This window comes from Perca flavescens, chromosome 9 (genome assembly GCF_004354835.1).
Source record: "Perca flavescens isolate YP-PL-M2 chromosome 9, PFLA_1.0, whole genome shotgun sequence".
Taxonomy (NCBI): Eukaryota; Metazoa; Chordata; class Actinopteri; order Perciformes; family Percidae; genus Perca; species Perca flavescens.
Window position 1 is genome coordinate 36198678 of NC_041339.1, and position 134237 is coordinate 36332914.

Sequence of the window (134237 nt, forward strand, 5' to 3'; positions counted from 1 at the left end):
ATTAAGATTTTATTTACAATAGACTACTTACACTTACACACAGTAACAATTATCATATTTATGAACACACCGTAAGAGCTGAGTGAGAAACAAACAAAAAAGCTCTCATAATGCTGCACATTCTCAAAGATAAATAGCCATAAACATTTATTATATACTGAAAGCTAATTAGACAATAAGGCTTGTAGTGTTGTAGTATAGGCTCTTTAACATGTTCACTGTCAATTAGATAAACTTATGGCATTGCCTCTATGAGGTTTTCCAGTGGATGCCAGCGGATTGTCAGAGCATGCACTGCTTTTCTGCAATAAACATGAATTGGCGGAACCGGAAGTACCAAACCAGAAGTGACATCATCACATAACAACAATGTGAAAAATATTAGACATTACACATTAATCCACTTACATCCACTGGAAAGCATCATAGAGGCAATGCAGTAAGTTCATCTATTGGACAGTGAACATGTTAAATATCCTATATCAGTAACAATTTTGTTAAAAAAGAATGTTTAAGGTATTAAAAAACTTGTTTGTTTACGACTGTATACACGCTAACAGCAATGTTAGTAGTCATGGTAAAAGCTAAGTACTGTGCAAGAAAGCAATGCATGTACTATTTTTGCAGCACGTATTTATGTTTATTACACAGAAACTACCAGAAGAGTAATGTAAAGGGCTACCGAGTAATCTATTACAAGTTTAATGGTAACATCCTAGTAATTACCTGGGAACAAACAAGACTTCCTTTTACAGTCCAGTTTTCGCTTATGTACTGAGTAAACACAATGTTGGGGGATCATTTTAACCTGTGAGAACACTTAAGGTCCTTTTAAACTCAAATGCATAGTGCAAGTGCTTTTTGTTCATTTTCTACTGAAAGGCCAAGGATTTGATACTTTATAACTGCCTTTCGTTATCTTAATGTTTTTCTCGACTGTTTGATTTTTAGTTGATCCAAAATGACAACAACAAAGACTTTTAAAAAATGGACCGAGGAAGATGTCCATCTGTGGCTGATGACAGAGGTCAAAGTTCATGAGACTTGTGCAGACAGATTCTGTGAAGAAGAAGTGTCTGGAGAGAGTTTAGTAGAATTTGAAAAGACAGATATATTGGATATGGGTATAAAACATGGTCCTGCTGTAAAAATCACAGCTTATCTAGAAAGTCTGAAAAAAGGATCACAACATGAGTCACAGTTCCCAGCATATGTGAAAAACTGGACAAAGGAGCAGGTGACCCAGTGGTTACTGCAGCATGTGAAGGTATACAGCAAATATGCAGAACGGCTCGAAGAAGAAGATGTGTCTGGAGATTGCCTTGTTTGCTTCAAGAAGCAGGATTTTCTGGACATGGAAGTGAAAAGTGGTCCTGCTGTAAGGATTTTGGCAGAACTCCGTCATTTGAACGAGAAGCCAGAACCGACACTGCAACCCATCGTTCACACCAGCACGGATCAAACAGAAGCTCCAGGACCCACTCAACCTGAACTGAGTCTGGCTCAGGCCATAGAAACCAAACAAGCAGAATCACGAAACAAAATTGAATCAAAAACAGACAAACTGGTGGAAAAAGAATTGGAAAAGTCTCAGCTGCCATTTAAAGAAGCTTCAGAGAAGAAGGAAATTCAGCAGCAGAAGCCAAAGGACTTGGGGGCCAGGAGAAAAGAAACTGTGGTGGTAAAGTTTTTGTTGTTTTATACTTTGTGGTATATGAAATATTGCATACAGCCTGTTAATAGAACAATTCGAAAATAATAGTAAAATGAAAAGATGAAAAAATAAGTTTTTTTTACAATCCCTTTGTAAAGTTCACACTACTTTCTTTCTTCCTGCAGACCACAGCCCCAGAAGCCAAATACAACATCACTGTGGAGATCAAGGAAACCCTAGACAACCTTTCAAAAGAGGATGTAAAAAGTTTTCATTTCTATTTACAAGAATACACTAACTCCAACTGTAAACCTATTTCTCGGAGTAGACTCGAGGACAAGGACACCAACGACACCGCTAAGTTAATCATTAACAACTATGGAGAGAAGGAGGCTTTACGAGTCACAAAAGACATTCTAAAAGATATCAATCAGCGTGAACTTGCTCGTCAGCTGGAAAACAAGACGGGTAAGACATCAAAATAAATATTTGTTCAAAAGTGAAGATGCATTAACTTGAAAAGTTTTTTTTTAGTAAATATTTAGTTGAGGATCTGCATTATTTTGTTAAGTTTTCTGTCTTATTTTGCTGACACTTACTAACTCACAAATTTTATTAAATCTTTAAGATTACTACTTTTAACAAATTCCAAAACCCTGAAACTGAAAATGTTCCTACAATCAAGGATTTCTTGTGTATTCAAAGCCTGATGAACCTTCTTCGTCTGTGTTCCTTCATCACAATGAACACACTGTTGTTTATTCTGACTTAATCTCGCACACACCTGCTGTTTTAGGAAATTACCAAGGCTTTTTATTATTTAATTATATTGTGAGGTGTTTTCTTTTTTATTAGTAGGAACCAATAGGGTTAAAATAGAGAGCAACAGACAGTAGTAGGGAAGTCAGAAGGTAGACAGACACATTATTGGTTTTACTTAATACAACAAATAGAATAGTAAATTCCTCAGAAGTAAATTTCTTTTTCCCAATAATGCATTTATTTTACTGTTCATACAGGTCAACTGAAGCAGCAGTGTCTCTCAAAGGACGTTTTGAAGAAAGAACCAAACCAGGGAGTCAAATTAAAGAATTTGTTAACTTGTGGTGGGAACTCACTGGACAACTATGGCAGATTTGTTGTTGTTGTGAACAAAAGCAGTCCAGAACAATTGCAGTATCTCCAGTTTTTGAGTAAGTTGAAACTGTTCTGTGTGTTAGACTTTGACCCCAGCTCTGTTGCTCCAGGTGGACTGTGTCATTCCTACAGTGAATCAAGGGTGGCCAATAAGCACACCCCATCACAATATCAAGGGCAGACTGACTCAGTGATTAAGAGCCTTAATCTCTACAAACAGACCAGCTGGGTCTTCTGCAATGGCAGAAATGACCTTGACAGTGACTCAGACAAGGAGTTAGACTATAACACCTGGCTGAAGAAATCTTGCAAAGGTGTAGAAAACTTGGTTTCATTTGTTTGCAACCCTGAGGTTTTTCTCGCTGGAAGATGCCTCATCATATTCCTCCTACTTTCACCTGTAGACACTGAGAAAGACCCAATCTTTGAGATCTACAAGGCCTTTATAAAACAGACTGAAGAGGAAAGCATCATTACTATTAGTGCATCTCGGAGCAAGTATGAAAAATGGAGGGAGATGATACAAGAAAAGTGTGGCTCCGACATCGACCCACGATCTATATGTGAGCTGACCCTCAGCGAGGTCAATGGAACAGTAATGGCACTGGGACCATTCAATCAGCCATCTGGAAGGCTGCTCCCCTCTTCTGACTCCAGTTGTGTTGTTCTAAAGCAGAAGGACGAAGACTTATTGACAGCTCTAGATGTATTATGTCTGAATCAGTGTGAAAACATTTATGATGAAAAAAGTTCAGAGTTTAATGACTTCAGAATCAAAGTTGAGGAAGAATTCTACAGAGGAGGCAAAGTGAAATGGTGGAACTTCTACTTCTGTGACAAAGACCAAGACAAGCCATTTGTCAAGCGGGACAAGTATGAAAATGTGAAGAAGATGATTACGTCTCAGTTGAGAGCTTCAAAAGACATGTGCATTCTGTTCAATCTGTTTCACCACCCAGGCTGTGGTGGTAGCACCTTAGCAATGCATTTGATGTGGGATCTTCGTCAAGAGTGCAGATGTGCCGTGTTGAAAGACAATACACATCCAAAAGCAGACGTTGCCATCCAAGTTGTTAAACTCATGAATCTTGAAAGCAAGAGACTTTCTCCAGTTTTGCTGTTAGTTGATGACTCGAAGGAAACAGAGAATCATTATGAACTTGTAAGCAGCATCCGTCAAGCTGTAGAGGATTACTGTAACATAAATGTGGAAAAAAATTGCAAAGTCATCATCCTCAACTGTGTTCGTTCCCATAACCCAAAGGAGCAATACATACAACACAATCCAAGTCAATTCATTACTGCTTCACTGACTGAAGAAGAACAAAATCATTTTGAGAAAAAACTCAAAGAGCTCGAAATAACACATGAAAAACCTGAACACTTTTACAGCTTCATGATCATGAAGAGCAATTTTGACAAAAAATACATTGATAAACTTGCCCGTGACACACTAGAGAACTTTGATTTCAACTCAAAGGAAGCCCAACTGTTTGGCTTCCTAGCGTTACTGAACACCTATGTGGCAGCATCTGAAATCTCTCTCTCACTCTGTGAAGATTTTTTGGGGATAAAAATGATTCACTGGAAAGAGGATAGTGATTACAGAATAATGGACAGAATGAAGCGATATTCAAACGTTCTCATCATAGACAAAGTTGAAGAATGGGGAGGATACAAAGGGATCCGAATCCTTCATCACCGCATAGCATCGGCATGCCTGGAAGAGTTGGAGAGAAGCTGCTTTTTAAAAGTAAATGATATCACTATGGATATTCTTCATTGTGATCTGTTCTTCAATGTTGGAGTTGCCAAACACAGAGACTCAATTCAACAAATGTTGATTGAAAGGCAGCAGAAAGATGGAGTAGGGAGAGAACTATTTTCTCCTCTCATAGACAAAATCCACAACCAGGAAGGGAGAAAACTGTCCAACAAATCTTTGTGAAAGCATCATCCAGGTTTTTGACAAGTGCATCTATTCCTCAGGCACTGGCGAGATATTTGTATATCAAAGAGAGTGACTTCCAAGAGGCTACAAAATGGGCTGAAACTGCCAAGAACATTAAAGAAAACCCATTCACTTTGGACACAATTGGGCAGATTCACAAAAGCAATTTAATATCTAACAACAAAAGAGAAAAGCAGGAAACATCACACAATCCAGAAGACTTAAACACAAACATTAAAACAGCCGATAATGCTATCAGAGCATTTAAAAGGGCTCAAGAGCTGGCAAATACAGAGGACCAACCAGAGGAGGATGTTGCTGATGATGCATCAGATGACTACCAAAGAAAATCATATAGTGTCTATGGTTATGTGGGTGTGCTGGAAATTGCCTTTCTGGTATTTGACATATTGAGCAGATTGCCATTCTTTGAGGGAAATGATCCGATGAGGAAGAAGTACTTCCAGAGTTTCCTTCAACAAAAAATGCCAATCACCAGCGTGCATAAAGAAGAGAATGAGATTAACAACAGATACGTGGAGATCATAAAAGAGCATGAACCGTTTCTCCTCAGTTTGAAAACTGAAGTAAAAGAAACATTTGACCTTGTTAACCGTTACTTCACGTATACAAAAGTGAACAATTCAGAATTTGATTCAAAGAATCATCGTACCGTCTGTGGTCTTTTTAAAAAGTATGGAACTCTTTTTTGCACGGCACCAGAAGAAATGAAAAAAGAACGGCAAAACAATCCTAATCTCATTTTGGAAATCGATATTGAAGACCGAAGATTGTTTCTTGAAAAGAAACAAGCAGATACATTTCCAGGGATTCTTCAACATTTGGACAAACCTGCAGAAGAGATTGAGAGGATCACAGAATGCTATGCATTCTTACAAAAATTCAACAAAAAACAAAAGTCGAAGGAAACAATCAATTACATTTTGTCAAACATAGTTCTTTACCTTTTGAAACCAAAATCTAAACATATCAAGAGTTACAGCCAACTCTCTGATTTACTTTTGAAAACACTGCAAGATGTAGGACTTCGGTATCCTTTCCCAGACCCGTACTACCTGGCTCTGTTGTTATTCTGGCCAAGTCCAACTGAGAAAAACACCGATATTGACATATTGACTTATGTGAAAGCAATTCGAAACTCATCCCGCAAACATCTGTCAAAAATCTTTCGAAAGAGGAGCACTATTGCCCACTTCTACTTAGGAAAAGGAGATGGACTTGATAGGTTTGTTTCTAAACCTAAATTGGATGAGACCTTTCTGCCTAAAATTCCTCGTGATATCTTGGCACAACTGTGGTGGAATGGCGACATATTTAAGGAACAGCAAATCACTAGTCGCCTTCATCGAGTCACTGGAATCACTGAGGAAGGACAGGTGTTCGCCAATTATGGCACACTGAAAATCCCTGTTCGTCCTGCTCTTATTGGTGGAATACGACATGGTTTCAGTAGAGAAAAGGTTTCTTTCTACCTTGGTTTTGCGATTAATGGACTCCTGGCATATGACATCCAGTATGAAAACTAAGGTAGTTGATTGGACACAAAAGTGCAACACAAGCACTGAGACATGAACTGTACAGCGTGAAAATAAGTGTGGTATCCAGTAACTGACTGTGATGGAATTTCAAACACACCTCATAAAAACATGATCAAACGATAAGTAAGACAGACTGCAGGGTCCAATGCTGTAGGTCTAGCTGTATGTGTTTGTTTTTTATATTCTTTTTATGCCATTTAATCTTTTATAAACATTTTTCATCCACTTTAAGGAGTTTTTGTTTTTTGATTTTGTTGTTGGATGTGGAAAACTTGCCAAACTTTCTCCTATTCATTTATCTGCAGTGTAAATATAATATATTAGTTAAGTGTATACACAAGCACTGACGCATGAACTGTACAAAGTGAAAAAAAGGTGTGGAGGGCAGTTTGATGGAAAAACACACCTCATAAAAACTAATGACATGTAAGACAAATTATAGGGTTGAATGTCAATCCTGTAGCCCTAGCTGTAAATATGTTTTTATACTCTTTTTATGCAATATAATCTTTTTTTAACATTTGTTATCCACTTTTATTGATTTTTTTTTGTTATCTGTTGCAGATTTACCTGACTGTTATAAATGTATCTACAAGTACAACTCACAGTGAAACCATTGCTTATTAAAATTAAGAAAAGGAAATCAAGGAGGCCTGTATACCCCAAATCCCAGTTAAGAACCATTAATCTAGCATTCAACTATTATTTTTTGTTATTACATCTCATTAACATTATTGAGCACACATTGTTTAACATTATTGAACAGATAAGGGTAATGGTGAAAAATGGAATTAATATCTTCTGTTCTTGTGTGTGAATGTGATTAATTGTGGACACTATCTCCATAAGGACATTGATTTGCTGTAGTAAATTGTTTGCCAGCTTAAAACGTATCAGGAAGTGGTCATCTGTATTAGATTTTAAGTATTGTACCATTTTATCATTATGGTATTTTGTTTTCACAGGCTGATTTATTTTTATTTTGTTCTTTATATTGTGACTGTATTTTTGAATGTGCATTGTTTTATTCTGCATCCAGCCTACCTTTGGAGCAAAATTTTTTTAAAGACTTCACCTGTTGATAACCAATTATCTAGCATTCAATAATTTCGATTTAATAATTTTTTTTTGACTTTACATTAACATTGTTAAACATGTTGTATTGTGATTGGTATGGCTATTTATCTACCCTGTCACATGTGGGAAGTAGTTCATATATTTTTTTTTATTGTGGATTTTAATTTTGGCACAATGTTTTTCCACACAATTTTGTTCAGACAGACTTATTTTAATTGTGTTAATACTTAAAACTGTGATTTTGTTTAGGAATGTGCATTGTTTCTTTTTTTATGTGGCTGACTTTTGGAACTACACTTACCATTAATCTAGCACTTTTTATATTTTTTGTTTAACTTGACAATAACATACTTTAACATTTGTTGATTAGTAGGTCTATTAACCCATCTGCCTGGTCAGAGCGAAAACCTTACTTTATATTGTGTTGTATGTAGATTTTAAGTTTGGCATAATATTTTGTCCACACAGGTTTTGTTATTTTTATTTTGTTGGTAATTCATACTGTGATTGTTTTTTTAATGTGCATCGTTTTATTATGTACAGTATGTGGCCTACTATTGGAGCTACACTTTCTTTAAGACTTTAGGAATAAAGTTTGGAAGCTTTATATTACATTTGTGTGTTGCCACAGTGTTGTTATTTGTAGGTCTATCATCTGTTAAGTGTTTGTGTGTGCCCACTCACACTTCATGCCATTAATTGGTGCCCAACTTGGGCCACCCCAGTAATAAAAGTCTGGACATGCAACTGAAATGTATGTATTCATAAAGAACATAACTAGGCAATAAACAAAAATCCCAAAAAAATGTGTTCTGTCTTAATTGTTGGTATTGTATTTTATCATTCTAACTTTGACATAATTTGTAGTATAAAATATGTCCTAAAATCAATTTTACAAATTGCAGGCCTTAAAATTATCTTGAATCAAGTTGTTAAGGGCTTTTAACAAACATTGTATCTACTGTCTGTAGCACCAATAGCCAACAGAATGCTTAACCTTAATTGTTTTATCTAGATATGTATCATGATGCTTGCCTGTGCTGGCTGCTTGCCTGTGCTGGACTACCTCCACCCCAACACTCCCCTCCCCCATTGCGTGTCTTATGTGCTCTTGTATTGGTTATGTGCTTATGTTGCTGAGGTGTTTTTTCCCTGTTCCCACACTGTACCCCTATCAGGGGCATAGTCTGGGAGTTGCCTTGTTCTCCTCCCCTCTCCTCATGTCATGCTGTATTTTCTTAATACCCAGTCTTCCTGCCCTGTCTACCCCATTGTCACATTGTATGTTTGTATATGTATGGTCAGGTTGATGTGTTTGTATCTTGTAAAGCGCTTTGTGATTTTTATCTGTGAAATGCGCTCTACAAATAAACTTTACTTACTTACTTACTTACTTAATGCTACTGGTTTAGTGTGATATGACATATGACATTTTGACTTGTCATAGTAGGAAAAGCATGTTACATATATAAAGGTCTAAATTGCTGTGGTGGCATGTTTAAACCAGGGTGCTGCTTTATTTGGGTGTTTTCCTGCAAATAACTAGAAGGGAATACTGGAAATTATTTATTTAGGGATGTAAACATGTTGTCTTGCCCGAACCTCATTGATTTTAATTTCTTGTATACTGGGTTTATGGGGATAGCCACGGCTAAATAATATCCACAATCTTATAAAGCTAAACATAACAGATATTACTACTTAAAGCAAGGGAGTTTTTGTGGAGTGTTACTCATTTTGTTTATATGAATTGTATCAGAACATTTGAGCTCAACATGTACTGCTGCTACACTTGTCTACATTAACTGCTTATTTGACTTATTTTAAAGACAAATTACATGGATTGATTTCAACTTCAAAAGGTGTTGCATGTACACGTCTGTATTAGACTTAAGTGTGCCGATTTGCTGCAATAGTTTATTTTTTAGGTGAACATTATATGCATCATGTCAAATTATTCAGTAGTAGGCACAATGTCAAAATTTCTTGCGGAATTTTCTAGTTTATTATTTTCTTTTAGGCTTATATATATATATATATATAGATTTAGGAACCCACTTCATTCTGTCTTTGCCAAGTTATGGATAATAATGTATCAGCATAATGTAGCTGCATTTAAAAAATAAATAAATTCTTCAATTAGCCTAGTATTAATTGCAAAGACAATTTAAATATTGACAGGGTAAGATCTGGAACAGATTCAAACTTAGACATCCCACCAATGTGATTACATTTTACGTTTTTGGTATAAAAACCTAAAATAATTTAAAAACATCAAACATTAAACACATGTGACTTCCTGGTGTCTTTTTACTTGTTACAAGAAATAAATATACAAGATTCTTTATCTTCAATACAATGACATATTTGGTCATATTGATGGTTAAAAGTGCGATATGTCAAGAATAGGACAACTATCCTAGTAATTGTAAAGTGATAACTAAAATAATACTACTAATAACATGCAACCACCACAACCATAGAAATGAAACTGAGAAATGTCCTTTTTGTTATGGTTTGCTCTCTCTCCACCCTGAGTTGGGTGGTTGTTTCCCTGTTTGTCTGTGTGTTCTGTGTTTTTCCACCTGGAGTGCTGAAGGCGTGTCTGGAGGAAAGTAGGTCAAGGGGCGTGGCCCATTCAACACTGCACAGCTGGTCTTCACAGCTGCAGCTCATCTACATGATTCACTCCTGCAATACTTAAACCCAGGCTGATCACCTCTTTGGTGCCAGTTTGTTATCTATAACCTATGTGGTAACTTGGCTCTCAGTTCTAGTTAAACGCCAGTATTGTCTGTGTGTTTCCTGAGCTCATACTTACCTTGTGTCTGTCTCTAGTTCCTGCTCTGACCTGCTGCTTCCTCTGCTGTGTCTGCATTCTCCCAGCCTCACCGTCCAGTCTCCGTCTCCAACTTGGGATTGTAATGGGAAAATTATATTTAAGCGCAATTCCTTAAATTTTTATGTTTAATTCATACTTCTCTCACAAATACTGAAAGAGTTTATCTCATTTTCCACATGTAGATTTTGATTCTAACTTTGTGAGACATCAAGTCTGGAACATTTTGTGAGCTGTTAGTCTGAACCGATAGGTCACCCTAAAACTATCTCATGTTTTCCCATGCCAGTTAAGATATAACTGGGGGGGTGACAGTCGTACAGGGAGGAGGTGAGATGACTCCAAGATGTCTCTTGTATTCATCTGATTGTCTTCATGTGTATCAGATTGCCTGTCAAAATTGTAGCGTCATAAAAATCCAAGTGCGTGTGTGTTGTCACTCTGAAGATGCATATAAGCCTGGTGTTCTTGTTCACTCATTGGAGAAACTGACTCCACACTGGGCTGCGGCCTTTTGTGAAATCATGTTGATCCTATTTGCAAATATATCTTTTTTTAATAAAATACAAAAACCCAACTTGGTTTTAGTCTCAGTCTGTCTTATTTGTTTCAATTTACTAAACTACTGAAAATTTCCCCCCCTGCTGCAAAGGAAACTTCCATAACAAATGGCGACGAGATGGGAGATCATGTGCAGGGGTCAGATAAAAGAGACTCCATGGTTGACTGAGGACTCGCGATCCGAGATCCAACGATCTTCGCCTCTACCTTGCCCAAAAAGCATTCAGAGAGAGAGGATCAGAAACCACGGAGGGCTCTACTGACCCAACACTGATCTATTAAGACGGAAGCAATTCCACGCAGCAGGGTAAGATCACACTCTAATTTAAATTAAATTAAGAGTAATTTGAATTGGCTGTAGTAAACTTCCAGAAACAAATGCTGACGTTGGATACTAAAATAGGATAACCACTTTGGGGTTGTTTGTATTAATTTTGGGTAGGCCTAGTCTTTTATGTTTGTGTAAATACATAGGCCTAATTGTGATCATTCTAGCAGTATTTTTGCACCATAAAACTGATCCACACACGGGTGTGACTTTGCTTTGTAGATTTTCGGGGGACAAATCTAATTAGGTTTTGAAGTAAATCTAATAAACGGTTTTTCAGAAACTGTTAGGTTTTTCCGAAATAAGATATAAACCGGGCCTTACAGTGACGATTGTAAGTAGGATAGAAGTACTTCTTCCCAGTAAAATGGGTAATGGATCGGGTAGATCCGGCTCACACGTCCCTACGGGATCCGTGGTGGATGACATGGTGCGAAAATACGGCTCAAAAGTTTGGATTGTCCGTATTGGTCGAAGATTTTTGGGTTTTCCTTTAAATTCGGGCAAATTGAAAATATTCAAACAGGAATTAGGAGAACAAGAGAAAAAACTAATGAAAAAGACAAAATTAAGAGGATTTAAAGCTACTGAGTACAGAAAAAACTAAAGGTATGATTCAGGGAAAGATTGCAAAAACACATACACCAATAACCTCCTCATCAGTTCAGAAAGACAAGTTGGAGAAACGGAGGGACGAAGAGGACACGGACTCAACTCTCTGCATCGGGTGGAAAGACCGAATACGTGAGAAAACCATGTTTGAAGCGTTTGTCTGCATGTTACAACAGGCTGGTGGGCAACATATGGAGCGCGGACCCGAAAAAGGCCGCTCCCACGACGGACGTGGTCGAGCCAGAAGGTGCCGAGGCGGGTACCGTGGGCTAAATAATGAGCCCTACAACCGAGACCAGTGTTTGTACTGCAAGGACTTTGGACATTGGGTATGTAATTGCCCGAAGACAAAGCAAAAAACACCTCAGACAAAGAACAACACTAGTCCCTCTGTTTGACTGAGTCCAAAAGCTGATAAGGAAGGTAGTGCTAAAAACACACACACACTTGCTTCATGCAATGAAGAAATGCTTGGCACTGATACACTGTTTTTTTGTTTTTGCTATTTAGGGACAATTGATAGGTTAGAAAGTTCTGAAAAAAAAATCTAATCAGTTAAACCATTATAGTATGTTATATTCTGAAACCTAGAAGAAAATGCCTACTACTGAGGGTAAAGTTAAAAGGGTTCCACTCACATAACTTGATTATTAGAGCTAAAGATTTGACACTGAAGTGCAGTGGTCATTCTATTTGGTCAATTGGGAATACAGGTTAAACAGTAAAAGAACAATTTTCTGTTCCTTTCTCATATACATGGGGAAACTTTTTTGGTGTCTGATTTATGTCCACTTATTTTGCTCAGGTAGTGATTTAATGTGCAGTGTTAACATTGGCTTAACCTCAACACCTGATGGATTGAGAATTTCTCGTAATGATGCATCTAACAAAACCACATTTGTTAATCACAGTGTGGCTAAAATGACCTCACTGAGGCAGCGTCTGTAATCAGCCCTGCCTCTGACTGCATGAAACCTGACAACCTGCATTACACAGCTCATGTTACTACAGGGCCTGATGAAGAATGTCTTTAGAGACATAATGACAGTTTGACAACCTCACATCTGATTTGGACTGATATGGACTGTGTTGTAGCTTGACTCACAACCAATATAGTTTTTTAAAGAGCCCAGCTTGTGTTTTTTCTACATCTCTCAAGGCTGCATCTGCTTTTTCCTTCCTTGAGAGAGTTTTTTGGTACAGTGCTGATTTCATGTAAAATGAACATAATAGCAGCTTTTTCAGTTTAGTGTTAATGATTAGGATTTTTTTTACTTGAGCCTGTCAGGTTAAAATGCCTGTACACGTTCCTGAGGTCCCTGTAAGACTTTTTGCTGCCGAAGCTAATGAAGCGTTTGTGAATATGAAACTGGCTCTGCAGTCTTCCCTGACGCTGGGACTGCCAGATCCCTAAAAACAGTTTATGCAGACCGATGATAAGCACAAGAGCTGCGTGGCTCTGTGTTGCTGCAACACCATGGCGATAAAACTCCGTCCGGTTGCAAATTTCTCTGCTAAACTTGATTCTGCCGCTCGAAGCATTAAATACGCCCTGTTCCACATTCTGTGTCACACATTTTGTGGAAAAAGAATAAAACTCTCTGTGGCCAGGTACCTTAGATATTACTACTCTGTTAGATTGCAAAATGTCACTCTAACAGATGCACTGTTCTTAACCCTGATTTTCTTCTCCACACACCAGCTGACCGAGAGAAACAATGGTGTTGCAGAGCTACAGGTGGTACCATGACCTGACCTCTCTGACACACCTCTCACTAACCCCGATTTCATTTTTTTTTAGGTTAACAGTTCTTCTTCCAGAGACTCTAGCAGTGTGGGCTTCTCTGTTGTAGGTGTTTCTGATGCTATCCGATTTGGACCTCTGCCATCTCATCTCTCAGTACAAGCAGTAGAGCTCATTCTTCCTAACAGAAAGCTATCCAGCTTTTTCTTTCCTAAATTTTGCAAAGTTGACACATGGGTTAAAACCAGGTGTAAAAAGTATGATTAGGATCATGGAAACACAATTGAGGGAAAAACGGTTGTTTCACAATGGTGAAGCAACATTGGTTCACAAATGATTTCTTTTTGGATCAAGAATACTATCAGCTAGTGTAGGAGCCAAAGCCCTACTTACTGAAATAATTCCAAAATGGAGAATTCCTACCAAAATCTCAAGTATAGTGGTTTGCATTCAAAATGCAACATGCCTACATTTGACAAAAGCTCTGCTTATTGTACTGAGGTATAGAATGTGCACGCGCAAGCGACTTAACCTGTCACCCTTTTTGAGATTTTGTTTACAGCACCTCCACACATTGGACTTGGGTAAAGAGGACACCCACCAGACACACCACTGTGTGAGGACCAACTGGTAACGTATTATGTCTCAGTGCAAAAGGCACAAATTCCTGATGACATGCTAACGACAATGAGAGCAGCAGAGCCACTCAGTAAGGTGATTGGTTAACCCCTCACTGTAGACTAAGCTTACAGAGCAGCAAGGCCATAGCAACACACACACTCAGAGATAAGAGAAAAACAGGAGTTGTGCATGTAGAGTTCAGCAATTATTTTGATATAGTTTGTCATGAATTATAAGAATGTGATATGTTTCCCATATCAGGTAACAAATTGGATAAATAGAGGTCAAATTGGAAGTACTTAGGGTTGTTCTATAGGCCTAAAAACTTTAATTTGTAATGATTTTTAGAACTACCAGACAACGGTTAGTATAACTTTGGGTTGCAAACTAAAGATAAAAAGAAAATAAACAACATAATTTTTGTTTAACACTTAGTTTATTGGTTATATTGAAACCAATACAGGTTCATATGAGATTTCAGCCTAAAAACAGTTAATTTAATATTGTACTCTAGTGAGTTTTTTTTTTTTTTTAGTAAAACTGCACTAAAGACTTTGTTTGTATTTTGATTTGCTTCTCCGTGAACCATCACCTTATCGTGGTGGAGAGGTTTGTGTGTCTCTGTGAACCTGAGGGCTGTGTTGTCTGGAGCTTTGTGCTCCTGGTAGGGTCTCCCAAGGCAAAGTGGTCTCAGGTGAGGGGCCAGACAAAGAATGGTTCAAAAACCCCAATGAAAAAGCTAAGCAGAGATGGAGTGACCCTGCCCGGAGGAAGCCCGGGGCCCCGTCTGGAGCCAGGCCCAGACGGCGGGCTCGTCGGCGAGCGCCTGGTGGCCGGGTTTGCCACGGAGCCCGGCCGGGCACAGCCCGAACAAGCTACGTGGCAACTCCCTCTCCATCCCATGGGCCCACCACCTGTGGGAGGAACCGTTGGGGTCGGGTGCGATGCCACATGGGTGGCAGTGAAGGTCCAGGGGCCTCGGACGGACCAGACCCGGGCGGCAGACGCTGGCTCTGGGGACGTGGAACGTCACCTCTCTGTGGGGGAAGGAGCCGGAACTGGTGCGGGAGGTGGAGCGCCACGGTTAGATCTGGTGGGGCTTACCTCACGCACAGTCTCGGTTCTGGAACCGTACTCCTGGATAGGGGTTGGACTTTTTTCTTCCGGAGTTGCCCAGGGTGTGAGGCGCCGGGCGGGTGTGGGGATACTCACAAGCCCCGGCTGAGCGCGCCGCTGTGTTGGAGTTTACCCCGGTGGACGAGAGGATCGCCTCCCTACACCTGCGGGTTGTGGGGGAAAACTCTGACTGTTGTTTGTGCATATGCACCAAACAGGAGTTCGGAGTATTCGGCCTTCTTGGAGACCTTGACTGGAGTCCTGCATGGGGCTCCAGTGGGGGGACTCCATTGTTCTGCTGGGGACTTCAACGCACACGTGGGCAATGATGGAGACACCTGAGAGGCGTGATTGGGAGGAACGGCCTCCCTGATCTAAACCAGAGTGGTTGTTTGTTGTTGGACTTCTGTGCTAGTCATGGATTGTCTATAACGAACACCATGTTCGAACATAGGGATGCTCATAAGTGTACCTGGTACCAGAGCACCCTAGGCCGAAGGTCAATGATCGATTTCATAATCGTTTCATCTGATCTGAGGCCGTGTGTTTTGGACACTCGGGTGAAGAGAGGGGCAGAGCTGTCAACCGATCACCATCTGGTGGTGAGTTGGGTCAGAGGGTGGGGGAAGACTGTGGACAGACCTGGTAAGCCCAAACGTGTAGTGCGGGTAAATTGGGAACGTCTGGAGGAGGCCCCTGTCCAACAGACTTTCAACTCACACCTCCGGCGGAGCTTTTCGTGCATCCCTGTGGAGGCTGGGGGCATTGAACCCGAGTGGACAATGTTCAAAGTTTCCATTGCTGAAGCTGCGGCAAGGAGCTGTGGTCTTAGGGTCTTAGGTGCCTCAAGGGGCGGTAACCCACGAACACCGTGGTGGACACGGTGGTCAGGGAAGCCGTCCGACTGAAGAAGGAGTCTTTCCGGGATATGTTATCCCGGAGGACTCGGAGGCAGTTGCAGGGTACCGAAGGGCCCGAAGGGCTGCAGCCTCTGCCGTGAAAGAGGCAAAGCAGCGGGTGTGGGAGAAGTTTGGAGAAGACATGGAGAAGGACTTTCGGTCGGCACCAAAGTGCTTCTGGAAAACTGTTCGCCACCTCAGGAGGGGGGGCGGGGAACCATCCAAGCTGTGTACAGTGAGGATGGGACACTGTTGACCTCAACTGAGGAGGTAATAGGGCGGTGGAAGGAGCACTTTGAGGAACTCCTGAATCCGACTAATACGCCCTCTATGTTAGAGGCAGAGCTGGAGGATAATGGGGGATTGTCGCCGATTTCCCAGGCGGAAGTCACTGATGTAGTCAAACAACTACACAGTGGCAAAGCCCCGGGATTGATGAGATCCGTCCAGAAATGCTCAAGGCTCTGGGTGTGGAGGGGCTGTCCTGGTTGACACGCCTTTTCAACATTGCGTGGAAGTCTGGGACAGTGCCAAAGGAGTGGCAGACTGGGGTGGTGGTTCCCTTTTTAAAAAGGGGGACCAGAGGGTGTGTGCCAATTATAGGGGTATCACACTTCTCAGCCTCCCTGGTAAAGTCTACTCCAAGGTGCTGGAAAGGAGGGTTCGGCCGATAGTTGAACCTCGGGTTGAGGAGGAACAATGCGGATTCCGTCCTGGTCGTGGAACAACGGACCAGCTCTTCACTCGCAAGGATCCTGGAGGGAGCCTGGGAGTATGCCCAACCGGTCTACATGTGTTTTGTGGATTTGGAGAAGGCGTATGACCGGGTCCCCGGGAGATACTGTGGGAGGTGCTGCGGGAGTATGGGGTGAGGGGTCTCTTCTCAGGGCCATCCAATCTCTGTACAACCAAAGCGAGAGCTGTGTCCGGGTTCTCGGTAGTAAGTCGGACTCGTTTCAGGTGAGGGTTGGCCTCCGCCAGGGCTGCGCTTTGTCACCAATCCTGTTTGTAGTATTTATGGACAGGATATCGAGGCGTAGTCGGGGTGGGGAGGGGTTGCAGTTTGGTGGGCTGGGGATCTCATCGCTGCTCTTTGCAGATGATGTGGTCCTGATGGCATCATCGGCCTGCGACCTTCAGCACTCACTGGATCGGTTCGCAACCGAGTGTGAAGCGGTTGGGATGAGGATCAGCACCTCTAAATCTGAGGCCATGGTTCTCAGCAGGAAACCGATGGAATGCCTTCTCCAGGTAGGGAATGAGTCCTTACCCCAAGTGAAGGAGTTCAAGTACCTTGGGGTTGTGTTCGCGAGTGAGGGGACAATGGAGCGGGAGATTGGTCGGAGAATTGGTGCAGCGGGTGCGGTATTGCATTCAATCTATCGCACCGTTGTGACGAAAAGAGAGCTTAGCCAGAAGGCAAAGCTCTCGATCTACCGGTCAGTTTTCGTTCCTACCCTCACCTATGGTCATGAAGGCTGGGTCATGACCGAAAGAACGAGATCCAGGGTACAAGCGGCTGAAATGGGTTTCCTCAGGAGGGTGGCTGGTGTCTCCCTTAGAGATAGGGTGAGAAGCTCAGTCATCCGTGAGGAGCTCGGAGTAGAGCCGCTGCTCCTTTGCGTCGAAAGGAGCCAGTTGAGGTGGTTCGGGCATCTGGTAAGGATGCCCCCTGGGCGCCTCCCTAGGGAGGTGTTCCAGGCACGTCCAGCTGGGAGGAGGCCTCGGGGAAGACCCAGGACTAGGTGGAGGGATTATATCTCCAACCTGGCCTGGGGAACGCTCGGGATCCCCAGTCGGAGCTGGTTAATGTTGCTCGGGAAAGGGAAGTTTGGGGTCCCCTGCTGGAGCTGCTCCCCCCGCGACCCGACACCGGATAAGCGGACGAAGATGGATGGATGGATATATCACAAATAGGTTAAAACTAGATTAATTGATGTTGACGTTAAACACTTTGGTGAATGGTTTTCTTTTAAAAGAAATGATTTATTGAATTTTGTGTTGCTTTTATTCAGGTTTTGCTGTGTAACACAGGACAGTGTTAATGGCTAAACCACTGAACAGATTATTTATATGTGCTGCGTTTTTTGAGTCATGAGCTTGGCATGCCTCAAATAGAAGAGATATAGTAGCAATAATAAATTGGGTGTTTAATGAATGGGGTGTTCACATAATTTTTTTAAAAATTTAAAAACTATTCTAAAGAAAATTTAGTTTTGTTTTGATTGACTTTCACTATTTACTGAAACACAACCCTTAAAGTAATCTAAACAATTACAAAAGCAGTGTTTCCTTTTTAGCACAATTTGTATGGATTTTATAGAGTTAAACCAGCATGAGGGAAAGAAATGTGGTTTTATAATTATTGATATTCATTAAAATAAGTAGACACTTAAGTCTGGAGGTACGGACCAGCAGATGGACTGAGAGAAGGAGGGGGGAGCACCGTTCTGCTCTGACACATCTGACGCATTGTGAAGTTAAGTAGCACACAGACTCACATTCTGAAAATACAAACATTATTAGGAGAAGATAATTAGAAGTACTTATTTTTACTTTTAAGATAAGTATTCAGTTGATGTGTCAGGAAATGATAGAAATAACTTTGGCTTTAGGTAAAGTCTGACATAAAACATCTGTAAACTATTGTGTGAGTGCTGAGATGGGGTTTGAAACCATGATGATTTAATGTATCAACAACTTGGAGATATGATTAAGACTAAATATCTAAATGAAAATGTTTACTGTTGATGTGACTGCTTAATGATGTACATTATGAGTAATGTACTGAGACAATGGTATACACATTCATTTAATATTTACTCTCATATTTATGTTTACACGAAAAGTAAAATATAATATAAGTTAAAGATAACTCTTATAAACAGTAAAAGATAATACTTTTATACCATAAAGATAATAATATATAATATACTAGTATACTTTATAAATAGAAGGGATAACAATTCAGTCAGGAAAAGCTTAGAGGAAACAAGAGCTTTAGAGAGAAGTGCACTGGATGACTGGCTCAGGTTACAGCAGGCGTGTCCAGCGAGAAGGAGTCTGCCACAAGACCTTGTGTCTCGGAGCTTTCAGCACACCAACATAAAAACTTGAATTGACTCAAATGCCTAAAAGTTTAGAAAAAACAAGAAGTTGCCTTTCAGGCCAGTTCCTGCTGGTACCAGAGAGCTAAAAGTACTTTTGAATTAGGATAATAGGTTTCCTGTTGATGGATTGTATAGGAGTTAAATTTAACTTTTTACTTTCAATCGGAAGTCCATTATATTTGACCTACTTGTTTTTTTTATCTGAGGGAATTTCCCCACTGGGGGTTAAATAAAATCTTTCTTATGTCATATAGGTGATAAACAAACAGTTGGTTTTTGATTTCAAAGACAAATTATGTCATTTTTAGGAATAACTAATTTGGATTTCAAAGACAAAAAAGTTAGTATCAGAATTTTGTCAAATGCTTACAGATGCTATTTGTAATCTGACATATTTGGGTTAAAAAGAATTAGGATTTTTGTACACAAAACATATGTTTATGAAATATAATGTTTTATTGTCATCAAACTGCCCGACCAATATATAGTCCTACAAGTCCAACTGAAATGATTAGTTGCTAAATCAATTAATTGATTGACAGAAAACTGCTTTGATCGTTTCCAGTTTCAAAAAATGTGAGGACTTTTCGATATTGCTGTTTTTATTGTACCTTAAGTACATATTTTTAGTGGAATATTGGTGGTAACAGAAAATGTTTACTATAACTATCTGTATGAACCTTGTTTAATTGACTAACCCCAATGTAACAATATTTTTGAATCAATGATGACATAGAACAAACTTTGAAAAGCAGTGTGTTTAAATGCTCCTTCTTACAGAGGCTCAAAACAGCCAAGAAGGGGACTACACACACACACACCCGAAACAATGGTAAAGATTGTTTCCAACGATTTGTCAAGTGCTAGCAACTTCTGACAATAGAAGACATGGACATGGAAGATGCTATTTGCAAAAAATATATATGTAATCATTAAAGTAATTTGTGTATTGTGATTAGGTTGTAATCAAAAGGGTGGAATGTAATGGGAAAATTACATTTAAGCGCAATTCCTTAGATTTTTATGTTTAATTCATACTTTACTTCTCTCACAAATACTGAAAGAGTTTATCTCATTTTCCACATGTAGATTTTGATTCTAACTTTGTGAGACATCCAGTCTGGAACATTTTGTGAGCTCTGTTTGCCTGAACCGATAAAGGTACAAGGTCACCCTAAAACTATCTCATGTTTTCCCATGCCAGTTAAGATATAACTGGGGGGGGTGACAGTCTTACAGGGAGGAGGAGGTGAGATGACTCCAAGATGTCTCTTGTATTCATCTGATTGTCTTCATGTGTATCAGATTGCCTGTAAGAATTGTAGCGTCATAATAATCCAAGTGCGTGTGTGTTGTCACTCTGAAGATGCATATAAGCCTGGTGTTCTTGTTCACTCATTTGAGAAACTGACTCCACACTGGGCTGCGGCCTTTTGTGAAATCATGTTGATCCTATTTGCAAATATATATATATATGTTTTTTATAAAATACAAAAACCCAACTTGGTTTTAGTCTCAGTCTGTCTTATTTGTTTCAATTTACTAAACTACTGAAAATTTCCCCCCCTGCTGCAAAGGAAACTTCCATAACAGGATACCTTCTGTGTACTCACCTCTGCCCGTTCACCTCGTGACCCGTAACATCCTGGACTCTTCCCCGTCGGCTCGCCTCGAGCCTCGGACCAGCCAGGAGTTTCCCCACCCTGACACTACCTGCAGTGTTTCACTGAGTACACTCTGCTCCATTAAATCTTTTGAAACTGCTTTACGTGGTCGTGTGATATCTCTGTGTCCTGGGTCAGACACGCTCCTTAACACTTTAAAGTGATAGTTCGGAGTAATTTCACCCTAGGGTCCTTTGCACCATGACCTCGAGCCAAACACCCCCCCCAGAAGCTTTTTTCACCTGGGTCTAACATTGGGCGAGTTAGCTAGAGTAGCGTTATCAGCTAAATAGCTTAGCGCAGGGGCTAATGGACCCACGTTTGTATCTTGTAAATGACCCCACTAATAATGTCCAAAATGATACCAAACTTTACACTAGTACATATAGGTTATGCACTCATAAAATGATGGATTGGAAAATTTGTAAGTACACCAGAAGTTTATGAACACTTGCCTGCTGGCTTCTGCTCTCGCTGCTGCTGTTGCTGCTGCTGCTGCTACCTGCAGTTAGACGAGTGCTTAGGGCAGTCTACAAATTACAACACCGAAAAGAAATGCAACAAAAATATTTATTAATTTAATGATTAAATAAGGTAATGTCTCCAAACTTACCTCAATTATAACTTGTCTCCTGCTAGTTATACTACAGCACTTACTTTAAAAAGAAAGTTAAATTAAAAAATATTTTTGTTGCATCTCTTTTCGGTGTTGTAATTTGTAGACAGTCCCTAAGCACTTGTCTTACAGCAGCAACAACAACAGCAGAGAGCAGAAGCCAGCAGGCAAGTCTTATTTACATAAACTTCTGGTGTACTTACAAACTTTCCAATCCATCATTTTATGAGTGCATAACCTATATATACTAGTGTAGACGTTTGGTATCATTTCGGGCATTATTAGTGGGGTCATTTACGAGATACAAACGTGGGTCCATTAGCCCCTGCGCTAAGCTAGTCAGCTGATAACGCTAACTCTACGCTAACTCTCCCAATGTTAGACCCAGGTGAAAAAAGCTTCTGGGGGGGTGTTTGGCTCAAGGTCATGGTGCAAAGGACCCTAGGGTGAAATTACTCCGAACCATCACTTTTAGGATTTAGAAAGCTAGCTAATTCGCTAGCTACCTAGCTATTAGACGAGATGAGTTTCTAATGTTGATGACTTACCAATAGAAATATGGAGCAATTCAATCCAGCATCTTCAATTACTCTTTAACAGCATAATTTGCATGTGCTTCCTAAGTACTCCACGTTTGTTTGTTACAGCTGCAAAACCTCTCCACAGTGAGTCCATGACTTGCCGCAAATCAAAATATGGAAGTCTCCATTAACATTTCATTAAATGCTTATATAAAGAGTTACGAGATGACTAGTGACCATAAAACATTTGATTGGGCCCAAAATGGAAAACTGCAAAAGGCAAAGGGACAAGAGTGTACAGAAACAAGCATAGACTTCAGTGGTAGAAGCTCAGTATAACCGTCAGCGGGTTTGGTGAACATTTCCATGGTGACAGCAAGTTTCACCAATCAGAGACATCACTGTTGTGCTTCGATTGTGGATAGTGATAGTGTAGTACTTCTCCATGACATTGTGAATAAAACATGTTTTTCTTAAAACAAGGTTGATTTCATACAGACCTCTGGCTTCTACAGGAGCAGAAACATTTGTTTCACAATCTCACCGCTTGTGGTGAATCTACCTCGGATGGTTTAGACATTATGGCTAATAATAAAAATCCTTATGAAGAAAATTGGAGCCTATTCTATTTAATGGAGTTGCTCGCCTGGCACATATGCCAAAAAAGTTCTTAAACTTCCCGGTTTACTTCCATGACTACTTCATATCGTTTCTCCCATTGGCTCCACCCGTGAGTTCCCACTCGGCCCGTGGACTTTACATTGTGGTTACGTCACAGGTTTGGAATCACTTTTCTCGGCTAGAAGGACGATTTTCAAATATAAAAAGTCCATGGATAAAAAATCTGAATAAAAAGAGTTATAACCGACCTTGCTTACAGTTTGAGGTGTCCTGGCAGAAGTTTTACAGGAGTCTCTTTTACATTGGTGGCCATTGGGGAAATCCTTTTTGGGCTGCAGGGCCTGAGAGCTCTTCCTGGAGACCTAGAGAAAATTAATTAAAGGATTTTTATTTCCAGAACCACACTTTGAGCTGGATGGAGGATTTAAAATTCTCTTGCAGATTTAGGAACTGCATAAAGAATGAAATCACAACAGTGAAAATTACTTTTGGTAGCAGGATATCAAATAAAAGAGTAAATCATTGTGTTTTGGTATATACCTGGTGCCAATACAATGATATACATGATTTACGTTAGCTAGAAAGACAACTAACAGTAATGTTACACTGTTTTTTTTTATTTTTGTGCCTCAGCTAACCCTTGCTATTTCACCTAACTTGCTAACTCAGATGCTTGTATTAGTTAATTATTAACTCAATGCAGTTCATCCACAAGAAAACAGTGTGTATAAAACCTACATATCTGAATGAATTGCAAAACTTACAAATAATGCTTCAACCAGTGTTTAAAACGTTGATAAAACCAAATATTGTTTATAATTGTAAAGAGTTAATCATTGGATTTTGGTAGTCACATAAAGTGGCGTGTTGTTGTGTTTGTATTCTTGTTTTGTATCGTCTTGTTGTCCAGCACATCCCTGGGAGATTACTTTATAACATGTATCTAATGTTTACCTTGTTATTTCTGCAGTTATAATTTTCCAGAGTTGTAAAAGTCTGTCATTATAAACCACTGTACTGTGTTTTGGTTTCTGATCAACATGCATCACAGATGTTTCTCTCAAACTGGACGTCTTAGATCATATTTCATCCTCTCAACGGTAGCAAATCCCCAACACAGCCACTAGTGTTATTTTCTAACAGGTAGCATGTACAGTATAAGGTGGTTCAAACTCCATTTCATACAGGTTCAGTTACTATATATACATATATACAATGCCTTAACTGCTGCATTAACCAGATGGTCTTCTCCACTGGCAACATTGTGGTTTTATTGCAAAACATTATTCTACTCTTGTGTTCAGCTACATAGATGTTTGCAGACACCAAAAACTAAGTCTGTCCCATTGATGTCCACAGGGTGGCTGTCTTGTACCATTCAGAAGTTTTGGTGAACCAAAGAGCAATAGAAAGATTAGATTCTGCCTTTATCCCGTTTGTTTAGCGTTCGCTTTCTAAAATGACCTGAAAATGCTAGTATAATTTAAATTAAATTATCACAAATAGATGCTCTTAGGATAGAAGGAAGTTCAAACAGAACACAGCAAAATATTGTTTTGTTATGGCACAAAGCTAAAACAAAGTTGCAGAAGTTACTGTTTGGGATAGATATAGCCTGCCCTTTCCTCTAACTATTTCACTCATTAAGTCATTTCAGTTTTTTTTTTTAAAAATAATTCTTCATTGTGTATTTCTTAGTATTATGTTTGCCATATATAAATGTGCTAAATAATAAATAAATTGGTTTGCAAGAAGCATAGAATGTAAAAGATGAGTGTGATATACGTAAATATTTTAAGTTTTAAAATTGATTGCTCATAAAACAATTACTTCAAATGGAGGTCCCAAATTGTCCCACTATGCCTACACAGGACAACATTTTGGAGAAATGTGTATACAACAATGCATATGACATAGTGATGGTTTGATACAGCCATAAGAAATGGCACTTTAAAGCTAAAATTGTTAGTTACTCATTTATTGTATATTGTTCAAAACGCCTCTGCAATCTTTAGCAAAGGTTGTGGTATTGAGTTTCTGTGAAAATGTGATTTTGATAATTAAATGAATGATAAATAAATTACCTATGAAACTAAAATGTATTCCACAAACAACTTTAGTCCTCATAATGTTCCTTTTTTAATCAACAGATGTATCAAAGTGTTCATATTATGCTTTTTGGCTTTTTCTCTTTCCTTTATTGTGTTATATATCTTTTTGTGCATGTTGTAGGTTTACAAAGTGAAAATCCACCCCAAAGGGACTTACCATCTCCAACAGAAAACACTCAACAGCCTTTCTTTAGAGACCAAGTCCAGCTTTTAACTTATAATGAGACCAGCATGGTCACTTTGTAACTTCTTCTGACTTATAATAGTCCTTACCTAGCTGCTGTCATGGCACGCCCTCATACTCTGCTTCTGACTGGCTAGTAGTCCTTACCTAGGTACTGTCAGGGCACGCCCTCATACTCTGCTTCTGACTGGCTAGTAGTCCCTAGGTACTGAGCATGTACGACTCCCAACAAAGATAGAACAGAAGTGAGATGTCTCACTCTGTTGCTAAAACAGAGAGCTCAACACACAGGGTAAAAAGAGGAGCTGCAGCAATGTGCAGTACAAGAAAAATTGTGTTTTTTTAAATTAAACCATGTAAACCTATTTGGATAGAACCTCTAAATACAATTATGAACCTGAAAATGAGCATAATATGAGCACTTTAATGAAATTAAAATGTATCTTTATTTTTGAAACATTTAAACATTACGGGACTGTTCTAAGTAATACTCTCTCACACTTACACGGTTTGTTTTAGATTAGATTTGATCAGTATTTGTGGCGTTCTCGGTTGTATTGTAATGAAGTATTGTTATACAACTGCCTGTTTGAATCTTTGAATTCGATAGTTCAAGAACAAAAGAGGGTGGAGACATGTTGGTCTACTACATTCTTGCTTGTCACGGAAGTGGTGCAACAGGGAAGTAGCTGAAGTTTCAGGGATAGGTGTTGACGATCACGCAGGTAAAGACAGCACAGGTATAACTTCCAGTGTTTAGTGCAGTATTTATCTCAGCAAAGGTTTTAGTAAATAGATGACTGGTCAGTTTCTGTTCAGAATAACATCACACCTCTCCAGGAGAACCAGCAGCTTAAATCCAGTCTGATAAGGCATAAAGGAAGATCAAAAGGTGAGAAATTTACTGGCTGCTCATTATGCTTCAAAATAAGCTTTTGTGTATGTAAAAAAAAAACTAAACAATGACTTCCATTAAATCTCACATTGTGAATTTTAACTATGTCAGCTGCTGTGGTAAGCATTTGGATGAAATATCAGCACTGCTCTTGGTTATTATTTCTTTGTCAAAAGCTTCTGGCAGGAAATGGCTCAATGTACCAGTCTGTGAAGTAAAGGTAGAGTAAAACACACAGTATTCTAACACTATTCAGATGGAGACATGACTGTACATTACCACAGAAATGTAAGTGTAGTATCTGAACCACACACTATCTATCAGAAGGGTGGTGGCTGACAAGCACAGACGGCAGGAAATAGAAAAGCATGCAATTAAGCATTTAAAAACAAAATTTTAAATCTTTTTTAAAATTCTGTAGAAACATTGATGAGAAAAATTACCTAAAACTGTTAAGTAATCACCTTCCTTACACTTTTTATAATACACTTTCTTGTTTTGTTTCTTTTCTTTTTTAAGATTTCATCAGGATTTGTGGCAGTCATGTTCTCAGTTGTATTGTGATAAACTAATGTTATAAAGATGCTTGTTCGAAGCTTTGTATTCAATAAAGTACAAGAAAAAAAGAGGGTGCAGGCATGTTGGTCCATAACATTCTCACTTGTCACGAAAGTGGTGTGACAGGGATGGGCCGAACTTTCAGGGATTGGTGTGTTGATGATCACTACAGAAAAGACATCACAGGACTCTTAGTGCATAGTGCAGTATTCATCTCAGCAAAAGTTTCAGTAAATAGATGACTGGTCAGTTAAATTTCTGTTCACAATAACATCACACCTCTCATCTTCCAGAAGAGATGACCAGCAGCCAAAATCCAGTCTGATGAGACGTAAAGGAACATCAAAAGGTGAGAAATGCACTGGCTGCTCATTCTTTGTATGTTTTAAAGAGAATTTTTGTATGTAAAAACTGACCAATGACGTCCTCGTAATCTCACATTTTTAACTACGCCAGCTGCTGGGTAGTTATTTGTATAAAATCTCAGCACTGCTCTCTTGTCAAAAGCGTTTTGCAGAAAATGGCTCAATGTATCAGTCAGTGGAGCAAAGGTAGAGGTTGAGTAAAACACACAGGGAACCACAGTTTAAAAAGCAGTATTCTAATCATAGAAATAAAATGAATAGAAAGGCCATTTCCATTCAAATCAACATAGAAGAATGGTCAGCAGCAGCTTGCAGCATTTTTATGTGTACCATTGCCATGGTAATATTTAAACTTCAGATAATAAGGTGACATTCGGCAAGGCGCGGAGCTGAGGTTTTGCAATAATGGACAAATGAGCACTGAATTAATAATGTTACGAGGCAGAGAGCCAGCAATTAAATGAGTTAGATTAACTTCATGCTTCATCCACACAAAGCACGTTGCTATCGTCACAAGTGACAGCTTTAATTGTTTTTTGTGAACGATGTGGCGACGGGGCAACGTCAAGGCGGAGTTAGCAAGCTAACGTTAGCCAACTAACACCGGTTGGCTGGCTTGTTGGTTCCGGCGTGCTTTTATGCTGCATCGGTTATAGAGAATAAGCTGAAAGGCGGGCTGGGTCTAACATCAGCGGTCTGCTGACCCACTGCAGCTGGGTCTAACTGTCCCTCCTCACTCCCTGCAACTCCGAGAGCGAGTCTCCCGAACTGCGTCGGCGGCTCTCCTCCCGGCGAGCTGAGACACAGTTTACAGCCCAACTGACGCGCATTGTCTCTATGACAACTAACAACAATCGCCATTTTTGTTGTGTACCAATCAAATGACCACAGGAAACAGTTCAATGGACTTTCTATCCATTACATTTCTATGATTCTAACACTATTCAGACAAGAAATATTAAAAATGCGAGTGTAGTATTTAAATCACACCCTGTCAGAATGGGTGGTGGCTGACAAGCACAGTCTGCAAGAAAAACAAAAGCTAGCAAATAATGAAATGATGTATCTGGTTCTGAGACTAAATGTACCGAAACTATTAAAATACCACTGTACAGAATGTTAGTTACATACAGGCTGTATACACCAGTAATGCAATCTAACATCTGTTCAATGATTAGGAGAAATAGAAATAAATTAAAGAAAAGCATGCAAAGAAGTTGGTCTTTTTCATTAGGAGATTCTACCAGGCTTACCTACAGGTATTTTATATACATTATTAGATACTTTAAGAGTTTAACAAACACACACAATGGTGTACAGGAGAGTGAATTGCAAATAATTTGACTACAAATTGTGAAAGTCTTTCAAACGGGCAACCTTCCTTTTTTGTGTAATAAACATGAATATGTGCTAACTACTCATAATGTATGCTAGCTACAGTAGACATCAAAGAAAAGCCACGGACAATATTGCATTAAGTTGCTGATATCTGTAAACTCACCAATTAAAAATAACAACAATTATAATAATACCTTTATTCATTACAATCAATTAAAAAGACAATAAGCAAACAATTAAAGACTACATTATGAATATACAAAAAAGATGAACAGTAAATTCAATAAAAAAGCAAACAGGAATAAACAACAAAGTTAGGGCATCTCAGGTGTCTAGGGAGTGTAGCATCCCCGGCTAGCAACGGCAAACTCTCAAACTGAAGGTCAATGAAGATTTTATTTACAATAGACTACTTACACTTACAGACAGTAACAAAACACACAAACACACACAATGCTGTACATGAGAGTGAATTGCAAATAATTTCACTACAAACTTTGAAAGTCTTTGCCATTCAAATGGGCAACCTTCCTTTTACAGTCCCCTTAATTACCAAGTATTTACCTGGTAATTCTATGGTAATAATATTACATTATTAGGTAACTACCACTGGTAATAGGCAAGGGGGTAAGCTTCGCTTCAGAACTCAAACCTCCTATGGCACCATTTTGTTGTTACCAAGCCATCACCTCCCGTTAGCATTCCATTGACTCCCATTCATTTTGACGTCACTTGACAGCGAATAACTTTACATCTGAAGCGTTTAAAGACTCTATTTGTCCATTGTTAAGTCACATAGTAGTTTTTTGTTGTTCCATTATATACTGTCTATGGTAATAGGTAGGTAATTATAGCCCTTAACATTACGCTTCTGTTATTTGTTGTGTAATAAACATGAATATGTGCTAACTACTCATAATGTATGCTAGCTACAGTAGATATCAAACGAAAGCCACAGACAATATTGCATTTAGTTGCTGTTAGCTGTAAACTCAGCACTTAAAAATATCAACAACAATGAAGATTTTATTTACAATAGACTATTTAAACTTACACACAGTAACAGTTATATTCAGGAACACATCGTGAGAAACAAACAAAAAAGCTCTCATAATGCTGCACAGTCTCAAAGATAAACATCAGCCATAAACATTTATCATACACTGAAAGCAAATTAGACAATAAGGCTTGTAGTGTTCCCTGCACTGCATCTAAGCTCTGATAAACACCAAGGTAAACCGCAGCCAATGAAGACAGAGTTGCAGTAATGTTGCCCATTTACTGTTATACTTCCTCATTAACATGGTGGTGAAAACTAAATAAAGACATTACAAAAAATATTCAGTCTGTTCTAACATAATTTACTTTTTTGCACAGTAGTTCGCTGTTACCATTACTACTTATGTTGCTGTCAGCTTGTATACAGTTGTAAATTAACACATTTTTGAATTAACTTATTAAACATACCTTTTAACAAAATTGTTGCTCATATATGATCTTTAACATGTTCACTGTCAATTAGATAAACTTAAGGCATTTCCACTATGAGGTTTTCTGGTGAAAATAGAAAAAGGTAGTTTTGCATTCATCAGCACATATTCATGTTTATTACACAGAAACTATGAGAACCGTAATGTAAAGTACTACCGAATAATCTATTACAAGTTATGGTAATATCCGGGTAATTACCTGGGAACAAACAAACCTTTTACAGTTCAGTTTTAACTTAATTAATGTGTAAATATTCATGTTTTTCATAGTTATATTTTGGAACCTATATGGTACAAGTTGGTGTTGACTGAACAAAAAAAGTGAGTCATCTATTACAATTTGTATGTTAATATCCTGGCAACAACCTTGAAACAAACAGGTCATCCTTTTACAGTCCAGTTTCCGCCTACGTACTGAGTACATTGTGAACACATTTACAAGAACATAGCCAGAAGTTATATGATTTTCTATCTTGACTAACCAAGAGATAAACTGTCCACCCAGTGGGTGTTACTGATGTAATGTTTCATATTTTCTAAGGTAAATCAAATAAAGCTCATATAGCCATGAACAATAACTTTATAAAACCAATTCATTAATTGGAAAGTACTTTTTTAAATTCATAGAAAGCACACAATAAAACAAAATAAACCCTGGATAACTTAATTGGTACCTTTTAGTGCTGGGTAATTGAGGGGGTATTTGTCAGGATTAGTTGTCTAAGCACAATTTTATCTGAGTTATTACTAACCTAAACCAGTCAGAACTACATGTTACTTTGGTGGATTGATGAGTTTTACCTGAGGATTTACCTCGTACTTTAACTGTAGTTTATCTATAATTACCTACATATTACTAGGGTTGCAAAATTCCGGGAATTTTCAAAGTTGGAAACTTTTCATGGGAATTAACAAGAATTAATGGGAATAAACTTGTTATAATACTGTTAGTCTGTAACAGGGAACTTAAATGTAGTTGAAAAAAAGCCATCTTGCTGCATAATCTTGGTTAAAACAACCTGATTTAATGCACCTTCAGTTGAATGTCCTCCCTATATTCTTCAATGACATGCACGCACACAGTAATCAGCATAGGCTACTACCTACAACATTGAGTTTTTAAAACAATGGAGTTTCCCCCTCAAAGTATTCAGCTTCCAAAATTCCCCAGCTAATTTTCCATGGAAATTTAGCGAAACATTTCCGCCTCTTTGCAACCCTACTTATTACCAGTGATAGTTACCTGATAATGTAATATTATTACCATGTAATTACCAGGTAAATACTTGGTAATTAAGAGGACTGTAAAACTAAGGGTTATCAAAAAATGGCATATTGTTATTTAACATTTATTTATCCAGTTAAGTCGATTGAGAACTAATTCTAATTTGCAACGACACAGTTACACATTCATACCTGGAAGCTGCCCAGTACAACCACAGTCTGATCTGCTGGCCACTGAGCATTTTTTGGGGGGAGATAAGGGCCCTTGCTCAAGGGCACCTCAAAATAAAACAACCTGAAATGCAGTTTAATTGGATAAAAAGTTATAAAGTAAAATACAAAATAAAATACATATGTTATTATAAAGTTATATAACTTATAAAGCATGATCTTCAGGTACCAGTAGCATTTAGAATTACTTATTATTATGCATGCATCATTATGTTGGGAGATCATTTTTACCTGTGAGAACACTTCGTTACTTTTTTTTTTAAACTCAAATGCATAGTGCAAGTGCTTCTTGTTAATTTTCTCATGTAAAGCCAATTATTTGATAACATCTTTTTCAGGACTATGTACTTACTGTCCTTTCATTATTTTAATATTTTACTCAACTGTTTATTTTTTAGTTGATCCAAAATGACAACAACAAAGCCACCATCTCGGCCCATTGAAAAATGGACCGAGAAAGATGTCCACTTGTGGCTGATGACAGAGGTCAAAGTTCATGAAACTTGTGCAGACAAATTCTGTGAAGAGGAAGTGTCTGGAGACATTTTAGTTGAGCTTGAAAAGAAAGATATATTGGGATTAGGAATAAAGCACGGTCCTGCTATAAAAATCACATCTTATCTAGAAAGTCTGAAAAAGGGATCACAACATGAGTCACAGTTCCCAGCATATGTGGAAAACTGGACAAAGGAGCAGGTGAAGCAGTGGTTACTGCAGCATGTCAACATATATAGCAAATATGCAGAACGGCTCCATGAAGAAGATGTGTCTGGAGATTGTCTTGTTTGCTTCAACAACCAGGATTTTCTGGACTTAGAAGTCAAAGGCGGTCCTGCTGTAAAGATCCTGAAAAAACTTGGTCAGTTGAAAAACAATTCAGAACCGACACTGAAACCCATCCCTCACACCAGCACAGATCAAACAGAAGCTGCAAAACCCACTCAACCTGAACTGAGTCTGGCTGAGGCCATAGAAACCAAACAACCAGAATCACGAAACAAAATTGAATCAAAAAGAAAAGAACTGGTGGAAAAAGACTTTGAAATGTCTCAGGTCCCATTCAAGAAAGCTTCAGAAGAGGAAATTCATCAGCCAAAGCCAAAGGACTATGGGGCCAGGAGAAAAGAAACCACCAGGGTAAAGTTTCTATTATCTTTCTATTAACTTTATACTTATTAAAGTAAAAAGAAAGGGACATATCAACACAATGTATTTAAGGTGGAGATGATTTAAACTCTAAGATAATGCTGGATAGTTTAATGAATAATAATGCATCATATTTTAATTGCAGAATCTGTATCAACAAGATTCTTTGACAGGTAAATGTAGTACTACAATGTTATGAAGCAGAAGTACAAAGTACGTCAGTAGTATACAGTTAAGGTGCATATTAAGGTGATGGTTCAGAGTAATTTCACTCTAGGCTGCTTTGCACCTTGACCTCGAGGCAAACAACCCCAAATAAGCTTTTTCCCCCTTGTTATAACGTTGGTCGAGTTAGCGTTATCAGCTGGTTAGCTTAGTGCAGGTGCTAATGGACCCACGTTTGTATCTCGTAAATAACCGCACTAATAATGCCCGGATTGATACCAAACGTCTACACTAGTACAAATATTTAATGTATTTATAAAACGAGGCATTATAAAGTTTGTAACTACACCAGAAGTATATTTAAATAACACTTGCCTGATAGATACTCCTCACGGCTGGTATCGCGCGAGATTCTGCGACATCACGGTCTTTGTATCGAAACAGCAGATCGTGGAACGTCTCTGGATTGAACTTTTTAGTTTTTAAACCTCAGCCGGGATATAAACAACTGCGTGGTAGCTTGTCCTATCGCCTCACGCAGCAGTAGCTGCTTCTGCTGTTCACTCGCTTCTTGATTCTTCTTTACCATTAGTCTATTCCGGCAATATATGTGCTCTGTGCGTGATCTCGCGTGATGTCGCGGGATCTCGCGCGATAGCAGCCGTGAGGAGTATCTATCAGGCAAGTGTTATTTAAATATACTTCTGGTGTAGTTACAAACTTTCTAATGCCTCGTTTTATAAATACATAAAATATTTGTACTAGTGTAGACGTTTGGTATCAATCCGAGCATTTACGAGATACAAACGTGGGTCCATTAGCGCCTGCACTAAGCTAACCAGCTGATAACGCTAACTCGACCAACGTTATAACAATGGGGAAAAAGCTTATTGGGGGTTATTTGGCTCGAGGTCAAGGTGCAAAGCAGCCTAGAGTGAAATTACTCCGAACCATCACTTTAAGTGCTTTGAGGGCCTTCTATTATTATTATTATTATTATTATTATTAATAATCGTTATCATTATTATCATTGTTATTATTTTGGGGCACAATGGTTCTGGAGAAAGCTGCAAGCAGGAATACCACAGACCAAGCAGTTAGCCCATTCCAAACAGGCACATTTTGAACTGGCACTAGTTTGAAATAACATCACAAGACAAAAACTAAGTTTTTGTTCATTTTTAAACACAAATTTTACAAGATGTAGACAGTAATTACTGGGTATACTTTACACTAAACAATTTACTTCTTTTTCCTCCTGCAGACCACAGTTCTATCAGATGTACCCAAAATCACTGTGGAGATCCAGAAAACCCTTGACAACCTTTTAAAAGATGACCTTAAAAGATTTCATTTCCATGAATACACTAAATCCACAAATAAATCAATTCCGAAAGGTAAACTGGAAGGCAAGGACACCATGGACACTGCTAAATTAATGACTGAACACTATGGAGAGAAGGAGGCCTTACGAATCACAATAGACATTCTACAAAATATCGATCAGCGTGAACTTGCTCTTCAGCTGGAAAACAGGATGGGTAAGACAACAAATGTAAAAATATATTCAAATAGTCAACATGGCCTAAAGAATATTTTTTGCATTTAGTATTTCTAATAATCTGCATTATTTTGTTAAGTTTTCTGTCTCATGCTGACTCAAATTTTATTAAATGTTTGAAATTACTGTCAAATCCCAAAACCAGTGAATGAATTGATCTTAGAAACAATAATTACCTAATTAATCAAAGCCTATATCTTCTACCTATGTTTATTACCATGGACACTAGTTTATTTTGAATCAATCCCACACAACTTCCTGCTGCCCAAATACTCACAAAAGCATCAAATGTGAATTAATCTACTGCTAAAAATAGTCCCCAGCAAATGTACAATTTTATCCTGTTTTTTGATCAAAACTACAGCGACCAGCTGTTTTAGGATATTACTAAAACAAAAAAAAAACTATTATATATTTGTAAGGGTGTTTTTTTTCTTCAGTAGGAACCAATTGGGTTGAAATTGAGTACAGGGTGGGAAAGTCAGTAGTAATGAGAGACAGACTAACATATTGGTTTTCCTTTTCATAGGGTTTGCTGACAATACTAACATTTATAACAACACCAGCCTTAACCTAAAATGTGTTTTCTTTTACTCAATAATGCTTTTATTGTACTATTCATACAGGTCAACTGGAGCAGTGGTGTCTCTCAAAAGAAGTGATAAAGAAAGAAGCAAACCAAGGAGACAAACTAAAGAATTTGTTAACTTGTGGTGGGAACTCACTGGACAACTATGGCAGATTTGTTGTTGTTGTGAACAAAAGCAGTCCAGAACAATTGCAGTATCTCCAGTTTTTGAATAAGCTGAAACTTTTCTGTGTGTTAGACTTTGATCCCAGCTCTGTTACTCCAGGTGGACTGTGTCATTCCTACAGAGAGTCAAGGGTAGCCAATCTGCATATCCCATCACAATATCAAGGGCAGACTGACTCAGTGATTAAGAGCCTTAATCTCTACAAACAGACCAGCTGGGTCTTCTGCAATGGCAGAAATGACCTTGACAGTGACTCAGACAAGGAGTTAGATTATAAGAACTGGCTGAGGAAATCTTGCAAAGGTGTAGAAAACTTGGTTTCATTCGTTTGCAATCCTGAGGTTTTTCTCGCTGGAAGATGCCTCATCATATTCCTCCTACTTTCACCTGTAGACACTGAGGAAGACCCAATCTTTGAGATCTACAAGGCCTTTATAAAACAGACTGAAGAGGAAAGCATCATTACTATTAGTGCATCTTGGAGCACGTATGAAAAATGGAAGGAGATGATACAAGCAAAGTGTAGATCCGACATCGACCCACGATCTATATATGAGCTGACCCTCAGCGAGGTCAATGGAACAGTAATGGCACTGGGACCATTCAATCAGTCATCTGGAAGGCTGCTACCCTCTTCTGACTCCAGTTTTGTTGTTCTAAAGCAAAAGGACGAAGACTTATTGACAGCTCTAGATATATTATGTCTGAATCAGTGTGAAAACATTTATGATGAAAACAGTCCAGAGTTTCATGACTTCAGAATCAAAGTTGAGGAAGAATTCTACAGAGGAGGCAAAGTCACATGGTGGAACTTCTACTTCTGTGACAAAGACCAAGACAAGCCATTTGTCAAGCGGGACAAGTATGAAAATGTGAAGAAGATGATTACGTCTCAGTTGAGAGCTTCAAAAGACATGTGCATTCTGTTCAATCTGTTTCACCACCCAGGCTGTGGTGGTAGCACCTTAGCAATGCATTTGATGTGGAATCTTCGTCAAGAGTCCAGATGTGCCGTGTTGAAAGACAATACACATCTAAAAGCAGACGTTGCCATCCAAGTTGTTAAACTCATGAATCTTGAAAGCGAAAGACCTTCTCCAGTTTTGCTGTTAGTTGATGACTCAAAGGAAACAGAGAATCATTATGAACTTGTAAGCAGCATCCGTCAAGCTGTAGAGGATTACTGTAACATAAATGTGGATGATGAAAAAAATTGCAAAGTCATCATCCTCAACTGTGTTCGTTCCAATAGCCCAAAGGAACAATACAAACGACACAATCCAAGTCAATTCATCACTGCTTCATTGACTAAAGAAGAACAAAATCATTTTGAGAAAAAACTCAAAGAGCTGAAAGAAACTCATGAAAAACCTGAAAACTTTTACAGCTTCATGATCATGAAGAGCAATTTTGACAAAAAGTACATTGATGATCTTGCCCGTAACACACTGGAGAACTTTGATTTCAGTTCAAATGAAGGCCGACTGTTTGCCTTTCTAGCGTTACTTAACACTTATGTGGCAGAATCTGAAATCTCTCTCTCACTCTCTGAAGATTTTTTGGGCATGAAAGTGATTCACTGGAAAGAGGATAGTGTAATGGATAGAATGAAGCGATATTCAAACGTTCTCATCATAGACAAAGTTGAAGAATGGGGAGGATACAAAGGGATCCGAATCCTTCATCACTCCATAGCATCTGCATGCCTGGAAGAGTTGGAGAGAAGCTGCTTTTTAAAAGTAAGTGATATCACTATGGAGATTCTTCACTGTGATCTGTTCTTCAATGTTGGAGTTGCCAAACACAGAGACTCAATTCAAAAAATGTTGATTCAAAGGCAGCGAAAGAAAGATGGACTAGAGAGAGAACTATTTTCTCCTCTCATAGATAAAATCCACAACCAGGAAGGGAGACAAACTGTCCAAAAAATCTTTTTGAAAGCATCATCCAGGTTTGAAAAAAGTTTATCTATTCCTCAGGCACTGGCGAGATATTTGTACATCAAAGAAAGTGACTTCCCAGAGGCTGGAAAATGGGCCGAATATGCCAAGAACATTAAAGAAAATACATGCACATTGGACACAATTGGGCAGATTCACAAAAGCAATTTAACATCCAACAACAACAGAGAAAAGCAGGAGACATCACGCAATCCAGAAGACTTAAACACAAACATTAAAATAGCGGATAATGCTATCAGAGCATTTAAAAGGGCTCAAGAGCTGGCAAATACAGAGGATGAACCTGAGGAGGAAGTTGCTGATGATGCATCAGATGACTATCAGGGAAAGTCATTAGTCTATGGCTATGTGGGTGTGCTGGAAATAGCTTTTCTGGTATTTGACATATTGAGCAGATTGCCTTTCTTTGAAGGAAATGATCCGATGAGGAAGAAGTACTTCCAGAGTTTCCTTCAAAAGATAATCCCAATCACCAGCGTGCATAAAGAAGAGAATGAGATCAACAACAGATACGTGGAGATCATAAAAGAGCATGAACCGTTTCTCCTCAGTTTGAAAACTGAAGTAAAAGAAACATTTGACCTTATTAACCGTTACTTCACGTATACAAAAGGGAACAATTCAGAATATGATTTAAAGAATCGTTGGGCCGTCTGTGGTCTTTTTAAAAAGTATGTAGCTCTCTTTTGCACTGCACCAGAGGAAATGAAAAAAGAACGACAAAGCAATCGTAATCTCAATTTGGAAATCGACATTCATGAAAAAAGATTGTTTCTTGAAGGTAAACAAGCAGATACATTTGCAGGGATTCTTCAACATTTGGACAAACCTGCCGAAGAGATCGAGAGGATCACAGAATGCTATGCATTCTTACAACAACAACAATTTGTCAACAAAAAACAAAAGACGAAGGAAACAATCAATTACATTTTGTCCAACATAGTTCTTTACCTTTTGAAACCAAAATCTAAACATATCAAGAGTTACAGCCAACTCTCTGATCTACTTTTGAAAACACTGCAAGATGTAGGACTTCGGTATCCTTTCCCAGACCCGTACTACCTGGCTCTGTTGTTATTCTGGCCAAGTCCAACTGAGAAAAACACCGATATTGGGACCTATGTGACTGCAATTCGAAACTCATCCCGCAAACATCTGTCAAAACATTGTGGAAAGAGAAGCACAATTGCCCACTTCTACTTAGGAAAAGGAGAAGGACTTAATAGGTTTGTTTCTAAACGTAAATTGGATGGGACCTTTAAAATTCCTCGTGATATCTTGACACAACTGTGGTGGAACGGCGACATATTTAAGGAACAGCAAATCACTAGTCGCCTTCATCGAGTCACTGGAATCACTGAGGAAGGAAAGGTGTTTGCCAATTATGGCACACTGAAAATCCCTGTTCGTCCTGCTCTTATTGGTGGAATACGACATGGTTTAAGTAGAGAAAAGGTTTCTTTCTACCTTGGTTTTGCGATTAATGGACTCCTGGCATATGACATCCAGTATGAAAACTAAGGTAGTTGATTGTACACAAAAGTGCAACACAAGCACTGAGACATAAACTGTACAGTGTGAAAATAGGTGTGGTATCCAGTAACTGACTGTGATGGAATTTCAAACACACCTCATAAAAACATGATCAAACAAAAAGTAAGACAGACTGCAGGGTCAAATTCCAAAGCTGTAGGTGTAGCTGTATATATTTATGTTTTTATATTATTTGTATGCAATTTAATCTTTTATAAACATTTGTCATCTACTTTAAGGAGTTTTTGTTTTTTGATTTTGTTGTCGGATGTGGCAAACTTGCCAAACTTTCTCCAATTCATTTATCTGCAAGAGCAAATATAATATATTAGTTAAGTGTATACACAAGCACTGACGCATGAACTGTACAAAGTAAAAAATAGGTGTGGCAGCCACTGTGATGGAAAAACACACCTCATAAAAACTAATTACATGTAAGACAGACTGCAGGTTTAAATGCCAATCCTGTAGCACTAGCTGTAAATATGTTTTTATACTCTTTTTATGCAATATACTCTTTTTTTAACATTTGTTATCCACTTTTGTTGGTTAGTTTTTGTAAACCTAACTCTCTGCTATAAATGTATCTACAAGTACAAATCACAGTGAAACTATCGCTCATTTAAATTAAGAAAAAGAAATCAAGGAGGCCTGGATCTCCAAAATCCCAGTTAAGAACCATTAATCTAGCATCCAACTATTATTTTTTGTTATTACTTCACATTAACATTTTTAAACACACATTATTAAACATTATTGAACAGATAAGAGTAATGGTGAAAATTTGAATTAATATCTTCTGTTCTCGTGTGAGAATGTGATTGATTGTGGACGCTATCTCCATAAGGACATCGTTTTGCTGTAGTAAATTGTTTTCCAGCTTAAACTGTTTCACGAAGTGGTCCATTTTATCATTATGGTATTTTGTTTTCACAGGCTGATTTATTTTCATTTTGTTCTTTATATTGTGACTGTATTTATGAATGTGCATTGTTTTATTGTGCATCCAGCCTACCTTTGGAGCAAACTTTTTTTTTTAAAGACTTCACCTGTTGATAACCAATAATCTAGCACTCAATAAGTTTGATTTAATAATTTTTTTTTGACTTTACATTAACATTGTTAAACATGTTGTATTGTGATTGGTAGGTCTATTTATACTACCCTGTCACATGTGGGAAGTAGTTCATATTTTTTTTGTATTGTGGATTTTAATTTTGGCACAATGTTTTTTCACATAATTTTGTTCAGACAGACTTATTTTAATTGTGTTAATACTTAAAACTGTGATTTTGTTTAGGAATTTGCATTGTTTTCTTTTTTTATGTGGCTGACTTTTGGAACTACACTTACCATTAATCTAGCACTTTTTATATATTTTTTTTAACCTGACAATAATATACTTTAACATTTGTTGATTAGTAGGTCTATTAACCCATCTGCCTGGTCAGAGCCAGAATCTTACTTTATATTTCGTTGTATGTAGATTTTAAGTTTGGCATAATATTTTGTCCACACAGGTTTTCTTATTTTTATTTTGTTGGTAATGCATACTGTGATTGTTTTTTGAATCTGCATCGTTTTATTATGTACAATATGTGGCCTACTGTTGGAGCTACACTTTCTTTGTGAAGACTTTAAGAATAAAGTTTGGAAGCTTTATATTACATTTGTGTGTTGCCACTGTGTTGTGATTTGTAGGTATATTATCTGTTAATTGTTTGTGTGTGCCCACTCATACTTCATGCCATTAATTGGTGCCCAAATTGGGCCACCCCAGTAATAAAAGTCTGGACATGCGACTGAAATTTATGTATTCATAAAGAACATAACTAGGCAATAAACAAAAATCCCCAAAAAATGTGTTCTGTCTTAATTGTTGGTATTATATTTTATCATTGTAACTTTGACTATGTAGAAATTTGTAATATAAAATATGTCCTAAAATTAATTTTACAAATTGCAGGCCTTAGAATGATCTTAAATCGAGTTGTTAAGGGCTTTTAACAAACGCTGTATCTGCTGCCTGTAGTACCAATAGCCAACAGAATGCTTAACCTTCATTGTTTTATCTAGATGTGTATCATGATGCTTTCTTGCTACTGGTTTAGTGTGATATGACATGTCATAGTAGGAAAAAGCCTGTTACTTTTACCACTAATGAAGGTGCTGTTGTGTTCAAGTGTTCCAGTGAGAGTGACAGTGAGCCAGCATGCACAATACCAGGACCCAGAAATCAAAGCAGAGGAATGCAATTCAGCCATCATTAATAACATTATTTAGACCTGTTATTTCCTACTGTGACAAGTCAAAATGGATTCAGTGAAAAAGGCCTTTTACAAGTATAAATGGCTAAGTTGCTGTGGTGGCATGTTTAAACCAGGGTGCTGCTTTATTTGGGTGTTTTCCTGCAAATAGCTCTCATGTAGAGGGGATTACTGGAAATTATTTTTTTAGGGATGTAAACATGTTGTCTTGCCCGAACCTCATTGATTTTAATTTCTTGTATACTGGGTTTATGGGGATAGCCACGGCTAAATAATATCCACAATCTTATAAAGCTAAACATAACAGATATTCCTACTTAAAGCAAGGGAGTTTTTGTGGAGTGTTACTAATTTTTGTTTATATGAATTGCATCACCACATTTGAGCTCAACATGTACTGCTGCTACACTTGTCTACATTCATTGCTTATTTCACTTATTTTAAAGACAAATTACATGGATTGATTTCAACTTCAAAAGGTGTTGCATGTATACACATCTGTATTAGACTTCAGTGTGCCGATTTGCTGCAATAGTTATTTTTTAGGCGAACATTATATGCATCATGTCAAATTATTAAGATGTGCACCCAGTAGTAGGCACAATGTCAAAATTTCTTGCGGAATTTTCTAGTTTATTATTTTCTTTTAGGCTTCAACTTGACTTTTGAATTTTAATTTGTCTTTTTCTTTAGCAGTTCTATTTTCAGAAATCCTCCTTTACACAGTTACAGACCAGCTCACCTGCAGAGCAGCTGCCCCACATATCAAACTCCTATAGCCTAACAGATTACATACCCTTACTATTCATATTTTGATGTTCTTGCACTCTACGTATGTTGGCACTGTTCTCCTTTGTACTGCAACAGCTGCACAACAATTTTCTTCGGGATGAATACATTTTTATCTTACCAATTATGTTTTACTGTTTAATGTCTTTTTTCATCTTCTGTAATGTGAAAACATCACATTTCCATCACATGAAGAGCACGAAAGTTGAAATAAGTATATAATAAAGTATGACCCTGTTATTGGTGGCTTGTATTCATCTGACATAATGACATCAACTCGGGGACTTCTTGACTGAAGATTTTAATCTTCATATATATATATATATATATATATATATATATATATATACAGTACAGGCCAAAAGTTTGGACACACCTTCTCATTCAATGTGTTTCTTTATTTTCATGACTATTTACATTGTAGATTCTCACTGAAGGCATCAAAATTATGAATGAACACATATGGAATTATCTACTTAACAAAAAAGTGTGAAATAACTGAAAACATGTCTTATATTTTAGATTCTTCAAAGTAGCCACCCTTTGCTTTCTTGATAACTCTGCAAACCCTTGGTGTTCTCTCAATGAGCTTCATGAGGTAGTCACCTGAAATGGTTTTACCTTCACAGGTGTGCTTTGTCAGGGTTAATTAGTGGAATTATTTCCCTTATTAATAAAAAAAGCAAAGGGTGGCTACTTTGAAGAATCTAAAATTTAAGACATGTTTTCAGTTATTTCACACTTTTTTGATAAGTACATAATTCCATATGTGTTCATTCATAGTTTTGATGCCTTCAGTGAGAATCTACAATGTAAATAGTCATGAAAATAAAAAGGAAACACATTGAATGAGAAGGTGTGTCCAAACTTTTGGCCTGTACTGTATATATATAATATTTATACTGACCTTTGACCTCCTTACCTTTGGATTTAGGAATCCACTTCATTCTGTCTTTGCCGAGTTATGGATAAAAGCATCAGCATAATGTATCTGCATTTAAAAAATAAATAAATTCTTCAATTAGCCTACTATTAATTGCAAAAAGAAATCTAAATATTGACAGGGTAAGATCTGGAACAGATTCAAACTTAGACATCCAACCAATGTGATTTCATTTCACATGTTTTTGGTATAAAAACCTAAAATAATTTAAAAACATCAAACCTTAAACACGTGACTTCCTGGTGTCTTTCTTACTTGTTACAAGAAATAAATATATTCTTCATTCTTTATTCTTTATCTTCAATACAATGACATATTTGGTCATATTGATGGTTAAAAGTGGGATATGTCAAGAATAGGACAACTATCCTAGTAATTGTAAAGTGATAACTAAAATAATACTACTAATGACATGCAACCACCACAACCATAGAAATGAAACTGAAACATTTCCTTTTTGTTATGGTTTGCTCTCTCTCCACCCTGAGTTGGGTGGTTGTTTCCCTGTTTGTCTGTGTGTTCTGTGTTTTTCCACCTGGAGTGCTGAAGGCGTGTCCGGAGGAAAGTAGGTCAAGGGGCGTGGCCCATTCAACACTGCACAGCCGGTCTTCACAGCTGCAGCTCATCTACATGATTCACTCCTGCAATACTTAAACCCGGGCTGATCACCTCTTTGGCACCAGTTTGTTATCTACAACCCATGTGATAACTTGGCTCTCAGTTCTAATTAAACTCCAGTATTGTCCGTGTGTTCTTGTGCACTCAAGTTTTTGCCTTTGTTCCCTAAGCTCACACTAACCCTGTGTCTGTCTCTTGTTCCCGCTCTGACCTGCTGCTTCCTCCGCTGTGCCTGCATGCTCCCAGCCTCCGTCTCCAACTTGGGATACCTTCTGTGTACACATCTCTGCCTGTTCACCTCGTGTCCCGTAACAACCTGGACTCTTCCCCGTCGGCTCGCATCAAGCCTCGGACCAGCCAGGAGTTTCCCCACCCTGACACTACCTGCAGTGTTTCACTGAGTACACTCTACTCCATTAAATCTTTTGAAACTGCTTTACGTGCTCTGTGTGATATCTCTGTGTTCTGGGTCAGACACGCTCCTTAACACTTTTAAGATTTAGAAAGCTAGCTAATTCGCTAGCTACTGTTGAAGTTAAAAAGTTAAAACCCAGCTTATGTTTTGAAAACAATGTACTTGCTAGATCTAATCAAATAACTACACTGATTGGTCTGGCTCACACCGTCTGTAGCTTCTAAAGAATTGATTAGGTCATGGCTGACATTTAGCATACTGTAGGAGACTCCTTGTCCCCACAGGAAAGGTAACTGATTGAGCTAGACGTGATTAGAACAAAGGAAATGCATATTACTTTGGAATCAACACTTCCATGATAATCAACCTTAGTCTGTGACCTGTAGTAAACCTAAATTCAGAGGTGTGTCCTTATCCTGAGGGACGGGAATAAATGTGTAATCTGGAGAATGATTCTGTAACTCTGCAAGGAGAAGCATGAGATCAGTCCGCTGTCAGCTGCAGTGTAACATATGTGTTTTGACTGTTGTTTTCATCGTGTTGTTTAATTAAACCTTTTAGTTAACTTTCAATTCCCCCAGCCTCTCCTTCCTCCTCCAGAAATCAGAATGAACACGTCTTTTAGAGAATTCTTAACAATTGGTGACCCCGACGTGATCTCTGACAGAAGGAGAGAGGAGAATTGAAAAGACTGGAAAAGTTGAAACTGCTGACTCTCTCATGCGGGCTCAAAACTAAAAGGTAAGCCAAACCTGTTTCATCATAACTTGGCATAGGTTTATGTAGGAAATATTAGGCATGAGAGTCTCAACAGCGTCAACTGGTAAGTCTATTAAAACCTGTAAAAGTAATGATAAAGAAATGCCCAATTGAGAACTACGGTGAAAACGATAAGTCAAAAGCACTGTATGTTGTTTTTTGTTATTTGTATTGTGTGTGTTTTGTGTGTGTTAAGCTTAAAAGCCTGAAGAAGGTCCATGGAATAGATATCTCAATAGCCGACCGGGGCGAGAGACCCGAGAATTTGAGCCGCGTGCATTAGAAAAGTTCGTGAAAAAGACGACCAGGGTGCATGTATAAATTTTAAAATGTATGAGAACGTGAAAAAGTCGACCTGGTTTAGCTTGTATAAATTTTGAGTTTATGAGATCGTGAAAAAGTCGACCTAGTAAACCTGTATACATTATTTAATTTATGAGTTCTTGAAAAAGCAGACCTTGTTACGCCTGTTAAATTTTTAAAAGTCCAAGTTATACTCTGACAGATGGGTACATGTGTAGATTTTAAAGTGCATGAGTCGACCTGGTTTTACTTGTATAAATGTTGAATTTATGAGTTCGTGAAAAAGTCGACCTAGTGAAACCTGTAAGCTATACATTTTGAATTTATGAGTTCTTGAAAAAGCAGAGCTTGTTACGCCATTTAGAATTTTTAAAAGTCCCTAACAGGGGCCGAGTTAGACTCTGATAAATTTTAAATAGAAAGACCGCGAGGGCGGCGACAGAAAATTAGTTTCTGTGAAGGCACGGAGGAAAGATTAAGACTTTTTCAAAGCCAACTTAAACAGTTGTGGGGACGTAGGCCCTGGAGAAGCTACTTTCGCGGCGGTGGAAGAAAGGCGTCAGTGGAAGACCCCCCCCAGTCCTTTCTTGTGACCATAGCATGGAAATAGGAAAATCAATTTAATATAGGTATAGTTGAATTGTGTAAAAAAAACACTTAGGAAATTGTACAGAGGCCTACTGTAAATATTTTTGAAATAGAATTGTGGTGTTGGGATTTGAGTCCGTGGCAGCGACTCCGCGCTGTGTTTTGTAAAAAAATGTAAATAAGATTGTTTTATTTAAATCGAGAGCGTGCAGCTCAGCAGCGTTGGTTGTGATTGTAAAATAACTCATTGTGTAAATAAGATGTGTTGAAATTGAAAGCGCAGTGTGGTTATAACTTCATTGTAAGATTGTTTTGTTTAAATTGAGAGCGTGCAGCTCAGCGGTGGGGTTGTGGACGTGTTGAGGTTACAGACGCAGTGTGGTTGCGGATGTTTGTTTGTGTTGAGTTTTGCATTGGAAATTCCATTTCCTGATAAACAGCAACTCCATCTGGTTGGTAAATCATTACAACAGAGCGTCTACTAAAACCAGAGGTCAGACTATGGAAAATACGGTAAACTAGAGAACTATCTTCTGAGGAGATTGCAGTGTGAATCCAGTACAGTATATTCTTGATTGGATGACTGGTTTGAATTTTATGAAAAAGCGTGCAAGCTCAAGCAGTGACAATGGCTGAAAAAGTGGAAATGGATTAATCGTTAAATGTCTTTGAAGAGTTGGGCGCCGACCCTGAAGGTATGAAAGACGTGGAACATTTTAAAGTTTGAATGGAGTTTCTCAGTGAATGTATGAAAATGTGCTAAACAGTTAAAAATGTATGAAAATGGGTTTCGAGGGGGCAAAGATGCCTGCTAAAACGTTGAATATTGGAAATGATTGGTTTCATTTGATTACATTTTTTGTTCATGTTTAGTGTTGTTATATAGGGACAGAAATGGATAATACCTTACAGTTTTAGTCTTGTTTAACTTTAAATCCATTTTTGTGTTCCTTGACTAAGTTTCAGTTATTCTTTCAACAAACAAACTCTTAGAGTATTGTCTCCTGTGTTAATGAAGGACTGTCTAGGAGACACAGGGGGGTTTTCACACCTCATTCAATGCAATAGATACAGACAGACTTCCTGAGTGAATGCTTGAATCATTGTAATCTTCTCTCTAAATTATTTGATATGTTCCCCCATACCAGAATATTTTGTAATTGAAATAAGGGATTAATCATTATATTCTAAGTAGGTTACTGGATTTTGAGTTTGTTTTTCTTCTGCTACATTTTTAATACATTTTACTCTGATCCTTCTGTTATCTTTTTCTTTTCTTTTACTTTTTGGTTTGTTGCTTTTGAGTAGGATTGTGTTTGGGTGACTGATGAAGCCCATTGCAAGTCAGAGCATTCCAGCGGGTTCTCTGAAAAGGGGAAAATAATTTGAGGTACTTTAAGCAATTTAACATTAGCTAAAATTGGACCAAAATGAATTTAAGATTCTTAGGGGGTTTTTCAATGGATAATTTGGTAGATATATGTGGCATTTTTGTGTATCTTGACTCAAAATTGGTTTGTTTTTCACTAAAAATGATACATAACAGGCACATGGAGATACATTAATTGTATTTTTAAGCATTCTGATCTTACTGTAGCTAATCTTCTTCCACTATATTTTGTTTTGTTGGTTTTTATTCTTTTTCATGTTTCTGATGATGTCTCTGAGAAATCATTGGGTTGAGAGAGTCAAGGTAGTAGCTTTTCCATTGATATTTCTTTATGGTTTGTTGATTTTTTATTATTTTTATTCCCTAGTTGTAAATATTTTGTTAAAAAATAAATAAAAAATGGGGGGAGATCAGAGGATTAGTAAAGCCTCTGTGCTGGCAACACAGAGTGCTATGCAAATCTTCTTCTCAGGGTATTAAATGTGGCACAAAAGAATGACACGGGACTTATATAGAAATTGATTTGCTCAAAAAATAGCAATTTGCTGATCAAGTTTGTTAAAAATGTTTGAAGTAATAGTAAAAGATGAATCACGCAGCCCACATTCCCCCATTGAGACAGAGATGATGTGGAGTTTTTATTTTTTGTTTTTGTGTTTTTGTAATTGATGATCTGTACTGTATGTTTACAATGGACTCATGATTTTTTTTGGGGATCATTTATTATGTTATGGACTAAAGCTTTTTGCCCATTGTCTTAAGGACTTTGGAAAACACAGATGACAAAGGAAATTTCTCCTCTATGAGAAATTAATGGACAAATCAAGGACAAACTATCAATAATATGACTCTTCGCAAAGCAGTGTGTTGGCATGTCAGTAATTTTATTCAATAGGTGAAAGCAGCCTCCAGATTCCTGCTGATAAAGCCATTCAGCCTGATGACTACATCTGATCGAGGAGATCAAGGGGTCCAGGTCCAGGTGGAGAGATTCATGCAAGGTGCTGCTGGACACCAGCGCTGCAGTGGAGTGGGAGAGACACATCACAAGGATCCATGTTTGCACTTCAACTTCAGCCCAGCAGAGTGCCTACAGGAACCCAGTCCGGGTTCAGACGCCGACGGAGAGAACCAGCATTGCTGACTTCTGCTGACTTCCTGCGGTGGTTTCCTGACTGAGCAAGGAGACTGAATCCCACCCCCTGACCCTGGAGTCCCTGCTGACACACCAAAAAGCTAAGGATGGCTTTTTCTACAGGTGCTGGAGCAAGCAGCACACACAGCCGGTCCAACTTCGTGTTTCAGAAACAGGAGGGAGAGGCCAGTGATGACATCCACAGGTGTCAGACATGGTTTACCAACGCCAACAAGGGGAGCAAGAAGAATTGGGTCAGCGGTAAATCCACAAGGAGACCCTGGGCTCCCCTCTGATCTGTCACCTTCATGTTTCAACGGTTAAAGGGCCAGAATGCTCAGGAGGATAAGAGCATTTTTTACAGCAGCTGCAGCCAAGCTAGGCACGCAAATGTGACGTCAAGAGTGCGCCATAGCCTGCTAAGGTTTTTGGTGACGTTGCCGCCTGGCGCTGGGTGCATGAGAATGAACCAGCAGAGATCTGAGATTTTGTCCCAAATTTTCAGATTGGACAAGACTGAACAAAGAACTTTTCAAAATCTGGATTTCAGACCATTCCCCAGTCTGCATCTTTCACTACAGAAAGGTCATTGATGTGCTGTTTCCTTGTGCTCACTCCATCTGAACTCACAGCATATATTGAAGTGTGTGTGTATCAGTTTTTTAGCTCCTTTGAGATTAAGATCAAACCTAATGCATTTTTTCCTTGAGCCAGATAAAAGATATTTTCTGCCATAGAATAGATTTCAGCCCACCTGATTGCATTACAGATGTGAGACAAGTTATTCCTTGTGCAGTATTTGAAGTGCAGTGTGGAAAATTGAATTTGGTTTTGTTTTCTTTGATTTCTAAGATGTTTTCCCTTCCATTGTCTTTACCTGGTCAACAGCTTTAATATCTTCTGATTTAATTAAGTGTTTCTGTTTTTGTTTCAAATGGAATGCAAGTCACTAATCACTGTGAGTAAAACCAGCAAAACATATTTTGTTAAGAGAAAATAACCTTCTTGATACAATATATGGAGTCAGATAAGATGAGGTCAGAGAAGGAAATGAATTTCTTTTATAAATTATGATTTAGTTCTCACATTTTGCTAATGTCTACATTTTTGTTGTATTTTTATGTTTATGTAATGACATTGTTTTATTTAACATTCATAGAGTTTTCACACCAAAGGTGTGAAAAATGAGGGATTGTTGAAGTTAAAAAGTTAAAACCCGGCTTATGTTTTGAAAACAATGTACTTGCTAGATCTAATCAAATAACTACACTGATTAGCATTGGTCTGGCTCACACCGTCTGTAGCTTCTAAAGAACTGATTAGGTCATGGCTGACATTTAGCATACTGTAGGAGACTCATTGTCCCCACAGGAAAGGTAACTGATTGAGCTAGACGTGATTAGAACAAAGGAAATGCATATTACTTTGGAATCAACACTTCCATGATAATCAACCTTAGTCTGTGACCTGTAGTAAACCTAAATTCAGAGGTGTGTCCTTATCCTGACGGAAGGGAATAAATGTGTAATCTGGAGAATGATTCAGGACTGTTCTTCTGTAACTCCGCAAGGAGAAGCATGAGATCAGTCCGCTGTCAGCTGCAGTGTAACATATGTGTTTTGACTGTTGTTTTCATCGTGTGGTTTAATTAAACCTTTTAGTTAACTTTCAATTCCCCCAACCTCTCCTTCCTCCTCCAGAAATCAGAACGAACACGTCTTTTAGAGAATTCTTAACACTACCTAGCTATTAGACGAGATGATGAATTTCTAATGTTGATGACTTACCAATAGAAATATGGAGCAATTCAATCCAGCATCTTCAATTCCTCTTTAACAGCAAGGCAACAGAGATAGCAAACAAATTTGCATGTGCTTCCTGAATACTCCACATTTGTTTGTTACAGCTGCAAAACCTCTCCACAGTGAGTCCATGACTTGCCGCAAATCAAAATATGGAAGTCTCTATTAACATTTCATTAAATGCTCATATAAAGAGTTACGAGATGAATGGGGACCATAAAACATTTGATTGGGCAAGGTACAAGACTGTGTACAGAAACAAGCATAGACTTCAGTGGTAAAAGCTCGGTATAACCATCCGCGGGTTTGGTAAACCTTTCCATGGTGACGGCGAGTTTCACCAATCAGAGACATCGCTGTTGTGCTTCGATTGTGGCTAGTGATAGTGTAGTACTTCTCCATGACATTGTGAATAAAACCTGTTTTTCTTAAAACAAGGTTGATTTCATACAGACCTCTGACTTCGACAGGAGCAAAAACATTTGTTTCACAATCTGACCGCTTGTAGTAAGTCTACCTTGGATGGTTTAGACATTATGGCTGATAATCCTTATGAAGAAAATTGGAGCCTTTTCTGTTTAATGGAGTTGCTCGCCTGGCACATATGCCAAAAAAGTTCTTAAACGTCCCGGTTTACTTCCACGACTACTTCATATCATTTCTCCCACTGGCTCCACCCGTGAGTTCCCACTCGGCCCGTAGTCTTTACATTGTGGTTACGTCACAGGTTTGGAATCACTTTTCTTGTCTAGAAGGATTTTTTTCAAATATAAAAAGTCCAAAAAAATTAGAATAAAAAGAGTTATAACCGACCTTGCTTGCAGTTTGAGGTGTCCTGGCAGCAGTTTTACAGGCGTCTCTTTTACATTGGTGGACATCGGGGAAATCCTTTTTGGGCTGCAGGGCCTGAGTGCTCTTCCTGGAGGCCTAGAGAAAATTAATTAAAGGATTTTTATTTCCAGAACCACACTTTGAGCTGGATGGAGGATTTAAAATTCTCTTGCAGATTTAGGAACTGCATAAAGAATGAAATCACGTGAAAATTACTTTTGGTAGCAGGATATCAAATAAAAGAGTAAATCATTGTTTTGGTATATACCTGGTGCCAATACAATGATATACATGATTTACGTTAGCTAGAAAGACAACTAACAGTAATGTTACACTGTTTTTTTTATTTGTGTGCCTCAGCTAACCCTTGCTGTTTCACCTAGCTTGCTAACTCAGATGCTTGTATTAGTTAATTATTAAGTTCATCCACAGGAAAACAGTGTGTATAAAACCTACATATCTGAATGAATTGCGAAACTTACAAATAATGCTTCAACCAAAAGTTCATAAAGCCAAATATTGTTTATATTGTAAAGAGTTAATCATTGGATTTTGGTAGTCACATAAAGTAGCGTTGTGTTGTTTTTAACACAGGTTTGGTTTCGTGTTTGTATTTTTGTTTTGTATCGTCTTGATGTCCGGGTGTCTTATGTGGTGTTTTTGTCTGTTAAAAAGTAAAATATTAATAAAAAGTTGATCAAAAAAATTGTTTTTCTTCAAATATACATGCCAAGGCAAGATTCCTGGAACATTACTTTAAAAACTGTATCTAATGTTTACCTTGTAAGTGTCACAATGGGAAATAAAATGATTTCTGCCGTTATATCTTTCCAGAGTTATAAGAGTCTGTCATTATAAACCGCTGTGCTGTGTTTTGGTTTCTGATCAACATGTATCACAGATGTTTCTCTCAAACTGGACTTCCTAGATCATCTTTCATCCTCTCACCTGGAGCAAATCCCCAACACAGCCACTAGTGTTATTTTTTTAACAGGAAGCATTTATAAGATGGTTCAAACTCTATTTCTTACAGGTGCAGTTGTTTTATACCAACAGAAAACATATATAATTAATGACGTAGTGGAAAGTTCAGTTCTATTGAAACACTATATATACATATATACAATGCCTTGACTGCTTCATTAACCAGAAGGTCTTCTCCACTGTGGTTTTATTGCAAAACATTATTCTACTCTTGTGTTCAGCCACATTGATGTTTGCAGACACCAAAAACTAAGTCTCTCCCATTGATGTCCACAGGGTGGCTGTCTTGTACCATTCAGTTGTTTGGTGAACCAAAGAGCAACAGAAAGATTAGATTCTGCCTTTATACTGTTTGTTTAGTGATCTCTTTCTAAAATGACCTGAAAACAGTAGTATAATTTAAATCAAATTTTGACAAATAGATGCTCTTAGGATAGAAAGGAGTTCAAACAGAACACAGCAAGCAAAGTATTATTTAGTTGTGGCACAAAGCTAAAACAAAGTTGCAGAAGTTACTGTTTAGGATAGATATAGCCTGCCCTTTCCTCTAACTCTTTCACTGTCATTAAGTCATTTCAGTTTTTTTAATAATTCTTCATTGTGTATTTCTTAATGTTTGCCTTATATAAATGTGCTTAATAATAAATAAATTGGTTTGCAAAAAGCATAGAATGTAAAGGATGGGTCTGATATGCGTAAATATTTTAAGTTTTAAAATTGATTGCTCATAAAACAATTACTTCAAATGGAGGTCCCAAATTGTCCCACTATGCCTACACAGGACAACATTTTGGAGAAATCTGTATACAACAATGCATATGACATAGTGATGGTTTGATACAGCCATAAGAAATGGCACTTTATAGCTAAAATGGTTAGTCATTTATTGTATATTGTTCAAAACCCCTCTGCAATCTTTAGTAAATGTTGTGGTATTGATTTTCTGTGAAAATGTGATTTTGATAATTAAATGAATGATAAATAAATTACCTATGAAACTAAAATGTATTCCACAAACAACTCCAGTCCTCATAATGTTCCCTTTTTAATCAACAGATTTATTAATGAAATTAAAATCCTGAAGCATTTAAACATTACGGGACTTTTCTAAGCAATACTCTCTCACACTTATTAGGTTTGTTTATTTTAGATTAGATTTGATCAGTATTTGTGGCGTTCTCAGTTGTATTGTAATGAACTAATGTTATACAACTGCCTGTTTGAATCTTTGTATTCAATAAAAGTAAAGAAGAAAAGAGGGTGGAGTCATGTTGGTCTATTACATCATTGCTTGTCACGGAAGTGGTGCAACAGGGAAGTAGCTGAAGTTTCAGGGATAGGTGTTGACGATCACTCAGGTAAAGACAGTACGGGTATAACTTTCAGTGCGTAGTGCAGTATTTATCTCAGCAAAGGTTTTAGTAAATAGAAGACTGGTCAGTTTCTGTTCAGAATAACATCACACCTCTCCAGGAGAACCAGCAGCTAAAATGCAGTCTGATAAGGCATAAAGGAAGATCAAAAGGTGAGAAATTCACTGTCTGCTCATTCTTTGTATGCTTTAAAATAAGCTTTTGTGTATGTAAAAACTGAACAATGACTTCCATTAAAACTCACATTGTACATTTTAACTATGTCAGCTGCTGTGGTAAGCATTTGTATAAAATCTCAGCACTGCTCTTGGTTATTATATATTATCTATCAAAATGGGTGGTGGCTAACAAGCATGGACTGCAGGAAAAAGAAAAGCATGCAATTAAGCATTGTTTAAGTAATCTCCTTGCTTACACTTTTATAATACACTTTCTTGTTTTGTTTCTTTTCTTTTTTAAGATTTCATCAGGATTTGTGTCATTGTGTCATGTTCTCAGTTGTATTGTAATAAACTAATGTTATAAACAGGCCTGTTTTAATTTTTGTATTCAATAAAGTACAAGAAAAAAAGGAGGGTGCAGGCATGTTGGTCTATTACATTCTTACTTGTCACGAAAGTGGTGCGACAGGGATGGGCCGAACTTTCAGGGATCGGTGTGTTGGTGATCACTAAAGTAAAGACAGCACATTACTCAGGAGGTATAACTCTTAGTGCATAGTGCAGTATTCATCTCAGCAAAAGTTTCAGTAAATAGATGACTGGTCAGTTAAATTTCTGCTCACAATAACATCATACCTCTCATCTTCCTAGGAGAGATGACCAGCAGCTAAAATCCAGTCTGATAACGCATACAGGAACGTCAGAAGGTGAGAAATGCACTGTCTGCTCACTCTTGTGTTGAACTCATGTTTGAAAGATAATTTTTGTATGTAAAAACTGAACAATGACTTCCTCGTAATCTCACATTTTTTATTTTGGAATAATAATCTGGTTTTTTAACCAGGATACTATGCCAGCTGCTGGGTAGGCATTTGTATGAACAAATAGGATAAGTTGTTACCAGGAGAGGTATCCAGGGGCCTCATGTATAAAAGACTGCGCAGCTTTCATACCAGAAGATGGCGTACGGCCAAAACTTGAAAAGTACCTACGCACAGAAATATTCACATGTATAAAAATGGTCGTATGCCAGGTGCTGCGCACCTTTCCTTTATACTAGGGCCAGGACTCGATTAAAAAATTAATCTAATTAATTACAGGCTTTGTAATTAATTAATTGAAATTAATCGCATTTTAATTGCATAAATATTTGACCTGAGAACAGTGAGAAGTAATTTTTTTTACATGGATTTTTAGTATACCATTGAATAATGACTGAATACATAAGCTTAAGCAACACAATATTGTTTATTTTTGTTCAACCAAGTCCAGCAGACCAGTGCAATTTTTGCCATAAAGTGTAGCAATAGCATATTTAGAAATATAGTACATTTCAGAAATTCAGGTAGCCTATAGGTAGGTAGACCTTCTGTAAACTATGTTTTTTTTTAAGTAAAACACAATACTTTCAAGTACATTCAGACTTAGTCACCCTGGTCCTTAAACCAGTCATCTGGTGGAGTGTAGGTTGTGTGTGGGTCCTTGTACTCGGAGTCGGGCTAACGCTAACGCTAGCTGCTAAATGTTTTGCGTCGAGGTGATACTTGAGGCTCGATGTGCTGCGGTGATATACGAATTCCTTGTTGCATAGCATGCACACAACCATGCTCTAATCGACGCTTCCATCCGTTCGTTTTTTATAACAAAATGTCCCATCCACGGGGCCAACCAAAGCGGTCTCATCAGCTTCTTCGCTCATGTTCACTGTGGTTTGTTGTTGTCTGAAGCATTAACATATATAAAAGGTCTGAAGTCATGAACGCTAGTTGGTGCTCCAGTATAATCGGTCCGCCAAAACTCATCCAGTGAGAAACGTCCCGCGGTGCAAAAATAAGTAATTAAATAATAATTAAAATGCGTAAAAAATGTTTAACGTGTTGTTTTTTGTGTAATTAATTTATCTTAATTAACGCATTAAAGTCTGTAATTAATTAATCTTAATTAACGCGCTAAAGTCCCGGCTCTACTTTATACATGACAATCCACGTGAAATTGAGCGCACATGAATGAGTGACTGACCCCGCCTTGCCTCCTCCCATAAATGAATATGGAAATTACTATAAATGCGCCCACGACGTCATTCTTTGTCCAATCACAACGGGTTATCCCGCTGCAGACGAAAAAAAAAAAAACTTCACTGACTGAGGTTGAGGTGCTGATCGCGGAGGTGGAGGCGAGAAAAAAATGTTTCGTTTGGAGGTTTGTCATCTTGGATAAGCAATAAAAGAAAATGCCCAGAATGGATGAATGCACCGAACCATGGCAGAATAATAAAAAAATAAAGTTTAATGTCGAAGTGGAAAGCAAGAGAATAGTGGCAGCGCCACACCAGTAACAGAACAACATACATCTCAGTGTCAGTCCAAATTACGCATAATAAGCAGTCACTGATGTAATGCCATTTATTTTATTTATTACGTTTTTGTAGCTCAGTGAGGTCCAGCGCGAGGGAGACCCGACTCAGAGGAGGAGATGTTAGTGAGGCCAGCGTCTCCATGGTAGGGGACAGTGCGCACAGATCCGCTGTGCCACGCATGGATGAAATAATGAAATAGTAAATAGGACTACAGTAACAGAAATATGTGCAGAATTAAGACAGTCAAGACGGCCCATTGTTTGGTAGACCGGGTACACCTTGTTCACTTTATAGCCTACAAATCATCCACGGGATTAATGACACATCACATGAGTTACTCCCCCCGACACAGCGTTTGTTCCTGGCGAGATAGATCCGCGCGTCCCGCCTCCTGTGCGCCATGGATGTCTTAGCCTCAGCAACTAAAGACTCTAGACACTACTGCATTTTCCGTGTAATTTTCCGCAAGTAAGATATTTCATCTATGGGAAATACAGAGGATGACTGAAAGTATTTTCTAAGTGGATTTATCAATCATTTTCCGTCCTCATGTTTAACAGAGATAACGTAACCTGCGAATTAAACAGTTGTGTGAAAGATGTGAAACATTATCCACATAAATGTCATAAATGTCAATCAAACTTTTATGGAGTATCAGCAGATATAATGTTTGTTTTTTTCACAGACAACGTTACAGACGTATGCCAGTAACTGTAGTGGAAACTTTATTTTGTAATGTTTAGTGATTTTCGGCACTTTTCAGTTAGAATTCGCCACGTTACAGAGCCAGAAAAGACTTTGCGGACGGCCCGCACATTCTCACGTCAAGTTAATTTTTTATACATCACAAAGTGTCCGTGAAAACCGGCGTACGCAAGCTTTTCGTGCGTACGCAACGTTTATACATGAGGCCCCTGGTAACAACCTGGAAACAAACAAGACATAATTTTACAGTTCAGTTTCCTACTACATGGACTGCATGGTACTTTGGTGAATTGACGAGAAATACCTACTCAGCTGTAGTTTTTTTTCTATAATTACCTACTTATTACCAGTGGTAGTTACCTAATAATGTAATAATATTACCATGTAATTACCAGGTAAATACTTGGTAATAAAGGGGACTGTAAAAGGAAGGGTTACCTGATCTGCTTAGTCAACAACTTAGTTAGCCCCTTCATGGCCTCACTTAACGTTGATACAGAAAATAGACAATCAAACAATGAAGAGACGCTGGCAAAAGAACTCTGCAGATGATTTAGAGAGCAATTGTAAATCATACAATCTCAAAGAATTTATTAGAATAATTTACATTATAAAAGGATAGACAGAACCACTGACGTTATATCAAAGTTCATTTTTACTTGGGAGGCAGTCACAGCAAGAGCACAGAAGTGATCTAACGAAAAGCTCTCTACAGCCGCTTTTTATAATACCAAGTGAAATGTAATACCATCATGATACAGAGTTTGATGTCGTCAGTTGTTATCTTGTCAGAGTCGACGACGTCTCCCTTATCTAGTCAGGGAGCACCTGTTCTTTCCTCAGCATCACACTGTGCTCAGACAAGGACAAAACAGTGGCTCCCATGTTATCCCATGTGAGGTCAAGCAGGGTTTTGTTTTCTTAACAATATCCACACACATCCACAACAGTTTAATTTAACAGAAAGAGTTTTAAGAGAGAGAAAGAGAGAAAATAGTAATCAGTATAATATTATTCTATGTAATAAGTTTAATAAATAAGATAAAAAGTATGTATCATAATTTTTCTAACTGAATTATACTCAATAACTGTAATACAGCATTTCTTTCTGCCACATGTCATTTTTTCATAAATTACATGCTATTTTTTCAATAGTAATACAGTAGAGACTTAATTATTTACATATTTTAATAGTGATCCAGCTTATGTGCTAAGTTGACAAGTGGCTGATGCTTGGTGGCTAAACCATACGGTAACAATGTTACAACAATATTCAACACACTCATAAAGTTGTTTTAAGGGGCCGTTCGGTATTTATGGAATGGACCACCGGAGGAAAATAGGGGAGGATCATTCAATTTTTCTTAGTCTACGGGGGAGGGTCTCCCAACTTTTGTATTCATGAGAAGAGCAACATTTCAAAGTGGCTTGTTTGGTGCATATTTATCCATATAGCTCCATGTAGCTCTCTCAGTCTCAGCCCCTATCGCTAGCAGATGGGTCCCTCGCTGTTTAGTCAGCCCGACCTGTAGATTAGAGACCATGGGATTTCCCAAACTGAATAAATCCCGCTCACACATATAAACACAAAACTGCTTTGCTAGCTCCATCGTGCTGTAACTGTTAATAATTTTAATAATTTTAATCAGACTTTTAAAAGTCCCGGTGATTATTTGTGAAATTGTGCAAACGACAGCCTTTTCAAGGGATTTGAGAAGAAAGGAGTGGTAGCATGCAAGCTCCCAAATTGACGCTCTTCTGAGAAATTGAGTTTTGGATAATGTTCAGCTTTGGCAGCTTTACCTATGCTAAAATATACAATGACTAGTGACGAGTCCATAGCGAGCAGTGTTGAATTACCCAGTGCTTTGCTGAATGGTCTCAATGTTTTATTGTTTTATTTCATGTGAATACTAGTTTACTAGAGGAGTAACTTAGTATTTGAAGTAATGCAGGATGTGCGCATTTAGTTTCCATGCTTAGTGTCTTTCCACAACAATCAGCTTTGCCAAGCGCAAATCAGTAGCCTATAATAAATTGTTGGGGAGGGTCATCCTTTTTCTCCCAATCATGTTGGAAGGTCATCCAAAATCTATTGCTGATGAAGAGAGGGTCATATCTATTTTGACTAAAGGTCCCAAAACTCCAGCGGTGGCCCCTTAAATAAATAACGAACAGTCCCTTAGTATGATTGATTTGACTATGGATAACAGCGCTGGGCTTAACAACAATTAAATTAGCCACTTAACGTTGTATGTGTACGCTGTATAGGTGGTCGACTAATCTAATGCTATGTTAGCCAACTAGAGCACACCGCTCCACCCCCCCTGGGGACACAGCCACAGCTATGCATAGTGAAAGTGCTCTTTGTTAATTTTCTACTGAAAGGCCAATGATTTGATATCACTGACATTTCTTTTAACATCTTTTTAAGACTTTATACGTTATAACTGCCTTTCGTTATCTTAATGTTTTACTCGACTGTTTTCATTTTCAGTTGATCCAAAATGACAACAACAAAGACACTCTCTCAGCCTTTTGAAAAATGGACCGAGAAAGATGTCCACCTGTGGCTGATGACGGAGGTCAAAGTTCAAGAGACTTGTGCAGACAGATTCTGTGAAGAAGAAGTGTCTGGAGAGAGTTTAGTAGAATTTGAAAAGACAGACATATTGGACATGGGTATAAAACATGGTCCTGCTGTAAAAATCACATCTTATCTAGAAAGTCTGAAAAAGGGATCACAACATGAATCACAGTTCCCAGCATATGTGGAAAACTGGACAAAGGAGCAGGTGACCCAGTGGTTACTGCAGCATGTGAAGGTATACAGCAAATATGCAGAACGGCTCGAAGAAGAAGATGTGTCCGGAGATTGCCTTGTTTGCTTCAAGAAGCAGGATTTTCTGGACATGGAAGTGAAAAGTGGTCCTGCTGTAAGGATTTTGGCAGAACTCCGTCATTTGAACGAAAAGCCAGAACCGACACTGCAACCCATCGTTCACACCAGCACGGATCAAACAGAAGCTCCAGGACCCACTCAACCTGAACTGAGTCTGGCTCAGGCCATAGAAACCAAACAAGCAGAATCACGAAACAAAATTGAATCAAAAACAGACAAACTGGTGGAAAAAGAATTTGAAAAGTCTCAGCTGCCATTTAAAGAAGCTTCAGAGAAGAAGGAAATTCAGCAGCAGAAGCCAAAGGACTTGGGGGCCAGGAGAAAAGAAACTGTGGTGGTAAAGTTTTTGTTGTTTTATACTTTGTGGTATATGAAATATTGCATACAGCCTGTTAATAGAACAATTCGAAAATAATAGTAAAATGAAAAGACAAAAAAATAAGTTTCATTTTTAGAAGTTTTTTTTAACAAACCCATAGGATTTTACCAAATATATATGATTACTTTGTAAAGTTTACACTACTTTCTTTCTTCCTGCAGACCACAGTCCCAGCAGCCAAATGCAACATCACAGTGGAGATCAAGGAAACCCTAGACAACCTTTTAAAAGAGGACGTAAACAATTTTCATTTCTACTTACAAGAATACACTAACTCCAACCGTAAACCTATTTCTCGGAGTAGACTCGAGGACAAGGACACCAACGACACCGCTAAGTTAATCATTGACCACTATGGAGAGAAGGAGGCTTTACGAGTCACAAAAGACATTCTAAAAGATATCAATCAGAGTGAACTTGCTCGTCAGCTGGAAAACAAGACGGGTAAGACATCAAAATAAATATTTGTTCAAAAGTGAAAAGAATGATTTTTTGATTTCTTTTTGGCTGCATTATTTTGTTACGTTCTGTCTCATTTTGCTGACACATACTGACTCACACATTTTATTAAATCTTTAAGATTACTACTTTTAACAAATCCCAAAACCACTGAAACAGTGTACTGATCTTCCAGCAAAGATTACTTGTGTATTCAAAGCCTGATGAACCTTCTTCCTCTGTGTTCTTTCATCACAATGAACACATTGTTGTTTATTCTGACTTAATCTCACACACACCAGGGTGGTATTTCAGGTAGAAGGTTTAACAAACTCTGAGTCTAACCCTGATCTCTGAGTTGATTTACCCTGAGATGGGAAACTCAGAGTTTTCGGTTTCAGAACAGCTGATATGAGTTGGCTCAATCAACTCAGAGAAAACAAACGGGTCGGCGGAAATACTCATGTGCACATACAGCGAGTTAAAAAAAAAGCAACACAGCGGCTGCTGCAAATGAGAGAGAATTTGCGTGGGAGAAAATTGCTGCTAGAGTAAATGTGTATATTCCAACATAGTGTATATAATTTTTAATCATAAGTATAGCCTAACATTATTGGTGAAATGGTATTGAACCTATAATCTATTTTATTTAGGTGCAATGCTGCGGACGAAAAAGTTCTAGTCCTACTAATCCCATTCTGAGGCTGCAGCACCATCAGTATCAGAATTATAATCTATAATCTTTTATTTCAAAGGGTTTACGTCATTCACCTGCAATACTGTGGAACTCCTTTTAAAAACGTTTAAAACATGTTTGCGATCGAGTCACACTCTTCTGACAGCGCTTTGCTACAGCGGCTTTACTAAAATGCTCCGCATCACAATGTTGTAAAGACAAATGCCGTTCAAAAAAAAATGTAATGTGACACAAATAATCTGCTGGGATGTAAGAGCATAGATGGGTGGCTTTAAGGCCTTTTTATAGTCGTGCGTTGAATCGAACGTCTACGCAGTAGCCTGACGTGCACCTCTCGAAAAATTTAACTACACGTTGCGGCAACGCATGTCACTCGGCCGTGGCTTGGTAGCGTTGCATTTCCCCCGACTCATTTCCTGGTTCTCCTTCTCCATAAACATGAGATCAAGGAGTGGGTTAACTTCTCCTGCTCCAGATCTCCCACCATGGTCAAAAAGAACAGGGGAAACACTTTGTTTCTCTCACTATGACTTTAGAGTCGCTACTCGCTCCGATCGCCGGCACTCTCTCACTTCTCCCTCTACCACACACTCCCCACACACACACACACACGCCGCTCGACGCACACACCAGCGCACAAGTATAAACATCAGGCCACTACATAGGCTACGGCAAGAGCTCTGCTTTTTGCACCTGGGTCTAACATAGGGAGAGTTAGCGTAGAGTAGCGTTATCAGCTGAATAGCTTAGCGCAGGGGCTAATGGATCCAGTGATGTATCACTAATAATGCCCAAAATGATACCAAACTTCTACACTAGTACAAATAGGTTATGCATTCTTAAAACGTGAAAGTAACGTAAAGTTTGTAAGTACACCAGAAGTTGATGTAAATAACACTTGCCTGTTGGCTTCTCGTCTCTGCTGTTGCTGCTGCTGCGAGTAAGCCCTGACTGCAGTACGCAGATCGAGGAGTGGCTCAACGTGGGTGGAGCTAAACGTTTGACTCTGCCCACTTGCCCAATAGTATGATAGCAACCGAAGAGGAAGAATGTGTGTCTGAGGGAAAAACACAGGACCTTCACCTCTTAATACATCCATGCTTTCACCCCACAGACCGGGGCTCGTTTCCCGCGAGTCACGTTTGCTTTTCCCATTGTTGTTTTCCTTCACCCAACCGTCCTCCAGAGACCGAGGCTCCCGCAAGTCGCGTCCCCCAGAGACCGGGGCTCACGTTTGCTTTCCCTGTTCTTCTTTTCCTAAACCCAACCCCATTGTTCCTTTCCATTTTTATAATTAAAATATAATTATTTATTATATATATATATAATCGCTGTCCGTTTAGCTCCGCCCACATTTAGCATTGACCAGATGGCGCCCACGCGGAGTCAAACGTGGGGCGGAGTCAAACGTTTAGCTCCACCCACATTTAGCCCAACCCCAATCTGCGTACTGCAGTCAGGTGCAATTGGCTGCTTCTGCTGTTACTGTGCTTAGAGCCGTCTACAAATTACAACAGCGAAAAGAGATGCAACAATTACATAATACAAGTTATAATACCTCAATTATAACTTGTCTCCTGCTAGTTATACTACAGCACTTACTTTTAAAAAAAAGTTAAATTAATAAATATTTTTGTTGCATCTCTTTTCGGTGTTGTAATTTGTAGACGGACCTAAGCACTCTTACTGCTGGGTAGTAACAGCAGCAGCAGTGTTATTTACATACACTTCTGGTGTACTTACAAACTTTACAATCCATCGTTTTATGACTACATAACCTATTTTTACTAGTGTAGAAGTTTGGTATCATTTTGGGCATTATTGGTGGGGTAACTTACGAGAGGTCATGGTGCAAAGGACCCTAGGGTGAAATTACTCCGAACCATCACTTTAACTCTCTGTGAAGTAAAGCAGCTTCTTCATCAATGGGATCGTCGACAAAAGGAAATGCCATGTTTTGAGAAATAAAATGTTTTATAGTCTGCCTAACATGGTTAATAAACCAACATATATTTTTTTTATTCATGCTGATAACAAACTGCGCTAAAATGCGCCTGATACAGACTGAATGAATGAATGAGGAAATGAAAGAGTGCTGTGTCAGAGGGAGGAGACTGAGAGAAACTAAAGGTTTCTTGAAGAAAACCTGCTCCCGACAAGGTTAGGTCAGTTACCATAGTAACTGACTCTGAAGTGAAATTACCTCTTTCTGAAACGGAAAACCCAGAGTTGCCCTCATCTCAGTGTTAACAAACTCAGAGTTTTCACTAAACCTGCTTTCTGAAATACCACCCAGCTGTTTTAGGAAATTACCAAGCATTTGTATTATTAAATTATAGTGTGAGGTTTTTTTTATTAGTAGAAACCAATAGGGTTGAAATAGAGAGTAACAGACAGTAGTAGGAAAGTCAGAAGGTAGACAGACACATATATATTATATATATATTGGTTTTACTTAATACAACAAATAGAATAACACCAACCAAAATCTAAGATGTTTTGTGTGTTTTCTTTTACTCAATAATGCATTTATTTTACTGTTCATACAGGTCAACTGGAGCAGTCAGGTCTCTCAAAGGACGTTTTGAAGAAAGAAGCAAACCAGGGAGACAAACTAAATAATTTGTTAACTTGTGGTGGGAACTCACTGGACAATTATGGCAGATTTGTTGTTGTTGTGAACAAGAGTATTCCAGAACAATTGCAGTATCTCCAGTTTTTGAGTAAGCTGAAACTGTTCTGTGTGTTAGACTTTGACCCCAGCTCTGTTGCTCCAGGTGGACTGTGTCATTCCTACAGTGAATCAAGGGTGGCCAATAAGCACACCCCATCACAATATCAAGGGCAGACTGACTCAGTGATTAAGAACCTTAACCTCTACAAACAGACCAGCTGGGTCTTCTGCAATGGAAGAAATGACCTTGACAGTGACTCAAACAAGGAGTTAGATTACAAGAACTGGCTGAGGAAATCTTGCAGAGATGTAGAGCAGTTGGTTTCATTCATTTGCAACCCTGAAGTTCTTCTCCATGGAAAATGTCTAATCATATTCCTTCTACTTTCACCTGTGGACACTGAGAAAGACCCAATCTTTGACACCTACAAGGCCTTTATAAAATACACTGAAGAGGAAAGCATCGTCACTATTTGTGGATCTCGTAGCACATATGAAAAATGGAGGGAGCTGATACAAGAAAAGTGTGACTCTGACATTGACACACGATCCATTTATGAGCTGACCCTCAGCGAGGTCAATGGAACAGTAATGGCACTGGGACCATTCAATCAGTCATCTGGAAGGCTGCTCCCCTCTTCTGACTCCAGTTTTGTCGTTCTAAAGCAGAAGGACGAAGATTTATTGACAGCTCTAGATATTTTATGTCTGAATCAGTGTGAAAACATTTATGATGAAAACAGTCCAGAGTTTCATGACTTCAGAATCAAAGTTGAGGAAGAATTCTACAGAGGAGGCAAAGTGAAATGGTGGAACTTCTACTTCTGTGACAAAGACAAAGACAAGCCATTTGTCAAGCGGGACAAGTATAAAACTGTCAAGAAGATGATTAGGTCTCAGTTAAGAGATTCAAAAGACATGTGTGTTCTGCTCAATCTGTTTCACCATCCAGGCTGTGGTGGCAGCACCTTAGCAATGCATTTGATGTGGGATCTTCGTCATGAGTTTAGGTGTGCTGTGCTGAAAGACAACACACTGCCAAAAACAGAAGTTGCCATGCAAGTCAGAAAGCTCATGAAACTTGAAAGTGAGAAACCATCTCGAGTTTTGCTTTTAGTCGATGATTTAAAAGAAACCGAGAATCCTCAAGATCTTGTGAGCTGCATACATAAAGCTGCAGTAGAGGATAGCTTAAACATAAATACAGATAATGAACCAAACTGCAAAGTCATCATCCTTAACTGTGTTCGTGTCCATAGCCCAAAGAAGCAATACAGACAGCACGACCCAACACAGAGTCAATACATAACTTCTTCATTGACACCAGAAGAACGGAAAGAGTTTGAAAAAAAACTCAAAGAGCTCAAAGAAACTCATGAAAAACCTGAAAACTTTTACAGCTTCATGATCATGAAGAGCAATTTTGACAAAAAGTACATTGATGATCTTGCCCGTTACACATTGGAGAACTTTGATGTAAGCTCAAAGAAAGCCCAACTGTTTGCCTTTCTAGCGTTACTAAACACCTATGTGGCAGCATCTGAAATCTCTCTCTCACTCTGTGAAGATTTTTTTGGGATTAAAAGGATCCAATGGCTAGGTGACAGTGTTATGGACAGAATGGAGCCATATTCAAACTTTCTTGTTGAAGAAAGAGTTGAAGAATGGGGAGGATACAAAGGAATCCGAATCCTTCATCACCGCATAGCATCGGCATGCCTGGAAGAGTTGGAGAGAAGGTACAGCTGGAAAGTAAGTGATATAACAATGGAGATTATTCACTGTGATCTGTTCTTCAGTGTTGGATTTCTAAAAGAAAGGCTCTCAATTAAGCAAATGTTGATTGAAAGGCAGCGCATAAAAAATGGCGGTGATAGAGAGCCATTTTCTCCTCTCATAGACAAAATCCACAAACAGCGAGGGAGAGAAACTGTCAAAGACGTCTTTGAGAAAGCATCATCAAGGTTTGAGACAAGTGCATCTATTCCTCAGGCACTGGCAAGATATTTGTACATCAATGAGCGTGACTTTTCAGAGGCTGTGAAATGGGCTGAAAAGGCCAAGAACATAAACGAAAACCCATTCACATTGGACACAATTGGGCAGATTCACAAAAGCAATTTAACATCGAACAACAAAAGAGAAAAGCAGGAGACATCACGCAATCCAGAAGACTTAAACACAAACATTAAAACAGCAGATAATGCTATCAAAGCATTTAAAAGGGCTCAAGAGCTGGCAAATACAGAGGATGAACCAGAGAAGGAAACTGCTGATAATCAATCAGAAGACTACCAAAGAAAGTCATATAATGTGTGTGGCTATGTGGGTGTGCTGGAAATTGCTTTCCTGGTCTTTAAGATATTGAGCAGATTGCCGTTCTTCGAAAAAAGTGATCCGATGAGGAAGAAGTACTTCCAGAGTTTCCTGCAAAAAGCAATCCCAATCACCAGCGTGCATAAAGAAGAGAATGAGATCAACAACAGATACGTGGAGATCATCAAAGAGCATGAACCGTTCCTCCTCAGTTTGAAAACTGAAGTAAAAGAAACATTTGAACTTCTTGACTGTTACTACACATACATAAAAGCGAACAATTCAGAATATCATTCAAAGGATCGTTGGACCGTCTGTGGTCTTTTTAAACAGTATGTAGCTCTTTTTTGCACTGCACCAGCGGAAATAAAAAAAGAAAGGCAAAGCAATCCTAATCTCAATTTGAAAATCGATATTGAAGACCGAAGATTGTTTCTTGAGGAGAAACAAGCAGATACATTTGCAGGGATTCTTCAGCATTTGGACAGACCTGCCGAAGAGATCGAGAGGATCACGGAATGCTATGCATTCTTGCAGCAACAACAACAATTTATCAACCAAAAACAAAAGACAAAGGAAACAATCAATCACATTGTGTCAAACATAGTTCTTTACCTTTTAAAACCAAGATCTAAACATGTACAGAGCCAAAGCCACCTGTCTGCCCTACTTTTAAAAACTCTGCAAGACGTAGGACTTAGGTATCCCTTCCCAGACCCATATTACCTGGCTCTGCTGTTATTCTGGCCAAGTCCTAGGCAGGAAAACACAGAAATTGTGGCATATGTGAGAGCAATCCGAATCTCATGTAGCAAGCGCTTGACTTCATTGTTTCGAAATAGGAGCACTGTTGCCCACCTCTTCTTGGGAAAAGAAGAGGGACTCAAGAGGCTTGTCTCTAAACTCAAACTAGATGAGAGTTTTAAAGATATTCGCCGTGATACCTTGGCACAACGTTGGCGGAATGGAGATATATTTAAAGACAAGGCAATTATCAACAGTCTTCATCGAGTCAGCGGAACCATTGAGCAAGGAGAGGTATTTGCCAATTATGGAAAACTGAAAATCCCTGTGCGTCCAGCTCTCATTGCTGGCATTAGAAGTGGTTTCAGCACAGAAAAGGTTTCTTTCTACCTTGGTTTTGCTATCAATGGACCCCTTGCTTATAACATCCAGTATGAAAACTAGTTACCTTGCAAGGTAAGCTAGATTCTCACGACATCACCAGATCACGCAAGAATCGCAGGATCACATATCATGTGAAAATCCATCTTGTCAGACTTTAAGTAATGCATTTGTGTCGAAACAACCAGCTGTTCAACCAATCAGTGTCATGTGAGGAGCTACTGGCAGTTCCATGTGTGGTTTATGTAGACATAACAGACAGATGGTTCATCCAGTCACCTGCCTGGTGTTTTTGAAAGTGCCTTCTCTTTTCCAAACAGTTTCCAATGATGGCTTCTTAGATAGTTCTGTGTTAAAGGATAATTCAAGGATATTAACCTAGGGGTTAATAACATGTGTACCGAGTCAACTGTTCTCTGGGATATGTTTTCATGCTAATCGAATGTGTCTCTAGCTTGAAACAAGCTAGTGCAAACCGGTGATTAGCTTGTAACGCTAACCTTCGGGGCAGAGGGTAAATCGTTGACTTGGGTATCCCTTCCCAGACCCATACTACCTGGATCTGCTGTTATTCTGGCCAAGTCCAACTGAGAAAAAAGATATTGGGACCTATGTGACTGCAATTCACATCTGTCAATTTTGCGCTGGTGCCCTAGACTGTGTAAACCCAGCCCAATTGGCCGGCGACTTAATTTCCCCTGCAGCTCAGGCTGGAAACCTGTACGTTTATCTATCCTGCTTCCATTACATTTTTGCGGGGACCAATCACAAACTGGCTTATCCACCTGCCGCTATTGGCGGGTTTAACATGATGACGTAAGAGAAGCGACCAAGCAGCTTCTTGTTTACATTCAACATGGCTGCCACCGAAGTGCAGCAACCCGTTGATGCCGCTGCTACGTCACCTGGATTGTTGGTCTGATTGGTTGAAGGACTATTCAACTGCATTTGAACTATGCCCGTTGATCACGCGTCTTGTGCAGTAAAAAATACAGAGCAGACTCCCCAGACTAATGTTCAATCTTAAATGACTGAGCTTGGTCTGATTATAGCCAGACTACTATTGCCCACTTCTACTTCAGAAAGGAGAAGGACTTAGGAGAAGGTTTGTTTCTAAACGTAAATTTGATGAGACCTTTAAAATTCCTTGTGATATCTTGGCACAACTGTGGTGGAACGGTGACATATTTAAAGAAACATGAACTGTACAGCGTGAAAATAGGTGTGGCATATAGTGACTCGCTGTGATGGAATTTCAAACACACCTCATAAAAACATGATCACACGATTAAGTATGACATTCAGCAGGGTTAAATTCCAATGCTGTAGGTCTAGCTATATATGTATGTTTTTATATTATTTTTATGCCATTTAATCTTTTGCAACAACATTTGTCATCCACTTTAAGGAGTTTTTGTTTTTTGATTTTGTTTTCAGATGTGGCAAACTTGCCAAACGTTCTCCTATTCATTTATCTGCAAGTGCAACTATAATATATTAAAGTGCATACACAAGCACTGACGCATGAACTGTACAAAGTGAAAAATAGGTGTGGCAGCCACTGTAATGGAAAAACACACCTCATAAAAACAAATGACATGTAAGACAGAGTGTAGGGTTGAATGCCAATTCTGTAGCACTAGCTGTATATGTTTTTATACTCTTTTTATGCAATATAATCTTTTTTTAACATTTGTTATCCGCTATTTTTGGTTTGTTTTTGTTATCTGTTGTAGATTAACCTAACTGTCTGCTATAAATGTATACAAATACAACTCACAGTGAAGCTATTGTTCATTTAAATAAGAAAAAGAAATCAAGAAGGCCTGGATCTCCCATATCCCAGTTAAGAACCATTAATCTAGCAATCAATTTATTTTTTGTTATTACCTCGCATTAACATTATTAAACACACATTGTTAAACAATATTGAACAGATAAGGGTAATGGTGAAAAATGGAATTAATATCTTCTGTTCTCGTGTGAGAAATGTTATTGATTGTGGACACCAAGTTCTCCATAAGAACATGGTTTTGGCGTATTAAATTGTTTTCCAGCTTGAAATGTATCACGGAGTGGTCATCTGAATTGTTGTATGATATGTAGATTTGAAGTATTGTACCATTTTGTCATTATGGTATTTTGTCTTCACAGGCTTATTTATTTTCATTTTGTTTGTACTTTATATTGTGATTATATTTTTGAATGTGCAATATTATTCTGCATGTAAACTACCTTTGGAGCTACAATTTTTCAATAATTTTGATTTTTTTTGTGACTTTACATTAACTTTATTAAACATGTTGCATTGTGATTGGTAGGTCTATTTATCAGATGTGTGTCTGTTAGTTCATATTTATTTTGCATTGTAGATTTAAATTTTGGCACAATTTGTTTCCACACAATTTTGTTCACACAGACTTATTTTAATTTTGTTAATACTTTATACTGTGATTGTGTTTTGGAATGTGCATTGTTTTCTTTTGTATGTGGCTGACTTTTGGAGCTACACTTTCTTTTTGATGACTTAATTGGTTGAAGACCAATAGTCTAGCATTTTTTTATATTTTTTTGTTTGACTTGTCAATAACATACTTTAACATTTGTTGATTTGTAGGTATATTAACCCATCTGCCTGGTCAGAGCCAGAACCTTACTTTATATTGTGTTGTTATATGTAGATTTTAAGTTTGGCATAATATTTTGTCCACACAGGTTTTGTTATTTTTATTTTGTTAATTCATACTGTGATTGTTTTTTGAATGAGCATTGTTTTATTATGTTTGGACTGCTACACTTTCTTTGTTAAGACTTTAAGAATAAAGTTTGGAAGCTTTATATTACATGTGTGTGTTCCCACTGTGTTGTGATTGGTAGGTCTATTATCTGTTAATTGTTTGTATGTGCCCACTCATACTTCATGCCACTGAAATGTATGTATTCATAAATAGCATAACCCATGGGCCCACCACCTGTGGGAGGAACCGTTGGGGTCGGGTGCGATGCCACATGGGTGGCAGTGAAGGTCAGGGGCCTCGACGGACCAGACCCGGGCGGCAGACGCTGGCTCTGGGGACGTGGAACGTCACCTCTCTGTGGGGGAAGGAGCCGGAACTGGTGCGGGAGGTGGAGCGCTACCGGTTAGATCTGGTGGGGCTTACCTCTACGCACAGTCTTGGTTCTGGAACCATACTCCTGGATAGGGGTTGGACTCTTTTCTTCTCGGAGTTGCCCAGGGTGTGAGGCGCCGGGCGGGTGTGGGGATACTCACAAGCCCCGGCTGGCGCCGCTGTGTTGGAGTTTACCCGGTGGGACGAGAGGGTCGCCTCCCACGCCTGCGGGTTGTGGGGAAAACTCTGACTGTTGTTTGTGCATATGCACCAAACAGGAGTTCGGAGTATTCGGCCTTCTTGGAGACCTTGACTGGAGTCCTGCATGGGGCTCCAGTGGGGGACTCCATTGTTCTGCTGGGGGACTTCAACGCACACGTGGGCAATGATGGAGACACCTGGAGGCGTGATTGGGAGGAACGGCCTCCCTGATCTAAACCAGAGTGGTTGTTTGTTGTTGGACTTCTGTGCTAGTCATGGATTGTCTATAACGAACACCATGTTCGAACATAGGGATGCTCATAAGTGTACCTGGTACCAGAGCACCCTAGGCCGAAGGTCAATGATCGATTTCATAATCGTTTCATCTGATCTGAGGCCGTATGTTTTGGACACTCGGGTGAAGAGAGGGGCAGAGCTGTCAACCGATCACCATCTGGTGGTGAGTTGGGTCAGGGGTGGGGGAAGACTCTGGACAGACCTGGTAAGCCCAAAGCGTGTAGTGCGGGTAAATTGGGAACGTCTGGAGGAGGCCCTGTCCGACAGACTTTCAACTCACACCTCCGGCGGAGCTTTTCGTGCATCCCTGTGGAGGCTGGGGGCATTGAACCCAGTGGACAATGTTCAAAGTTTCCATTGCTGAAGCTGCGGCGAGGAGTGGTCTTAGGATCTTAGGTGCCTCAAGGGGCGGTAACCCACGAACACCGTGGTGGACACCAGTGGTCAGGGAAGCCGTCCGACTGAAGAAGGAGTCCTTCCGGGATATGTTATCTCGGAGGACTCCGGAGGCAGTTGCAGGGTACCGAAGGGCCCGAAGGGCTGCAGCCTCTGCCGTGAAAGAGGCAAAGCAGCGGGTGTGGGAGAAGTTTGGAGAAGACATGGAGAAGGACTTTCGGTCGGCACCAAAGTGTTTCTGGAAAACTGTTCGCCACCTCAGGGGGAAGCGGGGAACCATCCAAGCTGTGTACAGTAAGGATGGGACACTGTTGACCTCCACTGAGGAGGTAATAGGGCGGTGGAGGGAGCACTTTGAGGAACTCCTGAATCCGACTAATCGCCCTCTATGTTAGAGGCAGAGCTGGAGGATAACGGGGATTGTCGCCGATTTCCCAGGCGGAAGTCACTGATGTAGTCAAACAACTACACAGTGGCAAAGCCCCGGGATTGATGAGATCCGTCCAGAAATGCTCAAGGCTCTGGGTGTGGAGGGGCTGTCCTGGTTGACACGCCTCTTCAACATTGCGTGGAAGTCTGGGACGGTGCCAAAGGAGTGGCAGACTGGGGTGGTGGTTCCTTTTTAAAAAGGGGGACCAGAGGGTGTGTGCCAATTATAGGGGTATCACACTTCTCAGCCTCCCTGGTAAAGTCTACTCCAAGGTGCTGGAAAGGAGGGTTCGGCCGATAGTCGAACCTCGGGTTGAGGAGGAACAATGCGGATTCCGTCCTGGTCGTGGAACAACGGACCAGCTCTTCACTCGCAAGGATCCTGGAGGGAGCCTGGGAGTATGCCCAACCGGTCTACATGTGTTTTGTGGATTTGGAGAAGGCGTATGACCGGGTCCCCGGGAGATACTGTGGGAGGTGCTGCGGGAGTATGGGGTGAGGGGGTCTCTACTCAGGGCCATCCAATCTCTGTATGACCAAAGTGAGAGCTGTGTCCGGGTTCTCGGTAGTAAGTCGGACTCGTTTCAGGTGAGGGTTGGCCTCCGCCAGGGCTGCGCTTTGTCACCAATCCTGTTTGTAATATTTATGGACAGGATATCGAGGCGTAGTCGGGGTGGGGAGGGGTTGCAGTTTGGTGGGCTGGGGATCTCATCGCTGCTCTTTGCAGATGATGTGGTCCTGATGGCATCATCGGCCTGCGACCTTCAGCACTCACTGGATCGGTTCGCAACCGAGTGTGAAGCGGTTGGGATGAGGATCAGCACCTCTAAATCGGAGGCCATGGTTCTCAGCAGGAAACCGATGGAATGCCTTCTCCAGGTAGGGAATGAGTCCTTACCCCAAGTGAAGGAGTTCAAGTACCTTGGGGTTTTGTTCGCGAGTGAGGGACAATGGGCGGGAGATTGGTCGGAGAATCGGGCGCAGCGGGTGCGGTATTGCATTCAATCTATCGCACCGTTGTGACGAAAAGAGAGCTGAGCCAGAAGGCAAAGCTCTCGATCTACCGTCAGTTTTCGTTCCTACCCTCACCTATGGTCATGAAGGCTGGGTCATGACCGAAAGAACGAGATCCAGGGTACAAGCGGCCGAAATGGGTTTCCTCAGGAGGGTGGCTGGCGTCTCCCTTAGAGATAGGGTGAGAAGCTCAGTCATCCGTGAGGAGCTGGAGGAGAGCCGCTGCTCCTTTGCGTCGAAAGGAGCCAGTTGAGGTGGTTCGGGCATCTGGTAAGGATGCCCCCTGGGCGCCTCCCTAGGGAGGTGTTCCAGGCACGTCCAGCTGGGAGGAGGCCTCGGGGAAGACCCAGGACTAGGTGGAGGGATTATATCTCCAACCTGGCCTGGGAACTCGGGATCCCCAGTCGGAGCTGGTTAATGTTGCTCGGGAAAGGGAAGTTTGGGGTCCCCTGCTGGAGCTGCTCCCCCCGCGACCCGACACCGGATAAGCGGACGAAGATGGATGGATGGAAATAGCATAACTATGCAATAAACAAAAATCCCATCATGGGTTCTGTCTTAATTGTTGTTATTGTATTTTGACTCTGTAGAAATGTGCAGTAAAACATATGCCCTTAAATCAATTTCACAAATTGCAGGCCTTAAAATTATCTTGAATCGAGTTGTTAAGGGCTTTTAACAAACATTGTAACACTAATGAAGGTGCTGTTGTGTTCAAGTGTTCCAGTGAGAGTGACAGTGAGCCAGCATGCACAATACCAGGACCCTGAAATCAAAGCAGAGAAATGCAATTCAGTCATCATGAATGACATTATTTAGACCTGTTATTTCCTACTGTGACAAGTCAAAATGGATTCAGTGAAAAAGGTCTTTTACAAGAATAAATGGCTAAGTTGCTGTAGTGCCACGTTTAAACCAGGGTGCTGCTTTATTTGGGTGTTTTCCTGCCAATAGCTCTCATGTAGAGGGGAATACTGGAAATTATTTTTTTAGCAATGTAAACATTGCCCGAACCTCATTTATTTTAATTTCTTGTATTCTGGGTTTATGGGGATAGCCACGGCTAAATAATATCCACAATCTTATAAAGCTAAACATAACAGATATTCCTACTTAAAGCAAGGGAGTTTTTGTGGAGTGTTACTAATTTTTGTTTATATGAATTACATCAGAACATTTGAGCTCATTTTGTACAACATGTACCGCTGCTACACTTGTCTACATTAACTGCTTATTTGACTTATTTTAAAGAAAAATTACATGGATTGATTTAAACTTGAAAAGGTGTTGCATGTATACACGTCTGTAGATTTGCTGCAACAGTTATTTTTTAGGCAAACATTATATGCATCATGTCAAATTATTCACATGACATTTGCATCACATGAAGAACACAAAAATTGAAATAAGTACATATTAAAGTATGACCCTGTTATTGGTGGCTTGTATTCGTCTGACAAAATGACATCAACTCGGGGGCTTCTTGACTGAAGATTTTAATCTTCACATACATTTATACTGACCTTTGACCTCCTACCTTTGGATTTAGGAACCCACTTCATTCTGTCTTTGCCGAGTTATGGATAATAGCATCAGCATAATGTATCTGCATTTAAAAAATAAATAAATTCTTCAATTAGCCTACTATTAACTGCAAAAAAATCTAAATACTGACAGGGTAAGATCTGGAACAGATTCAAACTTAGACATCCCACCAATGTGATTTAATATTCCATGTTTTTGGTACAAAAACCTAAAATAATTTAAAAACACCAAACACTAAATACATGTGACTTCCTGGTGTCTTTCTTACTTGTTACACAAAATAAAGATTCTTTGTCTTCAATACAATGAAATATTTGTCAAAAATAGGCTAACTATCCTAGTAATTATGAAGTGATAACTAAAATTATACTTATAATGGCATGCGACTGCCACAACCATGAAAACATGAAACTGAAAAATTCCCTTTTAGGATTTAGAAAGCTAACCATTTAGCTAGCTACCTAGCTATTAGACGAGATGATGAGTTATCCAATGTTATTGATGACTTACCAATAGAAATATGAAGCAATTCAATCCAGCATCTTCAATTCCTCTTCCACAGCAATGCAACAGAGATAGCGAACAAAAAATGTGCATGTGTGTAATGAGAGTAACTCTCCACAAAATATGGAAGTCTCCATTGACATTTCATTAAATGCTTATATAAAGAGTTAAGAGATGAATACTGACCATAAAATATCAGATTCGGCCAAAAATGGAAAACAGCGAAAGGCAAAGATACTGTGTACAGAAACAAGCATAGACTTCAGTGGTAGAAGCTCGGTATAGCCATCCACAGGTTGGGTAAACGTTTCCATGGTGACAGCGAGTTTCACCAATCAGGGACATCACTGTTGTGCTTGAATTGTGGGTAGTTTAGTACTTCTCCATTACATTGTGAATAAAACGTGTTTTTTCTTAAAACAAGGTTGATTTCATTCTTCTACAGGAGCAGAATCATTTGTTTCAAAATCTCACCGCTTGTGGTAAGTCTATCTTGGATGGTTTAGACATTATGGCTGATGATAAAATTCCTTATGAAGAAAATTGGAGCCTATTCTGTTTAATGGAGTTGCTCGCCTGGCCCATATGCCAAAAAAGTTCTTAAACTTCCGGGTTTACTCCCACGACTACTTCGTATTTTTTCTCCCACTGGCTCCACCCGTGAGTTCCCACTCGCCCATAGACCAGCAGCAGTCGCAGAAAAAAATGTTTTTGCTGCCACTGCTTCTCCCGTAGATTTTACATTGTGTTTAGGCTACGTCACAGGTTTGGAATCACTTTTCTCGGCTGGAGGGACGATTTTCAAATATAAAAAGTCCATGGATGTATAAAAAAATCATAATAAAAAGGGTTATAACCGACCTTGCTTGCAGTTTGAGGTGTCCTGGCAGCAGTTTTACAGAAGTCTCTTTTACATTGGTGGCCATTGGGGAAATCCTTTTTGGGCTGCAGGGCCTGAGTGCTCTTCCTGGAGGCCTAGATAAAATTAATATAGGATTTTTACTTCCAGAATCACACTGTTGAGCTCTATAACAAAATGGAGGATGTAAAATACTCTTGCAGATTTATATACATATACGTATATATATATATATATATATATATATATATATATATATATATATATATATATATATATGGTGCCAATACAATCTATGATTTAAGTTAGCTAGAAAGACAACCAACAGTAATGTTAAACTGTTATTTTATTTTTGTGCCTCAGCTAACCCTTGCTATTTCACCTAGCTTGCTAACTCAGATGCTTGTATTAGTTAATTATTAACTCAATACAGTTCATCCACAGGAAAACAGTGTGTATAAAACCTACATATCTGAATGAATTGCAAAACTTACAAATAATGCTTCAAACAGTGTTTAAAAAGTTGATAAAACCAAATATTGTTCATATTGTAAAGAGTTAATCATTGGATTTTGGTAGTCACATAAAGTAGTGTTGTGTTGTTTTCAACACAGGCCTCAGGTTTTGTTTTGTGTTTGTATTTTTGTTTTGTATCGTCTTGTTGTCCGGCTGTCTTATGTGGTGTTTTTTTTTGTCTGTTAAAAAGAAAAATATTAATAAAAAGTTGATAAAAAAGGTTTCTTCGTTTAACATTAGACAAGCTCTCATAAACACGAACTGACTGTTGTGTACTTAAGAAGCCAACAGTATAATCATGTATGTTTATCATTTTGGTTGTCACTGTATTTCAGTTTGTTTGACTTAATATCAGGGATTAACTAAATAAATAAATAAGTCTAAACAGTCTTGCAGGAGGCAAATTTGTGATTCCTAGGATGGTGAAGGCATGACCCGCCCTATCCCTGTCTCTGATTGACTAGTAGTTTTCCCTTCATTGGTTGGATTGGTTAGGTTTAGACATGAAGAGTTGGATTGGTTAGTGTTGGGGTAAATATCAGGGTAAGCCAATCAGATCCAAAGTAAGGCAGAGTAGGGCACGACATGCCTTCACTATCCTAGGAAACGCAAATTCACTTCCTGTAGTGCTAAGAAGTTGTGGTGTTTTATTGCCCTCTGCTGATCGTTTAACACAATTGAGGCTGGTTTTTATATTCAGCTCATGGTGACATTCATCATTTCAAGACAAAAACTGTGTAGCTGTATTCAGATCTTGTACTAACAGTGTATAAATACTCTTATATTATACTATAACCAGTAAAATGTAGTTATTGCATTGGAAGGGTCCCTTCAGTAAAAATCTGTAAGTATAATCAGTAAAATGTAGTTAGAAAACCAAAAGCTAAGTATGTCCCATTGCTGTCCACTAGGTGACTGTCTTGTATCAGGTGTTTGGTGACCACAAAAGGAATAAGAAGATAAGATTGAGCCTTTCTCCTGTTAGGTGATACTCTATTGATCCCACAAAGGGGTCTCCAGCTACCAGTCAACACTCCATACCTGGTCAAGCACAGGGAGTTGAACCAGCAACCCTTCGGTACACAAGCCAAGTCCCAACAGACTGAGCTACTGCCATCCCTAGTATCACCACTGTTTAGTGTTTTGTGTTTCTAAAAAAAGACCTGAACACGCTAGTATAATGTGAATTGAATTAATAACATGAAATCCTTGCAGGACACTAATTCATATTTCTAAGAGTTGAAGTTTAGTTTGAATTTGATTGTTTTAAATATGGCTAATTTACTAAATAAGTTTCCAAGTATTCAGTGATTGATACAGAAAACACTCCTGAATGTAAATTCAGTGGCGACTTTAAAAAATGTTTGACTATTTAAATTGAATGCATGGTGCAACAATTAAAGATTTGGCATTTAGGGTGTGAATATTTGGTCAAAATGCAAATGTTATATACAGTAGCTCCAAAGAGTTGGAGCAACTGGATAAAGAATACTATGTGTATAACACCCAGTGTTAAAACAACAGTTTATCACAGCTTGAAGCTACTATGGGGGAAATATAAGGTTGAAATACTGTTCAACCAATTATTCAATGAAAATTGTACACCAGTTCTATGTTGACAATATGTACGTCTGTTATGTTGTTGCCCATTATGACTGTTAAGACACTGTAGTGCGGAAATGTTGGTCGTGAAAGACGTGAAAGATTAATTTAAAGCAATAAGCTTCTATTACATTACTGGAAATGAAATATCAAATGGCATAAAGCAATGACCATATCTGTGTGAGGACATTTCTGTAGTTAATCATTGTTTTATCTTTAACAGTAATAATAAAGCCTAACACCAGGTTAGGTATGAAAACTATTAATTATTAATAGTACGCTAAAGCTATTTATACCGCAGAGGTACAAGTCCTACATTCAAATGTTTATGTGAAGTGAAAAGTGAAATAAAATGCATTATATCAGCGCAATGTACTTTATGCTGGATAGTTTAATGAAAAATAATGCATCATATTTTAATTGTGATATTTTGTGAGTAAAATCTAAATCTGCAATGTAACCAGTAACATTTCTTTGTCAGGTAAATGTAGTAGGTCAGTGTATCTGTTGGTCATTCGATTTTCCTTTCATAAATGGATATTAAAAAACTAAAAACGTATAAAATTCTAAATTCAAAATTGAAATACATGGCGTTTTTTTTTCCTTTTCATGGTTAAAAGGGAAAAAAGAGACATTTAAAATATGCACAAGAACCCAGCCAGTCACGGTCATCAAGGCTACACTAAGGCGTTCAAAGCATGATTGGCTGGAAAGAGGTCACATGAGAAGAAATGCAGTAGTTAACACAGACATAGGATCCACAGTTTGCTATCCCGATCATGTCAGGAAATTAATTAAAATGAGACGGTGCAGACTAAAACCCAACTACTACTTTTAAGCCTCACAAAAAGATAAAAATATGGTACATTATGGCTACGTTCAGACTGCTGGAAAAAGTGGCCCAAATCATACTTATTGCAACACTTTCGATATATTGCGATAATGATATTGAGTCAATATATCTTGCACCCCTAGTTCAGACATTAGGCAAAGGTGGCATAAATCAGATTTTTTTGGGGGGTTCAAGTGTCCAGGTCAGACTTCTTCAGAAGTAGTGTGAACTCTCAAATCAGATTTAGACCACTTCCATATGTGGTCCTGAATCAGACCCAGGTCTGATGTTTCTCAATGCGGCCGCAGTGTGAACAACCGAGGCAGATTTGATGAGAATTTTACGTCAGTCTACATCAACATTTGTCACAATTATGCGCCGGTGGGAGTTAGCCCTACACACAGACAGTCAAATTAAAAACTTGATTAGGCCTACAAAATGGAGAACAGTGATGGAGCAAGTCAATGGAGGGAGAGGGAGGTGTTAGACCTAATTAGTGTATGCTCATTAATGTTACGGCTGCCATTACACAAACATGTTGAAATAAAAGCGAGAATGCTTCCTTCCTCCATAACCTCCCTAACTTTAGTGCAACAGCAGCGTGCTGCGTCTGATGTCATTGTTATTGGTCTTTTGCACATGCGGGTCAGTTCAAAACTACAACCAGTTCACACTGGAATCTGATATAGGCCACATTTTAAAAGGTCATGTCAACACCCAAATAAAAAATCTGATCTGAGCAAAAAATCCATATTAAGCATTGAGACTTGCGGTGTGAACTAGGGCTGGGACTGGGATTGCAACTACAGGCTGGGATTCGTCGACGTCATCGATTACATAAATGCGTCGACACAAATAATTTGAGTCGATGCGTCGCTAAATAAAATAAATAAATAAAACTTGCATGCAAATTAATTAATGTAATGCGGAACTAATGTAATGTGGAACTACTGTTAGATACGCGGATTCGAGGGACACCTGATCTGTAGCCCCGCCTTAGCTCTGAAGCTAGCCGAGCTCCTCCGCCTCATGCTCCGCCTACATGCAGTTTGTTGTCAGGTCGACCGACGGTCCAGTGAAAGGACGAGTATGGCGAGTGGTGGCGACCCACAACAGTTCCCCGCCGGCCTCTTTAAGATCGCAAGTTTGGCAAAACTTTGAGACTGTATGGCTGCAGCATGGAGCCTCTTGTGTCATGCCTTCTTGTATCATTCCGTCCCCACCTCAAAAACTTCAGTTCAGTTCCAGTAGTAGACTACAGGCGAGAGAGGGGTGGATGAGACGAGGACTGTGTGTCGGCGTTGTTCAGCAGTTGTTGGGTATGTGAGTAACATGATAACGCATATCCAACGCCATCACCCAGATGTACCAATCACTGGAATGAGACAAACAAAACTGTCCGACTTCTCCTCCCTACAGTGCTTAACCAGCCTTTAGATAAAAATAATTAAAGTTAAATTAAAGGAAGATGAGCTTTGATGTTAAACAAGAGCTTATTCATTATTTTACCTACTGTTAAAAAAAGAAAATACAGATTGACCTCTCATACACTACTCTTTTTGCACTTGCTCTGTTTACTTTAAATTTGTATTTTTGTATTCCTTCTGAAAGTGACTTTATTTTTTTGTTGGATTGATAGCCTACATCTGGCTTCAGGTTGCACTACAAATTCATTTTACTTGAACAGTGCGGTGTTAAACAATTTTAATAAATTAGATTTGAACCCTATTGAAATTTGTTTTGTGTAAATTGTTAATAATTGAGCAATGGGAAAATAATCGCTAATTGAAAAAATAATCGCTAATTGAAAAATTAATCGTTAGATTAGTCGACAAATCGAAAAAATAATCGCTAGATTAATCGTTTAAAAAATAATCGTTTGGGACAGCCCTAGTGTGAACGTAGCCTAAAGCACTTTTAGTGGTCTAGGGTTAGGGGTTAACCCTAACCCCCCTTAACCCTAACCCTAAACTCCCTTTTTGGAAGAAACCTCAGCAGACCCAGACTCTTGATAGGCGGTGTCTGATGGGTGTGATGAACAGTGGCAAATAATAGTCACATTAAAGATAATGGAACAGTGACTTCAAAGGTAGTCGTTGTAGTTCATGTCATAGCAGGGCACATTGTGTCGTACTGAGTAGTGCAGTCTCCAATACCGGATCCTGACTACTCTGTGCGTACGAACATCACAGCAGGGTGTTGCGAGATGTAACGTGGCGCTGCAGAGCACAGGTGGATGCAGCGGATGCGTAAGGACTCCGGGGAGTAAACTCCCCAGAGCTAGGTTAGTAACAAACATTTCTGGGACAGGATGCATACAAAAGGAAAAAAATGAAAAGAGAGAGGAGAGAGCAGCTCAGTGTCTCATAGGAAGGAAGGAACTTCCCGGTAGTCTAGAATTATAATAGCATAATAAGAGAGACAGGTTAGCTTAGAGAGAGGTGCCGGATCGGGCTTGATCTCTCCCCTGCCGAATCGGGCTGTACTGGCCTGCCTCCCTTTACTCTCGCTATATTATTGATTATATGATAAATAAATCTGATGACTACGAAGAGAAGCAGGTGGGCCGGGTTAGACGGACGCTGCAACTCCTCACTCCTTAACTATAAGCTTTACCAAAGAGGAGAGTTTTCAGTTTACTCTTAAATGAGGTGATGGTGTCTGCCCCCCAAACCCAGACTGGGAGCTGGTTCCACAGGAGAGGAGCCTGGTAACTGAAGGCTCTGGCTCCCATTCTACTTTTGGAGACTCTAGGAACCACAAGTAACTCTGCATTCTGGGAGCGCAGTGCTCTAGTGGGACAATAAGGTACTAAGAGCTCTTCTAGGTATGATGGTGCTTGACCATTTAGGGCTTTGTAGGTCCGGAGAAGGATTTTAAAGTCAATCCTGAATTTTACAGGAAGCCAATGCAGAGAAGCTAATACGGGAGAAATATGATCTCTTTTCTTAGTTTTTGTCAGAACGCGCTGCAGCATTCTGGATCAGCTGGAGAGTCTTAAGGGACTTATTTGAGCAACCTGACAGTAGGGAGTTACAATAGTCCAGCCTGGAAGTAACGAATGCATGGACTAGTGTTGCAGCATTGTCTTGAGACAGGATGTTCCTAATTTTGGCAATGTTTTGAAGATAAAAAAAGGGCTGTTCTTGAGGTTTGTTTTAGATGGGCGTTAAAGGACATATCCTGATCAAAAATAACTCCTAAATATCTGACAGTAGTGCTGGAGGCCAGGACAATACCATCCAGAGTAGCTATATCTTTAGATAATGAAGTTTGGAGGTGTTTAGGGCCCAGCACAATAACTTCAGTTTTGTTAGAGTTTAACAGGTCATTAATAGGTAATCCAGGATTTTATATCTTTAATGCATGCTTGAAGTTTAGCTAACTAACTGTTGTGGTTTTGTCTGGTTTGATTGATAAGTATAATTGGGTGTCGTCCGCATAGCAGTGATAGTTAATTGAGTGTTTCCTAATAATATTACCAAGAGGAAGCATATATAAGGAGAATAGAATTGGTCCCAGCACTGAGCCTTGTGGAACCCCATGGCTAACTTTCGCGTAATTGGAGGATTTATCATTAACATTAACAAATTGAGATCGATCAGAGAAATAAGACTTAAACCAGCTTAGTGCGATTCCTTTTATTCCGACTAAGTATTCCAATCTCTGTAACAGGATTGTATGGTCAATAGTGTCAAATGCAGCAATAAGATCTAGTAAAACAAGTATGGAGACAAGTCCTTTGTCTGCAGCAGTTAGAAGGTTGTTAGTAATTTTCACCAGTGCCGTCTCTGTGCTATGATGCTTTCTAAATCCTGATTGAAAGTCTTCAAATAAACTGTTGCTACGGAGAAAATCACATAACTGATTAGCAACTACCGTTTCAAGGATCTTGGAGAGAAAGGGAAGGTTAGATATAGGTCTATAATTTGCTAAGACCTCAGGATCGAGGGTGGGTTTTTTCAGAAGAAACAGAAGAGGTTTTATCACAGCTACTTTAAATGACTGCGGTACATGACCTGTTAATAGAGACATATTGATCATATCTAGAAGTGAAGGGTTAAGAAACCTTGGGTTGTTCTTGTTTTCTTCTATTAATGATGAGTAATAGCCTGATCTAGTATTTCTGAGGGCCTTCCTATAGGTTTTCAGACTTGACTCAGTCTTGCCATTCCAAACGAGACTCTTCCAGTTTGGTGGAACGCCATTTACTTTCAAGTTTTCCTTTAATTTACGAATGTGGGAGTTACACCAAGCTTCATCGTCTTCTTTTTGAGGGGAGCAACGGAGTCTAAAGTAGTCCGTAGGCAGGCCGTAACACCATCTACACAATTGTCAATTTGAGAGGGACTAGGTAAGGTAAGGTACTTTACTTCCAGATCTGAGCCAGTGCCTTGATATATATATATATATATATATAAACTAAAGTTTACATAAAGGTCCTCTGTTGTATTAAAGCATGATAATGAGTTTAGTGCTGTTGGAATATCTTCCTTAAATTTAGCTATAGCACTGTCAGATAGGTATCTAGTATAGAAGCTTTTATCTAATTTCGTATAATCGGGTATTAAGAATTCGAAAGTTATTAAGAAGTGGTCTGATAATAAAGGATTTTGCGGAATACATCTTCAATTTTGATTATATATGCCAGCACAAGGTCGAGGGTGTGGTTAAAACAGTGCGTGGCCTCATGAACACTCTGACTGAAGCCAATAGAATCTAGTAGTGAGTTGAAAGCAGTACTAAGGCTCATTGTCAACGTCCACATGGATATTAAAATCACCTACAATAAGTACTTTGTCTGATTTAAGGACTACACACGATAAAAACTCTGAGAAATCAGAAATCAGATGTCAAGATGGCGCTGTGTTGTGCGGCAGCCTGTTGCAGCAGCTCCTGATGTGTGTGTGTGTTTTTTTTTGTGTTTTAAGTTAATTCTTTGGTCTTTAAGTTCAGTTCTTTTTTATAGTTACTAAGAACATCAGTGTAGAGATGGCTTCTGTCAACTTTGGAATTTTTCTCTTGGTTCTGTTCTCACTTTGGTCGTCTTTTGTAACTGCGTGTTACGCTCAAGGCAGCGGGACAATTGTTTACACATGCGATCAGCTGATAGCGCTGTGTCAACCTGTTCTTCTGCCGGGGGACAAGCCTGAAATACCGAAGGAACTAAAGAGGAGACGCCGGGGTTGTAGAGGTGGATTAAAACGCAAAGCAAAAAAAAGGAAACATAAGCCTGCCGTCCCAGCGATCATTTTGGGGAATGTACGGTCTCTGGAAAATAAGACGGACGAACTGGCGGCACTCATTAAAACCCAGACGGAGTTCCGCGAGTGCAGCATACTGTGTCTTACCGAGACACGGCTGCATTCACACATCCCGGACCATGGCTTGGCGGTACCCGGCTTTCTGACGGTTCGGGCGGACAGGGACGTTATGGAAAGCAGTAAGAAGAAAGGAGGGGGGTGTTGCACTATATGTGAGTGAAAAGTGGTGCAATCCCGGACATGCGAATGTGAAGTTACGTTTTTCTGTAGCCCGGACATTGAACTGCTGGCTGTGGGGTTTCGCCTGTATTATCTTCCAAGGGAATTACGGCCGCCATAGTGATTGTTGTTTACATCCCACCATCTGCTGATACATAGGCAGCTGCCGACTTCATCCACATCACTGTCTCACAACTTCAGACGCAGCAGCCCAATGCCTTCATGATTATTACTGGGGATTTTAATCATGTTTCACTGGATAAATCCCTCCCGGACTTTCAACAATATGTTAACTGCCCCACAAAAGACAATAAAACTCTGGACCTCCTGTATGCAAATGCCACTGCCCTTCCCCCCCTTGGCAAATCAGACCACAACCTTGTCTTGCTGTCTATGTTCCTCTTGTACAGCAGCAGCCTGTGCAAACAAGGACTGTGAAGAGGTGGAGTCAGGAGGCTGAGGAGGCTCTGCAGGACTGTTTTGAGTCTACAGACTGGGACGTGCTCTGTGAACCACATGGGGAGGACATCAATAATATGACAGACTGCATCACAGAATACATTAAATTCTGTGAGAACATCACCATGCCCTCCCGGACTGTACGCTGCCTTCCCACTCACAAGCTGTGGATCACCAGTGACCTGAAAGTTCTTCTGAATGAGAAGAAGAAAGCTTTCAGGTCATGGGACAGACAGGAGCTGAGGGGAGTACAGCACAAACTGCGGGATAAACTGAGGGAATGTAAAAAACTCATACAGGAGGAAGCTGGAGGTCAGTCTACAGGAGAACAATATGAGGGAGGTGTGGACAGGGATGAAAGAGATCACAGGGTGTGGGGGTAGAAGAGGACCAACACCAGGCAGCCGAGAGAGAGCAAACAAGCTGAACTGTTACTTAAACAGGTTTAGCTCACAGCCATCCCCTGCCTCTTCTACCACTCCACCAACCCCCATACTCCCTCTGCCTCCTCCACCCCCTCTTGCTCCCACACCTCCCCACTCACCCCCTGTGGTCTGCCCACTCCCCCCACAACTACAGCACATCTCATCTCCCCACTGACACTTCAAGCCCCCCTGCTTTTCATTCACACCTGGCCAGGTGAGAGGAGACAGCTGGAGAGGCTTCACCAGCGCAAGGCTGCCGGCCCAGATGGCATCAGCCCTATGGTCCTGAAGACCTGTGCCAGTCAACTGTCTGGTGTTCTCCAGTATCTCTTCAACCTGAGCCTGAGCCTGCAGAGGGTGCCGCTGCTGTGGAAGACGCCCTGCCTTGTCCCGGTTCCCAAGAAGTCAACTCCATCTGGCCCAGTGGCTCTCACATCCCATGTGATGAAGGTGCTGGAGAGGCTGGTCTTGGCCTATCTGAGGCTGCAGGTGAGATCTTCTCTGGACCCTCTACCGTTTGCCTACCAACCTCGTCTGGGAGTGGATGCTGTCATCTATCTTCTGCAGCGAGCTCATTTGCACCTGGATGGCGGTGGCAGCACTGTGAGAATCACATTTTTGATTTCTCTAGTGCATTCAACAACATCCAGCCACTGCTACTAGGTGAGAAGCTGCGGATGATGGGTGTCAGTCGTCCACAGTCTCCTGGATCACTGACTACCTGACAGACAGACCACAGTTTGTCCGTCTGGACCGTGTTCTGTCTGATGTGGTGGTGGTGAGTGATCGGGGGGGCTCCACAGGGGACTGTGCTGTCTCCCTTTTTTGTTCACATTATACACCACAGACTTCCAGTACAATTCAGAGTCATGTCACCTACAGAAGTTCTCTGATGACTCTGCAGTTGTTGGGTGTATAATGGATGGACAGGAGGGAGAGTACAGAGTGCTGGTGGACAACTTTGTGGAGTGGTCTGGTAAGAATCACCTGCTGCTGAACGTGGATAAGACAAGAGAGATGGTGATTGACTTCAAGAGAAAGGGAATGGCTCCGCAGCCCCTTTGCATTCTGGGTGGCGATGTGGACATGGTTGAGGAGTACAGATACCTGGGTGTCAACATCGACAACAGGCTGAACTGGAAAATCAACAGCACTGCTGTTTACAAGAAGGGGATGAGCAGACTCTACTTCCTGAGGAAGCTGAGATCCTTCAACGTGTGCAGCAGAATGTTGGAGATGTTCTACCAGTCTGTTGTGGCCAGCGCTCTGTTCTCCTCCGCCATCTGCTGGGGCAGCAGCATCGGAGCCAGCGATACAACCTGGCTGAACAAACTGATCAGGAAGGTAGCTCCGTTATTGGCTGCAAACAGGACACATTTGAAGCTGTGGTGGAGAGGAGGTCACTGAACAAACTGTTATCTATCATGGATAACCCCGACCACCCTCTCCACCCCCACACTGGTCCAACAGAAGAGCACCTTCTCTAAGAGCTCCGACAGCTTCAATGTCGCATGGACCGCTACAGGAAATCATTCCTACCCCAGGCAATTAAACTTTTTAACACTTCATCACTGAGTGTGAGATAAGACTCATATACATCACAGCTGCACTGAATGCACCTTGCACAACCTTGCACAATAGGTTTATCTACATCCTATCTTTACTAGGGAACCAGTTGTACATCTTTACTCCCCAACTTGTACATTAACTTTATTTATATCTGTTGAATCAGTTGTACATTTTATTTCCAAATTGTATATATTTTAAATATTGCTTGTGTAGTATTCAATTATTATTTAATGTATATTGTTTCCTATTATTTAATGTATACTCTGTATGTGTGCTGTGTGTCTGATATTTTCGCTGCTGCAACACCATTATTTCCCATTTTTTTGGATCAATAAAAAAAATCTAATCTAATCTATCTAATCTAAAAATTCAGAATATGGACCTGGAGCTCGGTAGACAACAACAAATATAATTGGCTGTACTGATTTCCATGTTGGATGTTGAAGATTAAGAACAAGGCTTTCAAAAGAGTTATAATTTAGTTTAGGTTTAGGATTAATTTACAGGCTTGAATCAATATGGCTGCAACTCCCTTCCTCGGCCTGAGCCTCTAGGAATTTGAGTATTAATATGACTGGGAGGAGTTGTTTCATTTAGACTAACATATTCTTCATGGCCCAGCCAGGTTTCAGGCCCTTTGGTGAGTGGCAACCCCCTGATGCCCGTCAACCACTGTCCCAGTTATGAGTAAATAGCCACAGCTAAATCGACCCTGGCCACTGGCGCCAGGCCCGAACTGGCACCAGAACCACAAAATCTACACTGGATGTTGTTCAAAGAATGGAAAATCAAGAAAAAGTTAACCACACTTGGCACTGACAGTGCTAGTAACATGGTTGCAGCCGCAAGGCAACTTCCATTTGAAGTGGATTCGAAGTGTTCTGGCCAAATGTTGCTCGATTGCCCGGCACTTTAAGCATAGTCCATCTAATGCTCATGAATTAAGAGAACAGCAAGTTGCACTTGGACAGACGGAAGAATCACTCCTTCAGGACGTTCCAACAAGATGGAATTCTACCATAGAGATGGTCAAGCGAGTCCAGCAAAACAAATCTCCACTGACCACTACCCTGGCTCAGCAAAACAGCAAGATTGACATGTTGACTGCACAGGAGCTTGCAAAACTGCAAATGCTGGAGGAACTACTTGAACCTTGCAGGTACGTTTATCTTTTCTTTCTTGATCTCTAACTCTCTGTCTTCCATGTGTGTGCAGTTTTTCTTTCTCTCTGTGTGTTTTCTCTCTCTCTCTTTGTATTGTGTGTGTGTGTGTGTGCTGTCTCTCTCTCTGTGTCTTGTGTGTGTGTGTTTTCTCTCTCTCTCTGTGTCTTGTGTGTGTGCTGTCTCTCTCAATCTGTGTTGTTTGTGTGTTTGCTGTGTGCTGTCTTCTGTGTATGCGTGCATGTGTAGCATATGGACAGGAAGGTAGTAAGTGTCTGTGTAATAAATAAATAAGTAGTAATAAATAATAAAAAAGTAGTAGTAAAAGTAGTAAAAAAGTAATAAATAACAATTTACTGAAGTGTTTAAAACATCTAGTGCTTTCCATTGCAGATATGTGATTGAACTGCAGGGGGGGAGAGTAGTATGTCTCCTGTTCCGTGGTGTTGCCAGCCCTGTGCCACTTATTCAGAGTTATGGAGCTCTCAGACAATGATCCAGTCTATGTAGTGAGGTTTAAGACATTCTTTACCACAGACCTAGCTAAACGCAAGGACAGTACCAACCTCACATGGCTAAAGATCGCTACTGTACTTGACCCCAGGTTTAAGGACCTGAAGTGTCTTCCCAAAGCTGAAAGGAGTGAGGTGTGGGCTTCAATAAGCAACCTGGTGGTGGGAGAGAGGCCTACACAACAACCACCTTCAGAGACGACAGAGAAACAGCTGACAAAGAAAAGAAGGATCTCTGTCTTCTTGCAGGGTTCTTCAGATACAGATACAGATGAAGAGGAAGAGTCCACAGAACAATGTGTGGACTGCTACAAAGCAGATCCCAAAATGGACATGGAGGGGTGTCCACTACAGTGGTGGTCAAAGAGAGAAGGAGCACATGCCAGGCTTGCACGCATTGCACGCAAGTACCTGTCAACCGCTGCAACCACAGTGCATTGTGAGAGGTTGTTCTCACTCTCAGGCCACATCATCCAAAAGAAGAGAGCTGCTTTGTCCCCTGATAATGTAAACAGACTGGTCTGTCTCAGTAACTGGCTAAAGTAAAGCAGGACTAAGCCAACTTGTTGCTGTTGTTGTTCTATGTTGTTGTTGTTCTGAAAGATATTCAACATTCTGAACTTCAGCATCAGAATCTTTCCTTGTTTTTTTTCTTCATATTTGCAAAGTTAAGTGATGCTAAGTTGAGTGAAGCTTCAGTCTTAATTGAAAAAAAAGCGATTAATCGCGATTAATCACAGCAAATTGTGCAATCAATTAGTTAATTTTTTTTTAATCATTTGACAGCCCTAATTCCTTCATATCTGTCATTTCATTTGGTAGTGGTTTTCTGCATGCAACATGTTTTGTTATCTATTTGTGTGCTGTTTATTGCTTTGGTTTTTTATACTTAGTTGTTTGCACAAAATCGTTCCTTTTTTTGTCTTTGTAAGTACTAGGGCTGGGCAAGATATCGATATTACATCGACATTGATATAGAGTATGAAGCTAGATATCGTCTTAAATTTTGGATATTGTAAAATTGTGATATGACAAGTGTTGGTTTTAAAGCCTACACTAGTGCAGTGCCCGTTGAAAATGTGTCTGTTTGGAATGGGCCGATTGCTTGGCCTGTGGTATTGCTGCTTGTAGAATTCACCAAAACCAAATTGTACTCCAAAATTACTTACAGAAGGACCCCAAACCACTTCATATGCAACTCCCCTGTATAACCGACTACTAACTTAAAGAGAACGTTGCAGATTCAGAATGTAATCACAAAATATCACAACGACAATGTGGAGTAATCAGACATTAGCCTCATGGACTCATGGCAGTGTGCTACCCACCGGGCCCGTTATGAGAGGTAATCAGCACATATCTGCGTTCATTAACTACCAGAAACGGACTGTGTGTGTGTGTGTGTGTGTGTGTGTGTGTGTGTGTGTGTGTGTGTGTGTGTGTGTGTGTGTGTGTGTGTGTAGAGAGACAGAGAGACGGTGTTGTCTCGTGTTGTATGATTGTTAAAGAATTTAACATTTCAGCTGAGGTGTTCATTTCCATACAGATTTAGGGCTTGACCGAGTATGAATGTGTGCTTCTTTTACCGATATTTAACAATATCTTTTGTATTTTCTTATTCAAACAATGTCAAGCTTGTCAAACTGTTCTATTATTTGCCTTTACCCACTTAGTCATTATATCCATATTACTGATGATAGCAGTCATGACTTTGTGAAAGCACCAATAGTCACACTATCGCTGCATTATTGACAATAATGTATTTGGTCAAAAATATTGTGATATTTGATTTTCTACATATCACCCAGCTCTAGTAAGTAACAATAATTGTAGCTGGTGGTGGGACCTTGCCACTCTTGTGCCTCCTCTGTGTGCATCTACCTCATGTGGTTTTGCAAGGGGTTGTGCATGCTGCATGTTTTGGGCTCTGTCTGTGTGCTGTGGTTTTCTTTTACTTTCGTTTGCTTGAAATTTCTTTAATGTAATTCATCATAATTTACCAATAATTGTACCTGGTGGTGCCTTGTCTACTGGTCCTTTTCGGATTCAGATTTTCACACAAGAAGAACTAATAAACAGTATTTGATGGAATTCATGTGTTCTGTGTATTGTATTACATTTTAAGGGCAGTTGAGCAATCACAACCGAACAAGCATGACTTCAATCTTGAACTGAAAAAGACTTAATGTTGGAAATGCTAATATGGTTTTCATTCATTTTCATCCAAATGAGGCCATTGAAGGTAATGATAGGTCTCGTCACCACTCTGAAATTGTTGCCTGATGGCTGAAACCAGACAGGAGGGTAGAGGCTTCCTTATATGCCTGCCAAGAAGTCCATACGCCCAGTGTATAGCCTGCCTGTACGCAGCGTATCGGTATTGCCTAGGGATAAGTATGTTGGAAACTTCTTTTTATTCCTGTTTTTCACGTTTATTTTCTATGCAACACATTTCTAGTCGCCTATAACTGTTTAAGTTGGTTCACAGGACTCAGTGTATAAATGTAAGTAAACATAAACAATGAACATACTTGTGCGTTCTGGCTTGAAGGGGACCATGATCCTGCCTGAAATGTGTGTATGCTATCTTCAGCACAAGTTGAAGGCACAAGCAGCATGCCTCAAATCCTGGATGCTGAGTGAGGCACGTCACATCTGCTGTTGGCAGGGTGAGCTCCTCGACCAGCGACCAAAACACACTCACTTCCCAACAGCACAAGCTCTCCACCACAGTTTCCATGGGACGGCACCGCCCACACAAGCGACACAGATTTGCGACGGTGTCTTAAGTTTGCAACAACATTTTTACCGGAGAAAGAGGTGAACGCTTAGAAAGAAACTCTAGGCAAATATGTTGTTACTGGAGCGAGTAGGCTGCCATCAAAACGTGGGATATCTAATCGGAAATGTGTTTACAACGTCATGGGAAAGATTTAATTAGGGATTATCTTGGCACATAGCTAGCACGATGCCTTCTATTTCTAGATCTACTTATCTGAACTAACAACATGATCACTGTCACTAGATATAAAGAAAACATTGACTTTCACTTGGTGCTATTCACTGACAGTACTGACGCCCATCAGTTCTCGGCAATTCCTCATTTGCCCTCCCACGTCTGACAGGTACGAAATGATACGGCTGCGGGCCATCATACATGTTATTAGTGGTTCTTGACACCTCTTCCTTATCCCTGTCAGTCGCCATAGTTCTAGTACTAAGCTGAGGCTAGTCTCCCCAAAGTGACATCATCACCGAATTGCATAAAAAACCCTGCTAATACCAAAAAACGACAAAAACTGGCCTTTAACACCATTTGGAGACATTTTCAAAATTATATACATATCTTGAGTTCTTCATGTACCCATTAATCGACAGTGGTCATTAACTTGCAACATGGGCTTTAAACAAGCTAGGTAACGTTACATTATATTACACTAACATAGCAAACGTTTTTGTCATGACTAATTTATTAATTACTCAACATCATTTCTATTTGAGAAAAGAACAACTTCATCCGATGTTTAATGTGAATAAAACAGCCTTGAACAGCTTACTATTCCACAACTAACGTTACTACCAGTTATGTTCTCTCATTCTCTCCCGTGGTCTGCCGCACTTGTTGGGTAAAGCAGGCAGTGGACCAAACCACTGTGAGGAAAGGGAGGGGGGACTAAGAATGTTTCTAAACTTAAAAATCATTTTTGGGGTTTGTATTATTTTACTGCTTACACAGATATTTTAAGTAGACATCATTATGTTATTTACAATACACAGCATTGTTGTTAATGATAATTCTAGGGTCCTGACCCCCCCGAGCTCCCTGGGATTTACGCCTAGGGTTGGTCTATTACATTCTTGCTTGTCACAAAATTGGTGCAACAGGTAAGTAGCTGAAATTTCAGTAAAGACAGCACGGGTATAACTTTCAGTGCGTGGTGCAGTATTTATCTCAGCAAAGGTTTTAGTAAATAGAAGACTGGTCAGTTTCTGTTCAGAATAACATCACACCTCTCCAGGAGAACCAGCAGCCAAAATCCAGTCTGATAAGGCATAAAGGAAGATCAAAAGGTGAGAAATTCACTAGCTGCTCATTCTTTGTATGCTTAAAAATAAGCTTTTGTGTATGTGAAAACTGAACAATGACTTCCATTAAATCTCACAATGTGCATTTTAATGTCAGCTGCTGTGGTAAGCTTTTGTATAAAATATCAGCACTGCTCTTGGTTATTATTTCTGTGTAAAACGCTTCTGTCAGGAAATGGCTCAATGTATCAGTCGGTGAAGTAAAGGTAGAGTAAAACACACAGTATTCTGACAGATTCAGATGTAGACATGACTGTACAGTACCACAGTGAAAGGGAATTTCGGCGAAAAAGACACAGGCCCGCAGGCCGAAATATCTGACTCCAATTTACTCTAATTCGTTATTAGAACTTATTCGTATTCGTTAATAGGACTTATGATACCAAAACTCAAGAATTGAGTCTGAGACGAAAAATTCAAGGTAAGCAAAGTTTACTGAGTCCAGCAATTGAGTTACAAAACACATGTGTGTTCACAAAAGACACTTAGTATCCCTAACTTCAGACATGAAAGTACGGATAACAAAGTCTCTGTCAGGTTTGGGTCCTCAGTTTGGTGCAACTTCCTCTGACGACCACAATAACATCCGGTTCCTGTTATTCTGCTACTCTGTCTGGTGAACAATACTATATATGGTATAAACTAGAAGTGAAACTGAAGCTAACTCTCTGTGCATCAGAGTCTAATCCTTCTGCAGGCAGTGCAAGTGTGCCCTACCAGGAAGTTGTACCCACTTCCTCTGACTGCACACAACTCTTGCAATGAGCATACCAACTTTAAATGTCAAGCAATACTGATAATAATATTTCTATAACAATACTGATCCTAATATTTCTACAACAAAAATGTAAGTGTAGTATCTGAACCCCTCGCTATCTATCAGAATGAATGGTGGCTGACAAGCATGGACTGCAGGAAAAAGAAAAGCATGCAATTAAGCATTTAAAAACAACATTTTAAATCTTTTTTTAAATTTTGTAGACACACTGATGAGAAAAAATACCTACAACTGTTTAAGTAATCCCCTTGCTTACACTTTCATAATACACTTTCTTGTTTTGTTTCTTTTCTTTTTTAAGATTTCATCAGGATTTGTGGCAGTCACGTTCTCAGTTGTATTATAATAGACTAATGTTATAAAGATGTCTGTTTGAGTCTTTGTATTCAATATAGTTCAAGAACAAAAGAGGGTGCAGGCATGTTGGTCCATTACATTCTCACTTGTCACAAAAGTGGTGCGATAGGGATGGGCCGAACTTTCAGGGATAGGTGTGTTGGTGATCACTAAAGTAAAGACAGCACAGGACTCAGGAGGTATAACTCTTAGTGCATAGTGCAGTATTCATCTCAGCAAAAGTTTCAGTAAATAGATGACTGGTCAGTTAAATTTCTGTTCACAATAACATCACACCTCTCATCTTGCAGGAGAAATTACCAGCAGCTAAAATCCAGTCTGATGAGGCATACAGGAACATCAAAAGGTGAGAAATTCACTGGCTGCTCACTCTTTGTATGCTTTGAAATAAGCTTTTGTGTGTGTGAAAACTGAACAATGACTTCCATTTTAACTATGTCAGCTGCTGTGGTAAGCATTTGTATAAAATATCAGCACTGCTCTTGGTTATTATTTCTGTGTCAAAAGCTTCTGACAGGAAATGGCTCAATGTATCAGTCGGTGAAGTAAAGTAGAGTAAAACACACAGTATTCTGACACTATTCAGATGTAGACATGACTGTACATTACCACAGGGAAAGATTATTTCGGCGAAAAAGACACAGGCCCGAAGCCCGAGATATATCAGGTTGAGTTACAAAACACATGTGGGTTCACAAAAGACACAAAGTATCCCAGACTTCAGACATGAAAGTACGGAGCTCAGGATAACAAAGTCTCGGTTAACTTTGTGAGCCCCTTTCCACAACATCCTTCGACCATAATTCTTTATTCTATTCCTTGATGGAGTCTCATCCTCCTGTTGCAGATTATTCTGTCACACACACACACACACACACACACACACACACACACACACACACACACATAAACACACACACACTCAACAGGTTTGGGTCCTCAGTTTGGTGCAACTTCCTCTGACGACCACATTAACATCCGGTTCCTGTTATTCTGCTACTCTGTCTGGTGAACAACACCATATATGGTATTAAACTATAAGTGAAACTGAAGCTAACTCTCTGTCTGTCAGAGTATAATCCTTCTGCAAGAACTTGTAACCACTTCCTCTGACTGCACACAACTCTTGCAATGAGCATACCAACTTTAAATGTTAAGTAATACTGATACTAATATTTCTATAACAATACTGATACTAATATTTCAAAAACAATACTGATACCAATATTTCAAAAACAATACTGATACTAATATTTCAAAAACAATACTGATACTAATTTTCCTACAACAGAAATGTACTGTAAGTGTAGTATCTGTATTATCAGAATGGGTGGTGGCTGACAAGCACAGACTGCAGGAAAAAGAAAAGCATGCAATTAAGCAAAACTGAACAATGACTTCCATTAAATCTCATGTTATGAATGTGTAACTATGTCAGCTGCTGTGGTAAGCATTTGTATAAAATCTCAGTACTGCTCATGGTTATTATTTCTTTGTCAAACGCTTCTGTCAGGAAATGGCTCAATGTATTAGTCGGTGAAGTAAAGGTAGAGGTAGAGTAAAACATTATTCTGACACTAGTCAGATGTAGACATGACTGTACATTACCACAGAAATGTAAGTGTAGTATCTGAACCCCACAATATCTATCAGAATGGGTGGTGGCTGACAAGCACAGACTGCAGGAAAAAGAAAAGCATGCAATTAAGCATTTTTTTAAATTCTGTAGACACATTGATGAGAAAAATTTCTTACAACTGTTTAAGTAATCCCCTTGCTTACACTTTTATAATACAATTTCTTGTTTTGTTTCTTTTCTTTTTTAAGATTTGCTCAGGAATTGTGGCAGTCATGTTCTCAGTTGTATTGCAATAAACTAATGTTATGAAGATGTCTGTTTGAATATTTGTATTCAATAAAGTACAAGAAAAAAAGGAGGGTTGTCGTCTGCACCTGGCTGAAATCGAGCAACCACACGGGCCAACTGATCTGAATAAGTCAGAAAGAACCAGAATAAATCAGAGTGAAATGCAGTTTAATTGGAATAGTAATTTTTTGTTGACATAATTATTTACACAAGTTATTGATCGTCAGGTACCAGTAGAATTATAAATTATTTTATTATTATGCATACATCATTATGTTGGGGGATCATTTTTAACTGTGAGAACACTTAAGGTCCACCTTTCCTTTTAAACTCAAATGCAAAGTGCAAGTGCTTTTTGTTCATTTACTACTGAAAGGCCAATGATTTGATATCACTGACTAGGTTTACAAGCTGTCAATTTCCGGGTTATGGTCGGGTTAAGGTCACTATTCGGGTTTCTGAAACATTCGGAATAACCCGTTTACATGCGTGAGCAGAGAGAGTTACTCCTGTATGGAATTTTTAATCAATTGGCAATATCCCGATGTAAACGGCAACGCACGGTTAGCGTCTGGACGTACGGACAACATTAAGAAGCAATAACTTCTCGGTCCCCTTCTTATGAATCTCACTATCTCGGTACTTTCTGCCGTCAACAAAAGACATTATATTCCTGGTTTTCACCACACTAATAAAGACATTGGTTTCCTCCTCGCTCCAAAAGTGTGGTGGTGTACTGCGTCTCGCCATGTTTACCTCTACTTCTTGTTTACTTCCGGTATACTGCGCGCAGGTTTTCTGCATTGACATATATATAACTATATTATTATAGTATATAATTATTATTATATGTTTTCTGGCGCATACAAGAAGTTCCTCTACTCAAAAGACCAAGATTCCTTGCGAATAGAACATGCGCAGAACACAAATCAATGTTCCTTTTGATGGGGATCTGCCGATACGCGTTTACATGACCAAAATTTCGGGTTAGAAAAGGGTAACCCAGGTAGCATATTCGGGTTTTTAAAAACCGGAATATGAGCATATTCAGGTTTTTGCCGGTGTTTACATGGCCGTGCGCGACCGGGTTATTGCTAATATTCCGGTTTTGAACGGGTTATTAGCTGCATGTAAACATAGTCACTGACATTTTTTTTTAACATCTTCTTTAAAGTGCTTATATTATGCTTTTTAGCTTTTTCCCTTACCTTTATTATGTTATATATCTGTTTTGTGCATGTTATAGGTTTACAAAGTGAAAAAGCCCAAAGTCCCCCCCAAAGGGACTTACCATCTCCAACAGAAAACACTGTTCACCAACTGCTCCAAACAGCTCTATAGTAGTCCAGCCTTTACTTCAGAGACCAACGTGGTCACTTTGGAACACACGTTCTGACTGGCTAGTAGTCCTACTGCGCATGTGCAACTCCCAACAAAGATGGAACAGATTTGATATATGGAATGCCGTTTTGTTCATAATTAAATAAATGAATAAATACATAAATACATGAATAAATACATGAATAAATAAATAAATATGCCTTTGAAATACATCATGAAATAAATAAATGAGGCAATAAATACATAAATAATTATAAGTAAATATTTCATGGTACTTTTATTTCATAAGTCCACATTTATTTATTTCAAGAGACTTTTATTTCCTAAGTCCACATTTATTTATTTCAAGAGACTTTTATTTCCTAAGTCCACATTTATTTATTTCAAGAGACTTTTATTTTCCTAATGCCACATTTATTTCACTCTCTATTTATTTCATGTTCTTATTTGCAAATCAGGGGGCGTGGCTATCTCTCACATTCACAACAGAGCCGTGGTCAAAAAAAAGGCTGGCGAAGTGAGAGTGCAACACGACCGGCAGCTCGCGGCACTCTTTACCCAGTCACCTATTCTGGGGTAACTAGACCACCAACTAGCGCTGACCTGACGGACATTGTTGGGAAAGTTCACTTTCTACATGAACTAGTTCAAAGTTCAGTTCACAAATTTTAAAATTAACTAGTTCAGTTCATAGTTCATACTTCAAAATTTTGAACGAAGTAGTTCATAGTTCTTTTTTTTTTTTCATATGTTGCTTCAGTTCAACGTGCCGTTTCAGGTTCGCTGTGGATGTGACTGAAGTGCGGATTTTCTTTTTGAAAGCCAGCAGGCAAAGTTTGCCCAGAAATGTCAGATTTTTTCCATCCTCACCGACCTTGTCATAAAACTCGTTTAAATGATCATACGACGCCTCCTTCTGCTTCGCCACCTCTATAGCTATGTTTCCATTGATAAGTGATATCGAATGAAAAAAGCCTTATGGAAACAGTAAAATCCGATTGAATTTCCTGAATATCGACTCAAAGAAAATACGTTCGGTCTCATCGGATTTTCTCTTGATCAATATACGGCTTATGCGATAAACTCTGATGGAAATGTTATTTGCCGAATAAATAATGAATTGTGATTAAGTTTTACGTCATTTTATGGTTGCAACCCGCAATAAAACAAAGAAGTTTCAGTTCATTTCCGCCCAGTATTTCCGCTGTTTGCACACATGACAGGTGTCAACAAAAACAGATGTGTGGACAAACGAGGAGACACTTTTTTAACTTAATTCACCAGAAAAATATAACAGCTATTTTAGATAGCAAAAATCTAAGAAACGCCATCATTTATCAGGAGCTCGCGAAGGAAATGACCAACAAAAGGTTACGACATGTGTCAGATAACATCCATAATATTTGGACATTGGGTTAGATTTGACAGTTTTAAGTGGTTATGATGAGCAATATAGAAGAGGATTTTTTTTGTTGATGATTGATCGTTGTTTAGGTACATTAAACCACGTTAAGCTTTTTCACATTAGGACTTATAAAGCCAATGAGAACCGTGGAGAGTCAACCCCCTGCCGCTCCGCTGCCCTGAAGCAGAAACGCTTTATGTCAGATAACGTCCATAATAATTGGACATTGGGTTAGATTATTTGACAGTTTTCCGTGGTTATGATGGGTAATAAGAGAGAGAAATTTGGTGATGATTGATCATTGTTTAGGTACATTAAACCACGTTTCCTCACCATACGGCCACTGATGAAGAAAACATTAACGTGAGATAACTTCTATAATCGTTGGATTTTGATTTAGTTTTTTTGACAGGCTTAAGTGTTCATGACAAGATATGACCATGATAAATCTGGTGATGATTGATCATTTTTTAGATACATTAAACCACGTTAAGCTTTTTCACGTTAAGCGTTTTAGAATGTCCCTTACGACAAGCCGTGGGACGTCCCGCGGATTAAATGGAAGGCGCTCAAACAGCGATCACGGCTCAAAAAAAAGAGTTGTCTCGCAGCGGTGCCAGAGGGAAAATATAAGGCAAGTTCCACCTTTTTGATGAGCTGGATCAGATCCTCGGCCAAAGGCCCGTCGGAGCTTATAGCTGGCTTCTAATATTAACAACAACTGTCTAGCAAAACTTTTTTCGCAAAAGTTTGCTTGAATCTTGTTTGATTGAGTGCAAAAATGAATGGAAACACCTTAAAATGTCTCAAAACAATTCAATATACCAATTTAATCGCAAAACAGCATGTGACATGTGGTTTTTATTCGCTTTAAAGCTGTTGGATGGAAACACACTTTCACTAGCTTTATTCGCATGAGTTTTCTTTACCGAAATTCAGATAATTTCATTGACAAGTGGATGGAAACTTAGCTTATGCTGCCGTCGCCTCCACGCTCCTTTGTGTTTTGATGACTCATGCGGTGGTGAGACACTGGTTGCTGGTGTTGCCAGCCCATAGTCACCTATTCTGGGGTAACTAGACCACCAACTACCGCTGACCTGACAGAGCACCACAACAGGCAGCTCGTGGTACTCTGTCCACTGCGGGTTGACACGACAGCTGAGGCGTTGTTAAGTGAGCTAGCGGGCAAACGACTGCTCTAATTCACATTAAACTGAACATTTCCGTCGATGGTGAAGTGAGACAAGGTGAATGGGAATTTTTCTCGAAGGGATACTGCTTTCTCTCTCTCTCCCGCCTGTGCCTGCTGCGCTGTGTGTGTGTGTGTGTGTGTGTGTGTGTGTGTGTGTGTGTGTGTGTGTGTGTGTGTGAGACAGACCTCCAGCTTACATTGGGTTCTCCGAGCGACGAGCTAGCAGCCCCGGCAGACGCTAGCTGGCTGTCGCGTCACTATATGGAGCTTCTCAACTCCGAAAACTTTGAAGCAAATTGTCAATTCGGCAACGATTTTCGCAAGACTGCCTATATTTGAAATCTAAACAGTTCATTTCTCGCCTAAAACTTTCTCAGAAGTAAATTTAGTGATGAATAAGATAGCGAAAATTGTTAAAATTGTCCTGTTGTTGGTCTGCCAAAGAAGTCTCATTCACCTTGTTCTGAATGTGAGAGATAGACACGCCCCTAATTTGCATATAAGAACTTGAAATAAATAGAGAATGAAATAAATGTGGTATTAGGAAAATAAAAGTCTCTTGAAATAAATAAATGTGGACTTATGAAATAAAAGTCTCTTGAAATAAATAAATATGGACTTATGAAATAAAAGTCTCTTAAAATAAATAAATATGGACTTATGAAATAAAAGTACCATGAAATAATTAAATTTATTTAATTATTTATGTATTTATTGCCTCATTTATTTATTTCATGATGTATTTCAAAGGCCTATTTATTTATTTATTCATGTATTTATTAATTTATTTATGTATTTACTCATTTATTTAATTCTGAATAAAATGGCATTTCATAGTGAGATGCCTCACTCTGTAGCTAAAACAGAGAGCTCAACACACAGGGTGAAAAGAGGAGCTGCAGCCTGTGCAATACAATAAAAATATTGTGTTTTTTGAAAATTAAACCATGTCAACCTATTCAGATATAACCTTTAAATACCATTATGAACCTGAAAATAAGCATAATATGAGGTCTTAAGTGCTTTCGAGGCCTTTTGTTTTTAAGATACAATCAGCAAGAGGCCGAGCAATCAGCAAATTCCAAACAGGCACATTTTGAAGAGGCACTGCACTAGTTTCCATAAACTTACATATATGTAGTGCGGTGCAAAAGGCGACAAGCTTGTAAAATAAAGTTATATTCATTCATTTATCAACCGCTGTGCCCCGTCCTCCTTTTTCCAGCAGATTTAGTACCGCCTCATGTGTGAGGCGAGCATCGCTGGTCATCAGCAACGCCACACGAAACTGCCGTGACCTAACACAACACACACACAGAACGTGGAAGGTGTGTTGTTTTTGATTCTCAGCATGTGGCTATTTGCCAGAAGACACATTTTGTTTCAAAAGAAGCTGGGGGCAGCAAAAAAAAACACAGCTGGCTAAACTGCTGTATTTATAAATGGTGGGTTTGTTCAGGATATCCTGTCCGTCGCTATAGCAATGATGATGCAGTGATTAGTGACGATTCTCTCCGACCAATCAGTCATCTGCTGGTTTTCACGTCACCTTTTGGTATCGCCTCAGCTCGCTTGGAACCTCGACGGAATTGATACTAAACAAAGTACCTGTTGGCAGGTACCTAGGACTTTTTTTCATAATGGAAAACCAATAAAGGCGAGTCGAGCAGGTACCATGTAATGGAAAAACGCCATTAGTGTCTGAATGTCAATAAACGTGAAAGATTGAGTTAACTTAAATTTCTTTGCTGGAAAATGAAGTATCAAATTGAAAAGAGCAATGAGCATAACATGTGTGAGGACATTTCTGTAGTTTTTAAAAAGATTTAAAAACAGTTATGATGCCTATGTAAATGTCCCATAAAGGATCAAAGCGGTCAACTGTGTGCAAACCCACACTATCCCAAGAACAATATATAACAGCACCTTCATAAATATCCATCTGTCTTCTACTACAGAGTACAGGAACTGTCTGTATTTTATAAGATTATATGTTTATGAGATTAAGAGATTTTATTTGCACAGATGTGACCTTTTAAAGCATCAGATACAGTGATCATTAATTATGAGAGAGCTGCACTGTAGTACTATGTGTTTACTTTGAAATATTGATAGCAAATGTATTAATTTGATTATTTCATTTAGCATAATGGATTTGCTGGGACACAGTATGGGAGAATCTACAGGATACCTCCAAAAACCCTGATCACCAATTAATACATTTTAAATCTATAAACAGAATGTATCTTACTCCAAGAAAACGTCATGCTATGAAAATCATCCCATCTCCTAATTGTGACAAATATACACTTGATGTCTCAGGGTCATTTATACTTATGTTTTGGGAGTGTCCCAATGTGTTTGCCTTTTGGAGACATATTTCTCACTTTTAGTGATCTGCTTGGAGTTAATATTCCACTGTCACTGACCTTGCTTTTACTTAATGATTACTCTGCCTTAGAATTGTCTCTACAACAGAAGCGTATACTACGGGCTGGTCTCACTGCAGCAAAGATGCTGAAATGTTGGCTTTGCGATTAGATTAGATGAAACTTTATTGTCATTGTGCAGAGTACAAGTACAACAACATGGCATCATGACTTTGCGTAAACATACACGCCACTTTCCTAAAGCCAAATGGCGTGTTATCTGGACACATTTTGAGCTGTACACGTGTACGTCTACGCTGTATACAGCGGATGTTAACATACATCATGCGTCTTATCACAAGAACGTGCCTTGCTATTGCGAGAACGTCAAAAAAAAAAAAAAAGTTGGGTTTAGGAAAAGAACATTGGGAAAGGCTTTACTAACACTCAAATATTCAAAAACCATACATCTACGCGTTCACTGGATCCAGCTGAATCACGGGATGTAGGCCAAGCCCATTTCTGCCTAGACTTTAATGCGTGAAAAATCGCGATTTATCGTAGACCTGCTTTTTTGTACTCCTCCTAGACCGTGTGACCGATCTGCATGAAACTTGGTACGTAACCTCTCCAGGCCGACCTGAAAGAAACGTATTAAAAGAATTTTTGTCGGATGAAAATGTCGTGAATTACGCACAACCAACTTTGTGGTTGAGGACACAAACATTGCCATATCTCGGCCAAAATAAATGGTATCATCGTGAATCTTTAGAATCTTGTTTGTCATGACCCTCTAAGGCTAACACAAAAAACGACAGAAACACGAAAGAAACGACAAAAACACAACGGTTAGCTTAGGAAAACAATAAACGGTTGGGTTTAGGAAAGAAACATTGGGGAAGGCTCTCTGGATCCCGGCTCTCCTGCGTGATAGTCCTGTGTTGATCAAAAAACGAAGAAAAAGAACTTCCCATAATTCAAAGTGATGCATATCCATTGGGGATGGTGACATAATTAGTACATCATTTTACATAATTGTTGAAAGCGAGCAAGAAAAGCCTGTATCTGATACTATACATACAATTACGTTATGGTTCACATTTAATCTTTAAGGTTAAACCTGAAGGGTTAAATATGATTTAACTACACTGTACAGTAACTGAACCAACTTCATACACATTCAGGTTTATCTTTCTTTCTCTGACTTGATAGTGCAAGCATCAATGGATGTGTTTTAATGCATGAAGCCATATAAAGAGGTGCAGCGCCAGAAAGACATTTACTTCAGCTGCAGTATTGACTCTCTACTCTTAAACTCGAACATGGCAAGCAAACATTCCAGCTATGGTAAGTCATGACACTACTATGTTCATGTTTATTTTCAATTTTACTATTGATAAAATTGTTGTGATTGTATTGTTTTTGTATCATTAGTATATTGTTCTTGACTTGAAGTTGTGTTCAGTATGTTCATGTAAATGGAACAGCTCAGATACATGAAGGTTCTTACACAGAAGCATTAAATTAAATCTTGATCAAGGATAATTGGGATTAGCAGTACAATTTAACCATGATGTACCAATTTGTTATTGAATTTGGCTATTTGTCAGTCATTACAGAAGGGGTTGGAATACATTTAAAATTTGTATTAATTCTGTCAAACTGCAACTTATTTTGTTTTAAACAAACTTATTTTGCAATTTATTTTCATCTTTGAAAATTACTTGGTGACAGGTCTGAAAGTAACTATAGACAGTCAACTTAATGTTAGCCTGTTTCAATTAAGTGTGTATTTTATCAGACACATGGCTAATGGTAAATTGACAGCAGATATATACAATAATATTTACAAATTGCGTTTATAATGTTAAAATAAAAATATTTTTTTTCCCCAAGACCACTAACGGATAGTTAACTTCAATAACTTCACGAGCCACAAACCATGACAACAACTGTGTGCATCATGTTTTAATGTCAGCGTAGCAGCTGTATGTAGACATATCTCAGTTTAGTTATTGTAATTCACTGTATCGAGGTACAAACAGCCATCTCACACTTTCAGAGTTGTTTGAATTTAAGAAAACTTAAATATATCAGCCCTGTCTTCACTGCTAACCAGCAAGTCATAGGATTGGTTTTAAGATTTTCCTAATTAGCTTTGAAGCATTTCAAGGATTAATTTAATGCTCACCGATGAGCAAGAGTGCAACCTCAGATCATCAGGTAGGGCTCTGCTGGCTGTTCTTACTGTAGGTCTGGATCAGGACTAAAGAGGACCTGGCTTACAGTCTGTACCCCTCAAATCTTGAACTCCTTTGCTGAAGAAGGCTGCAGAATCAGTGTCATCTTTTAAATTACTTATGAAAAATAAAAACTGGCAAATGACACTTGTTTATCTAATTATTGTTGGGCATTTCTTTCCAATTGAAAAAATAGTGTTGGAAAAGCCCAACACTATCAACCAACAAGTCCTCCTAAATATATGACAATACTGGCCGTTTGTTTTCTGTCCTCATATTTAAACCAGAAAAGGTAACAGGGGCAGTTTCACACATGTCAACGTAAAAGTTAAGTTTGAAAAAACTTCAGGGACATCATGAACAATGGTCCCCTGAGTTTGTTTGACCTATCCATATCCCCTCCTACCCACCCTTATTGGACTTTCTGGGTCTAAATCCCTTCCTGCTTTGCTCCTGTCATAACAACATGCACATACATACAATACATATACTACAGCCAATACAGGGCCCTGCCTCACAATTAGCCAAAAAAGGTATTGTAATTGCTGCGTGACCTATGAGCGTTGTATTTCGGGGGAGAAAAGTCTCCCATCGACACTGATCGCTATTTGTGAAAACTTACAATTGCTTAAAGTGTAACTTCTAATTTTATATTCTTCATCCTTTCAAACAGAAGCTATTCTACGAAATGATGAAGAACTGAGGATTGTGATGGTGGGGAAGACTGGAATTGGGAAGAGTGCCACAGGAAACACCATTATTGGGCATAACTGCTTTGAATCAAAGTTCAGCGCCAAGTCTATGACTGATGAGTGCTCTAAGGCCTATGCTGAAGTGGATGGACAAAAGGTTGCTGTTATTGACACCCCAGGTCTCTTTGACACCAGGTGGGACCAGGATAAAACACATGAAGACATCCGCCAGTGCATCAAGTATTCTTCGCCTGGACCCCATGTCTTCCTGGTTGTCATCGCGCTCGGCAGATTCACAGAAGAGGAAAAGCAGTCAGTGCAGAAGATCAGAGAAATGTTTGGCCAGGCTGCAGACAAATACAGCATGGTTCTCTTTACTCATGGTGACCTTCTTAAAAACACCACTATTGAGGAGTTTTTAAAGGACAGCCCAGACCTGCAGGAACTTGTGGCCAGGTGCAATGGTCAGTACCATGTCTTTAATAATGATCTGGAGAATCACTCGCAGGTCACCGAGCTGCTTAAGAAGATCAGAACCATAGTCCAGAAGAACGGAGGAAGCCACTACACCAATGAAATGTTCCAAAAGGCAGAAAGGGCAATCAAAGAGGAGAAACAACGCATCCTGAAAGAGAAAGAGGAGCAAATACGCAAAGAGAAAGAAGAACTGGAGAAGAAACTACGAGCTGAATATGAAGAAAAGCTTCGAGATGTAAAGGAGAAATTCAGAGCTGAAATTGAGGAAGAGAGAAGAGAGAGAAAAAGGGTACAACATGATATTATTGACTTGAAGAGGGAAAGGGAGAGGCATACTATTGAAATGAAGGAGATGGAGATGGCAAGGAATAGGGACAGGAAACAAATGGAGCAGATGTTGAAGAGGGATAGGAATGAAAATGTGCATGATAATAGTGATTTGAAGAGGGAAAGGGAGAGGTTTGCTATGGAAATGAAGGAGATGGAGATGGCAAGAGATAGGGAGAAAAAAAAAATGGAGCAGATGTTAAAGATGGATAGGAATAAAGACGTGCTTGTATTAAACAGTACGGTGAAGAAGCTACAGATAGATTTGGAAAAGAAAAAGCTGGATATAGAGAAGGAGTGGATAAAGAAAAAAGAAGAGGAGAGGAAAGAGTGGGAGAGAAGAAGGAAGGAGGAAATTAAGGAGGTGGAAAAGAGAGAAGAGGAGAGGAAAGAGTGGGAGACAAGAAGGGAGAAGGAAAGGAAGGAGATGGAAAAGAGAGAAGAGGAGAAGAAAGAGTGGGAGACAAGAAGGGAGGAGGAAAGGAAAGAGATGGAAAAGAGAAAAGAGGAGGAGCAGCGGAAGATGATTCAACAGTTAAAGGCAGAGCATGAAAGAGTTCTGAAAGAGCACGCAAAACAGTTACAGGAAAAGCATGACAAAAAGGCCAGAGAGAAAGCAGAAAAGAAAAACAAGTGTAAGGTTTCCTAACAAGGCAGGGAGTGTAAATTATAAACTGTGTTTTGAACCGTGGTTGATCTAGACTAGCATTCCCCTGATTGTCTGATGTTACCTATTGATGTATTGAGCTGCAGAATAATATACTGTATGGAAAACAATAAGAAGGTTGGAAAACTTCCACCTTTTTAATCACAACGTTAAATGGTATGGGCTGTTCTAGTGTTAAAAATACAGGCTTTTACATTAGTATTACAATAAGGGTACATTAATTAGCATTAGTTAATGAATTAATAACACATTAAAATAATATATTTTTTGCTATTACTTACATATACTTTTCTAAGCATAAAAAAGGGCTCTCACTAACTTTCAAAGGTTGTAAACGGATTTCCATTCGGAAGTTAATCCTTCTGCTTTTACCCCTTGATAAGTGCCAGCTTGTTTTCCATTGGAACAATTCGATTACAGCTTTAGATTTGAATGTTAAATTGCTAACTCTTTCTGATTGGCTACTGTTGGTGTTTGTAATGCATAATTAAAGTTTGAATGTTACATATCTAGTCGTTCTGATAGGCTGCTGTTAACTAATTTAAATTGAATGTCAAATGGTTGCATTTGTTTTTACACCTGTAAATTTAATATCTATTCACATGGCTTTTTTGATACTTGAAACTAATAAATGTTATTTGTCATTCAATGATATGGTTTTTTGATTATTTGTGATAAAAATAGTAACAACAATAGGCCTAATATTAGGGCGTAATCATTAATATTCGGGGCAACTACATCTTATTTGATGGGGGAGGGGGCAGTTAGGGACCTGGATAATGTATAGGGGGGCGCTGGCACAAAAATATTGAGAATCACTAGTCTAAGTAAACCCTTAGTTGATGTTAATGAAGGTATTTCCTAATATTACTAGGTGGTTGATAAAGATGTTTAATAGCATGTATGTCTTAAAGTTCACAGCATCTCATTATGAGAAAACTGTTTTTATTGTTTATTTATGGGTTATGGTTGTCATGGATATGTTGACATACTTTTGTCCACTATTTGTCCATTCTCCAACATATGACTTACTTTTGGTTGAGGGTGAGATCAGTGAAAAGACTCCACAGTCTCCATGCAGAGGTTTGCTTGTTCCTTTATCTTCATGTTAACTTAAAGCCCAACTTATATAAATTATTGTGCATGCTATATAATCATTACTTAACAGGTATTAATGCTCTTTGGTATCCTTATTGTAAATTTAAGAACATATGCACCTTAACTATCACTTGATAAATGCATAAGAGTGCTGAATAAGCATTACTAAACAATGACTCATAGTTTAATACTCTTTGACTTAAACATTCACACAGCTTTTAAACATTAGTGAAACATTATCAATGTGAAATCAAATCTTTGTGACAACCTTCTGTTATGCACACAAATTCAACAAGGTTTTTATTTGATCTGAGTTTGACTCAGTCAGTTCTCATCTTTCTTTCCACTTAAGACTCAGAGCTATAACAGTGTGAGTCCTGTATGGAAATTAAACTGGACATTTTCCTCCTCTTGTCATCTTCACTGTTATGTCTTCTGGATAGTTTTCCTCCCTTGAAACCTAACAAAACAAGTGGGATATATCAATGTCTTTTAAATGCATTCAAAAGCTACGGATGCAAGAACCGATCGTTCACTAGATCAATGTCAGATTCATTACACATGTACACTCAAATGACAACAAAACATGATAGTGCTGCGTTAATGGTACACACTCTACCTAGAGTGATGAGCTACCTTGACGATCATGATTATCCATTATCTACATTCTGTCCAGAATATTAATGCATTGATGCATCTGACAGCCAGCAATCACAGCATTCAAATGTTTGTCTATATAAATCACAATATACTATGGACCATAAATAATCATTATCATAGTGTAGCCGCCCTGGCTGAAAGATGGTCTTGCTCTCTTTAACTAATGGTTCACAAAGACTTAATTAGGGGTCCAAGCCCGAGGCTGGAAGAATCGGCGGTAGCGAAGCTACGCCATTCGCACAGCAGGGCTGTGGAACCCTATTGTTTTTCTAAGGTTTCTTATTATTATTTTTGCACCGGTAAAACAGATGCTACAGCCTAAACGTACATGGTGGGGGGGTGCCGTTTTCAGGACTGGTAAAGACCTCTACAGGGACCTCGGACAAAGAAATTCAGCCACTTCCACCACTAGGTGGCGCTGTAGCAGAAAAAACGCTTTTGGCCTTATAACTCCCACACCGTACACCCGACATTCAAAAACCATACATCTACGCGTTCACTGGATCCAGCTGAATCACGGGATATAGGCCACGCCCATTTCTGCCTAGACTTTAATGCGTGAAAAATCGTGATTTATCGTAAACCTGCTTTTTTGTACTCCTCCTAGACCGTGTGACCGATCTGCATGAAACTTGGTACGTAACCTCTCCAGGCCGACCTGAAAAAAACTTATTAAAAGAATTTTTGTCGGATGAAAATGTCGTAAATTACGCACAACCCAATTTGTGTAGCTAGCTACGAGGACACAAACATTGCCATATCTCGGCCAAAATAAATGGTATCATCGTGATATTTTTTGGCATGACCCTCTAAGGCTCTCCAACCAGTTTCACAAAAATTGGCCATTAGGGGGCGCTACAAGTACAAAACTTTTATATCTCATGAACTGCTCATCCGATTTTTACGAAATTTTGAGTGTACCATCTCGGCCCACTCCTGAGGCCACACCTACAGTGGGGTACTGATTCGTCGAAGTGGGTGTGGCCTATGGGACCCAGGTTTGGATTTACCACTTACACTAATGTGAGCAACTTAAAATGTACAGCGTAGATGGACAATGGGTCATGGACCTTACCTACTTGTCCTAGGCCGTGCGAGAGCACGGTAGCATCTCCATACGGACCTGACCTAAAGTTATCAAAATAATTTTGCTACGTTACACCATTCGCAATTTACAAGCAAACTAATTATCATAGCTAGCCACAAAACACGAACGTTAGCATATCTCGGCCAAAATAATTGGTATCGGAGCAAAACTTGGTATTGTTGTTCCGACATCCCACTCCAAGCCTCCCTACCAAATTTGGTGAAAATAGGCCGTTAGGGGGCACTATAATGAACGTAGAGGCCTTTTGGCAAATAATTAAATGCATTTAAATGGGAATAATTTGCAATGACATATCTCTGCTGCAGTAAATGCTATCATCACAAAACTTGAGATTATTATTCGACATGCCGCTCTTCTGCTCTCCACCAGATTTGGTGATGATCACCCTTTAGGGGGCGCTATAATCGAGGTAGAAGAGTTTTGGCCTTTTATGCGATGAAGAGGAAATTTGCAATTGCAATTCATTACAGACTTTGGACCTCGCACTCTGCTTCCGTGGGCTCTTAGCATCGTCAGGGGCGACTCGCGCCAGGGAGGACTGGCGCCTGGGAGGCTTGCACCCCGTTCATAACTGCTTGCAGTTCTAGTTTTTCCTTTGCAGTTTCAAACATGCCTTGAACACACTGTATAACAGTGGCTAGCACTGTAAGAGCTGAGAAAACAAAGACAATTAAATACTTTTACTCTAAATATATCCATACATTTTTCATTTTAACCCCTTTTACACATACATTATTGTAAATTTCACTTTGAGTGCTTAAATTGAATGTATCTTCCCGTTTTTATTCACTTATTTTTCAGAAATCAACCTTAATTATAATGAAATATTCAATTAAATATAAAAATGGTTCTCCTTCGACCCTTGTGTCACATCCAATATACTGTAATAATTGCATTTCAATCTTGCCTTCCTTCCTTTACTGTCCTACTTTTTACAAGTTTCTCCCACTTCTTATGTTACTGTTTTTGAAGTTTCTGATACTATTTTGACCTATTCTTGCCTTACTTCTTTTTTCTACCATCTTTTTCCAAGTTTTTGTCTTTTTTACAGTTCTTGTTTTTTTTTCCAGTTACAGTTATTTAGTAAATCTATCGCTGACAGTGCTGTATTGTTCCTCTTTATATAGACCTTTTTTTTTTTCAACCAAAAATGATTAGCGCTGGTCAGGGGGTACTTGGCTTAAAGAAACCATTAAAAAGGGGTACATTGTTGAAAAAAGTTTGAGTAGAGTAGAGTGTGTACCATTAACGCAGCCCTATCATGTTTTGTTGTCATTTGAGTGTACAATATGTGTAAAGATCTGATGTTGATCTAGTGAACGGTCAATCCTTGCATCCATAGTTTTTACATGCATTTAAAAGACATTGATATATCCCACTTGGTTTGTTAGGTTCCACAACAGGAAAACTATAAAGAAGACATGACAGTGAAGATGACAAGAGGGGGAAAATGCCGAGTGTAATCTCCATACAAGACTCACACTTTTATAGCTCTGAGTCTTCAGTGGAAAGAAAGATGAGTCAAATTCAGAATCAAATGAAAACCTTCTTTACAATTTAAATATGTGTGCATAACAGAAGGTTGTCACGAAGACTTGATTTCACAGTGACAAAGTTTCACTGTTTAAAAGCTGTGTGAATGTTTAAGTTAAAGAGTATTAATAAAATATGAATAATTGTTTAGTAATGCTTATTCAGCACTCTTATGCAAGTGTTAGTTTAGGTGTATGTGTTTTCAACTTTAGGCTCACAAAGAGCATTAATGACTGTTTCGTTATGGTTTAGTAATGCTTATTCTGTATTATTACACATTAATCAAGTGATTGTTAAGGTGCATATGTTCTCAACTTTACAATAAGGTTACCAAAGAGGATTAATACCATTTTAGTTATGGTTTAGTAATGCTTATTCAGTATTATTATACATTAATCAAGTGACCAGTTATGGTTAAGCAATGATTATATAGCATGCACAATAATTTATATATATATATATATATAAGTTATGCTTTAAGTTAATGTATAGATAAAGACAAAGGAACAAGGAAACCTCTGCATGGAGACTATGGAGTTTTTTCACTGATCTCACCCTCAAAAGTACGTGGACAACCATAACCCATAAGTAAACACGCAGTTTTCTCATAATGAGATGCTGTGAACCTTAAGACATACATGCTGTCAAACATCTTTGACAGCATTAACATCAACTTAGACACTTTATTTAGCTTCTATTTCCAGTTTAGCCTTTGTAGTACATTACCTAATGTTAAAATAGACACCATAGTAAACTCTTAGATCCTCGAATCCATTGTTTTTAACTGTTCCAGATGCGGACCTTGGTCCGGACTTTAAGAAGCCCTGCATTGATCTAATGTACTGGGAGGCAGCAAAGTCATAGGCTTAAAACCCTAAATACTGCTATTCTGCATATCTTATCACAATTAGCTAATGTTTACCAGCAGTACTGCCCTGCAAAGGCAAAAGGAAGTAACTTAGCTTTTGGTCGAAAATGCGTTATATGCGATATTTTTGGGTCATTCAAGACATCCTTTATCATGCATATGAGGATCTTGAGTCAATTTCTTTGTTTTTTCAAGAAAATAATGGGTTGTCTTAACAGTGACTTCCAAAATCCCCAGAAAAACCAAAGGCGGAACACCGTAACAGCTTTTACTGCGCTTTTGACTTTGTTTTAGAACGCAAAAATTGAGTTAGGGTACAGGATAGCAATATGTAGATGGCTATAAGTAATTTTTAATCATCAAAATAATGTATATGAAATTATCTCCACATTATATCTAGGTGTTACTACACACACAAACACACACACACACACACACACACACACACACACACACACACACACACGTGTTACTATAATGATTTTGTGAATGGTGATCAGCAACCAAACATAGATAATGTGGAAGTTACTGCCTCTTACCTTGGCATGACCTGTCACTTTTTGCAGACAATAAAAAGGCAGAGTACAGTAACTTAAAAATAGAGGTCAACAGTCAAAAAGTCAAGTTTGAGCTCAAGATTTTTCATGTTGATAAATGTCATTACTAAAACATCTAATTGCCAGATTTCCTGTGTCCTACCTATAATTCACAAGTCATTTTTCAGATCCTCACTCACGAGTTAAGGTCTTTTGCCTTTGTAGGGCAGAATAGTGCCATCATAGTGGGCAGTTAAATTGTCACTTCATCTATTAGGCTAAGGCTGGAACACACCACGAACAAGAAACAAACATAAATGTGTGTCCAAGACACAAGTGATGCATGGCTCTGAAAGTCAATAATTTAAGTCCATTGTATGAAAGTAAAACTTAAGAGTCTGACCATTTGTATGTAAACTAACATTCAAGAGATTGATTGATTGATTGATTGATTGATTGAGACATTCAAAAGAGTATTTCTATAAATACATATATTATGGTTCACTTTCCAGCACTAAGGCTAAATTTGAATGGTTAATTATGATATAACTACACTGTACAGTAACTGAATCAACTCCATACACATCCCGGTTTATCTGTCTTTCTCTGACTTTATAGTGCAATCATAAATGGATATATTTTAATGCATGAAGCCATATAAAGAGGTGCAGCACCAGAAAGACTTTTACTTCAGCCGCAGTATCGACTCTCTACGCTTAAACCCGAATATGGCAAGCAAACATTCCAGCAATGGTAAGTCATGACACGACTATGTTCATGTTTATATGGTTCTTTGATTCAAAATTGTGTTTAGTAGGTTTTTTATCTCTATTTGTGACAAACATGCTACATGACGCCTTTGCCTCCCTTAAATCATTTACAATCCAAAAGGGATCTCTTGACTCTATGCATGTTCACTACTGAGACACATCAGTGTAACTCTTAATGTTCAACTATTACGGTTACTGACAATTGACTAACAATTTTCTGTCAGATTTAACTCTTTCACATCACATGTGCAAGTTAATTTATAAGACAAAGGGTGTCAAACTAAATATTTGACAACTGTAGAGTGTTAATAATCCCTTCCATTTCATCAAGGTATTTGAGAAGAATTTTTGAGTGCAGAACATGGCACCAAATGTGATGCTATTTTTATAATCTATTGAGGGCAAAGTCTTGTATCCATCAAAGTACCCAATAAATACACTCACACACGGAACAGCAACATCACTCACCACCACTAGGTGAAAGACTGAGTATGTTTACATGCACACCAATATTCCACTATTATTCAGAATATGCTAATATTCTGGGTTTGATAAGTGTCATGTAAACAACATATTCTGATTGGATAGTCAGCATAAAGGTTAAAAAGGCCTTTTCCGAATATAGCATTTTCCGATTAAGACGGGGGATATTCTGGTATTATTCATATTTCAGAGACATTCTTTGGACATGTATGCAGTGTATTTGTAATATGCAGGGTTTTTACCACAGTTTGCGGCCTCTTGCCTGTCTACGGCTTACAGTCAGCTCTGTGCGTTGCTATGGTTGCTGTACACAAATCAACCAGCCAAAAGGAAAGAATGAAAGAGGGATGCTGTTTTTACACGGTCCAACAAGTCTGCCACTGCTGGTAAACTTTGACAAAAATCTTTTTTTGCACAGTTACATGTAAACAGGAATATTCACTTCGCCGTGTAAAGAGCTTAGTCGGAATATCGTCTTTTTCGAAATTAGGGCAAAAACCTGAATATTATGTGCATGTAGTGTTGTATGCAGTGCTTCTAAACTGCTGAATTGGGGCCAAATTTAAGGGTTCATTTCGACACCCTACGACCTTTATGTTTGATTTAAATGTTACTCAATAGTATTGCAATCACCCGTAGGAGTTATTACTAACAAAAGCCTAAGTGCAACTGCATCGAGAAATAAGAAAATATATGAGAACATTTTACATAAAACTGTGCAAATAGTTTTCTCTTTCTCAAAGAATCTGGAGTAGCACTTTCTTCTTTAAGGATGTCAACGATTACTATTTCTGATATCACTGTATTGATTGCTATGAAATCATATAAAGTCTTATTTGGTATTCTTCATTCTTTCAAACAGAAGCTATTCTACGAAATGATGAGGAGCTGAGGATTGTCATGGTGGGGAAGACTGGAATTGGGAAGAGTGCCACAGGAAACACCATTCTTGGGCATAACTGCTTTAAATCAAAGTTCAGCGCCAAGTCTATGACTGATGAGTGCTTTAAGGGCAATGCTGAAGTGGATGGACAAAAGGTTTCTGTTATTGACACCCCAGGTCTCTTTGACACCAGGTGGGCCCAGGATAAAACTCATAAAGACATAATTCAGTGCATCTCCTATTCTTCGCCTGGACCCCATGTCTTCTTGGTTGTCGTCAGGCTGGGCAGATTCACAGAAGAGGAAAAGCAGACGGTGCAGAAGATCCAAGAAATATTTGGCCAGGATGCAGACAAATACAGCATGGTTCTCTTTACTCATGGTGACCTTCTTAAAAACACCACTATTGAGGAGTTTTTAAAGGGCAGCCGGGACCTGCAGGAACTTGTGGCCAGGTGCAATGGTCAGTACCATGTCTTTAATAATGAGCTGGAGAATCACTCGCAGGTCACCGAGCTGCTTAAGAAGATCAGAACCATAGTCCAGAAGAACGGAGGAAGCCACTACACCAATGAAATGTACCAAGAGGCAGAAAGGATAATCATAGAGGAGAAACAACGCATCCTGAAAGAAAAAGAGGAGCAAAAAGGCAAAGAGAGAAAAGAACTGGATATGAAACTAAAAGCAGAATATGAAGAAAAGCTTCGCAATGCAATGGAGAAAATCTGGGCTGAAAGGGAGAAAGAAAATAGTAAAGTAGATATGGAGAGAACAACAGAGTTGAAAAGAGGCAAGGAAATAAATGAGGGTACAAAGGGAAGGGAGGACAAGGAAAAGAAAGGGAAGGAGAGTAAGACAGAAGAGAAAATAAAGAGGGAGAAGGAACAGAAGGAGAAGGAAATAAATGGAAAGAAAGACAAAGAGTTGAAGAAAGAACAGGAGAAGATGTTAGAGGAACACAACAAGCTGGAGGAAAAAAATCCAACTTTGGCCAGACAAGAAGGTGAGAAAATCTCAGTAATTTTCAGCCTGGTTTTCGAACTTGCCCAAATAGTTTACATTTCACTGTTAAAGGACAATTCTGGCGCAAAACGAATCTAGGGGTTAATAACAGATGTGTACCAACTCTGTCGTTCTCTGGGACATGCTAATCAAATGTGTTTGTAGCTTGAAACAAGCTAGCGCGGACCGCTGATTAGCTTACAACGCTCGTATTGGGGGCACAGGGAAAGTAAAAACAGATCGCTATTTATACCACCAAAAAGGCTCAAAATAGCACCACACTTCAATGGTAGCATAATGAGGGTCCCTACATGTAAACCGAAGCACTGAGAACTTTTTAAGTATACAGACAGTTTATTACAAAGATAGTTTATAAAGACGCTCGCGTTCATGTTCACATGCGGCCGCCGTCTTGAAAGCCAGTCATGACTTACAGCTGGCGATGCAAACTACAATCAAAAGCAATTTGCTCAATATATGTGAAATAAATGCACAGATGTAAAACATAAATTGTCTAGTGTAGCTACTTACTCGGTGGATAACTGTCCATCTGGTCCCTCCGGTCTGGGTCGCCATCTCCAATTTATTTTTGGGACGTGGAAAAAAAGTGTCAAGTACAGCCCTCTATCAGAGAGGGGAAATCTTCAGACTGTACAAAATAGTACTGCTTGTCGTGGGTGTCGCGACACAACAGGTCCCACTCCGTGCAACACAGACACTCCTGTTGGGTGGCCATAGCTTCACAATGTCCGCAGGTACACCACAAGTTTCCCAAAGTGTTGCTGCATTGACTACCGGTAGCTCTCTCTCTCTCTCTGTCTCTCGTAGCCCTTTCACGGAGCTCCCGCATGTCTTCGTTTAAAATAAACTATCTGTGCGCTTACAAAGTTCTCAATGCTTCAGTTAACATTTAGGGACCCTCATTATGCTACCATAGAGAGCCGAAGTCTTCTACTTCCGGTCCATGGGACCTTAATTCGGAAAAAATATGAACGAGAGTCATTTTTTGATCCCGTTTGAATTGAGCCATGGATTACACATCTGATGTTCGTTAATTTAAAACATTATTTTTCAACCGAAGAAAAGTCTTGGTTTATTCTTAAACTATTGAAGTATAAGACTGTGAAAATACGTACTTAGAAAGACTACACAATTCAAAGTTGCATGGATGACGTCTCACTGAAGCTACGATGTCTGTGTGTATGTGTGGAACAGGGCTAAGCTAGCTAGCTAGCGAGCAAGTTGAGTATCAAGCTAGGTGTTTTTTAACGATCTGAAAATGCAAGTATGAAACGCAAAACGCAAGTAGCTTTGTGGGAGGATCTTGGGCGCTGTTGCTATGATACCGGCGGGATAAATGAGTCTTGCGCCCAACGCAAATCTAAAATGGTCTGAAGTACCTAGGTGTGGTTTGGGCGTAACGTGCAATAAACCAATCAGAGCGTCATCTCACATTCCCTTTAAGACCATGTTCCATGGCGGATTGCTATTATAACGGCGGATTAGCCTGGCGCACGCCAGCGACACACACACACACACACACACACACACACACACACACACACACACACACACACACACACAGACACACTAGTAATAAATGCTGTCTTGTCCGGGTGGCGATGTTGCTGCTCCTCTCGGGCGCATCTCCTCAAGTCTGGAGAGGATTGCTGCAGCCATGGAGCGTGGGCCTCTAAACGTACCACCTGCTCCTGTTGTGCGGGGAAAAGTCCGCTGTGCGTCGGGTGCAAAATAGGAATGATACATGCATCAGTGTACAAAGGCAATTGCGCTGAGTGCAAGATAGGGCCCCATATGTGTAATCCATGGCTCAATTCAAACGGCACCGGTCAACACGCTGTTATTTTTATTATGATTGTTTGGACCTCGGTTAACAACTCTGGGCTAACCCACAAATTAATCAGTAACGCAGTGTTTCCCACACATAGACTAATTTGTGGCAGTGCGCCACAGACTCAACACCGGCCGCCACATATTGCACTTTGTTATTCTTTTTTTTTTAAATGCTATTTAAAACACTAGTGCAGAGCCCGTTGAAATGTGCCTGTTTGGAACGGGCCGATTGATTGGTCTGTAGTATTGCAACCCGGTGTCACGCCAGGTCGTGTAATAGTCACGTTATTTTTATTCATAAATTCGTGTACAGGTTACGATTTTGACTTTTTTTTCGTGTATATGCAACGACGAAAAAAACGGCATTTACGTAACCTGTCCACGACTTAATAGATTACAGTAACGTGACTATATAACGACCTGGCATTTCCATAAAACAGCACATATGCGTTAATCACCACCAGAACCAGACTGTGTGTGTGTGCGTGCGCAGAGAGAGAGAGAGAGAGGGAGAGAAAGAGAGAGAGACGGTGTTGTCTTGTGTAGTATAAGGAACTAATGAGTTAAAGGAGAACTCCGGGCAATTTTTACGTTAATCTTGATCGTCATACCTATGTGAGTACTGTCTATAGAAAAAAAAACGAGCCGAATCGGGGCTAGCAACACGGAGCTAATACAGCTAATGCCCAGAGCTCCCACTCAGCTAAAACGGTAGTTATGGGGGCATAAGATAAAGAGTGCCTTTGTGCCTCTTAACAGACACAAAGTGCAATTAAAATGTCTGTGCAATATGAACAGTGACCTTACATGACAACAAGATGTGTTTTCAACTCAGATATTGTTTAAATTCACCTACCCTTTTAGCTGCTAGCTGCCACCTGGGAGGAGTGAGTGTGTTCAGCCAGGCTTTGGTAATAATCATCGCACAGCAGTTCTGTGTGTATTTGTAGCATATATATCCATTTTGTGTGTGATCTATCTGGTGTTAGTGAGTAGAAGTCTTGTCAGTGTCAATCGTTGTGGTTGCGTCCCAGCTTCTACTTCCACCCCGCCTCCCTCGCCTGCCGAGGCCGACAACAATCCAGCGAGCGCCCGCTGGTCTGGTGGAGGTCTTCCAGAAGATCGTTCAAACCTTCACGGTGAAAAATTGTATTTTATTTCACCCTCAAAAATAGGTAATTGAGCACTGTAGTGGTTATGACCACATTAGTGACTATGTAACTACATGGAAACGGACCAAATTATGTTTGTGCCCTGTACAGTAAAATAGTGTTTTAGACTGCTAGCTGTAGTCTCGCGCTGAAGTCCCGTGGGAATTCAGTTGTAGCATGAAAAAGGTAAATAGCAGTGTGCAGGTTGGAGGAGCGTAGTGTGTGAAGAGTGAAGATTGGAGTTTTTCACAAGGGAAGAAGCTTGGAGTAACGTAACTATGGAGAATATCCTTGTCAAAGTGTTCGCTGCAAATGCGGTGATCTTTAGCGCGTAGTACTTGTATGGGAGTTTGCACATCAAGTTGAAGTACAACTAGCCACAACTGCAGAATCTCATGGTCATGGAAAGGAAGACGATAAAAGTTTAGGTTCTTTTATTTTCTCATTCTGTTGCTAGCACCGATTCAGTTCGTTTTTTTTCTATAGACAGTATTCACATAGCGATCAAGATTAACGTAAAAATTGCCCGGAGTTCTTCTATAATTTAAAGAGTGTGAAAGATCCAAGTGAGTCGCAACTCAAACAGGTTTAGTGCTCAGTCAGTGTGCATGCAGTGTGAGGGGGAGTGGCTAGAGTGGAAAAAGCCAATGTGTACGATATATTTTGCATTTGTAATCCATTTATCTTCTTCATCCTTTCAAACAGAAGCTATTCTACAAAATGAGGAGCTGAGGATTGTGATGGTAGATAATACTGGAATTGGGAAGAGTGCCACAGGAAACACCATTCTTGGGCGTGGCTGCTTTGAATCAAAGTTTAGCACCACGTCTATGACTGATGACAAAGAGGCAGAAAGGGCAATCGAAGAGGAGAAACAACGCATGCTGAAAGAGAAAGAGGAGCTAATATGTAAAGAGAAAGAAGAACTGGAGAAGAAACTACGAGCTGAATATGAAGAAATAATCAAAAACATTACAGAGAAATTACAGGCTGAAATTGAGGAAGAGAGAAGAGAGAGAAAAAGGGTACAACATGATATCATTGATTTGAAGAGGGAAAATGAGAGGAAAATGAAGGAGATGGAGATGGCGATGGAGAAGCTAAAGATAGATTTGGACAAGAGAAAGCTGGATATAGAGGAGTGGGTAGAGAAAAAAGAGGTGGAGAGGAAAGAGTGGGGGACAAGAAAGGAGGAGGAAAGGAAGGAGATGGAAAAGAAAAAAGAGGAGGAGGTTAAAGAGTGGGAGACAAGAAGGGAGGAGGAAAGGAAGATGGAAAAGAGAAAAGACGAGGAGAGGAAAGAGTGGGAGAGAAGATGGGAGATGGAAAGGAAGGAGATGGAAAAGAAAAAAGAGGACAGGAAAGAGTGGGAGACAAGAAGGGACGAGGAAAGGAAGGAGATGGAAAAAAAAAAAAAAAAAGAGGAGGAGAGGAAAGAGTGGGAGACAAGAAGGGAGGAGGAAAGGAAGGAGATGGAAAAGAGAAAAGAGGAGAGGAAAGAGTGGGAGACAAGAAGGGAGGAGGAAAGGAAGGAGATGGAAAAGAGAAAAGAGGAGAGGAAAGAGTGGGAGACAAGAAGGGAGGAGGAAAGGAAGGAGATGGAAAAGAGAAAAGAGGAGGAGAAGAGGGAGAAGACAATGGAGGAGAAGCATGACAAAAAGGCCGGAAAGAAAGCAGAAAAGAAAAGAAATTGTACGATTTCCTAAGGCTGAACATTTGAATATGATTTAACTAAACTGTACAATAACTGAAACAACTTATACATACATCCAGGCTCATCTTTCTTTCTCTGACTTGATAGTATAATCATAAATGGATGTGTTTTTAATGTATGAAGCCATATAAAGATGTGTAGCACCAGGAAGGAATTGGTATTTATGTGTGGGCGTTTGTGGTTACTTATTTAGGACCTGAAAATCAGCTGAACTTTCTCCAAAAGTGCATCTGGTGGATATGCCAGTTGTTGGCATATATTTACAACATTATTAGTCCCTTTCCGACCAGAGGGATTTTTGCAGTTCCTAGAACATAACGTTGCTAGAACCCTTTTTGTCTCCTGTTCAGACTGGACCAATTTGGGGATTATTAAGTTCCTCTGACCACAGTTCCTGTAACTCTTTCAGCTCCTACTTCAGGACAGGGTCTTTCCCTGCTCCACATCTTTTTAATATTGTATTAACTTCACTGTTTAGCATGCCTTCTACTTTTGTAAACATGTCTTAGGTTTATCTTTGTACTCTAAAGTTTGCTGTGTTGACTTTTACTTTGATATAAATAAAATATGTAATAGAAAAGTGGCTTACTACAGTTGTTTGTACATGCATACACACACATTAAAAAAGAGCAGCAGCAGGTTAAATGGCTGTGGTATCATAACAAAATACTGTGGTGGTCAGATGGCTGTGTTATACCAACAAAAGGACTTTTGTGTTCACACAGCCATCTAATCACACCTGTTGACATTCTCTGTGTAATCATTACATTATTACAAAAGGTCTACACTGGCATTCAGACAACTTTAGCCGCTTTCCGACCAGGTAGTTACAGGAACATAGTTATAGGAAAAGTCCACTTCTAAGCAGTTCTACTAACTACTCTCCCCCAAAACCGTTTTTTCTATTTGAATTGCCGCGGCTGGAAACAATCGTCATTTAAATATCACGCCCCAATATATTCTGGGTTTTGAGGCCTTGCCCCTACAATTTACATCATGGCAATACGTAATCCGGCTGAGAAGCGGCACTTTTCCTGTCTCCTGACAGCAGATGGCTGGAAAAACAAGCCAAAATAACTTGACCTTTGACCCTTGTTTGGCAGTTACTGTACTCTGCCTTTGTTTCATGTGCCAAAAACAAGGAGTCATGCAAAGGCAAAAGGCAGTAACTGACATATAATCAATATTTGCTTACTGTTCACACATCCATTATAAGAACACCTAACCAAGGTCTAGTCATCATGGTATTTGTTTTAAATTATATAGAAGACCTTTGGTTGTTCCTATTTACTGCTGTAATGATCAGGATAGTGTGGAAACACAAACACCGTTGAACAGTATGACATATAACTTTGCGGTACAGTATACAGTATGAATAAATACAATAAATATTTTCTCAATAAAGACAATTGAATTATAATTGAATACAAAGGTATATTTATTGTTTAACAATAAATATATTATGTTTAACACTTTTGCAAGGCACTGTATCTGTGTCATATTCTCATTAGGGGCTGAGCCCCCCTAAAGGTCTGGTCCTAGAACAGCCCCTGGTTAAGGGTTAAGGGCCACCAAACTGCTCAAGATGCACAGTCAACAAACTCGACTTGGATTACTACTTTTTAATTCTGAGATAACATTTAGGTTAGCCTACTTTTTTTTACGGATGTTAGCGATAACTAGCTTAGTGCTTTTATGGATTTGACATGAACATCTGCAAGGAGGAAATATGGCTCAAACACGTATGGATTGTTGTGGATACAGCAGATGACGTGCATTGCTATGGATTATGTCTTCCATGGATTATATTTGATTGCATGGGAAGGTAGGATGCATGTGTATTTAATAATTGGTTTTCGGCGTCTGATGTGAGGCTTCGCCAAGTGAGGAGATGTGTCAGCATCAACGTTAGAGCTACGTGGCACAGATTAAAGTTAGCTAGCTCCAGGCTGTCACTGACAGATCATTTTAAAGATGTGTCGTGTGTATGTTACGTGGTTTGGTGACAATTAAAAGCGGCAAACTTTGACAGTATGACGAGGCCAGAGTACAAGTAAACTAAGTCAGAACACCTGAACTCAACTTCAGCGTGCCAGAACAAAGGCAAAGAGTCCTAACAGCTGTTATGGTGTTCTGCTGAGGTTTCTCGTATGGTTTTGGATGTTACGGTTGTCATAGCCCTTTATTTTCTCGTTAAACAATCAAATTGACTCATGATATTTATTCACATGAAAAAGGAGGTCTCAAATACCCTAAAAGTGACATTAACTCAATTTTGCCCAAATATAATGTTACGGCGTTTTGCCTTTGTAGGGCAGTATAATTCACAAGTAATTTTTCTGTTCCTCACTCAGGAGTGAAGGTCTTTTGCCTTTGTAGGGCAGAGTAGTGCCATCATAGTGGGCAGTTAAAGTGTCTCTTCATCTATTAGGCTAAGGCTGGAACACACCAGCCCCTGCTACCGGGTGCGGGGCTCTCCGTGTCCCGCTGGAGCTCCGACTGCAGGTCGAGGTCGGCAGCGAAGCTTTCTGGCGATAACAGCGACGTTGCTCCGCTGGCCGATCCCCACTGGTGACGGTCCGTCTGCGGCTGCAGGACCTGGAGCTCACCGCCAGAGTTTCAGTTTGACTGTTAAAAAGTGTTTAGATAATTAAAAGGTATTTATTTAGAAACAGGCTGGTTGGTTAGTTAGCTAACGCTAGCTTGCTATTCCACCAGGCTTCCATACGTAGCTAAATAAGCCGGACAGAGTTGTCCCTCATCTGGCGATAGAAACCCTGCTCTCCCCGGTCTGTTGGCTCAGAGCTCCACAGCCCTAGTCCACAGGTACTAATTAGTTTTGCACCAAATGTATTGTAACAAGTGTTGCAAAAGTCGAGGCGCAGATTCACCACTTTGTGATGCGAGAGAGCACATATGTGAAGTTGCAGTGAGAGATTCGAGAAGTTGTAATCACTGAGTTGTGGTTGTGAAAAAAAAAGTACAAAAGTAAATGTTGCATTAGAAGTCTGCAGTTGTCATTGTGTTCATGCAAATATCAATCTACACATTTGTGAATATTTTTCTGCAACTTCACATTCAGAATACAGGTGTGAATATTTTCACGAGTGCAAATTTCAATTTACAAGTTCAGATTTTTTTTTTTACATGCTCTCGTGTTATCTTTCTTTTTGTGACTTCAAATTCAGATCACGTGTGTGAATATTTTTTACAAGTGCAAATTTTAACATACAAGTTCACATTTTTTGTTCTGCAAGTTCTCACATAGTATTCTACAAGCTCTCACGTTTTGCACCATATTTACCTTCATAGGTGTCAAACTAAACATTTGACAAATGTAGTGTTGTTTCAGAATAATCTTCCATTTTATCAAAGCATTTGAGAAGAATTTTTAAATTCAGAACATGGCACCAAATGTGGTGCTATTTTGATAATCTATCTGAACAAACTCATGAATCCATACTCACACACGGAACAGCAACATCACTCACTAATGACACCACCGTGAAAGACTGAGTTTGTTCACATGCACACCAATATTCCTCTATTATTCTGAATATGATATGTGTCATGTAAACAACATATTCTGTTTGGATATTCAGAATAAGGCCTTTTTCCAAATATAGCATTTTCCGATTAAAGGAACACGCCGACTTATTGGGAATTTATCTTATTCACCGTAACCCCCAGAGTTATGTTTCACAAAGAGTTTAACCTGAGCCAGACCGACAACAAAGATAGAAATCATATCACATCCATACAGGGATAGTAGTATACAGCTGTTAAAACATAATGAAATATATGACACACTGGTATCGGATCGGTACTCGGTATCGGCCGATACGCAAGTTCAGGTATCGGAATCGGTATCGGGAATCAAAAAAGTGGTATCGGGCCATCTCTAATTTCAACCCGGCATTTTTTTAATCCGTGGGCCGTTATAACTGACGTTCTCAACTACAATTCAGAACTGTTTGAACTACAGAAATCTGTTTAAAATGATCTGAATGAATAATGCAACAAGAGCGAAGCATGTAAACTGTGCTGTTAGTTTATTCAGAATGGAACGGATCGCAAATGGATCTGAATGAAGAAACTCAACGCACATTTCTCTGTGAGGGTTTTGCCTCGCCCTCATGCTTGGAGTTTGGAGGACTTTCCTCCAAACTTATTGCTCAAAGGTAATTCTCCAGTTTTTCTTTACATCCTCAAGCTCCATGTTGCACTTAAGCTCCACAATAGGCTACAGCCCAGCAGCCCTGGTGTGATGCGTGCGAGAGGAGGACACTCGCGCATGTGTTGCATTTTGTAACTGGAGTCCAACACATTTGTTACTTTGGCCTAAATATATAAATATATAGATAGATAATATTTCTGATTACGGCATAGCATTCTCCCCACCCAATTTGTCTAATAAAGTAATGAAAAAAAAAAAAAAGTTGGGCAGGCTCGGGTCGGGCTCGGGTCGGGCTTGGGCAGAAAATCTAAACTCTATATAAAAGGTGTTACAACAGATGTAAGATGCAACAAGGTGTCTGAAAGAAAAGAAAAATCAATACAACAGTTTCACACAGCAATATAGACCCACACACATCAAGCCCCCTCCCCCTCAAGGCCACATGTAGAGCTCACAAGTAAAAAAACAAAACAAAAAATTATTACAATAATAATAATAATAAAACAGTAAACAAAAGAAGAAAAAGTCTCCCCCCTCTCCACAGAAGTTTAATCAGGAGGTCTTGACATCACGGTAAGGCCTTCAATAGTAGTCAAATATAGGGCTCCAAATTTTATGAAATGATCTCAGCGAACCTTTAAGAGAGTGACTAATTTTTTCAAGGTGGATGCATTGCAATACCTCTCTTAACAGACGTTTCTGTATATTTACAGTAAATGCTCTGTACCTTTGACGGATGTTTCTAATTAAATCTGTACTGTCAGATGAAGTCTCAGTTTTCTGATATTTTTCTGATTTTATTTTTTATTATTTTTATACTCAAACAATGCTTTCATACAATGGCTGCTACCATCACAAGACCAATTAGTGTGCTAAATGAATTAACTAAACATCAAATAATCCATCATTATATAAAGAAAATAACATGTTTATTTATTTTACAAGAGTTAGTCCTCTTAACAAACAGCTCATTACTCTTTAACATGAGGTAAGTAGTGAGTTTAAAAGAGTGATTCATAAGACTTGAAACACCCCCCTCCCATGTATATATAGTTCATTAAAAACAAAACATTCAAACACACACACACTAACTGACAAGACAATGATACTGATTTTAAGTGCCAACAATAAAATGAGCAGGAATCATTTCAACGTGTGCCTGCAGAATTTGTATAGCATTACGGAATATGTATTGTAAACTTGAATAAATAAAGCCAAAGATGATCAAGAGAGCAAACATTGTGTCTACTGCTGTCAGAGAACATTCTTACTTAGGAAATACCCACATACTGAGCTAAAGCTTCAAACAGGTCTGAGGTCAGTAACGGAGCACTGTCAAAGTTCTGGCCATAAAAGTAGTACAGCAGTATATAAAGTACACTGTACAGCTGATCCCCATTTCATTTACAGTTTTAAAGTGTGCAATATAACACTTCATACCATGGTGAATACTCAATTCTGATTGGCTGCAGGGTGTCCATAAAAAAGTGCTATAGGACACCTAATAAAGGAGTTCTGGTGAAACTGTCTGTTTACTGTTCTAAATGAATGTGCTACATTAAAACAAAAAGGAAATGTGGATCTGTTATTTCCAACTCGTCCTCTGAACACCACAGGATGGCTCTAAAACACACAGGCTGCAAGAAGTAAGTTCTACTGGCCCTCTGGACTGACTTTGTTTCACAGAGAATAACGTTATCTCACATCCCATTCACTATTCAGGTCGCTACTTCAAGCTGCGGCCGACAGTAACGCTACACATCATGGATCAAATTGTTCAAAACTAATGTTTTAAAAATATGTCATTTGTCAAGTGACCATGGTATAAGCGGGTTAATGCCCTTCCAGGTGTCCATTGTCAGGTATTAATGGTCGACGGCGAGGCGTGAACCGTCATCACACTCCGCCATTAACCCTTATTGAAATACCCCCCTAGCCCCCCTTTCAAACATAAATCCTATATTTTCCTGTAAACACAACATATCTATGTAGAAACACAGGCTGACAAAAAGCTCAGATTAAAAGTGGACACAACTAATTCTGTTTGAATCAAGGGGTTGTAGCTTTCAGCCCACATGTCTATTACAGACCTGCCAACCTTGAAGAAATGTTATGAGTACACCCCCGCGTGCACCAATCACCAACAGCCCACCGCCAATATACGCTCCATCGTTGCACTCACCATTGAGAAAACTATGAGATACCTAACACCATACTACATAATATAATTTCACCAATCAAGATTTATTAGTTACTCCATAACCATATAAAAGTAGACCATAAATGTTATACAATTACTCATATCACTCCTAACATTGAATTGAAAACAAACTGTTGTACAGGAGGCATAGCCCATGGAAACTTCTTCCACCTGGAAATACATTGTTTGGCTCATCACTACCTTCTAGATTACAAGAAATTATTATTACTGTGTGGAGGGTGGATGAATGGCTGTACACGTAGTGAAACTACTATACAAATGTTTTCTTATATCCTGTCCAATATTTTGTGCCCATATATTTGTTAGTCTAACCAACAGGAGGCTAAGAGAGCTAATAAATATGCCTAAGTACTTCTGTGTTAAAGATGAGAGTTAGACCAGGTTAACACGTAGCCTTCTTCTTATTACTGAAGGAAAATGAAGTAGTCTAAGTAAGTAAATCATTAGATTTACTCATAAATCAACTTTAAATAGGCCTAAAGCAACTACTTAAAAAGCACAGATTGAAGCCTGACAGAGACACAATTATAGGCTAATAAATAACATGGGTCAGATATTTTAGATACGCTTTTCACAAATTTGACATAGGTGACATTGCATTATGTCAGTTGCCATCACATCACATAAATAGCCTAACTGTTACCTTTATCTGACGTTAATCAGCACCTGGCCTTTCTAAAACCTTTTAGTTTTCTAGCCATTCCATCACTTTGCTAACTGCCCCAGCTAATGGGAAGGATGGACGGTGTGATAGGCTAGCCTATTGACACCAGTGTTGGGCAAGTTAATTCCAAAATGTAGATTACTAGTTACTGTCTTTGAGAGTAATTAGTAATATTACAATATTATTGTCTCTGAATTGTAATGACTACACTTCTTTTGCGTTACTTTTGAGTTAGGCTACTTTCACCAAAATAGAAGCAGAAGTATTCTTGGCAGTAGCATGTGAATATGAAATACATCATAATTTATTCATATTATTTTGTATTATTAATCTGTCGCTGCAAAGTAACTAAAGCTATAAAATAGTTAAGTAAAACGTTCAATAGCCTACTTGACTCTGAATTGTGGTTGACTAGAAGTAGCCTAATAAGTAGGAGAAATGAAAAATACCCAATTAAAATTGAATCAAAGTAGCCGACGGTAGTATACCGACGGCTATAGAATTTTCCACCGCTGATAAAATGTAATATTACGTGTAGCAAGACTAAACATTAATTCTCGACATGTTATTTGTCAGTAGCTCGGTCACATTGCTGTCGCCACTGACAGGATACAGATGTTGTCAGTTACCGTCTGTGGTTTTGGCTCTGACCACGGGGAACAGTGACGGGACAGCTCGCTTCAACGCAGCGTAAACAACTCCAGAAAATAATGTCCGTGTCGCAAATGTATCTCTGCAGTCAGTTCAACCACTGAATTGTAACGAGTTACTCCCATCACTGATGGACACTACGAACGCTTTTTTCTTATCATCCATTTATTTGTAATATCATTATGATATTAACATATCATTATGTTTCGGGGGGTGGGGAGTATTTGTTTATGGGACTGTGTTCGTTACCTGTTGCCCCTTGGTGACCGATGTCGATGTCGGTCTTGCACACAGTGCAGAACGCGTGAGGAGGTTCTATATACTGTCTCTGTGAGGAAGCCTGGACATGTGGAGGAAAGGCCATCTCTCCCGTTAACAAATCGTTCCGATATATACTGTCAAAGTTTCCGAACCTTTTTTTGAGGCGGTTCAGCCATGGCATGCAAGCCTACAGTTATCTGGACAGCCTGGCTTGCTGAGGCACTGAATTGAATTAAACCCGCGAAGCATTTGGCTAGGAGGGGCCATAGACAGTATATAAGAAGGAAGGGGCAGGTGGGCGGAGGGTTAAAATGCAGCACTCTGATTGGCTGAAAGCTTTTCACTCCACTCCGCAGCGGCAGAATCAACGTCATAGATGTAGATTGCATAGAAACTGAAACCGGAGAAATGAGATGCAACAAAATGCGTACCTAGAGAGCAGCGAATCGTACAAACGCACTGAAGGGTCAAAATGCGTGCCGAGCACGCAAAAATGCGTACATGTTGGCAGGTCTGAGGTTTTGAAGAAAGAAGCAAACCAGGGAGACAAACTAAAGAATTTGTTAATTTGTGGTGGGAACTATGACAGATTTTCTTGTTGTTGTGAACAAGAGCAGTCCAGAGGCCTGTACTACCAATCCAGATCAACATGCCCTGGATTTTTTCAGTTACCCGGCTCAGCTTACTTAATAACCACGGTCCTGAATAACCTGTGTCACGATGGTGGTTAACAACTAGTTCAATCAACTCAGGGTGCGTTCACATAAAAGAGGCGGTGTGTAACAGCACGACCAATCGCAAACATCTACCAGAGCCGCATGTTTTATATAAGAAGAGCAAATTATATTACATAAATATTAAGAAAACAGACCTGGTTTTAGAGGCAAAATGCAATACAGTCGCTGCTTCCTAAAACAGAAGGAAAGCTGGAAAAAAAACAACGCTGAAATGCGTAAATCACAACGCTTATGAATATCACTTCCCCGTCAGTCAGGACCAAGATCTGACCATAATTACACTTGTGCTTTCCATAAACTTCCGTTGCTTTAGCCTTATATTTCAGTTGCAACCCTGGCAGTGGGAGCCACCATGAGAGCAAATAAAATATATAAAAACATAATTCAAACCTATGTGCGCATTGGCAACAAACGGCTTAAGAAGCCGTCGAATAGCCTATATGTAATTCATTCCACTGAAAATATATATCTTTCATAAAAATATCCATCAGGGAATGTTAACGGGGTTGTCGGTCTCTAAATGTTTTAACTTTTCAGAGCACAGCAGAAGTTACCACGGCGATTTAACCCGGTACCAACTGATCAACCGTCATTAACGCCAAATCTCTCTTGGTAGTACAGGCCTCAGGTGGGTGTTGCACAAAAGCAGAATTTATAAATCCAGGATAACTGATAAAGCGAGGCTTGACCTAGTCTAATCTGTGCATCCTGGTTAGGTGCGTTTCACGAAGGCCAAGCCAGGCTGAGGAGGATCGACTAGATTGTGCCAGGCTGAAGTAATTCAGATAGATTTGCATTCACGGCTTTCTTTAACAGACCACGATGTTGATCACAGATTTCTGATTTACTGATGCTAAAATGGAGAATACGCATAAATTACAAAACATAAAATATAATTATATATTAATTTTTTTTTTTTTACAGAGGCAGAGTTTACTTCTTTACATATTATATGCTTTGCTTCCTTTGCTTTGAAGGCCTATTAATGGACATAAAAAAGAAAGACACTGAAGAAATTGGACTCTGAAATCTAGATTTCTAGACTATTTATGAAGATAATTAAGTGATACATTTAATGCACACATTAAACATGACTGTAAAAAGAGTATTCATCAGTTATTTCCACCCTGCAAAATATAAGGTCAAAACCCATTGATGTGTCCTCTCCCTGTTGTTTCATGAATGAACAGTAGCCTCAACTATATAGTTACTGGTCCAGTGAACTAAGACTATAATAAGGGAGGATTGTACAATTATAAAAACCTATAATAATTGTTCAATCCTCCCAAATTATAGTCCCAGTTCACTGAGAGAACACACATTGTGTGCTAAGAATGCTCACATGGAAGAGGAACATATATAGTCTTTTGTTAAAGAATACTAAAATAAATAAATCAACTAAAATAATTAAAAGGTGTATTTGTCCCCTGACCAGTCTGCCATTTTGGAACCACTAACACATGTATAGCACTTTATACTGTATACTGTCCTTCAGCTCCGTAATATATTCACCAAACTTCTAACAAGCAGTTTTCATACAGTAATATAACAGTAACAATGACAAATTATGAAAAAAATAATGGTCAACTTTAAATAATATTACTGGGCCACCCCAGTAATAAAAAGTCTGGACATGCCACTGAAATGTATGTATTCATAAAGAAGGTTTGGCAATGCAAAACTAAGTTAATCTGAACTAACTCTATATCAGCAGATTGATCAGACCTAGGGGGCGCCATAAAAACAAACAAACATGAAATATAAAATATAAATGTCTGTATTTTGAATTGTGATTACTTCTTAAAGGATAACACAAACTGAGTGTGTGTGTGTAACCCATTTCATACCTTACTGATTACTGTTCCTATATCTTGATGTTCTTGCACTCCACGTATGCTGGAACTCTTCACCTTTGTACTTCAACTGCTGCACAACAATTTTCTTCGGGATGAATACAGTTTTATCTTACTTATTATGTTTATTGTCTTGGTTCATCTTCTGTAATGTGAAAACATCACATTTCCATCACATGAAGAACACGAAAGTTCAAATGAGTATATAATAAAGTACCACCAATAACAGGGTGGCTTGTATTCGTCTGACAAAATGACATCAACTCTGGGGCTTCTTGACTGAAGATTTGAATCTTCAAATTATATATATATATATATATATATATATATATTATATACTGACCTTTGACCTCCTTACCTTTGGATTTAGGAACCCACTTCATTCTGTCTTTGCCGAATTATGGATAAGAGCATCAGCATAATCTATCTGCATTTAAAAAATAAATAAATTCTTCAATTAGCCTATTAATATCTGCAAAAAATCTAAATAATGACAGGGTAACATCTGGAACAGATTCAAGCTTACCAATGTGATTTCATTCTTGGTATAAAAACCTAAAAAAAATGTAAAACATCAAACACTAAACACATCTTCAATACAATGAAATATTTGGTCATATTGATGGTTAAAAGTGGGATATGTCAAGAATAGGCTAACTATCCTAGTAACTGTAAAGTGATAACTAAAATAATACTACTAATGACATGCGACCGCCACAACCATAGAAATGAAACAGAAAAATTCCCTTTTAGGATTTAAAAAGCTAGCTAATTAGCTAGCTACCTAGCTATTAGACAAGATGATGAGTTCTCTAATGTTATTGATGACTTACCAAGCAATTCAATCCAGCATCTTCAATTCCTCTTTAACAGCAAGGCAACAGAGATAGCAAACAAGTAATTGTTGTAATGTGCTTTTGCTTTTGCGTACAAGTTTGTTTGTTTGTTACAGCTGCAAAACCTCTCCACAGTGAGTCTGTGACTTGCCGCAAATCAAAATTTGGAAGTCTCCATTGACATTTCATTAAATACTTATATAAAGAGTTACGAGATGAAGGGTGACCATAAGACATTTGATTCGGTCAAAAGTGGAAAACAGCAAAAGGCAAAGCGGTACAAGAGTGCGTACAGAAACAAGCATAGACTTCAGTGGTAGAAGCTCGCTATAGCCGTTCGTGGGTTTGGTAAACATTTCCATGGTGACAGCGAGTTTCGCCAATCACAGAAATTGCTGTTTGCGCTTGGATTATGGGTACTGTAGTACTTCTCCATGATATCGTGAATAAAACCTGTTTTTCTTAAAACAAGGTTGATTTCATACAGACCTCTGACTTCTACAGGAGCAGAAACATTTGTTTCAAAATCTCACCGCTTATGGTAAGTCTACCTTGGATGGTTTAGACATTATGGCTGATAATCCTTATGAAGAAAATTGGAGCCTATTCTGTTTAATGGGTTGCTCGCCTGGCACATATGCCAAAAAAAAAGTTTTAAACTTCTGGGTTTACTTCCATGACTACTTCATATCGTTTCTCCCACTGGCTCCACCCGTGAGTTCCCACTCAGCCCGTGGACTTTACATTGTGGTTACGTCACAGGTTTGGAATCACTTTTCTCGGCTAGAAGGATGTTTTTCAAATATAAAAAGTCCATGGATGTTTAAAAAAATCTGAATAAAAAGAGTTATAACCAACCTTGCTTGCAGTTTGAGGTGTCCTGGCAGCAATTTTACAGGTGTCTCTTTTACATTGGTGGCCATTGGGGAAATCCTTTTTGGGCTGCAGGGCCTGAGCACTCTTCCTGGAGGCCTAGAGAAAATTAATTAAAAGGATTTTTACTTCCAGAACCACACTGTTGAGCTCTATAACAAAATGCAGGATGTAAAATACTCTTGCAGATTTTGGGAACTGCACAAAGAGTAAAATCACAACATTAACAGTGAAAATAACTTTTGGTAGCAGGATATCAAATAAAAGAGTAAATCATTGTATTTTGGTATATACCTGGTGCCAATATTATCTGATATTTATGATTTAAGTCAGCTAGAAAGACAACCAACAGAAATGTTAAACTGTTATTTTTATTTTTGTGCCTCAGCTAACCCTTGCTATTTCACCTAGCTTGCTAACTCAGATGCTTGTATTAGTTAATTATTAACTCAATGCAGTTCATCCACAGGACAACAGTGTGTATAAAAGCTACATATCTGAATGAATTGCAAAACTCAAAAAAATGCTTCAACCAATATTTAAAAATTTTATAAAACCAAATATTGTTTATATTGTAGAAAAGTTAATCATTGGATTTTGGTAGTCACATAAAGTAGCGTTGAGTTGTTTTTCAACACAGGCCACAGGTTTTATTTTTGTGTTTGTATTTTGTTTTGTATCGTATTGTTGTCCGGCTGTCTTATGTGGTGTTCTGTTACAAAGTAAAATATTAATAAAAATTAAAAAAAAAAAAGGTTTCTTCTTTTAACGTTAGTCAAACTCATAAACATGGACTGAAAATGTCCACCTTGGTGGACAATAAATATTTATTCCATTCTATTCTATTCTATTGTGCATTTAAGAAGCCAACAATAGTTTACAGAAACATCTTCTGATGCACAACCTTGGACACATCATCAGTGTTGTTTCCAGGAGTCACTGGGTGTTTCTGGTCTTGCAACGAAGACACGCTCGTCATGGCGACTCGACCGAGGCTGATCAGACCCGGCCTGTCTACTGATGCTTTTTCTGCTGCCTCCACGTTGTTGCCTATGGCTCTTCTGTGGCTAGCACCTGTCATGCCCAGCATGCCTTAGGCCTTGCTCAGGGGTGACTGGCAAATCCCCTACTGCCCACCTCTACTGGCATACACCTGGTCCTCCATCCGTTCCTCCGACAATCCTCCACCAGTTCTTGATATTTCTCCCTCTTTCTCTCGAGTCTCCTCCATACTTTCCTCCCAGGGCACTGTCAGCTCTAACAGGATTAGTTGTTTTGTGGCCTCGGAGACCAAAGATGATGTCAGGTCTCAATTTGGAGTGGGTGATGTGTGTTGGGATTTTCAGCTGCCTTTCCAGGTCGACTGTCATCGCCCAGTCTCGGGCGTGGAGAGCAAACCTACACAGAGCAGTTTTTCGGTGTGTTCTCTGGCTTTTGTCCTTCCCTGATAAAGTGAATGGCATTGGCTGTAGCTTGGGTGTATCGGCTGTCCTGGATCACCTTGCTGATTGCCTCAGCGATGGATTTGAGGACCTGGTCAAGGCTCCATCGATACCGGCCCTCACCCAGCGCCTTGGAGCAGCTGCTCAGGATGTGTTCTAATGTTCCTATAATATAATTTTTGTTCTCATTATATTTTAGTTTGTTTGACTTAATATCAGTGATTAACCAAATCAATAAATGAGTCTAAACAGTCTACTTGGGGAGGCAAATTTGTGATTCCTAGGATGGTGAAGGCATGACGCCGCCCCTGTCTCTGATTGACTAGTTCTCGTTCCCTTCATTGGTTGGATTGGTTAGTGTTGGGGTACGAATACCATGGTAAGCCAATCAGAGGCAGAGTTGTGGTGCTTTACTGCCCTCTGCTGATCGATCAACACAATTTAGATTTTATTTTATAAAGAGAGAACATTCAGCTCATGGTGACATTCATCATTTCAAGACAAAAACTGTGTAGTTGTATTCAGATCTTGTACTAACAGTGTATACAAACTCTGTTATAGTATAAGTCATGCATTGAATGTGTTCCTTCAGTAAACATATGTAAGTATAATTAGTAAAAAGTAGTTACTGCATTGGAGGTGTCCCTTCAGTAAAAATCTTTAAGTATAATCAGTAAAATGTAGTTAGAAAACCAAAAAGCTAAGTATGTCCATTGCTGTCCATTAGGTGGCTGTCTTGTACCATTCAGTTGTTTGGTGACAAAAGGAATAAGAAGATAAGATTCAGCCTTTCTCCTGTTAGGTGATACTCTATTGATCCCACAAAGGGGTCTCCAGCTACCAGTCAACACTCCATACTTGGTCTAGCACAGGAGTTGAACCAGCAACCCTTCAGTACACAAGCCAAGTCCCAATAGACTGAGCTACTGCCATCCCTAGTATCACCATTGTTATTTAGTGTTTCTAAAAAAAAGACCTGGACATGCTAGTATAATGTGAATTGAATTAATAACATGAAATGCTTGCTGGACACTAATTAATATTTCTAAGAGTTGAAGTTTTAGTTTTAAATCTTGATTTTTTGAATATAGCTAATTTACAAAGTAAGGTTCCAAGTATTCAGTGCTAGATACAGAAAACACTCCTGAATGTAAATTCAGTGTGGACAATAAAAATTAACAATTTAATTTGAATGCATGGTGAAACAATTAAAGATTTGCATTTAGGCTGTGAATATGTTTCAAAATGCAAATGTTATATATAGTAGCTATAAAAGAAGAGTCGGAGCAGTGGATAAAAGAATACTGTGTATATATCTCACAGTGCTAAAACCCCACCTTGAAGCTACTATGGGGAAATATAAGGTTGAAATACTGTTCAACCAATTATTCAATGACAATTGTAATGTATGTTTATGTCGTTGCCCGTTATGACTGTAAAGACACTGTAGTGCGGAAACGGGTCTGTGATTAGTGGCCTAACTGGAACTTGCAACATCTTTGGAAGGTGTATTGTTTTATTGTTAGCATTATCTTGATGTATGATAGTAGACCCAGGATTGTGATGTTGATGTGCTCTCCTGCTTTGGCATAATCATTGTTCCTTTATTCAGGTCAGTGGCATGTTGCAGGTGAACATGTTTTTAAATTTAAAATTTCTTCAGCTTTTTCAGTTTTGATCTTGAGTAATCTCTCATTTGTCAAAGCATTTTCTCTGGCCTAGACTGTAAAGCCCCCAGTTCAGACCAAAGACTTGCGATGAGTAGAGTTGAAATACACCAGTCTGCAACAGTCTGAAACCTGCCAGTTTTATACCAATGCAGAAGGTGGTATATTATCTGTGAGTTTATTTTGTGAATAAAATCTAAATCTTTTTCAGATTCTCTGTCAGGTAAATGTAGTAGGTCATTGTATCTGTTGGTCATTCAATTTTCATAAACGGGTATTAAAAAACTAAAATCTAAACTAAATTTAAAAATTTAAATTTTTGCCTGTTCATTGTCAAAAAGGGACAAGAGACATTTAAAATATGCTTTGATTTTCATTTAATATA

General features: G+C 39.1%; 4 protein-coding genes across 4 annotated transcripts in view; all 4 read left to right on the top strand.

The window, feature by feature from the left end:
• The window catches only part of LOC114560987 (sterile alpha motif domain-containing protein 9-like), a 19542-nt gene extending 9460 nt beyond the window's left edge, over positions 1 to 10082 (top strand). The window contains exons 3-6 of the mRNA XM_028586619.1: positions 1158 to 1681; positions 1840 to 2122; positions 2674 to 3987; positions 9970 to 10082. Coding sequence (XP_028442420.1) covers positions 1158 to 1681; positions 1840 to 2122; positions 2674 to 3987; positions 9970 to 10082 — 2234 coding nt within the window. The remainder of the gene's footprint in view (positions 1 to 1157; positions 1682 to 1839; positions 2123 to 2673; positions 3988 to 9969) is intronic.
• Positions 10083 to 26703: 16621 nt separating this feature from the next.
• Positions 26704 to 47363, top strand: LOC114560988 (sterile alpha motif domain-containing protein 9-like). The gene is made up of 6 exons (XM_028586620.1): positions 26704 to 26727; positions 31425 to 32163; positions 33602 to 33878; positions 34525 to 37164; positions 42935 to 43233; positions 47115 to 47363. Exons 2-6 carry the CDS (start codon positions 31435 to 31437, stop codon positions 47361 to 47363), a joined length of 4194 nt encoding a protein of 1397 aa, XP_028442421.1. The 5' UTR covers positions 26704 to 26727; positions 31425 to 31434.
• Positions 47364 to 52417: 5054 nt separating this feature from the next.
• Positions 52418 to 104861, top strand: LOC114560989 (GTPase IMAP family member 4-like). Its single transcript, XM_028586621.1, has 5 exons — positions 52418 to 52496; positions 92522 to 92577; positions 101621 to 101755; positions 103322 to 104537; positions 104846 to 104861. The coding sequence occupies exons 3-5, from the start codon at positions 101650 to 101652 to the stop codon at positions 104859 to 104861; spliced, it is 1338 nt and encodes a 445-aa protein (XP_028442422.1). The 5' UTR covers positions 52418 to 52496; positions 92522 to 92577; positions 101621 to 101649.
• LOC114560990 (immune-associated nucleotide-binding protein 9-like) lies at positions 90896 to 120849 on the top strand. Its single transcript, XM_028586622.1, has 6 exons — positions 90896 to 91081; positions 92522 to 92577; positions 111233 to 111367; positions 112730 to 113752; positions 117462 to 118122; positions 120825 to 120849. Exons 3-6 carry the CDS (start codon positions 111262 to 111264, stop codon positions 120847 to 120849), a joined length of 1815 nt encoding a protein of 604 aa, XP_028442423.1. The 5' UTR covers positions 90896 to 91081; positions 92522 to 92577; positions 111233 to 111261.
• The last annotated feature ends 13388 nt before the right edge of the window (positions 120850 to 134237 follow it).

What these genes read in the sequence shown, in the direction of transcription:
- LOC114560988 (XM_028586620.1), top strand. Translation starts at nt 31,435, where the DNA reads ATGACAACAACAAAGCCACCATCTCGGCCCATTGAAAAATGGACCGAG. An exon ending in GGAGAAAAGAAACCACCAGG is followed by an intron (nt 32,164 to 33,601) that starts GTAAAGTTTCTA and finishes TTCCTCCTGCAG; the next exon opens with ACCACAGTTCTATCAGATGT. An exon ending in TCAGCTGGAAAACAGGATGG is followed by an intron (nt 33,879 to 34,524) that starts GTAAGACAACAA and finishes CTATTCATACAG; the next exon opens with GTCAACTGGAGCAGTGGTGT.
- LOC114560989 (XM_028586621.1), top strand. Translation starts at nt 101,650, where the DNA reads ATGAAGCCATATAAAGAGGTGCAGCGCCAGAAAGACATTTACTTCAGC. An exon ending in AAGCAAACATTCCAGCTATG is followed by an intron (nt 101,756 to 103,321) that starts GTAAGTCATGAC and finishes CCTTTCAAACAG; the next exon opens with AAGCTATTCTACGAAATGAT.
- LOC114560990 (XM_028586622.1), top strand. Translation starts at nt 111,262, where the DNA reads ATGAAGCCATATAAAGAGGTGCAGCACCAGAAAGACTTTTACTTCAGC. An exon ending in AAGCAAACATTCCAGCAATG is followed by an intron (nt 111,368 to 112,729) that starts GTAAGTCATGAC and finishes TCTTTCAAACAG; the next exon opens with AAGCTATTCTACGAAATGAT. An exon ending in AACTTTGGCCAGACAAGAAG is followed by an intron (nt 113,753 to 117,461) that starts GTGAGAAAATCT and finishes CCTTTCAAACAG; the next exon opens with AAGCTATTCTACAAAATGAG.